This window comes from Megalops cyprinoides, chromosome 3 (assembly GCF_013368585.1).
Source record: "Megalops cyprinoides isolate fMegCyp1 chromosome 3, fMegCyp1.pri, whole genome shotgun sequence".
NCBI lineage: Eukaryota > Metazoa > Chordata > Actinopteri > Elopiformes > Megalopidae > Megalops > Megalops cyprinoides.
The window spans coordinates 20,019,479-20,160,329 of record NC_050585.1 but is presented as its reverse complement, the minus strand read 5'-3'; the positions used below and the strand labels follow the sequence as shown (position 1 = coordinate 20,160,329).

Genomic DNA, 140,851 nt, shown 5'->3' with positions numbered 1-140,851 from the left:
CCGATATATCTGGGAGCAGCATCAATGAACGGGGGCCATTTCTGTTTGCGATTGAGAACATTTTTGCTCTGCAGCTGTGGCTATATTAGACATGTGTACATCTTCCCTTACACTGGGATTTATTATGCCATAAATGCAGCAAGGATGATAATTATTATGGTAATTATACAGATGATTATATGGAATGCAGCATTAGCATTGAATCTAAGTTGAATCTAATGTTGTCGGTTCTTAGCTGGTTGTCCCTGGAGCAGCAGGTGGACCTGAAAGAAGAGGGGATGTGGGATGAACTTCTGGATCAGTACCAGCCAGATATTACCATCCAGGACTGGTAATCCTTCTCTTTGCATCTCCCTCTCCACCCTTCTTGCACCAGTTTAAATCCTGTCTCTGGCAGAATATCACCACTCCTCCATTACAACCTTAAATCATGCCACTGCTTGAACATCACCACTCTTCTATATCGGTTTTCATCCTGTTTCTATTAGAGTATTGTAGTAGCATGGAGTGTTACAGGCTTGGATTAGTCTACAGATGCCTGCTTTTGCTAATCTCAGTGGACTAGACAAGTGCAGGAGCACATCTCAGTTAGAGTTAGCACCTACATTATCTCCAGTCTTACCTCCCCAGTCCAAAGGCAAAATAAACCTTGGAGCAGCATTTCCCAGCCCTGGTCCAAGGGGCCATAATATGTGCTTTCCTTCCATCTGAGCTCTCTATTCATTAGGTTTAACGGAGCTGTTTGCTGAATACTGATTCTGCTCCGACACCACTTGTGTCCACTTTTCATGATTTGTTACAGATGTGAGTAGTTGGAAATGTATTTTATCTGACACTTGGATATATGTAAGCAGTTTGTAGCAGACTAAACATCAGATGTCAGAGAAGTCAAATAAAGATCAGTGCTTAAATAACAGCTTGATCAAACCTGATTAACAGAGTTCAGATCTGGATGGGAATTGACAGTTGTTGAATGTTAAAAGGAAATTAGGGGCTTGTTTATCTAAATCCAGATACAGTGTATTGACATCACTTACCTATGCCAATATGCCTCTGTTAATACAGCAATGTAGCATTTAAAAAGCATCCCTACTACCAGCACACTTCCCAAGACCCAGGTGGAGCACAGGTGTGTCTGTCTCCTGTGCAGGTATGAGGAGAGCCAGCTACACAAGTTCATCTACCAGCTGCAGGTGAAGCTGGTGGGGGCCGATGGACAAACTGTTATCCAGGAGTACAGCTTTAACCCTGAGGAGGACATCAATTCCTTCTCACACACATGGAAGGAGGTAAGGCATTCATTCATTCATTCCTGTGTTTATTTCATTCATTCACCAGAAATCAAGTAATTCAGTCATTTGTTATTAATTTGTTAGTTCATTCATTCATTCATTTGTGCATTCATAATTCTCAAGTGCATTGCAGTATGCATACGGTACAGTACGTTAACACCTGACAGTCATATAAAGTAGTTCATTCATTCATGTCTCACCAGTGCATGGTAGTTAAAAAGGTGACCCGAATAGCTGAATCAATAATGTTATGACAATGCTGCTTGATAACAACAGCACTGAAATATTACAAGGACATGATTTGTCTGCTGGGAACTCTTAAAATGCAGTGCACTCATTTTGGGGGTAATCCTTACCATGTATAATCCTTACCTTTGTAATGTGTGTGCAGGTGTCCCATGTTTTTTCCGGCTATGGGCCTGGCGTACGGTATGTTCGCTTCTTCCATAAGGTGAAAAACATGCAAATGATTGACTTCCGTTCCACGCTGGTGACAGACAGCGCCGTCATTGTCAGCACAACCAGGTCCACACCAAAGTGATCGCAGCCGTGGAGACCATAAGATGTGGATTAATATCAGATATGAATTTACACCAAAGAATACATTGCCTTCTGTACCAAAGTGTCCACTTGTCCGTACTTTTTAAACTAATGCATGAGATTAACTGTAATACTTACTACACTCCTTGAACACTGAATACTTGACATACATTAAAACATTTGACAAAAGTAATGCTTCCTGGTGCTCCTTCCATTTTATCCCTGCTTTGTACATTCTCTCTACCTTGTTTTATTTGGAAGCTTACTTGTGTAAATTTTTCATGGCATACATGTCATGCAAAATAAATGATCTGATCAGGTCATAAAATATAGCTCATTAGTTAGTCATGTATAAACTTAATTACTGGTGGAGGTACCAGTAAGTATACTATAGTCCTCTGACATACTCACCTGTGGCCATTGGCTGTTTTACATGGCAGAAGGACAACAGTAATTGGAGGATCGGCTCATCACTCACCAATGACAGTTAAGCTACTTTCAGCTACCAGGATGCTATGATGTAGCGGAGAGACAAGGAACCCTGGCCAATAAGCTAACACTGTGGATGTCTATTCACGTCTGGGTAATGGCGTGATCTAGGGGGCACTCAGGGGCCCCAACAAATGAACTCACTTTCAAATTCTACAGATGTGACTGATATGAAAAACAGAACCAAAACCACTGACTGACTTAAACAGTAATTTTATTTTAACCCCTAACCAAGCACCACTTGTCTTTGTGGCCGGAATCAGTGCATCTTACTGCGAAAGCTTGAAAGAATCAAAGTTCATACACACAGGTGACAGTCAAAGAAGCAGTCAGTTACAACACCGGCATTCACAACATAAAATGTTTCTGTTGTTGGTCATGATTTATTATTCTGAGCATGAGAATGTTTTATTGCATCATCACTGTCTCTTAAAAAAACAGAATTAGATCTGCTTACCGTAGGACTTTATGGTCATTTCATTAGCTCTTCTGTACAGTTTGGTAATGGTTGACAGTGTTAAAAACAGTGAAACTGGTAAGGATTTTGGCACACATTTAAAATGAATTGCATCACCTCCTTAAATAGGTTTTCTTTTTTGCTTTCTTTTTCAAATGAAAGTTTCAGCTTTCTTTCCTGCAGGAGTAATAGTGCAAAAGTATTTTGCAGGGGTGGCTGCATCTGTGTCCACAGAGATGTGGGCAAGGCCGATTTTATGTGCGTTGCACAGGAACACTTAGCTTGCAGCTATTTTTTCCAAGTCCCCTAGTGCACCACAGGAAAGCAAACTGACTGGGGAACAGGTACTTGGTGATCCACTAGAGCAGCGTTTCCCAACCCTGCTCCTGGAGGCACACTGTCCTGCATGTTTTAGATCTCTCCCTGCTCCAAAACAGCTGATTCAAGTGATCAACTCGTTATGAACTCCTGAAGCTGCTTAATAACAAACTGATCATTTGAATCAGCTGTGCTGGAGCAGGGAGAGATCTAAAACATGCAGGGCAGGGGGTACTCCAGGAGAGGGTTGAGAAACACTGCACTAGAGGACACTGATGGGCGAGTATGATGTAAAACCTGGCAGAATGCAGCTCATTATGTTCCACCCTTTCCAGACTCCTGGTCATGTATTTGGTTACAATGCAGCCCAGGCTAGAACGTGTGGTGCCACCCATCTTCCTCTGGAGGGTGCACTGTTCGCTCACCCAAATACATCACATAAATTATACTCAAAACCAACCCTGGGCAAGACATGTCTTTAATGTCAGAGCCATAGTCTTTGGTACATCATAATAAAATGAACACTACACTGTATCCTGCAGCATATTTGCAATATGAGGAACAAGAGGGGGTGATGATATGACACTGTAACCACACTACAACACAGCCTGCTCAATGCAATACTAGTGTGTGTGTTTACGTCTCATGATATGGTACATGTCTGAAGTGGAGAAAAAACGTCTGGAAGATTCTGTCACAAAGACAACACAGGCTTTCAAAGATCGGAGCAACTGAGCTACTGCAAAGTGGGTGTGTGTGTCAATGTCAGATGCCAACAAAGAGAATCCAAAATGCACAGGTCTTAAAGAGACGCTACGTGTTTGCTTTAATGGACATGACATAGTTTCAAGAGCTCTATCACACAGGGACACAACTTCTTCAGGATCCCTATTCGCAGACATTCAAGGTAACTGTGTCACTATGTACAATAAAGGAATTTAATATATTAAATCTTTTTTCTCTCTCTCCTCAGTCTCATTATTCTTCATACATCTAGTCCTCTGTATTTATACAGTATTTGGAATATGTACAATATAAATTACTGCAGTCTTAATTTAAAATAAATAAAATACAACAGTCGTGGCTTTCATTTTGTAGCGTTTCAGGAAATGAGGTGGTCTTCTCCAAGGCTCACGGGAAAGAGTGGAAGTCCGTTTTTATTTGTCGTCTTTCCTGGAGCAAGAGAGGTGACGTGGTGCAAAAGGGCGTCCCCCGAAGTAACGGGCCGAATCCCCAAATCTGGCTTTGGTGAGTGAAGAGGGGGGAAGCAGTTCTGCCCCGGCTATACCACCGTGCCACTGGGAGAACTCCCATTCTGTGCTGTCAGATTCTGGAGAGGGACAAAGAAGGAAGGGGGGATGGATGGAGGAGCGTTGCATTACATTTACGCTTTGTCATTTAGCAAGTGCTAATGGAGTTGCACAGACGATAGGACATATATTACATGACAGACCACACTTGAACATGCATCAATCCATCACACAGCGCTGTGATAACTAGTGCTCTGAATATAACACTCCATCGAATGAACACAGGAGGAGTAAAAAAATTAGGTCATCTGAGAAAAGAAATCCTTAGCTGCTCTAACAGGTTTACAAATACCTGTAACTAAGTGCTCATTCTTCACATGCATGTAACATTTCCACTCATATTCCCAGGACTTTCTCTTCATAGCTTTTGCAACAGATCAGGGGATATTTTTTCAGCTTTTCCCCAATCAGTCTCACTGGGATTTTCTCCTGCCCCAACACCCCCTCCCCTTGTAAAGCACTGTGACAATCGGACTGTAAAGGGCAATATATCAAACAAAGGTTGACTGATACGCTATTGGAAGGGATGCTTTATGTCACAACAACACCTGCACGCTACAATTTTTTCTCGATGTAAGCAGATGCCTCCTCCCTGGAACAGCTTATTGGTCGGGCTGGGCTGGCATTCGGGTGAGGACTCACCGATTTGCCAGGCCGGGCCCAGGTGCAAATGAAGCCCTCCTGGCAGGCGGTGATGATGCAGTCACTCATGAACATGAGCACGGTGAGCCGCTCGTGGGCGATCTTCTTGCAAACGAGGGGCTCGAGCAGGGGCACGTCGGTCATGCGCGGGCACAGCGTGGTGCCCAGCACCTTGGCGGCATCCAGCCGGCTGCTGCCGCCCCCCCGCGGTGCTGCCACGTTGATCTTGTCATTGCTCTTGCTGATGTTGCCCAGGCTATGGTAGCGCTTGTGCTCCTTCTCCGCCGCGGCCGATTTGTCCGACTTCCTCTCCTGCAGGGAGAGGGTGGCAAAGCGCCCGATGCTGAATGGTGCACCCCCTCCACCAGACCCGCTCCCACCCCCTTCTGTGGCGCTGGGGCTCTTGGAGGCGTTGGCCACGGCAGGGTGGGGGAGGGAGTTGGACCGAGACAGGGACCGGGGCAGGGGTGGTGGCTGGGCTGGATGGGCGTGGTGGCAGCCGTGGCCAGAGGCAGAGCCCTCTGTGGCCACGCCCCCCAGGTTGCTGGCCCCGCTGCCCGAGGGCGGGATGAGGGTGTTGGTGAGGGTGCGGGCGCGGGAGAGGGGCAGCCGGGGGTACAGCACGTCGTCCGTCAGGTCCCACAGGCAGAACTGGGTGTCCTGCCCCACCGAGCCAAACCGGTAGGTGACGGAGGGTGCCCCGCCCTTGGAGCTGTGCCGGGACAGGCGCGACAGGGTGCTGCTGGTGCGCACCCGGCCAAAGTGCAGCGCCTCCTGCAGGTCCTCCTCACTGCCGCTCAGCTCCATGGGCTCCTCGTCCTCCAGGCTGGTGGTGAAGGGGTCAAAGGCCACCACGTTCACCCACGACTTGTGCCCGTGCCCCCGGGCGATGACCCGGCTCTCCGAGAAGGACCACACGGTCACCAGGTCGTCCTCACCGCCTGTGGCCAGGTACTTGCCATCGGGGCTCCAGGAGACACAGAGCAGGCCACCGAAGTAGCTCTTCATCACGCCCTGCAGCTCCATGGAGTCGAAGTGGAAGACACGCAGGCAGCCGTCCTGGCCCACGCAGGCCAGGTGCGTGCCATCGGGCGAGAAGGCGAACTCGTTGAGCCCACCCTCGCCCACAGTCCAGCGCAGCAGCGGGTTGCGGGGCGTCTTGGTCTTGCAGGCGTAGACGGCGAAGCCCTCACCCTGGCGGAGCAGAGAGTACTGCGGTGCCGTTGTGCCGCAGGTGTGCTCCACGTTGTACAGGTAGAGGTGTCCACTGCCATGCGATGCCAGGAACAGGTTCTCTGACTTAGGAAGCCACTTGAGGCAGGTCACCTTGGACTTGTCTATCAACCTCTGGGTGAAGGACACAGGAAGACAAAAACAGGGGTATACACCTACATTTAGCCATTTAGCAAAACAACGCCTAATAAGTTTACACTTACATTTAGTCATTTAACAGGTATACTAAATCTAATGACCTAATAACATCACAGGAGTAATGGAACATGACAGACCACATCTAAACTTGTGTCAGTGTCATAACAACCAGTGCTAACAAATATAGAATACACAAGGGCTAAAATAATTTCTCAAGTGAAGTACAACATACCTTACAGTAATACAGTAGTTAAAAGCTGCTGGGTTTGCAGCTTTGAACATTAATATGAAGCTCTGGAACTCTGAGAGTAAAACCATAGTAGTACCTGCAGTCGGATGGTCCCAAAATTCCAAACCTGAAAGTCAAGCTAGCATTTATATATCAGTAATAGCATTCGTAATAGCAACATGCTACCTAGCTCGTTTGCATTGTCCCCGAGAAACCACATGTCAGAAACTGATTTGTACCTTGTGATTAATGGACAAGTCAGTCTATTTATTTATTATTCATTTGACATATGGAGGACATGAAATTGGATTCTTTTCTACTTTAAACAACTGCAGCTCAGCTGGAAACTGCATTCTAAACATTGGAACACGTTCCAATCCTCGACAGGCCACAGCCCCAGGGACAATGCAAATGACATGCCAAACCAGGAAGAGAAGACAGCAGAGTGCCAGCTAAAACATGACCAGTATCCCTGCGACACTTCTTGGATTCCACAGAAAACTCAACGCATGACAAGCTTCATGAAGCACTGGTACCACTATAAACTTAATGAAGACAAGCCAGCCCATAGCAGGAATTAGCAAAGGCCACACTTCTATACTGCCAAAAAAAAGAGATGTATTTTGGGTTTCTGTAGAAGTAATGGGCAGCCATGTATGTCCATACAATAACTGGAATTTTGAAATGACACTGGAGGTTTCCAGTTTTCCATAAAAACTACCAGAAACTTTAAGTAGGTAGGAAACAGTTTCACCATGAGTGATACATTTATCACGATTCATTTGGATTTAGTAGTAACTGATTTCAACTATACGACTTGATCAAGATCAGTGAGATGTCTAGGTATCCATGGTGGCCACTGGTTGCTCTGGGGACAATTCCAATTTCCAGCCAGAATCTATATTTAGAGCAGAGATTGCAAAAACCTAAGAGAACAGGTGACCCAAGCTCTCCTCCGATCAGTGACTAAATGACTCTTGAAGCGGGAGGGAAAAGGCACAACTGTGGCTAACATCTATATAGCCATAGGTGCATGTGTGCACTCACAAACAAACACACACACACACACACACACACACACACACACACACAACACACACACCTCCTCGTTGAAGAGCTTGCTGGTCTCTTTCTTGATGGGGTCCAGGTACTGCACCTGTCCGGCGGAGAAGCCAACGATGAGCGAGACACTGTCGGCCGTGGCCGAGTACTGGTTGAAGTCGTGGCAGGTGGGCTGGGTGCCTTTGTAAATACGCTTGTCGATCGGTTTGCTGAGGTCCAGGGCCTGCAGACACAATGCTTGTGTTTTTGCATGACACAAACACACCACAAACTGTGTTCATGGGGGGCGGGGTGGGGGATGGGATCCAGTCGGAAGGCACCATGTGATCTGTGCCAAAACAGATTTGGCACATTGGTTAAATCAGTAAAAATTGGACTGATTGCAGTTCTGTGGTAGAGTCAAAAACTACTGCCAGCTGATCCAATTTAGTAATACAACTGACACTATCGTGGGAGTAGTACAAATACATAGCAAAGAGGGGATAAGCGGGAAACTACCATACAGGTCAGTTGCTAAATGGCTGACAACAAATACTGTGTTTGGGTCAATTCAAAGCTATTAGAAACAGGTTTACAGAGACTCTGTTGTGACTGCAGTTGTGGAGGGATTATTAAAATGCTTCTCTTCCAGGGCAGTCCACCTCAGACTAAGCACACACTTTCAAAGAATGTCAGCAAAGCCGCAAGTGTCCTTTCCGTTATGCAATACATTCAAGATGAAATCGTAGAACAAACATGTTGGACAAAAGCCAATCCACAAAACAATCACGGGAAAAAATAAGACAGACATTCATCTTCTAATGCCATGACAAGCCTGGCCCCTTCTTTTACAGACCTACCTGCTGCAGAACAGCATTCCTTATAGTAGAGAGCATTGCACCTAGACAGTTTTGCAGTGAAATCTGCATCAGCCTATCAGCCATCAATGATACTATGAGAAGCAGCGCTCGAGGAAGTGGACTTCAAACCAGAGATCTGCAGATTTCAAATTTTAGGTTGTGCGTTGCTGTTTCATGCTTGAGTCTAAGAACTACAGCTGCTTCAGTAAACCTTCAGCTGTTTGTACGGACAACGTGCAAGATGCAACTCAGAGCAAATTATAACAGCAGAAGCATTTTTGCAACTTACATGACTTTCTACTCACGGCGTGTGAGTGAACTAATTAATTAATGAACTAATTACTATCAAATAAAAGAAGAGCCGCACTTTACGGCCTGACCATAGCAGTTTGTTAAGCGACTTCGTCATGAGATTCAATCCGATGAAAAAGTGCATACAATCTCTGCGCAGAGACACGACCCAATAATACCAAGCTAGTAAGCGGCATTAAAAATGGTGTAAAGGTAGCTGGCTAGCTAAAACACACAAGACAGTAGCTCGCTACGGCACCAGTCTACGATTGTTTACTATGTCGGCGAACAACCTAACATAGCTAAGTAGCTAAGTAATCTTGTGTATTCGCTCAGCAAACTGCTCTGTGTAAAGCTAAAGCTGATATAGCTAGCAGGCTAGTAAACAAGAAGATCTAATTCAGATCATAGGGCATCGTCTGTTGCCACCATCTTCATATTACCTTCTTGATGTTGGTGTAGGTATAGAAATAAAGTTCCCTGCCGATATTGAAACACACTCGCTCCGATTCCTCGCTTGGGTCTTCAGGCTTAAGTTTTACCATAGAGATCCGGACAGGGGGCAAGAAGCCGGTCTGGGAAGAGGAGGCGGCTGCGGCAGTGGAGGCTGCTCCGGGCCCCAGAATCGGAGCTGCTCCGCCACCTCCGGGAATCGAACCAGGTCCTGCCCCAGGACCCACGGCTGCGTTTGTGGAGGGTCCCCGGGGTACCCCGCCCCGCTGTTGCGAATCCGAAAGGGTTATCAGTTTGTAAAAACCCTCCCTTGTCCGGAACTGGGATTTAATCTCATTGATATCCTTCAATGCGCCTCCATCACCGGCCATCTTTAGTAGCTACAAACAAGCCGCACAGGAAACCGAGACCCTGAACTGGAAATAATAATAAAAACTACAATGAAAATGGGGCCGCTTAGCATCTTTGTGCTCACAGTACTTAACCCCAACAGCCAGGCAACACACTGATCTCCAACACTTGCTTGGCAACTTCTACTTTTTGCCTACGAGAGCGAACTTTCGGATGTCCTACTAGTCTGTGCAAAAAATACATGTTCTCCAGACACTTCCGTCCACTGGAGCTGCGTAGGCGTGGTCAGAGTGCGCATACGCTGTGCGATGGTACTAGCTGTGTTTTTCGCACTTGACCGAAAAATACTGCTTTCCTGAATGGGTTCCTACGTTTTTGCGTCACGGTCCTACAGAGCACCGGTCGTCAGACACAGTGACCGAGGGCGCGTAAAAATGCAATAAATTAAAATGCATAAATAAATCAATGAAACTCGGTTATTGAGTTACTCCGGCCACAGGTCAATTGGTGACGCGACTGCTGCGTGATAAAACGTAGGTTATGCACTCTCTAGCCAAATCAGAAATGTGTTTGATTTGTGAGCAAGTATTCACAGACTAAAATGCTTTGTAGGGGACACGCCTTCCGTACTGGCAATCACGTCAGACATGTAACAGGATATCAAATAATTTTACTAATAAAAGTAATAAAGATATCATGTGATGACGTGTTGTTGCTACAAAACCTGTTCTGGCGTTGTGGCAAATCACTATGTGTAAATTCACTATGTGAAATCATGGTTATATAAGCACCTGAGCAATTTTATTGTTAGTGATATGGACAGAGGAAAAATGTCATATCCAGATTAGCATTGTGTCGATTACATCCCATAAACAGGGTTCAAGCATGACTATGTTCAGAATAATTGATGTATGTTGCCAAATGTATTTCTTTCAGTGATTGCAATTTACTATTTTACATTATATGTGGACCAAATGGATCCATATGGGAAAAACACAGAGATTAACTGCTCATGACTGAGGGGTGTCATTTTTCCTTGAATAAAAAAAAATAGAAGCATTGGTTTCATTCACAATTTGATCCATATTGCATAATTTTCTGTTGACTATGGATGACTATGCAGTAGTCAATGAACTAAAGTAATTTAGTAATTTTCACATCACTTCTTGTTGAATGGCATTGGCTTTTGGTCAACATGTGGGCTGATTTGAAGGTGAGTGACCACAGGCATACACATTCACCGTGTACAATGAGTATGTCCCAGTTTCAAAGGGGTGACAATGGAATGAATACTATCAATTCTGGCTGTGGTGCTTCATGCTTCACCAAAAAGGTATGTTCTGTCATTTGTGCATTACAGTGTTAATGGGCAGCAGTCACTACTCTTGAAGACCAAATGTCTGTAAAAGAGTTGACAGTCTATTAATCACACCAACAGTAGGTCAGGTACACATGTAAACACCTAACTTCTGCTACTGTCGACTGGCTATTGGAAGGGGGGCTTGGGCCATGGGCAGGCCAAATGGAAAGGTTCTGTACTGAAACAGACCCCCAGGGGTGGAGTAAGCCATATTCTCCTTAGAGGCAGGGGCCAGCGACACCTGACACTAGCGACTGGTCAAGTAAAGTTTGCTCATTCAGATCATTTGAAGGTTTTGATCATCCAGTGTCACAGGAGGTTTTGCCCTCAGAAGGTGTGGTAAACGAGCGGAACTCATCAAAATTACATTGGCAATTGCTCTGTACAGCACTGTAGTCCCCTAAGATTCTGAGATCGACACCTAGCCAAATAATTTATATTCCACCCTTGAACATAATTGCTACATAATATGCATCTATATTGTTTAATGATACCAAATTTAACCCAAATTTGAATTTATATAATACCTGTATGACTGTACCTTCAGTCATCATCATTTTATCTGAACATCATATCTACTTTTAAAACAGAATATTGCATAATACTGGTTTTCATTAACTATATCTATCCTATACCATAATATCCACATCTGCACAACTCGTCATGAAAATTCCCTGACTATGAACTGTTTCAGCTGAGCTGATAGCAATCAATTGTTAGTTTCTAAGCTTTTTCACATGTCTGGAGGCATTTCAGTGTGCTCTCCCTTTGACAAAGGTCTTCCAATTGAAACATTAGTCTTTAAGTCTTGGTGTTGATGCACTGCAGTTGCGGTGTCCAAGGGTTTCTGTTGAACAATATCTTTGCTTTGAACGTTTTTCCACCCTACCTGCTTAAACTTAGAACTAAATGTTAGAACTTTAGTAGGGAAAGTTACGTTACTTTTGAAGGTGACATTCTTGGGGCAGTAGGGGGCTCTGTTCCCTGCGTACTGACAGAAAACCAGTGTTTTAGATGCAGCATGCTCAGCCCTCTTGTTTAAAGGCAACGTTTGAGGAGATTCTTTGTAAAGAAGCTGGCTGACACTTTTCACAAAAAACAACCAGATGGAACAAAATTTACCAAAGAAATAAATAATGTATTTAGTAGTACAGACCAGACCAAACCAAACCCCCAGCCCAGCCTAGCCTGAGGATAGCCACTGCTGAATTAAATGCCTCCACCCACCTGTATTAAGTAGCCTGATTAGGGCAAGTGTGGCTCACTAACATGGCTGATTCAGACAATCACACAATTACAGACAGCAATTCCAAGTAACCGATTTTAAATTAAGTTGATTGATAAAGTACTACAATTGTTTGTTGCTAAATTAAACATTTAAACATTTGACTCTTGACTTGACTCTTGACTCATAACAACTAATACAACAATCAGACAATTATTTGTTTTTGGGGGGACAGGTTGTCCTTCACAACACCAATCCACCCGCCTGGAAGAGTCAGCATCTGTTTCCTACAAGACTTGCATCAGCCCCAGCATCTGAGAATAATTCTGAGTGCAAACAGGCACATTTGAAATCTGATGGTATACGTGAAAGTGCTCTTAATGTGTTGGATCTATGTGTTAAATCTACTTTTCTTTGTGTTCATGTTTATATATCACATTTGTTTACTATTACATTGCTATATCTTTTCTGTTACAGAGTTAATTTGGTGAGTTAGACTCTTGTTTAAGCTTATCTGCAGTTGAAAATGGATTGCTGTGTGAGGTGTACAGTATTCAGGCATGAGGGATGGGTTTGCACTGGTCGACTTTAAGTTATGTTGATGGAAAGAATCATGTGAGTGGCATTATAATATCACCAAGTTCAGTGACCCACTTCATAGTGGAAGGGGTGGCAGTGGGAACCTTAATTCCTGAAAGGCTGTGATGTTTTCATTTTCTCAGGGTCAAAGATTTCATGACATGTAATTAGCGTCAATGCAGTCTATCAGTCTTAATCAATGAGATTGGTTGAAACAAAACACCAGCTCCAACCTACCATACTCCATAGGGTTAATGTATGTCATACCAAGAAAACTGGTAAAATACATCTAAATTACTTGTGAGAGTTATAAGTGAGAACCACGTGGCTAAAAACCTTAAGATGATTTCACAGAATTTCTGTTTCCATTCAAATTTTCTGTTAAACTCTACTTCTCTGTTATTGTACTGACACTAATCTTCCTGGTGAATGTTACTAGAGTGAAAGTATATATTCAACATAATTCATTACGCTACAATGTATACCACTATTTTTATGATTTTTTTTGCTCATAAGGAAGCTCACTTTGTGGAAATTACTCATACTTGTATAATATTTGTCTATATTATTTGTGGACAGAATTTTAATGGCTGGAATATGAATATTCCTTTCCTCCGTAGTAATGTTTGAACTTTTTAGATAGGTCATATGTGTTAGTCCTGAGCCAACATCCAACTTGAAAGTTGAGTAAGCAGGCCTCAGTTTATTAATTACTTCTGAAGGTCGTCATCATCATATAATTAGTCAATTTTTAACTTAGAACTAATACAGACTTCAACGATTCTAATTTCAAACTACCCCTCAAATTGCAGTTGGATACTACAGGATCATGTCATTAAATAATTGGTGAATAAATCATTTACAATAGAAGGAGGACTTAAACAAAACATGAAACAGTGCAATTGCACTGTGTTCATCTATGTGGCATGCAAGTCCAGCCTGACAGTAATCTACATTGACGCATGGTTAAAGCATGACCTACTTTCTGCAATGTCTGAGCTATGTACATGCTTTGGCTGAACCAATGAAATTCCCATGCCAAAGATATTCAGTTTTTAGGAAACAACTGAACTTCCATCCATAAAATACAGAACTCTATTTATGACTGGTTTGCTCCAGTGGGACACAGTAAAAGGATTACTGAACAATCGTGAGGATTGCAATAACAGGCTGTACAGATTCCTGCAGAATATAATGACTTAAAAAATACAGGGCAGACCACTAATCTACATAACTGTGCTGAATAGAGGAAACATGCCTTTATTTATTACTGTTGCCACCAAAGCCACTATGAGCCTCACAATTCATTGCTTAATTACAGCAGAGGGGAAATGTAACATTTTGAAGTAAAAGAAAAAAAAAACTGACAATGGAAAACAGTTATTTAGGGGTTTATTATTGTTCAATCCCTAATAGTCTAATTATGTTGTTTCAACAACATTGAGTCATACCACCCTATAGGAGTTTCTGTTGTGTCATATATTTCATGTTGAATTTCATATGAACGATTGCATGCTTAAAGTACTTTCATTGGCATCTACGACAGGACTGACATCTGCGTCATGCAAGCCTGATTTTGGTGCCTGTATGACAGCACTTGACCTAAAACTTGCCTGCTGGAATGAAAATAGCGCATTTACAATCTTGGATGCTTCTGATCTTTATAAATAAAACCCAGCTGTGCCTTTTTCTTTCTTTCAAATGAACGGAAAGATTAAACCGAATTTTAAAAGTCTGGATAATGAAATACAGCACCTCAAAATCAGGAGTAATTCTTCCTTTTAAGATTTAATATAACAATCTAACAGAAGTGGTGGACAAGGTCCATTGCATTTTTTTTGACCTGATTGCTTTGAGGCCGAACTGATAAGGACCAACAGTTGTTATGTAAATATTTAACAAAACCGTGAATACCGTACATTAGCTACAAACTGTCTTTGGAAACTCCTGTTGTTTTGCAGTATATACAGACATCTTCGCACTGTGTTTTAACTGTATGATATGTCATAGTCCAAACTCCAACGGCAAAAAAATAACTTTTTAAGAATGACCTGACCGAAAGCTGTCACAAATCGAGGTGGGCGTTGCCGTACTTGCGGCACTGCTCAATCTACTGATGTGTCACTCGGCAGATGAAGGCGTGTTTTTGAACAAGTTGATGGCAAGATAATTTAAGGGTCGAGCTGTTCGAGTGAGAGGGCTCACCTTAGCTTAGAGCTCGTAGGGATGAAACGGGTTTTGATAAAATTATTCCAGTAGGCTAATAAATGGCAAAAATCCCAAACCGTCCAAAAGCAATGAAATCTCCACTATTTGCATCGATTATTTTCAGATGTAGGAGAAGAAATCACACAATTCCTCGTTAACCTCTCAATATTAGATGTTTTCTCTTTATGAAGTTGAGGTCTTAAATGAGACATTGCTTTAAGATGTTTACAGTAAAAAAGAAGAATGTTCAACATAAGAGTTTGTATATGTCGATAATTTGCTATGTCAGGCTGCTCAAATATTTGGCTGCGAATAGACCACTTGGCGTTTGTTTCCTCCCAGCGGGGCAGGTAGCTAGCTAGCTTGTTTGCAGACTCATGAATATTATGCTGTCGTCACATATTCATGATCCATTTGCGCCACATTCTTGCTCAGATCGTACGTGGGAGAGGCGCTACATAGTTCACCTCATTTTTCCCTGGACCATACACACTCCAAGCAAGACTTCAGCTAGCTGTAGCTAGCTAACAAGTAAGCGCACGTACTTTTTAGCAAATTGAGCGCCGAGTGCTGGCAAAGAGAGGCAGCCGCAACGAGATTGAACTTTTTTGTTTTTTGTGAAAACAGCGCATTTTATTGCTGCCGAGATGGTGGATTATCACGCTGCAAATAATCAAAACCAGCAATATTCTTCCGACTCGCAAGCAGACTACATGCAACAGGAAGAGGACTGGGATAGAGACCTGCTTCTGGACCCGGCCTGGGAGAAACAGCAGAGGAAGGTCGGTGTTCAGTAGCGGGACAGTAGGAATTGGGGTAGCTTGCGGGCCCCGGTATCTCAAGTTCACGATTGGCGATACAGAATGTCGCCTAACTGTGACTGTCCCGAGCTACGTAGCTGGTCGTTTTCAGTATTCTCGTTGTCGGTGGCCGGTGGTTGTCTGTAAAACCAGCATTTAGCTAGCTGAAGTGTTCACCCATGACCAAGGGATCATTGTTCAATGTACAGTAGTTAGCAAATTTGCAACTAGGCTACACAGTTCCTTTTCAAGTTTCTTGCTGCGGCAGACTTAGCTGTTATGAAGCTAGCAAGTTTACACTATAGCCTTGAAGAATCCCCTACTTCTTCGTTAAAGTGTTGTTTAGCTAGTAAACTTACAAGTTCGTTACATCAAAGGGGTTCGATATTGTTTTAGGAAAGACGGAATTCCTCTAGGAAATTCCTTTGGAGAGCTAAGTAGCTAACTACTAGATACATTTTGTGCGCCTCGAATGCTTAATAGCCAGTTACAGATTATTCCAGCTGCGCGAAACTAGACAGATGATCGTCAGATAAGTAGCGAGTGAAGGCAAATTGTGGTTTGTTGATGAAGCCCTATGTGCGTAGGCCAAGTTGAATGTTACAGTTCGCAAACAACCATACAAAAAGTTAGATCATAGGCGAACTGAACGTAGCTAGGGTTAGATAGACCAGATAGCCAGCAGTCACACCGAGTTCACCTTAAAGTGATTCACATCTTTATACGGTTTCAAAATAACCCTTTTATTTCAGGTTTACTTCATTACGGACCCAGATAATAAATTTAAGTATAATTCCTCTGGAAACGAATTCAAGCTTGTATGTTTAGTCCCCTCTGCAACACACAGACCAAAGTTATTTTGTTTCATTGTGCAACTTAATTGCGCTTGGATGGGTTTTCTGCTTGCAGCTGAAGTTGTCCAGATATCGAGGCAGGACAGGGAGTAGAAACCGTACGTGGTGCGGTCTTGCCCCGTGTAATTTGCCACGTTCACCACTAAATTGTCATAGAAACGGAACAAGCCGAAAAAGTGTTGGGTTTGTCTGCGGAAGACAGTGTGCTTTGGGAAACAATTCACCAGCAACACATGGAGAACACTTGGCGGCTAAGTCGAAGGCAAATGTCACCTTAGGAGACTTCATATCCACTCAATGCCATTATGTGGGCGGGTGAACGAACGTGAACGTGTTTGCTTTGCATTTTTTCGTGGACCAAGCACACCGATTTCAGTCCCAAACGGTCCGGCGCCACAACTCTGTGGTATTTTCAGTTCGATTGTTTTATTCTGCATTCTTTTGCTGATTACATCACTGTCCGAACTTTCACACATAGCCTCAAAAAGAACCGCACTTCCATTCCAATCTAGATCGAGAAAATATCTAGATGCGAGAACTCTCAAGAGTAGAGTACACTGCAAGTGTATGTCTGTAACAGTTGTTTTTCTGTTTGTAAGGGACTGATAGCTTCTGACAGTGGGGGAGTGTAGGTAAGCCCGTGAACAACAGCCGTGGAATTCTGTGTTGAATAACTGCACGCTATCGTCCATAGTTTGGCAGCCTGACGCACTAGTCACCGCCTGAATGAACTTTGCTTGTTAAAACTTTAAGAACGGTTACATGGCCTCAAGGTGACAGGAGCAGACTTTTCTTGAAGCAGTTGTGGATTATTATTGGAAGTGCACTAGTGTGGCATTCGCTTGCCATGTCTGAGGCGTTTTATCAGTGGGCCATTGTAACATTTTTTTAAATTGCTTATACATGCAAGCAAACAGAAAAAAAGAATGACAAATGTGTGGATTTGCTTGCACGGACAAAGGATAGAATAGAGATTACAAGTTTTGCTATCTGTCAGACTGCAAGTGCCTTTTGGCAAATTGGCTAGAGCCACTTGCTTCTGAAGAGCAAATTTATATCTATATACATAAAAGACACCTGAACGAATTTCATCAGACTTGGTGTAAATCCCTAAAAATGTACCTGTCACTGTAAACATTACAAAACTGAGCACTTAGGATTGGTACCAGCCTTTTCTCTAAGTGTACTATTTACAGATTAACAACCAAACTTTGTACAGTACTCCACTGAACTTTTATTAATAAAACTTATTGCCCTATTATATGTCCAGTTCATGTCAGAATTGTCCAATTCATGCTTTACATCTTCTTGAGTACTCTCTGTATAGGAGCCTTTTTTGTAGAATGTTTTGTAGAATTGTGATTCCATTATTGTCATTCCATAATTTCCAGGTGATTTGCCATTATTAATGGATTCTTTGACATCTGATAGGTTTAAAGGGATCATTTTAATTAAATCTAGGTCCATGCAGTTTTTTTCTGTTATAATCATGGAAATAGATTTACAATTCTTTTTTTTTATAATTCACAGAAATAGTTCTGTTTCTCCCTCTCCAGCTAATTTCTCCTAGAGCAAAGGAATGCTTCTATTACTAAGGGCAGTACAATTACTCTGTGCAGTTGGGCCCAGAGAGGTCATATTTTTCCCAAGCCTATGGCAAAAGTCAATCACATAACAAAATTTGACCTTACAGTCGAGACAAATTTCACTTCCGCTTTCTGGAGTGACCTCACCAGCTTCCCACCTCAGGATGGTACAAAAGGATATCCCAGCAGCACGTCTTGTACTTCCAGAATTCAATCACTTGCTGCTTTAAAAGTTGTTTCCCTTCTGTTTCAGGTCACTTATTTTACTAGCCATAAATTCAAGTAGTGCCTCAGTGTAGTAGAATTTACCATTGCCTCCATTAATGAATTTTGGTGTCATATTTTGAGACTCTCACTTAAATTTCGACTATATGTAAAATATTGTGAGCTAGTTGTTTGCTAGGTAGCATGTTTTGTGCCATACATCAGAATAGAGGTGTTAGATTAATTTTGTTCGGAATATATATGCTAAACATACTGTTTTTGCAGGATTGCTTTGCTTTTTTTCTGACATCACAAATGAGTCAGCAGATAGCTTGCAGGGACCACAATGTGCTGATGGTTTTTTAAAACTGCCAAAGCCCCAGCCCTGATGTTTTTCTAGATTTGGGCATGCAGTTGCACCTGTCAGGATTTCAATGACTGTATCATTAGAATCAGAAACTCTCTCTCTCTCTCTCTCTCTCTCTCTCTCTCTCTCTGTATGTCTGTGTGTATGTGCATTTTTTCATGGAAGAGGCCTGGAGGTTCCAGCATTTTCCCAAATTTCTGCATGAGAGTAGAATATTGTTGAGCTACAGTGGCGTGGCAGGCTGGTGGGGTGTGGCAAATTAGAGCAAGGGGGAGGGGGGCTGTGTGAATGGAGGTGGGTACATTGAGGAAATGTTTTTGTCCATAGGGGAACACATAACAGAATGGTTCTGGGTTTTGGCCACCTGTGGAAGTAAACACTGCTCCTTGTGAGAAAACACTTCCCTCTCTGTCAGTGCATGCCCTGTGTAGTCCTGCAAGCCCACAGTAAGAGTGCATGCGCATGTGGACTCCGTGTCTGGACTCTGCTGACCTCTCAAGAGGAAAGTGACATCACACTCTGTATGACATCACAAGGTAGATTTCTGGCCGCAAGCAAGTGAGGTCGTTATTTAGACTTTGCCTGCCTGTTTTGACATGCCCTGAAGATTTTCAGAAGTCAAACTGCACCCCTGTGAGTGCACTGATATTTTGAACCTACGGTCATCATGTTGTTATTATGCCATGGGTCATCCCACTTCCTTGTGGGTCCAGAGTTTGTTGAAACTCTGCTTTTGCATGACTTGTTGTTTTGCATTTTGCCTGTGTTTGATGTGAATTCAACTTTTCACATTTACATTTACACTTACTCATTTATCAGATGTTCTTAGAGCAACTTACATTTAAGGAGTGGACAGGCTTGTATTCCTGTGTACACAAATATAAATTCCCAGTATTTGCCTTTTCAGAATAATTATTGTCAAATGATACATTTCCCCTGAAGTGAAAAATGGCTTAGATGACCATAGGCAAGAATTATTGCACTGATTTTATGGAATAACATTTGGTTACATTGCAACACTTCAATTGCAGTATCAACTGAATTTTCACTGGGGCAAGCAGATAAGAAGGAGAAAAGTAGTTCACTTGAAATATACTTCAGGGTTATTTTTGGTCGATGAGGGATATTTCTAGAACAGCATTTTGAACTGCTGAAGCTGTGACTATTGAAGTGCATTAACACAACCCTGCACTTCACTTTCATTTCTGCCTTTGATTTTTGCCTTTATCGTTTTATGGATTTGCAGCTGTCAGACATTTATTGGTGCAGCAGTTCATTTTAATTCCCAAAGATTCCCTGACATTTTAATGTAAATCCAGAAAGTGGTTAGTAGTGGTTTACCCTGAAACCTGACCAGTAAACAGACAGGAGAGAGTGGGCAGGCTGCGATTTAAACATTATAGATTCTGAGGCAAAGCTTCATTTAGCAATATTTTTCCAGGATTGGATTGCGGCATCACAATTTACCCCCTTTTTTCATACGATAGAACATCTGTGGCTTTGCACTGGCTCTCGTGAGATAAGGAAACGATTTCCGCTTCTTCTTATTGGGAGGAATGAGGACAGTCCAGAATGTTCAATCCATCCTGCTCAGTCAGCCATCACGTAGCCACACAGCTGACTGGACTGGAATCAAGTGCTTTCAGAGCGATCGAATACAGAATGCTGCAGAATGTGTTTGCTTAATAGGGCATGTATTTTTAGGGAATGGTTCTATTCAGGGCAACTTAAAGGCTTCAGCAAATGCAATTGCCAAGCACCAAATGCAATTACCAGGCACCAAATGCAATTACCAGGCACCAAATGCAAAAGAATAAATAAAAGGAATGGGACCTAATCACACAATGACAGATAGCTGAGACTGAGGGGGAGGGCTGAACATTCGAGTGCTACTGCAAGTGAAGTGGGTGGGAGTATGACAGGATGTAGGGTTTGATTTAGTAAACTTGTACCGAGCAGAGGCCGAATTTATCACCATTCCATTTTTAAACGTCCCAGGAGTCTTCCCTTGCACTTTTATTTGTTTGCTTAGCAGTCCCCCTCATCCAGAGCAACATACATAGCTTATATATCATCCGTTTAGCTGGGTATATAATGAGGCCTTTCAGGTTCAGTGCCTTGCTGGGGGGTACAGCACCACTGCCCCACTGGGGAGTTGAACCTGCAGCCTCTTTGGGTTAGAAGACTGGGACCTTTACCCACAAATGCCAGGTGCCCAGGGTGCCTCCACAGCATGGGTGGTTGGCCTGCTGCTGTACAGCCTGCAGGGCTTTGCAGAGACGGCCGCAGTGGGGTGCAGCCAGGGCCTGGGATAAACTCGGAGCCCCGAGGAGGCGTCAGGCAGAGAGCCGTGTGTCTGAAAGGGGGAGCTCCTCAGTGAGGAATGTTTGCTTTAGCACAGAGGCCTGGGAAAGTCTGGGAGTCCCGACAGTCCCAGCAGCTCTTTCAGCCCACTGGGGGTGCTTGCAGGCGTCCCTGGGATGACATATTGGGTTTCGGTGTGGCAGCCACAGCCAGCGGTGCATTTATTGGTGCTGAGGAAAAAGGGGAAAAAAGGAGGACAGTTTGACTCTTGACATCTCTGCAACTTTTCATAATTCAGACGCACTGCTCACTGGTTATCAAGGCCTTTCCCTTGATAAACAGTGGACTTATGCACGCGGTGGAATGTAGTTATATCCAGCACTGTCCGTCTTCCTGAAAAGTAAATCAAGCAAACATGAATGTGCTGTATTGGCTTCAATGGAAAGCTCTCTCTGCCCCCACTATGAGTTGATAGGTAGTGAAGGCCCACATGGTAAAGCTGCACCTACCTTATTCATAAAAAAAGAAGCTCCATTGCTTTGTTTTTAATATCTCTTGGTTCATTCCACCTGAATCAAAACATGGAGATGTTTTGATTCACCTGCATGCTTTCTAACAGCTGCTTTCTGCCATCTTTGGCTGTGTCAGCTATCCTGGCAAAATGCTTTAGAAGGCAGTTACTCATCCTACCTTGAAGTTTCTCAAAATATCTCAATAGTTCACAGTAGGCAGGGGGGTCAGCTGACTTTTTTTTGCATTTGCAGTTTAGTGAAACCCTTACATGATTCTCTCAGTTCAGCTGGTTTTCTATACTTTGCACTGCGACAAAATTGATTTTTCCCTTTAAATTTGACTTTTTCCCCCGCCGCTAATTGATTAATTGTATGTCTTTTGATTGTGGGATATTTTGGACTTCCATGTGCTGAAGACACTAAAAGTTTCAAAGCCTCATTTGGGAACATTTTTTTTTACACAAAGGCAGTAATGCCAGATTTGTGGACCAGGAATCTTTTGATGGGATTTTCCCATATTTGTACAAGGAGTTGCACTTCTGTCTTTCATTTTGATAAAAGAGAGAGAGCCAGATGCTGTTTCATGCTATTATGAGATGGTATCACAAATAAAGATGGAGAGATATGTCAACGTAAATTTGAGGGGAAAAAAAAAATGTTTTTTTCCTGAGATGTAGAGCCATAAAGATGGTAAGAGCTGGTTTGTTGCCAGACATTCTCAGTCCGATCATCTCAGTCCGTAGTATGGCTCAGGCCTCCTGAAGTCAATATTAAAGAGGAAACGCAGGGAAGTAATTGTCTATTTTTGCTCATAATTATCAAAATGCAACAACTTTTTATAGCAGCCAGAGTCTTTGTGGGAAAGCAAATTTTCAGTTGTTGCCAGAATTTGGGACCACAGAAAGTTCTCCTTATGTCAATGGCTTGCCTGCTAACATAATGCTAACTGTAACATGAAAAGGAACATACAGTCATTGTCAGGGTTCACTGCTAAAGTGCAGGCCCAGGGAGGAAGCATTCAGACAGGTGCATCAGCTAAAGAGGAAGCATAGAGGGAGACATGCTCTCTTCATTTGTGGGCAGAACTGAACGCTTCAAAACACCAAACAGGTTGTAGGTTGGCTTTGGCCAAGGGTTTAGATGTGTGGTTTTTGGATTACACACAGCGGGACCTTGAGCTGTTGGCCTCAGCCAGTTGGCCTCCCAGTACAACCTTTGACCCATACATGCTCTGTTGTGCTTGCTCTATCTTCAAGAACCCCTTCCCCTTTCAAACACACAACATTCCCACAACATTTGTGTGACATTAGAACATCCCTATGGGTTGGTCTTGCTCTCCTTGTTATTAAAGATTCTGTCAGTCGTGTGGTCTGTATCAGAGACAGAAATCCTGTTCCCAGCCAGTTATAGGGTCCAGGACAAGTTAACCAAGCAGGCCCATGAAGCATTAAACCATGCACTTTGGAGACCATCCACTCAAGACCACATCACAAAAGATTCTGGAAACGCCCTTTACAGATTTTAAGCAGAATCCTCCTCTGAGAGAAGTCTGACAGGAGTTAATACAGAGGGTGTTGCCAGTGTTCTTCTAAGGCTAAAATATGCAAAGCATTTGCTCATTTGCCAGACTGAGGTCGAATTGACTTTTACGCAAAAATAATTGGGATTTGGCTTTAAAAAAGATTACAAGGAGGTTGTGCAAATATTTTTTTGCGGGGAGGCTGGACTGACTCGTTTTGGTAGTGCGTGTCAGCATCCTGCTGCTTGGCTGTGCACAGTGCGCTTTTCCCAAAGAACAAGCGTGTGCTGTATACCTCTGCACGCCTTGCCCTGCAGCGGTCGCTCCCAGTGTCTCTGCATCCGAGAAAACGCTATGCAACAGCAAGTTCACACAAGCTCCTGGTGGCAGTCGCAGCAAAGCAGGAATTTTTCACATGGTGTGGCGTTTGAGGTGTTGTTGATGGTGTGTGTGCCATGTTTTGTTTTAGCAAGAATTTGCCTCATCGAGATTAATAAAGTTGCCACCGCTAACATAGTGGTCGGTACACAGTGTATACAAGCAGGATGTTTTATGTATGTAAATTGTACTATAATACACATAAATAAAAAAATGAAGAACCACTGCAGCAAACCACACATTGAGGGTAAGGTTGTACAAAGGAGGAATCTTTGGGGAAACTCAAGAATGAACATATAAGAAATCTTACAAAGTGTCAGTGCAACATAAAATTCCAAACAGAGGGACCAAACCAGAACACGGCCCAGTGTCTTGCCAAAGCCTTCCTGATGGGAGAGCTGCCAGCCTCCCGTAGGTACCTCCTACATAGATCCACACCCACACACAGAGACACGCCCTCAGCATTAAAGGTGTGGTTGCTCAAAATCAGCCCAAAATGAACTCTCAACAGAAGGGAGACTGACAGTCACTTTTGAGTAGGACATCACGGAGGCCACATCCCAGAAACCACTCTAGACATCCCACAAACCACCAGAAATGACCGGCATTGTCCAGCTTCCCAAGTGGCGGTGACAGTCGCGCTTCTTACTGAGGGACCGGTGTGCAACATAAATCCACAGAGAAACCAAAGCAAAATGCTGTATTGTGCCCCCAAAGGCAGTGAATTACTTACGGGCAAACTAGAAATGATTACAGTTAATAAAGGAAAAGCTCATCAGCATGAATTAAAACATTTAAGTCAACCTTGACTGTGATTATACAGGGCTAATTGCACACGTGCTGCATATTTATCGGTCTTCCGAAACATGACAGTGTCAATAGGCACACTGCATTCCTATGAAATATGTGTCTGAATCACCATTTCAGATATTGAAAATATCACTTAAGATGGGTCCATTAGTCATGGCATTCACCACGGTAAGCAGTGATCAGTGATTCTAAGGTATGTTATGAATGCCACATCGCACATTCCTGCCCCTCAGTTGCTGAGCCATGCTTGTGTGGTGATGTAATGCCACGCCACAAAAAGAGACAAGGTGCTCACTCATGCCAATCATATATTCTGCATATGTGAGAACATACTGTACACATTTCGAAAATTATGATGGCAGTTTGCAGCTAACAATTCAGGCCCTAAAGAGGCAGTATTTCAAATGATTTCTACTGAAATGAAAAGTATTAATGTCATAGACATAGACTGTATTGGCTGATTAATCTTTAGTGTTTAAAACTGCTAAACCCATGCTGTTGTTAATCCTTATTGACATCCCCAAAGTTCACATCGAGCAGTGGAATAGCAGAGCGTGCTTGCTCGTTATCAGCCTTTCCTGTTTGTTTTGGGTGTATCAGTATAATCTCTGTGTTAACTGTTTATAAGTGCAGCAAGATCATCGCTGTTCTAGTCTGGCGGGGCTTGCTTAGTCAAAACTGATTTCCGCATTGTGTGAGAAACACACAATATTAGAGTACGATGGAGGTGAGCTACAGTCCTGGCTAGGATGGCCCCCAACCACATCCTGACCAACACCAGAACTTTTGCTCTGTGTATATCCTTTCAAGCGGAAGTCCAAATCCAGTAACTGCTCTCGACGCAGTGGCCAGTCATTCATTTTGACTGAACCAGGCACGGGCTGAACCTGTGAGTCATGTCCCCTCCTTTCAGACAAATGCTTGAGTCAGACTAGAGCAATCAGATTTGTACCACAAAGATGACCACTCCCTGCCTGTCCCTGATACAGTAGTGACGGTGTAGTGATTATTGGGTGGCAGGGTGTTGTGGGATGCTAATGACAGGAGTGAAGGTTTCTGGGATGTGTCACAGGGTGGGGTTTTGTGCATCCTGATTCAGGAATGCAAACCTTAAATAAACTGGGAACAGTTGTGATGTGTGAAGTGGTAGGCAAGGCAGGTCAAATAATAGAACCATGACTATTCCATGAAATGTGATGTCACAAGAGACTAGACTAAATTAGAGTTTTCTCCAGTGGCTACTAGAATACGTGCTGTAGGCTGAATATAACAAGTGGACATGCCGCCATTATTACGAACTGTATCCATTGTAATCCCTAGCCTTGAAGCTTTATTTCCCTTGGATGCATGGTGCTCATCCGGAAAAGATAAGTTTTGTATCCACAACAAAAAAATGAATGATCAGTGGGATTTAACTGGTGTATTTTCACTCCAGTATTCATTCCTCAAGGCCGCCTCTCCCCGCTCCCCTCCACCCTTTCCCGTTTGCTTACGAACACTTAAGTCTACACTAAGTACGACGCTTGCCTGAGGACAAGCCTATTTGTTGAGGTTGACTTTATTTGGAAGAAAAGGGATAGCTGTGAATAGTCGGCCTATCCCATCTCAGGTCAATGCTCTTCAACTCTCCAATTAACTGTTTCTCCTTGACAATCTCCACATACTAGCTATCAGATCTGTTGCTCATGCCTGTATATTTATCTGTGCTTGATGCATAATGTCTGGTCATACAACTGCTTTTGGGGCCAGTGTAAGCACTCCTGTTGTCACAATATACCCTCCTCAAGGCTTAAATGCCTAAACTGGACTGTGAGTGCAGGAGTCTTCAACAGAAGTTGAAAGGCTTATTTCTATTTTAAGAACCCCGATAAGAAAGTAAGGTCATTCTTACAGGTCCACCTCAATGTTATCAAAATTCCCTTTGTTTCGTGCGTGCTGTTCTATTAGATAATGAGTAGGAGGGGCCAAAGGAAAAGGATGGAAATTTAGTACCAAAAGAATGAGGCCTGAAGCAACATATTTAGTCTCTCTCATCTTATCATTCTTCCTGGTGGCTGGCACTAGTTTACGTTTGGCATTTTTGCTGAAAGCGATCAGGCCAGCTGAAGACTATGAGGGGAAACTTAGCCTGAGGAGCGGCAAGTTTCCGGGGCGTCGCTGCACTTCCTGTCCAAGCCTTAAGGAGTGAAGGTGTGCGTTTGTATATGAGGGGCAAATAGCAGGCAAGCGCGCATTTTCAAAGCCCTTCATGAGCACTGACACGTCTCCTGAGCCAAAGTTTGTTTATGGCAGCTACAGAAGTGGATTTATGACAGCTGTGATTGTCATGGTGTACTCTCAGAATAGAAAAACACACCGAATAGAAATAACATGATGCCTAGACTTCATGTTAAAAGAAAACTAAGGTAAACCACTGATTAAAGGTTGTCATATTAGCTATAATGCACAGACCTTTTAACCAGGCTTGTGTGTGTTGGCATTTTGTCATGACTATCACGCTGTTGATGGCTTTGTCATCTATTTGGCTTGACAGAGCCTCTTTCTGTATTCCCATATTTGTATTATTTAAACCTTTTTGTTCAATCTAGCAATCATAGATTAGTTACCCACAGGGAAACTGTGGAAAAAAAACTGTTTTACCAATGGAGGTAGGATTTAAGTGTTTATTTCTGTTGTGTCGTGATACCCAGAAGCTATTTGCAACGCAGCAGTTTGTTTTAGTTCAGCCATGTTGATTTCTTTCCGCTTGCATGCCTGCTTCCCCCCCCCCCCCCCCCCCCCCCCCCTCCGTCTCTGGACCCTGTGCCTCTCAGGATGTGATCTCTGAGCTCACCGCCTCGCTCTCCAGAGGAAGTGCATTTTTGGCATTGCTGAAATCTTTCACAGACTAAATGGGGATGACATCCATGCCTGTAACGGCTCTGCATCCTCTCCCCTCCCCCCCCTCAGTTTCAGGCCGACGGCCTCAGCGCACATCAAAGTCTCGTTACATCAAAGTCCCGTTACATCAAAGCCATTACGCAGCTGTGAGGTCGAGTGTGTGGATGGAGTCATCGGGTTCACGCTGCTTTGGATACGTGGACGTCATTGTGTGGACGAATCTGCTCTATAGATGTGCCTACACTAGGTTTTTAGCTAACAGGAGGGTACGCATTGTTGAGGCGTGGAGGGTGGCCTTTACGTTACTGTTATTCCCATCCCCGTAATGATTTTTAGAGGGGTTTCCTTGATGTGGTATAAGGGCTCAAAGCAGATTCCATTCCTAGTTTCAAAGCAGAGCAAGGGTTTCAGCCTCAGAATGTCAAAGGGTCTCCGTTTTAAAGCAGCATTCTTGCTACACAGCGGAAGTTTTCTGGAATTCAGTTTAGAATGTGCCATTTAGCTTAACTAACTAACTACCTAACTTCACTGCTTCACTTCACTGCTTTACGGTGCCTCTTTGTTAGGGGTGGGTGGTTGTGAATTGTGTATACTGTTAAAAAGAAGTGCTTCAGGCTACAGACATGTGGTAATGGTGCTTTATGGCCTTTTGGTGATATTGTGTGTGCCCCCCACACTGCCTGGGTTATGGTCAGACCTCAGGTTTAAACTGTAGTTTAAATGGGCAGATAACCTGTTGCTGTCATGGTTGTTTTCCTTCCACATGTCATACATGAGAACACTGTAAAAGCGATCTTTTGAATAACTACAAGATTGCTCCAGAAGCCTGTATCTCTCCAAACTTTTTTTTGGATTTGTGATCAAGCTGGTTTATTTTCTAAAAACTTTGGTGTAATGGTAATGGATGGGGCAAAGATGTTTATCTCATCTCTGTAAAAACTCCCACAGTTCTAAATAAATGTCTTCATAAATGACAGTGTCTAGCTGGTATATAAATGAGTATTCTGGCTCCAAAATTTTTTTACCAATTTTTTTTTTTCCCCTCAGTATTGCATCAATGTTAAGAGAGAATCTGTCAGCTGTTATTTAAAAAAAGGTGAATGTTATATGTGTGGATGCATAGTATCCCATGTCTGTTGCTGGCATGGGTTTTTATATATGACAGAAACTCATTCCAGGCCCTCTGGCCTTTATCTGCCACAGTGAATTGTGTCAAAGTCTGTTAAGGTTCAAAGTTGAATAAACTTGCTGTGGGATGGAAGATAGACATTACACAACTTTACACAAACGTCAGACAAAACCTCTGTGTGCATTCTGAAACATGTCATGGAGCATGGGAGAGTGTCACATAGCAATCCAGCCAGATTTTACATAACACTCATAATGCTAACATCCCCGGGCACTTCACACCAGCACTAAAAAGAGAGAGATGACAGAGTACTACATGAAATTACAGTGATGATGGTTGGGCTGGGGGGGTGCTGTGCAGGGACTGGTATGTGCCATAAGGTGATGTCAGAACAACTGGTGAAAGGGTCACTCCTCCTGGTAGCCTTGTGCTGCAGAGACCACAAAGCCAGGAAGCCACATGAATAAATTGGTCCAGCAGCGAAATCTCCTGGGGTGCGTGCAAGTCAGGAATATACTCCCCTCCTCGATTGCTTTTATTTATTTTGCCCTTCATTATTGGATAAAAATGACCTGCTCTCAAAGTTCAACTTCCAAATATGGTGAGAGGCACGATAGAGAGTGCAGTAAAAGAAGCATCCATTAATTTGCTTTTTGGGACGCAAATAGACGTGCCTGTGCCCATGTGGCAGAGGAGCTGACAGCTGGACGGCTCAAGGTTGAAGTTTTTTGTGCAGAGAATAAATTTGGGCTTAATCTTGAAAGCATCTGAAATCTCACCTAACTATTTGACCTTATTTGGAACAGTTAGCTGTACTGAGTATCTGAGGCAGGACTGCCTCAGAGATGCAGTCTCAGGCAAAAATGATATCTTGGGCGCTCGGAGTAAACTGTGATTTAGAGGCGTGGCTGAGGCTTCAAAACAATGCTGGGTTTACATTATGTGCTGGCGGCTTTTTTCCCAGCATGCGACTTTAAACATATCCATAAATGTTGTAAAACATACCAAATTATCAATTTTGACAAGGACCCTGTTAATACTGAGGCTGGCTTTCAACTCTCTTCTTTCCCTTCGGTCTTTCTCATTTTCCCTGGCTGCAGGGGGTGGGCATTTAAGGGCACCTCGTCACAGCCCCACTTCACATACCACTTCAGATGCTTAAGTGTTCTCACGAACGAACTTGGGCGGCAAACCTGAGCGTCCGGCACCTGGGGGCGAAGGGGCTCCGTGCCATGTTACAGCCGGAAGCGGAGCTGCTAAAACATGGGTGTTGTAATGCTGCTGCAGGCGTGCGTTTCCAGCTAGAGGCATTGCACATGACGGTGCTTGTCCAGGAACACATGGCCCAGTTCTGCTGCGGGTGTTTTTGAGCACACCCACTGAAGGGTGTGCCCTGATTGCCTAAGAGTGAGAAAAAAGAAAACAGGTGCTCACATTTTGTAGAGGACGACCAGGAGAATTGTTCTCCCGTCAGCTACAGGTCAGGAAAAAAAAAATTCAGCTTGAGAGACCAAGAGTTGGGGCTTGCAGGTAAGTGGGCAGGGAGAGACGAGCCACCCCAGCACACTCCAGAACCTGCGCATTTTATGAGAATCACCTGCCCAGGCCTGACCTGGAAAGCGCCAATCCTAGAACACTGGGCGAGGCTGCGCTCAGCTCGAAAAAATGCTCAAAGAAAATAAGTGCGAACAGAGGGACCTGTCATTACTCTCAGGGTGCGGCCCCTGCACCTCATTGGATAGTCCTCTCGGCTCATTGCGAAAGCACACCCCCTCAGCGCTCGTTTAATTTGCACGGCTGTGCGGAGACGCTGTACGATATGGGAGTGGAAACGTGGGCGTGAGGTTGTGGATAATGAAACGCACGGGCCTAGACCGTTTCAAAACATCACCACCCATGATTTGAGGTGTATTACCAAACGAGATGCGATGTGCGATAGGGTTGAAATGACAGTGATCAGTGACTGACCCCTCCTGTTAGGACGTTTTGTTTCACAGTTAGAATTTAAAAACAGCGGAGGTCAAGGAAAGAGGCATTACGCTGAAAAAGAAAAAAACAAAGGTATATTCCCACTGATGCTGACGTTGGTTCAGGCCTAGATTGACAGACCAGCTGTTATTTGCCTGTGAAACTGTTTGTGCAAGCTTCCCAAGGTGAAGATGTTGTAAAACAAGCCTGGGCTTTGTAGCAGTGTTGCAGCTTTCATGTGTTCCAGTGAAATCCCACAGTCCTCTATGCCTCCAAGCCTTGCTGATGCCGTTGCTCGCAGCTCGGACGAAAGCACACATGAATCTGTGGGTGTTCGTGGGAACTGCCGCAAGGCCTGTGGTATGCAGAACATACAGCCCTGGTGTGATTTCCTGTCATTTCTGAGTTCATTTTAGGGGAGTCAGTGACACAATGAAGTTGCATGTTGAAGTGCTGACGGCTTTTTCAGCCCACACGAGAAAATGACTGATGGCTTGAAAGGGTCAAGGCATGACTCTTCCTGTGGTTTTACAGCGTTGAAGTGCAACTCATATGAGGCATAGGCCCTGGGCTAATGAATTGCCTCGCTTCATTAACTTAGCAGGCAGCCTTTATAAGGGTACCCTACACAGCTTACATTTCACCTGTGTATACAGCGCGTATACTGAAGCAATTCAGGCTAAGTTCCTTGCTCAACGTTGGCCACTGGTGACCTTTGAACTACAAGCCCTGCCCCTTACCACTACGCCACGCTACTGGAAAGCAGTGCAGGGAATTTGGGAAGGGGTATACATGCCCAAAACTTTCCATTTCTTATGGGCGACCACCTTCCCCTCCTGTTTCCCTGTGTTTCCAAAGCACTCCGTATCCCTTTCCATCCAGGACTGGCCCCCTCCTCCGCCTCTCCTCGCTGTTGCTCCGTTTTTCCTCTCTGCATCCGCACGTCCTTCACTGTGGCCTCCAGAAACTGCCAGCTGACATTGATTCGATTTCAGGAGGAGACAAAATGCAATACGCCACTAAGAGTGTCTCGGTTGTTGGTAGCCGAGCAGTAGCTTAGAGGGATTGTGGGCACTCCTTTGTAAATTGATGCATTAAATTCACTTCCCTCCAGCGGAGTGCCTCGGATTTTTCTATGATGCTGTTCAATAGCCGAGAAGCTCTCGGATTTCTCTCAGACTGCGAAACAGGGCAACAGTGGTTTGACGTCCCTGGCCTTGGCTGGATTTCACTCTGTGTGTGTGTTTATCAAAGCTGCCTCATGCAGCACAGACGGGATATGGAAAGCAGTTTCTTTCTAATTCTGTTTAGTTTTTGCATAGTTGTTATCAGTCTTTCAGCTAACCTGCCATAAATCCGTTTAATGGAAAAGAACATAGATAAGATAGCTGCTGCCATTTGGTTATGGTCGTAGCTCGTTGCTGCTTTTCGTATTGTGTATCTTGCTGCTTTCGAGGGCCACGCTTTCTGCCTTGGTCAGGGAAAGCACACTGCCAGAGATAGAGAGAGATAGAGAGAGAGAGAGAGACAGAGATAGAGAGAGAGAGAGAGATAAAGAGAGAGAGAGAGAGAGAGAGAGAGATAGAGAGAGAGAGAAAGAGAGAGAGAGAGAGAGAGATAGAGAGAGATAAAGAGAGAGAGAGAGAGATAGAGAGAGAGAGATAGAGAGAGAGAGAGAGAGCGCCTTTGATTTGGAGCTTGTTCTCAGTCAGTGCATTGTGTTCAGCTGGCTATGGGAAGTGGGGCTTCTGTGCACTGTCTCAGAGGGAGAGCTCTGTGTTACGGCTCTGATCATTGGGAAGTTTCTCATGCAGGCTTTTGTCCTGCAGTTCTGCTTTTGGCATGGACACCGCGGGGAAACATGTCTAATTCAGGCCTTGCTAACGTTAGTGGTGGGTTGTATTGGGGAAGTCTCTAATCTTTACTCCACCCTCTGTGTCACGCACTCAGCCAGAGTACCCAGTGTGAGGAAGAGGCCAGACCGGATCCGTCCGTTCTCTGTAGGGAAGTGTACGTCTGTGTTTTCAGTTGTGGGACCATAGGTCACACTCACACACATGCACACACACAAGGGCAAGGGTGCACTTGCACACCTGCAGGAGAGCACACACAAACACACAGGGAGGGCACACAAGCACATCTGTGCATGTGCACACACACACACACACACACACAAGCACACAGAAAGTTTGGGACTCATACGCTTCACCTACAGGTTAGATTCTGAAATCTTGAGGGTGGCACGTAAAACTGAGGAACGGCCACTTTGAGGTGGAGTTGTGTTTAAATATTCGGAGGAAACTGTCTGTGTGTGTGTGTTTCGGCTCTGCATTGTACCGTGCTCCTGCTTTGTTGACTCTGGTCTCTCAGCCCGCTGTGCCGAGTTGCTCCATTGTCCTTCGAGCTGTGCCAGAGCCGCCACCCCCCTCCCCCGCAGTCCTCCGTGACCTTAAGGTCCCTGTCCCTCTTAGGGTGTGGGTGTGAAGGGACCCATTATGCGTACCGATCAATGGGCCCTTTGTGTGGTGGCAGAGCACAGAGGAGAGTGTCAGAGCCCGGCACTGCACCCAGCCCTAATGTTTTTATACCACGACTGATAGCACACAGCCCCAGGCCCCGACAATGATAATAATGGCCACAATACTACTACTGCTGCTATTGCTACTAATCAAAATAATGTTTTATTTACAGAGCAAACCCAATGTCTATGCACAGAACGAGTAAAATCCTTTATTAAAATACACTGGAATAACTGGTTTTCATGGATAATGGGGTTCTGGTTTTGGGTTCTGTGTAGTATTTAACATGGTAATCAAAAATAATTGTAATAATGTTTTATTTATAGAGCACCTTTCCACAACCAAGGTCTCTCTATTGGGCAAGGGAAGATTCATTATTAAAATACATTGGAATAAAAACTATCAGGCTAACCCTGAGGTACTAGATAAGTAAATAAGAGGTATAAATTATATGAAGTTCAAACAACATCATTGAGTTCATAGACTTGTAGTCTGTCATTGTGAGGTGAACAGCATGGGGGTGAATGGAAGACAGGGCAGAGGGGCGTTTTAAATGGGGGGGTGTGTTTTGATAGGCTGCAGAGAGAACCAATAGCAGGCAGCTGTGAGCTGTCGTGTGCATTGCATTTAGTGCTGGTAGAAGCCAGAGGGGAGGGAGAAAAGCGCTTGCTAACAGGGGAGCAGCTGTATGCAGTCTGTTTTGGTAACGTCGGGAATCCTCCAGGCCCGTAATGCATTGTGATGTGAACAAGCTGCCTCGCAAATGCATATAGCAGCGCTACAGTGTACTGCAGGGACTCCAGGTCCCTTCCTCCTCCGAGCATGTGCTGCTGCACGAAGAATGCTGGATCACAAGCCACTCCCCCCTGCTGATTTAAATAACATTACATGTTTTTAGTGTTTTAGATGTGTATAGGGTCACAAGCCACCACCCCCCACTCTTCATATCATTTTGGCAACATTGTGGTGACATTTTCAATGTTTTAAAGTGTGTGCTGGGTCAAAAGCCACGCCCCTGCTCCTTATAACATTACTGCACCGTTTGGGTACCATTTTCAGTGTATTAAGTTTTTGCTGAGTTGCGAGTCATCCCTGTTGCTATTTTCACTGTTTCAGTTGTGTCTTTGGTTGTGGTTCAGGGTGTAGTTCTGAAGTCTCTTATGCCCTTCCTAACCCACCCACCTTTCCCTCTGCAGACGTTCACAGCATGGTGCAACTCCCACCTGAGGAAAGCAGGCACTCAGATCGAGAACATTGAGGAGGACTTCAGAGATGGCCTTAAACTCATGCTGCTCCTGGAGGTCATCTCTGGTATGTCAGCGCCGCCCCCATGGTCATCTCCGTTACTGCAGTGTCACTCCAGTTTTTTTTTTGTGTGTGTGTTTGTGACCAACTTTTTATGTGCTTACAAGGTGCAATGTAAAGTCCTGCATTTTTAGAGAATTATTATATGTATTATTTGTATTATCTTATTATTAAATTATTAATTATATTATTATAATTATTATATATTATAATACTTGCTGAGCGCATTGGGTAAATCTGAGCTGACTGACAGAATGTCACAATTAACAAACTAGTGAAGCTATGCCTCAGTGTGAAACTACCACTTTTTAGAAGCCACGCCTTCATATATAACCACGCCTTCAAATGATCATCATGGGTGAATTGGACTGAGCCTCTGGAACTTTCAGCTTGGTCTTGATGAAGTCTTTTTGGGGTCATAATGAGGCAACTTCATAAAGGCATGTTTTTCTTCTTCAATTTGATTGGTTGTAGGTGAACGGTTACCCAAACCAGAGAGGGGAAAGATGAGGGTCCACAAGATCAACAATGTCAACAAAGCCTTGGACTTCATTGCCAGCAAAGGGGTGAAGCTGGTGTCCATCGGTGCTGAGGGTCAGTGTCCCGCCTTCATCCAGAGCAGTGTTTCCCAAACCTCTCCTGGAGGACCCCTTGTCCTGCATGTTTTCTCCCTGCTCCAGCACAGCTGATTTAAATGATCAGTTTGATATTAAGCAGCTTCATAACAAGTTGATCATTTGAATCAGCTGTGTTGGAGCAGGGAGAGATCTAAAACATGCAGGACAAGGGGTCCTCCAGGAGAGGTTTGGGAAACGCTGATCCAGAGGATCACTCACACCAGGAAAACACAGACATGACTGTTCAGTACAAGCAAGTGCTCATGCAGTGACAAGGCAGGCATGAGGTCCTACAGCAGCAGCATGCTATCAGGCAATCCTGCCCCCCCAGCCTTAGTAATGGCTGGCATGGGAGGCCAAGGATGGGGAATGTGGCGGGGGCCTTTTAAAATAGCTGTCTGTGTAGGTGCCTGATAGTGTGAATGACAATGACAGTGAATGTTCTGCTGTCATGGTAACCCTTCCCCCCCACTGTCACCATGCCATCAATCACCACTATCATGTCCTCTGTGTTCCTGACCAAACATCCCCCTACACGCGCACGGACACACACACACAAACGCTAAACCCTTCAGAGAGAAAGGCCAGTGGGTGTGTGGTCTTTGGACAGGATGGGGGGGCTGTGATCATGTGCCTGCAGATCTATGAGCTGAAGTTACCATGATTCCAAATCCCACTCTGAAATAATGGAACAAAAGAAGTTTCACTAGTGTGTAGGCACTGTAGCGTAGTAGTTAAGGAGATGGACTTGTAACAGTTTCATGTTCAGTTGCCAGGTGGGGCACCGCTGTTGCACTGTTGAATAAAACACTTAAATCCAAATCCAGGCACTGAATTGCCTCAGTAAATATCCAGCTGTATAAATGGATAACAGGTCTAAATGTAGGCTATGTGAATCACCCTGGATAGGGCTGTCTAATAAGCTGATATGTGATGTGTGAGTGTGATGATCAGCATCCACATGAATTTGTAGGGCAGATGTTTATTTGTCAAATTTCTCATCAGTGAGCCAGTGATGTCATGCTCGACTCAACACTTGAGCATGATTGGCTCTAAGACTTGTGCTTCTGAGTAAAGGATCTCATGCTGTGTTTAGAAATTGTGGATGGGAATACCAAAATGACCCTGGGCATGATCTGGACCATCATCCTGCGTTTTGCCATCCAGGACATCTCTGTGGAAGGTGAGTCACACACACACACACATTCATGCATACATATTTATATGTGTACACATGCATACATTTAAACATACACACATGTGTACATGAATTTGGGGGGGGGGGAGAAGTATGAAAAAGTATGAAGAAGAGACCAGATTCTACAGCTCAGCCTCAGAGGTCACACTCATTCTACTATAAGGACAGTTCAAATTCTTTCATAATTCACATTCTTTCTGTAGTCTGTCACAGTTTTTACAATGTACAGCTGAGGCGAAACAGCAGTGGTTTAGTCTTTAGCTAAACATTTAGTGGAAGAATGTGTATGAGCTTCACTGAGCTCAGCTCTTCATGAAAGTGTTTGTCCAAAAGTCTGTGGGGGTTTAAGTCTAACTGTCAAACAGTCAGGCCTGAGGTCTGATTGAGGTGAGGTCAGCTCCAGTGTTTATGATCAGCCTGAGGTCAGCATTTTGAGTTTCTCATCCCTGGTGTACTTCACATGCTGCTGTTTCCTGCTGAAAGAGCACTGCCGTTCAGGCAAGAATTTAGCACAGGCTTAGATTTTTTTGGAAATGAACTGGCTGTCGTTTGACATTAAACTTGCCACGAGAGAACATAGCCACTGGTGAAGTACAGTATTCTGGTAAATGAAGAGGGGTGTGGCCTCATGTCAGTGTTGTTCCATCAATTCAGGAAGCTCTCTCACTCTATCCCACTATCCTTACTTCTCTCTCTTTCCTTCTCTCTCTTTTCCTTTTCCACCTCTCCACCCTCTATCCCTCCTTTCTCTCTCTTCCCTCTCCACCTTTCCCTCTCATGCCTCCTTTCTCTCTCCCTCTCTCCATCTCTCCCCTGTCTCCCTCTCCAGAAACCTCTGCAAAGGAGGGCTTGCTGCTGTGGTGTCAGAGGAAGACCGCGCCCTACAAGAACGTGAACGTGCAGAATTTCCACATCAGGTGCGGTCCCACGTCTCCGGTTAGACGTTAATGACCAGGATACCACTGAAAGTAAGAGTTAAATGAAAGTGCTGTCTTGGTGTTGATGTTGCTGTTAAATGGTAAGTCCTGCCAAAGCTGGGCCACAGGATTATGTAGTGGCTGGGAAACTGAACTTTGAGGTAGAAGACTGCAGAGGAGACTGCTGTGAAAGACATTTCTCTCATGCCCTTGAGCAAGGTACTCTCCCCTGAATGCGTCTCGCAAGTATCCGGCTGTTTGAGGTGATAACACATTAAAAAAAATAAGCTATGTAGGTCAACCTGGAAAAGGGCATCTGCTAAGCTAATATTAGTTTTATTCGTAATTTCAGAGGAATCTATTGAGACAAAAGAAGTGTTATATGTGGCGCCTGTGTCATTGCGTCTGCCTGTCTCTGACAGCTGGAAGGACGGCCTGGCGTTCAACGCACTCATCCACAGACACCGACCTGAGCTCATCGACTACGACAAGCTGAGAAAGGTACACACACTTATAATAAACACCCACACACACACACACACACACACACACACACACACATATATATGCACATGCATACACAGACACACACACCAGTACCAGCTCAACAAATAGCTGACGAAGTCACACATTATCAAGTAAGCTAGGAACTATGCAGAGAAGGGGGACTCCCCTCATCTCATAGTGCTGGCTTGCAATAGCAGGAAACCCACAGTCTTTGAATTTAGTTGACCCCACACAGATATAAAGTCGAGAAAGCCTGTCTTTTCAAGCCAGTTACGTTGAGCCAGCTTGTCTCACCCTTCACTTGTTGCCCCATGCCTCCCCTGCCACCAGGATGACCCAGTGACCAACCTGAACAATGCCTTCGAAGTGGCTGAGAAGTACCTAGACATCCCCAAGATGTTGGATGCAGAAGGTACAGAGGCACCCCCTGCTGGCTAGAGTGTTGTACTGCACCTTGTGCTTGATCCTAATGGAACTGTATGTGCTCCTTGTGTCTGCTGTCCCCCCATGAAAAAAATGTGACTTTTTATCACAGATATTACACTTTAATTTGAAACGATTCTGCAACATATAGCCTCAAATTGTGCAATTAGAAAATAGAATAGAAATTAAATTTCTTAATTTGTTTTGCAGAGCTGTTTAACTGAAAGATTACTTGAAATGGGAGCAAACTACAAATTAAACTAAGTGCGGTCTGATTTTCCCCATGCTTATATAGGCATCTGGGGTACATTGCGCTCTTTGCAGTGTGTGATCCCGCAGTGCAAGGCGGCACACTGCAAAATCGAACCCCAATCCATGACTGCATTTTTTCACGGAGGGCTAATCTGTGCATCCTCTTTGTGGTTGAATGTGTTTCCATTTAGCTCATCCCTAATCCCCCTGCCTGTATTGAATGTGAGTGATTGATTTTTCCGTCCTGTCTTGACGGAAGGTCATACGTGAGTGACTGTGTTCTGTAACTGTGTGTTTTTACCTGCCTGTGCAGTGGGCCGGTGCCTCGCATTCAACCCATCTGCATCTCCTCTTGCCTCTGAACTGGCACTGTCTGAACCACACCCCTTTATAGTGTTAAATCAAAATGTAACCATTTTTTAATTTAGTTGGGCTTGTCAAGCGGTTTGCTTTTAAATACCATAACAGCATTATAGTGATTGTTGCACGTAGTATACTTAGTGGGTGTGTGTTTGTGTTTGTGTGTGTGTGCGTGAGCGTGTGTGTGTATAACTGTGATTTCCCTGCAGACATTGTGAACACTGTGAGACCGGATGAGAAGGCCATAATGACATATGTGTCCAGTTTCTACCATGCCTTCTCTGGAGCTCAGAAGGTACCCCCCACACCACGCTCCCCTCTCCAGCAAGGCCTCCTCTTCCAGCACTGGGACGGATGGTTCGCGGGTCTTTCCCTTGCTGGCTATCACCAACCTGAAGTGGTCCTCCTTCTTCTTTGATTGGCTGGTGGGCGGGGCCGGCAGCAGTCCGGGTGCCCCTCTCTCCCTGTGGGGTGTGGGGATCGCTTGGGTGAAGTGAGCTTTGCTTCAGTTCAGTCTCTCTTCCTTTTCTCCCTCTCTCCTCTCCTCCTCTCCTCTCGCTCGCTGTCTGCTGCAGACATCGTGGGCACGCTGCGCCCTGACGAAAAGGCCATCATGACCTACGTGTCCAGCTTCTATCACGCCTTCTCGGGCGCCCAGAAGGTGAGCCCTGACCTCTGACCTTTCGCCCTGTCACTTATGAGCACCACTGGGGAAGAGCAGGGGTGTTTCCATGCATCTGTCATAACAAGCAAAAGAGGCTGTTTGCCAAAAAGGGAGAAGTGCTGTCACAGCAAGGAGAGATGGCATGTCATTACTCTCATGGTCGTAATGGTGAAGTGCAGTTTCTCTGCTTGTTGCGGACGCACTAGTTAATCTGTGCTGCTTCTGCAGTGTGAAAGGGAGACACAACAGGGTCAAGACTGCAAACACCATCCATTTCTTTCACTCTTCAGTTTTTTACAGCAGAGACACTGTCTTCTCTTCGGTCATGTGATCAGTTGGTTTATTGTGGTGTAGAACGTTGGCATCGTTTGTTTGTTAATGCTCCGGGGTCTCTGTTCAGAACCACCCTGTGTTGAGAAGCACGCTATGAACGCCGTTGTGTTTCTGCACTGCCTGTTGCATGTCGGCTTTCAGCTCTTCTTGTGTCATAGTATAGTGAATAAGCCATGTGCATGCATGTAAGTGTGTGTATGTGCTCACTTGTGCATGCCTCTGTGTGTGTTTTTTAAATGTGTGTATGTAAAGTTCTTCAGTGCTCTCACTCTAAAACACTCCCCTTTCCATACTGTAGCCAGCCTGGTTTCCAGCGTCTACGTCGTGGATACTACTTCTCCATCCATCTCTCTCCACAGACCTCTCCTCTCCTCCTCATTACTGATGGCTTCCTGTCTGGATCTGCATATGCCCCTCCCCCTTCTTCTCTCTCTTCCTGTCTGAAAGGTATTCTCCCCCTCCCTCTCTGTGTGCTCTCTCTCCATCTCTCTCCCTGCTACTCTGTGTGTGTGCAGGTGTTTCCCTCCCTGATGCTGTTGCAGAGCTTGTGTACACTGATGACTCCATAAGTCTATCTGTCCTGCTTAGCTTTATTGCCACAGGTTGGGGTCAGTGACAGTGCTACGTACAGACACCTGTGCTTAAGAGGCCGCTGTTAGTTAAGCTCCAGGTTCAAAGACCAAGCTTTGCATAGCATTAATTCAGCTACCAGCTCTCTTTTTATGCTGAGGGAGGTGTGTGGTTGTATTTCCCACTGAATTAATGATATGGTAAATTCAGTCTCCCTTACATGAATTTTGGTATCAGAAGTTTGTCAGGTAATGCGCTGTCCTTTGATCTAGTGTTTTTGCCTTCTGTTATGAAAGGGTGAAGTTTGTTTTAGGTACAAGGAGCCAGCAGTGTCAGCCCTCAGGAACGCCAGAGGCTACATCTCATGTGGTGGATCTGTTCCTTTCACAGCTGCTGCCTGACAATCTGCCCAAAGATTATTTAGCTTCTTTTATTACTTTTATTTCGAGTGTAAAGGTTGCTGGATGTATAGCTAAAGCTTTTAAGTAGTCAAAGATCTGCCAACAAGGAGAATCACTATAAAGAGGATTGAAAGGGCTGGTACTAAAATAAAGGCTATATTAACCTGTAAACCTGTAATGCAGAGTTTGACTGACCCATAGAGAGCACCTCCAGATGCACAGGCAGTCGGAGTCGGTGAGACAGATGACCGCTATTCCCACTGTTCTGACACCTCTTGTCCGTGATAGGCTGAGACGGCAGCCAATCGCATCTGCAAGGTATTGGCGGTCAACCAGGAGAACGAGCAGCTGATGGAGGACTACGAGAAGCTGGCCAGCGATGTGAGCTTCCGCCTGTCTCTCTTTCCTGATGCCATCAACATTACCACAGACATAACCACTTAAATTCTAACTGTAACTGTGTATGTGCACAGTTTTTTGTAGTTTGTATTTTGGCACATTTTCATCTTGTTTTATTGTCACTTCTTGCCATAAAAACTTGGGTGGTGGTCACTGAAGCCATGTTTAATTGCGAGTTAAATTAATTTTACAACACATTATTGAAGACTTTACTGGTGCAGACCTACCTGTGTTCCTGTTACACTCCTGTCCAGTTAAGAAAAGACACAATAAAAGCAATGTTTGATTCTTGCACTGAGTAGGAGTAACCTCAAGTCAGCTTGAACACTGTAGTGAGTGTTTCCAACAATATTAAGTAGCGAAGAAGTGTTAAAAGCCGTATTCTAACTTCTAAAAGCCTGACTGTAAAGCCTCAGACTCTCAGTGCTGAAATCCCTCTAATTTCGATAACCCCCCCCTTCCAGCTCCTGGAGTGGATCCGCCGCACCATCCCCTGGCTGGAGAACCGCGCCCCGGAGAAGACCATGGCAGAGATGCAGCAGAAGCTGGAGGACTTCCGCGGTTACCGTCGCGTCCACAAGCCACCCAAAGTGCAGGAGAAGTGCCAGCTGGAGATCAACTTCAACACTCTGCAGACCAAGCTGAGGCTTAGCAACCGGCCCGCCTTCATGCCCTCCGAGGGCCGCATGGTGTCGGTGAGGACCCGCAATGTCACACGCTGAGTCACATGACCAGCGGGCACTCACAGTCTGCATGCTGCTGTCAGCCATGGCCATATGCTGATAATACACAAAGGACAGAGGAAACGCCAGGTTCACCAAAGGTGTCTGAAGAGCAGGGCAGAATCCGGAGAGCAAGCTCTGTATTATATTTTAATTAATGAAGTGTGGTGGTGGGCTGTGGTGCCTAATTAGGTTTCAGAGTGAAGATCACAGAGGAGAAATTGCTCACACTGTCCTATGGTTTTCCCTATGCTGTCCAGTTACACACAGTCCATGCCAATATCCACTTTTGTGTTGTGTTGTGTTTTGTGTTGTTGGTTATGGTTTCTGGTTACTTATTATGGTTGGTTTTCAGGACATCAACGGGGCGTGGCACAACCTGGAGGGGGCTGAGAAGGGCTATGAAGAGTGGCTCCTGAATGAGATCCGTCGCCTGGAGAGGCTGGATCACCTGGCCGAAAAGTTCCGCCAGAAAGCCGCCATCCATGAGGCCTGGGCTGATGGTAAGGGGGTGTGTGCCCACAGACAAGGGCGTTGTAATTGCCCCTTCAAGAAATAAAATAACCACAGACCATAAATCATAAGTCTTTAATTTCTCTTGGTATTACTTTCTTTGTATTTCCTCACATGGCAAGTAGGAACATACCTCTCCCTCTCACACACCTCTACCTTCTATTCTCTTCTGTACTCTACCCTGTCTGTCTCTGCTCCCTCTGTGACCTGCAGTTCCCTTGAACCCATTTCATTTTGACCACTCACTCTTCACCCTGTTTGTCCCTCCGTGGCTCCGGTAGGCAAGGAGGCCATGCTGACGCAGAAGGACTACGCGACGGCCTCCCTGTCGGAGGTGAAGGCCCTGCTGAAGAAGCACGAGGCCTTCGAGAGTGACCTGGCCGCCCACCAGGACCGCGTGGAGCAGATCGCCGCCATCGCCCAGGAGCTAAAGTGAGGGAGAGAGAAATGAAGAGAGGGGCGGCAAGGAAGGGGAGAGTGATGGGAAGGAGGAAGAGAGGGGAAGGAGGGTGTTAAGGATAGTTAGAAGGAAGGAGAGAGGGATGGGAAGAAAGGGTTGAGAAGGAAGCGGAGAGAAAAAGAAGGAGAGATGAGAAAAAGAGGATGATGAGGAGGGAGACAAAAAGAAGAGGAAAGGAGAATGAGAGAGGGATGGAAAGGATAGTGAGAGGAAGGGATAGATTTTTGAAAAGAACATGAGAGAGGGATGGCAAGAAGGGGGAATATGGAGAGAGCAATGGGGAAGGAAGGATAGAGAGATAATGGACAGATGAAAAGGCTGGTTTAGGGGAGAAGATGCTGGGAATCTTCTCAAGGGAGTTCAGTATTCAGAAGGTCAGAGGTCACTGTGATTATAATTATCCTATATGATTATAGAATTTTGACTGTGTATTAAGGGATTAGTTAGTTCCTGAATGATGTACCCTCTCCCTTTTCTAACCCCAGTGAGTTGGACTACTACGACTCCTCCAGTGTGAACGCTCGCTGTCAGCAGATCTGTGATCAGTGGGATGCCCTGGGCACCCTCACCCAGAGCCGCAGAGAGTCACTGGAGGTACTAGAGTCTTGCACACATGCACACCCACCAACCCGCTCACACACACACACACACACACACACACACACACACACACACACACACACACACACACACGCTAGAAACGCACAAGCACAGCATACTGAGATACATGGACATTCCAACTGTGCTGACACATCTACACAGGATTCATTCCTGTGTAAATGTTACACACTTCCACTGGTGAACTCAGATTCACCACTGTCCTGCTGCTCACCATTCACTGTTCCTCCTGCTTTCTCCACCTCTCTCCTCTTTTTCTCGATTCCTCAGAGGACAGAGAAGCAGCTGGAGTCCATCGATGAGCTGTACCTGGAGTACGCCAAGAGGGCGGCGCCCTTCAACAACTGGATGGAGGGGGCCATGGAGGACCTGCAGGACATGTTCATCGTGCACAATATTGAGGAGATCCAGGTGAGGGGGGTTGGGGGGGGTGTACAACATTTTGTACATTGTTTAAGGGGTGTAACAGTAACAGAGGGCACTCATCAGAGAAACTGAAGCCAAGTGTGGGTGTATCTTCAGCCCTTTACTGGCCCTTTCACAGACACATTCTAAACCTAGTCCTCTCTCCTTCACACCCCCCAGGGCCTGATCGCCGCCCACGAGCAGTTCAAAGCCACTCTCCCCGATGCCAACAAGGAGCGGGAATCCATCCAGGCCATCCAGCTGGAGGTGCAGAGGATCGCCCAGAACAACGGCATCAAACTGAGCGGCAGCAACCCCTACACCTCCATCACCCCCGAGAGCATCGACAGACAGTGGGACAAGGTGCGTGTGTGTGTGCGCGCGTGTGTGTGTGAGACAGAGCGTGTGAGAGTGCATGTCTGCATGTGTATGCAGCATACATTGCACTGTGTGTTGCAGCATTTAGAACAGTGTTTGTTGACTCTGGCGCCCTCTGCTGGTGTGTCCAGGTACAGAAGCTGGTGCCACAGCGTGACACGGCGCTACAGGAGGAGCTGGCACGGCAACAGTCCAACGACCATCTCCGCCGCCAGTTTGCCAACCAGGCCAACATCGTGGGGCCCTGGATACAGAACAAGATGGAGGTTAGGGAGTGTGACTTTCTGGCATTTCCTGTTAGTCATGCTTCATATTTTTGTATCCACAGTTAGACAAGTATTTCTCTCTCTGAGTACAAAAGGCTGATAAAAGTTAAGTGAATATGAAGGAGCAAATGATGCAATGGAGCGGTTTGTTGAGGAGTCTTAGTAAGGGCTGAATTAAAGCGTCCTGCGTACAGGAGATCGGCCGGATATCCATCGAGATGAACGGGACGCTGGAGGACCAGCTGACCAACCTGAGGCAGTACGAGCAGAACATCATTGAGTACAAGCCCAACATTGACCAGCTGGAGGGAGACCACCAGCTCATTCAGGAGGCCCTGATCTTTGACAACAAGTACACCACATACACTATGGAGGTACTGCCTCTCTCTCTCTCTCTCTCTCTCTCTCTCAGGAGGCGTTGGGATGCCCCTGGTTTGATCTGGTTTGGTCTGGTCTGCTCTGACCTGCCTGTCTCATGGAGAGGGCTACCTCTGTCCATATAAGTGGATGGTTGATGGTTGATGTTGGAAGTAACATTCTGTTCCCTCTCACTCATTCCATGGCTTTCATTTCTCTTCTTTTGCTCATTTATTTATTTTCAGGGTGTTAACTCTGTCCGCCTCTTCCTCCTTATTTCTCCCTCTCTATTTTTGAAGTGACAACTCTCTCTTCTCCTCCCTCTTTCTCTCTCATTTATTTGCAGGATGTTAATGCTTCCTCTTACTCTCTACCTTGCTCTCCCTTTCTTTTCTGTCTCTCTGGTTTATTTTCAGAGTGGTAACCCTCCATCTCTCTCTCTCTCTCTTCTCCAGCACCTCCGTGTGGGCTGGGAGCAGCTCCTCACCACCATCGCCCGCACCATCAACGAGATCGAGAACCAGATCCTGACCCGCGACGCCAAGGGCATCAGCCAGGAGCAGCTCCACGAGTACCGCGCCTCCTTCAACCACTTCGACAAGGTCAGGGGGAGGGGCATGGAGGTGACAGGGTCAAGACAAGGTCAGGGGGAGGGGCTTGGAAGCCACAAAGTCATGACCAGTCAGGGGGAGGGATACACAGGTGGAAGGGTCAAGACAAGAAGCATTGGTGTTGGGGGTAGGGGGTGTGGGGCCTAAGGAGGGAGTTTGGCTCCTTTAAGGGCTCAGTGAAGCACATGCATGCGTACACATGCACCTATGGAGGTGCACTGTCATTCCCATGTCCAGAGTGCAGACATTCACATCCTCACCCTACCATTGTCCTCATCCCACTGCTCCCCCTGAGAAAGTGAAGAAGAGAGAGGAACTGCGGCTGGTGCAATACTACCAGCAGACAGAAACACAAGAACTGACAGAGACATAACAGTATGAGCCAATCAGGAATCACGGTACCATCAGTGGCACCCAAGCATCAGTTTGTGTCATCACTGTTTCCCATCAGCCCCCTAGACAGTGCGTATCCTTGTGTTTGCCGTCCCCAGCTTGTCTTTCATCTCAATGTTTCTTCGTGTTGTCTGTCCTCAACCTCACCTCTGCGTTCTTTGGTCACGTTCATCTCATCGTCATCGTCATCACCATCATCGTCATCTTCACCTCTGTCATCACCATCATCACCTCCTGCACTGTGATTGGCTGGTGGCCTTCATGGCCTGTGCTGCGATTGGCCCGTTTGGACTTTAGGATCACAGCGGTGCCCTGATGGCAGAAGAGTTCAAGGCATGCCTGATCAGCCTGGGCTACGATGTGGAGAATGACAAGCAGGTACGGGCTCTGGAGAGGCTGAGCTGGAGGGGTGATACTGAGCTCTGCTTCGGGGGTGTCTGTGGAGTTTCCATTGCTATGGGGATGGGGGCGGGGTGTTCCCCTCTCCACTGCAGCTCCTCTATCTCGCGCCTGCTTGCTGAATGCTTAGCTTGTGTGCTTTACTCAGTTTTCTTGTTTTACTTGCTTCCCTTCCTTCCCTCCTCTGTTCACCCTACTCATGTTATCTTGCCCCCCTGGACACCTTTCTTGCCTTGCGTTTTTCTTGCCTTTGTTTCCTTTGTCATCTCTTTCCCTTTTTTGCCGCCACTGTCCCTTTCCCCTCTCCGCTTTACTCTTCCTCTCCATCCTCCCCCTCTGTCCTGCTTCTGTCCCACCTCTGTCCCTCCTCTGTCCCTCTGTCTACCTCTTGGGGTGCAGAAGCGTACGGGAGTGATGGACAGCGATGATTTCCGCGCTCTGCTCATTGCTACAGGAAACAGCCTGGTATGGCCATCTTTCTCTTTCTCTCTCTCTCCTCTCTCCCCTCCCCCCTCCCTCACTGGCCCAGGCCAGCCTCCTTTCCTAGGCCTGTCTTGATTCTCCTGCAAGTATCTGAAAGGACTGGACAGATGTTAGCAATATGATTATAGCACCATCCTGCTGTCTGATATACAAGGTGAAAGTTCTTCCATATTGTTTACACCTGTCCAGTCATTTCAGGTCTGTGAGGAGGCATCATGGAGTGCCAAGGGAAAGATGTTAGGGTGTGGTTTGGGATTGGGCCTCCCTCTCTCTCTCTCTCTTTCTTGCCTTCTGGCACCCCTGCTGGACCCCTGCAGCTCTGCATCCTGTGGTATCACATTACTGTGTTCTGCAAAATGTGCCTTTTATACACTCTTGTTGTGTTATACTGCTATTACTTAAATTTTTTTTTTCATCTGAGACGTTGTTAGCAGGACCCTTGTAAGTAATGAATAGAGCTTAACTGGAGTGTAGACACTTCCCTTTTCCATTGTTCTGTGGTCCTTTGCAGGCTATCATGCTCTCATAATTCATAATTTGTACCTAGCGAGCTGGTATAAGTCATACTAACATGTTTTTTTTTTGCATTATTTCACTTAAAAATGTATCTGGACCCTCTGTTCTCCTGGATTGGTTGAGCATCTCTGTCATTTTAGAAAGCGACATCTATTTTGCCATTACCTGTAGCAATAAATCTTTAAAAAAGGTTTGGCTAAAATTTTTAAAAATCTTTTTCCATATCTTTAAAGTTTCTTGCACTAACAGTTCTTGCACCACTTGCAAGAACTGTTAGTGCAAGTACTCCATCTCATTCTCCTTTATAGTGCTTTTATTTTGTGTGATTGTGACATTCAGAGCAGAGTTTCGAAAGTGCTGTGTGCAGGGGTGACCTCTTTGTGCGGGTTTCCAGGGCGAGGCGGAGTTTGCCCGCATCATGAGCATCGTTGACCCCAACAACAGCGGGGCGGTGACCTTTCAGGCCTTCATTGACTTCATGTCCCGGGAGACGACGGACACAGACACAGCAGACCAGGTCATCGCCTCCTTCAAGATCCTGGCAGGAGACAAGGTGAGGGGGGTGTGGTTCAGAAACCACTCTATGGCCTTACCTGGGAGTGGCCATTTCTTTTTTTGATGGACTGGTGTTTGGTCTGGTTTGTTTGGGAGGCAGTGTAGCCGAGTTGTAAGGAGCAGTGCTCATAACTGAAAGGGTTGCTGGTTCGGTTCCCTCCTGGGGCTACTGCTGTTATATCCTTGGACAAGGTACTTAACCCAGAATTTCCTGAGTAAATATCCGGCTGTATAAATGTGTATTGGGTAACATAAAAAAAAATTGGGTAACATAAAAAAATTGTAACCTGTGTAAGTGGCTCTAGATAAGAGTGTCTGCTAAATGGCAATAATGTAATGTAGTGATTACTCTCTCTCCTGGCAGAACTACATCATGGCGGAGGAGCTGCGGCGGGAGCTGCCCCCGGATCAGGCGGAGTACTGCATCGCCCGCATGGCGCCCTACACGGGCCCCGACGCCGTGCCCGGTGCCCTCGACTACATGTCCTTCTCCACTGCGCTGTATGGGGAGAGCGACCTCTAAGCATGGAGATGTGGGGAGAGAGAGAGTGAGAGGAGAGGGGGAAGAGAGAGAGGGTGAGGGGAGAGAGGAGGAGAGAGAGTGAGAGGAGAAAGAGAGGGAATAAGTGGAGAGTGAAGCAGAGAGACTGTGAGTTAGTGGGACAAGTGTGGGACATGGTGGCCAGACTCCAATTGCACAGAGTTGCGTACACCACTTCAGGGCTCACCTGCTGTGTGCAGAAGCAAGGGTGGTGTGTGTTTTTTTCTTTTGTTTGTGTGTTTCTGGGGGGGTTGGGGGGAGTGGGGACATGGGGGTATTTTAGGAAGGGGGGGCAGTTAAAACTCTGGCCTGAAATCCAGCCTTGATTGGTAGACAGGTGCAGTTCATGTGGAGGAGTCTAAAGCTTGTAGAAAGCCCACTGATTGGCTGCAGACTGCTCCATGGAGTGCACCCAGTCCTTACCCCCTGCTCTGGAAGGAGGGGGCGAGCTATTTCACTTCCAGTACTACATTTCTGTTTTCTGTTGTTATTTTTATTTTATTTTAGCAGTAGGGGGGTTTGGGGAGGGGGGATAGGGGTTATAGAAAGGGTATGGATTTATTTGCAGTGTTAAGCACACAGAGAGAGGGAGGGAGGGCAGAATGGAAGGAGATGGTTGGAGAGAGAGTAAACGTATCCTGTGCTGCTGGGTGACAGGAGCTACTATATCAAGGCTCCCTTTTCTTTCTGTCTCCCACAGATAGTTAGCAGTGTCAGTGCATATTTTTGCCTGGATTGTTTATAGCACTTCAATAGGGCAATGGTAAAGAAAATCAGTATTTCACATCTCAAAGGCCCCAAAACAACCAGTAGGATTGTAGATTGAAGGTTTGAACTGGGCCTTAATTTGGGAGTATGAAGTCCCAACATCGTATAAAGTAACTGAATGTTGTTGAAACATGAGGGAGTAAGTGTACCTTGAAGGGGTTGAGACTGTCTCTCTCTCTCTCTTTCTCTTTCTCTCTCTCTCTCTCTCTCTGACTCTCTCTTTAATTCCTCTCTCCACTTCCTCCTCCGTCTCTCTGTGATGTAAGGGACCCTCTGCTAGCTGCAAAAAGGGGAACGGCTTCTTATGAAACATTCCATTACGTTTAAATAAAATAAGGACATTACTGTTATCGATCTATGCAATCAGTTTTCAGTTTGTAATCTGTATACATATACAAATATATATATATAAATATATATATACTCTATATCATTGAATTCAGAAAGACCCATGGGGATTTCTGCATCTTCACACATAGAGGTGAACAGATGAAAGCATATGGAATACATATTTCTACAGCGTTTTGTAAATGGGGAGGGAGGGCAAGGATTTGGATGAGGGGAAATTTGAAAAGGAGGAGACTAAAATGAAATGACTTGGACCAAAAGCTTTTTCTTTTTCTCAAGAAAAGGTCACAGAGTATTTAACCTTGAATTGTGATCTTCACAAAGTCTAAAGTAGCTTTTTTTGCATATTTGAGGTCCTGAAGGGGAGTAGAAAAAAGTTGCTTAAGGTTTGCTTTTTTTCAGACTTTGATGTGAGTAGTCATTAAATCTGTGGCAGAAATTCATTAATGAGGAGATGTGACAATATCAGTTGATACAGGCGAATGAAATGTAGTTGGTAAATGACCAAAACATCTTTAAAATGTCACAGAAAACATTTTGGATAACCCCTAAGTTTTATACAATTTACTGGAATATTTTGCAGGGCAAACACATGAAATCCATTGAAATATATGAAAAACCTATCTACCTATCCACCTGGAAGAAACTGACTGTAATGATGTGCAGGTTTAAGAAAAGGTGAAATGGCATTCACACATCATTCGTCAACATTCATGCATTTATGAATTTGATATGGACCTGCATACGTTGGCATTGAGTATTTCTTTATTGTGGTGGTGTGGTTTGGGAACAGCTGAAAAGTATACTCTGTCACACTTTCTATCAAGTGTTATACAAAATGACAGAATAACACTTATGTAATACCTTCATAGCACACTCATACTACATGACCATTCATAAGTATGCCAGCTGACATAAGCTGTCATAAAGTGTGCAGTGTCACCCTGTGTATCACGAGTGACATCACCACAGCATTCCAAATTAGAACACAATTGTAAATTTGTTTGTGCTTGGTCCCCATCCATATCATATTTTATAACAGTCTGCATTGGTTGGTGTAAGTGTTTATGAGTGTTCATGTAGTGCTTATGAAGGCGTTATGGAGTTCCTGTGTGGTTCCCCTCATTCAAAGTGTCACCATTTATTCTGAACCCTGGAAAGAAAAATGCATCATATTTTTGTTTGTTTTATTTGAGAAGTTGCAACGATATTGGAAGATGTATTCTGAAGGTAATGTGGTGACATTGATCTTTACCTGGTTTTGGGATAGGTGACCATGCTTGAGGGCATTTCTGAAAACAGGAGGCTGAACAAGACAAATTCAAACATATTTCAACAGCACAGATTTGCTTCTCTTGTAAATTTAAGTCTCATACACAATGTACGATGTATAAGCAAGAACCTCAGATACAATTAGTTGATTTTAATCCATTTTCAAGTGCACTGCTGATCTCTTTTAGCTAGCACCAGCAATTAATGGGTTAATGTCAAACCTTTACAGTTGTAGTGGAAGCTGCAAAACTGCCTTTTTTATTGAAATTCATGTGTACACATAAAATGACCTTATAAAATATTACTGCTTTGTCATGTCTCTTTCCTTCGTGTCAATATGCTGTCATGGTGTCCTCTTAATGGGACTTAGTGTTGTGCTCCTTGGGCTCTTCCTTGTATATCGAGACTCGGGTTATTAATGCAGGGGGTGTCGGTGTAATGGTGTAATGTGAATTTCCCCGGGCGAAAATAGAGGCCTGAATGCGGACAGACTTGGAGAAATAGTTGATGGTTGTGTCACTGCGCTGAAAATAACATTTGGATACATGATGAATATCTGTAAAGGAAAATTGCACTCTACGATATCGCCAACATTTTTTGGAACAGTGTTAATCATGACGCAGTTACCTGCTAAAAGCTTGGGCACAAAACCATTTGAATTTGTCATATTCAGCTTTTCAAGTGAATTTCGGCGTACACGTCAATATGGCTAGTCACAGAGTCCTCCCACGAGATCTATGCAAACAGTGGCAATAAAACAGGAATCGTCCAAATTTTGAATTGAACGCACCCTGATTTTGGAAACTGATGTGCTTACCGAGGTATCCTCATGTCCTGTATAGCATACCACTTACTAGACCACTGCGAAAGTAATTCTAAGTATTTTTTAAACTGCATTGAGTTGTTTCTCCCTTTCACTGAGATATCCTCATTTGTACTTTTATTAGTACGGGCCCAAGTATGACCACTGTTTATAGTTGCGTCTTCTTAAATTGTCCCTCAGTCAAAATAACTAAGGCGTCAATGAATATGGCGAATAGTTTACTCGGTTATTGAAGTGGGGTGCAGTGCCCACTGTTCACCAGCAGAGGGCAATGCTGTAACTCCGGTCACCATCAATAAAGTATAGTGGGCCCTATATTCATATCATATAACAGAATTCAGTGTAACGTATTTGCATAAATTAAAACAATCCCAACCACACACGATTAAAACACCCTTTCATACATCCAATAGTGTGTTTTAAATTCAACAACATTAGGAGTATATACGATATGCTTTAATGTGCAGAGAAGGGTAAAGAGGTTCAAAGTTGTCAGTGTAGTTTATTTTTGAAAGATTGTGCAGATTTATGATTTCGCTAATTATAATTTTGCTGTATATTGCCTACATCTGTCAATGGTTTTAAAACTGAAATGTAACAATGTTTACATGTTTAAATGTAACCTTTTGTTATGTGTGGCAGCTAAAGCATGTGGATGATGGGCAGCTTGAAGAACCTTTGGGAAATGGCGGTTTAGCTGTCGTTCACAAAAAGCAATTGAGAGCATTATCTACTGTGGTGGAAACGGACAAAAAGAATAGTAGCGCGCCTCGAGGTCTTCCCTGGGTCCCGACGGTATAAAAATGTTCATATTTTATTGAGTTGCTCCGCGCACCAGATGTCAGTAGGTGAGGCAGCCAATGAAAACATAGGTGGATGATACTTGGCAGAGGGAAAGCTCAAAGGCAAAAACAACAGCAAACGAGAAGCTATTGTTTCCTATTTAGGAGCATTCAGAGGAATACAATAATACACAAATGCAATACCTGTTACTACTCATGTTGAGCTCACCTTTTCCCTCCGCAGACACATCCTATGTTTGTTTACCTGCAAATTATAGGACAGTGAAAACATTGGTTTGCAGACCAGTGACATATATTAACTGATGAGTTAATCATCTTGACAGACTTAATCCACACAGTCGTACCTCGGCACAGTCAAGCACGTTGCGCGTCGTCGGGGCTGCTTCGAGCGCGCTTTGAGCCACCCCTCCCCTCACTCGGTAGCGCGCCTCAGTGCGTGTAATGCGAGCGGGACTGAGGGTGCAGTTTGGGAATGCATATGTATGATATAGCACCAGTGCAGCCGCGTGGGAAAAGAGACAAATTAATGGGACCCGTGTTCTTTTCATTCCGTTGTAATATGTGCAGCACAGCGCGTGCTTTGGGCAACACTATCAACTAGGACGTAAGGTAAGTAAATATAAAGTATGTCATGTCAGCTTGACAAAAAGCGTATGAGTTCGCATTTTTGGAAATAAACATCTGGGCTGTCAAATCACGAATATCGTTTATTAATCTTTCAGGAGAATTTTCAGCATTGCAGTTGATGGGGGTGGTGTAGAAAAAATAAATAAACTAAGAACGTCGCATCCATGTGTTTTCATTTGTGGTTAGTTACTTGCGCCAGGATGCGCTAGTATACAGCCTTCGTATTTCCTGGCAGAATGTTAAAACTATTTGCCACAGACCTGTCGTGTCTGATGTTTAGCTACAGGTAGTCTAAACGCTTATCAAGCCATTTTATTGTTAACGACAAAATTCTGACACTTTTTACTTCTGTTAGGCGGCTTGTAGCAGTTCTTTCCGAATGAGTTTCGTCCAATTTTTTCTTCTAAAAACACTTGCTTTTAGAAAACTGCCATGAGATAACTGGCAATTTACCACGCGCCAACCAATTGTTTGCCAATACAGATCTGGTCTATTACGTAGCATATCGCGCTAGCCAGATACATATTTAACTTTAACTAAAAGATGCATATTGATTTGTTGTACTAAGGTCGAACTTATTCTTGTAAAATCAATATTTTCTCAATTTACTTTATAACATTAAATCATTTAGGAATGAACGTCCGTAGTGCGAAATAGCATGGAAGTCATGTCAGCGCCAGGAAATCTTTAAGAAAAGAGAATTTCGAGTACAACATTTGTAGTATATTTGGTGTTCGTCATGTGTTTCTGGCTCAGCACCTTGTTATGGTAGCTGTTGTTCTGGCTATACTTGTACAGGAGTGCTATCTCCATTTCGTTGGTGCGATATTGATGCATCAGTGAAACTGGTGCCGTTTGTAGAGGAAGGAAAAGAGGCGCGAGCGAGTACGTGAACATCAGTTACAGCAGCGATTCAGACCTGGGTCTTCAGCTTTGCTGAAAAAAAAAACAAAAAAAACAACATGACATAAAATATAGAGAGTTTAATGAGGAGAGCAGGCCATTCACCCCAGCTGTGGTTATCCTGCTGCATAGAATGTATCAAGGACAGAGCCAGGTTTTGTCTTGAACACTGATGGCTCTGCTTCAGCTAAAATTCTTGACAAGCTGTTTGTACAAATCCTGATCACAGCTTTGGCTGTGTTGTGTGGACATGGAAGGCCATGGTTAGAATCCCACAGCAGACCTACTCACAGGTTTCGGCAGAAGCACCTCCTGTCTCCATCCTGTGGGCTGTTTTTTACGGGCTGCGTCAGGGAAATGGTGTTTACAAAGAAATAAAGTACAGTGTTTTACTGCCAAATATCACTATAATATATCAATATAATACTGACAAATATCAGAGCAATACAACTGGGTAAACCATTTTTTTTATTCTCTTGAAAACTGAAGGAGACTTGGACTGTAAAGCTTTGGGCTTTGTTTTGACAGCTTCCTAAGCTCTTACGCACTGTTTTTTAGTGTAATGTTTTTTATGTTTTGAATATTACACTACACACTTGCCAGCAAGCTACCGGTAGTAACAACATGGAGTCTAGATGGATCGTTTACCCAGTTACCATATTTTTAGTTCATCTTGTACTGACTAGTTCTAAACTGAATAAAATGTCTTCATTACTGTTAAATGTAAGTGGTTTCCTGTGAATAGCATGGAATACTACTTGTTATTTTTATCTTTTTATCTTTTTTTATCTTTTTATTTTTGTTATTTTTGTCATGAAACTACAATGCCATAATAACCTGTGAGCAGCGTCCTGTGTGTCTTTGGTGTTGGGAGATTGCTGGGTTAGTGACACAGGCATTTTATCAGCCCCATATTTGTCATATCTTTCCATCACTGCTTTTTGCGCATATGTGTCTTTAGTTTTCCCATGCTGTTCTTTCTGGTTCTCTGCCTCTAATAGCACTAATATATGATAGGGCCCCAGTTTACATGAAATAGTCCAGGAACCTATGTACAGTATTTACACTGTACCTACCTAGTTACTACTGTGTACCTACATTGTAACTACTGTGTAAATATAGAATGCAATTGTATCCTATACAAGTGTCATTCCAATCATTAAAGCTGTCTGTGGCCTGTGTAACTAGCATGTAGCTGTGTACACTCACAGTGGATACACTGCAGTAGCTTCAGTATCTGAAATCCCTCTCAGTTTAAGAGGGCAGCACTCTCAAACCCCATGTGCATTCAGTGTGCTTTCAGTCAGACCCAACTCTCACACACACACACACACACAGACTGAGGTAGGAGCCCTATCTTTATCTGATACCTTGATACACAATGGCACGTGTACAGTCATGCATTCATGGGCACCACAGCACACGTGGATCCACAAACGCAGCCGCCCTCGTGCAGATTGCCACATCCGCTCCTTTACCATTCGGGAAGGCTTATGTTGCTTGTACAACACCAAATGCCTCGTTGAGGTCATGAGAGCGCTGCTAGACATTACAAGTGATATGCTCCTGGATTCAGAGTCTTAAAGCTCTTAAATGCAAATCCAGACACATGAACCACCTCACGTTGCCCGTAGAAGGTAAACAAATGCTTGAGCATTGTGTGGTTACACAAGGATGCATGTGCACAGATGCTGATGGAGCTCGACATTCACCTGCCCAGCAGACAGGGCGTATGGGCTACTTACACCTCAGTCTGGAAAGGGTCTAGGGCCTACTGAGTCATAAATTAAATATTTGGTTCAGCCTTGGGGCATGGGTTACCCACAATAGGATTGGCTACAGTCCAATAGCAGCAGCTAAATTTCCCCCTTTTCTGCCCTTTCCCCACTGCACAGAAGCGTGTGGGACAGACAAAAAGAATAAAGTAAATAAAGTAAAATGTGACAGCAGAGGGCCAAAGTTCATGACCTGTAACTCTTTGCGTGGTAGGCTGAGGCAGTTACAACTACTGATCTGTGGTCAGCATCTTGAATATGCAGAGAAATCCAAGACGAAAACATGACAGATTTGATTGCCAGATTTGATTGGTTGATGCAAACTGTAGCAGAATGGGCTGTTATGTTGTGTTAGACATTACAATTATAAATACGCTATGCACTAATTATATACATGTTATGTGGTAATTCATCAACCAAGTGTAACATTTTGCACAATGATGTTTTCTTAGGGCAAGAAAATAGCTGGCTTGACTAGCTTGCAGTAATGCGTATTCAACATAAAACGTATAGTAGTTAGCTAAGCTTGTGTATGGTTTAGAAATGCGTTTGCAGCTAAAGATTTTAATCAGGCATTGGCTCAAAGGCTATTGATGTCCAAGTATTCTTAGCCTAGTTTAATACATTTTTTTCTTTTAAAACATTTACTGGGGTCATCCACCAAACACACAGACTTATTGACCTGTACCCATTTCCTTGAGTAGTTCTATTTTAGGATGTAATTGCTGAATGCTGAGCAAGGAACTTTTAAAGTGTGTCCCAGAGTGAAGGTTTTAATCCACTCTCCTCCCACCTACCGTTGCTATTTGCTGACTCAACTTGCCCATTCAGTGATGTCATAAGCATCATATTTCTGTTATGCAGATGGGCATAGAAGAGGGATGGCAAGTAGTCCTGAGTGTATGTGTGTATAGGTGTATGAGTGCTGTTTTTAACACTGTGTGGGTCAGGCTGTGATGTGACGAGTGATGGGGCAGAGCCACGATGCCTGCAGTCTGTCTGCTTCAGGGTGAGACCAGGTGAAGAAGCGATTTGCTGGCAGTCCTCTTTCAGATCGTTATTCGCAGTGCTTCTCAAACTGTTGAAATGGCACTTTGAAACACTGCTCCATCTAGGCTAAACCAGAGACTCAGGCAGCCCTCCTTCCGACAGCCATTGATTATTTTTAATTGTTTATCCAATTTCCAGGGAGAATTACACTACGCCAGGTTCCATATTTAGTCATTAGTTGCTGAAATATCACGATTCTGATAAAGGGCCTTGCATTTGATCACAAAGAGAGCACTCTGCCTCCACTCCCTGTTATAGTAGTAATAGAGAGAATGTCAAATGTATTTTGCTAGTACTGTCACCACCACCCCCTCCCTTGGAAAGGATCCTTTATCCGGTTCTTCTCCACATGCATTTCATCTTAATGGGTACTTTGCTGTGTACGGATGAACCACTGTCCCTCATGGCACTGCTACAAAATAAGAACACAGGAAGTTTAATGATGATAGCAGGCCATTCTGCCTGCAGACTACAGTGCATCTAGCACTGTGTCAAGCCTGGTCTTGGACATTTCAAGGGCCTCTGCTTCTGCTCTGAGTTCTGGTAAGCTATTTCATGCATTAATAATCATCTGTGTGAAAAAATACTTCATAGTGCCAGCAAGGCTGCTTGCACAGCGAGCACAGGGAGGTGGTAAGAAACAGGTTTTCTCACGACACAGGTTTTCTCACGACACCCCCAAAACCCCCAGTTTTGGGGGTGTCGTGAGGGGAGTTGAGCACGGTGTTTGAATTTTTAATTTCATTGGAGGCACTGCTGTGTTTCTCCCTGTCCTGAATGCTATATAAATGGTGTCTCATCTGGGGACTGAAGTTGAGAATGCTGCCTCTGAGGTGTGGAGGCCCCTGATGAACAGGTGGAGCATTTGTGGTAATGGAAACCGAAGGGCTGTTGGGTGTAGTTTATTCATCTGGGTATCTCTCTTCTCACTTATTTCTGTTTTTTTGTCTGGGTTTGGCACTCTGACTGCCCTCTCTTTCTCCCTCTCTCCTTCTACCTCTCCTTCTTCCTCACCATCTCTTGATATCGCCTCTCTCTTTCCTTCTCTCTCTCTTTTGCTTCTTCTCGCTCTATCGCTCCCTCTCTCTCCCTCTTTCTGCCTCATGCCTCTTTCTCTCCCACTCCCTCGACTCTTCTCCCCCTGTATCTCTTCACCCTCTCTGCCCCTCTGCATCTCTCCCCTTGTCTCACTCTTTTTTTCTTCTCCTTGTATATTTCCCCCTCTCTGTCTGTCTCCCTGTCCTTCTCCCCTGACTCTTCACTGTCGTGCTGGTGTCCCTGCGTTCCGGGGCACGTGCGTGGGGTACAGGCTGCAGCTGACACCGTGCAGAGTGGGAAGAGAGGGGTGTCAGGTGTTCTGATGCATTTAACCGCTCTCACTGAGACAGACAGGGAGAGAACAGGTGCTTGAATAAAGGGAGTTACATGTTGAGCAGCAAGAAAAAGCTGTCGACTACATAAGACCGGGTAAAACCATAACACCACTTTGTGTCTGTGGTGACTAAAATCTACTGAATTGCTGCACGATTAATGCATGAATATATTCACCTGATTCTAGGACAGACTCCCTCATGGATATTAACCTTAACCTCAATACTGTTGAAAAAAAATTAAGATGAAATCTTTTTCAGAGTTTGCTCATGAAAAGAGATCATTATGTATTTGCTGACCCTTCAGTGCCATTTTTTCCTGAAAGAATGTTTCAGGTTGTAACATCAAAGTAGTTTACCAGCATAACCCATGGTTGCCTGTGCTTCCACTCAAAGCAGATGGCCAGCGTTTTAGTTGGAGACAAGGAGGCTGGTGCAGTAGTGTATTTAGTGTTGAGTTCGTTTTAATACTGAATGTTTGTCAGATGATATCAGCCTGGAAATAAGTAATTGAAATCCTTTTTAATGTTGCACCAGGATTAGATCATTCCCGTGGACATGAATTAAAAAAGAGTGCTGGGCACGTTTCTTCTCTTTGTGGAGGTTTCCGGTCCGCGAGAGTTGGATAGATTTTCAAGTTCAAGTTCAAGCTGGTTCAAGCTATTTAACTCCCATCTGAGACTGTGGGAATTCTGGCAGTCATGGCTTGATAGTGTTTTATGCCTGTGCTTTTGTGCAGAATTAGTTTGCTAGTTAGGTCAAGAAGCCATGTTACATTGTATGGAGTATCCAAATTAATGATTTGTGCACTTATTTCATTTTTTCTTCCGTCTTAAAACAATATTCTTCAGCATTTTTTCAGCATATTTGGTGTGGGGAGATGGGGGGCATCTACCATTTCTTTTCATCAGTTTTCTTGAAGGTTTGACTTACAACAACGGTTTTCTCTCATGCCTTCAAATGTGGACAACACACCAATGTGTAGTAAGAGCTGTGATCATGTCCAACCAGTCTTTTTGTATGTAAATCTTAACAGTAAGGTGGTGTTGATGACTAATCCAAACCACTGAAGCTCTGGCAATTATGAGGGGGCAGGATGTAAACATCCAAGCAATTCTGATGGATTACCACGCGTTGGAAGGGGACTGAAACTAAATTAAACAATATTGAATTATCTTGTGATGAGTGGTGGTTTTATAAGAGATAAAGAGCCTGATTTCTGGAACAGGAAATTTGAACCGCCAAACCACTACCACATCTCTAAGAAACCCTGTGCATCAAAGCAGAGCTAGAGTATCCTGCTGCGATGTTATACAAACATAACTGTTGTGTGTTGGTAGAATATGTCAATATCATTACATTATTGGTGGCAAAAGGCTGTGTTTGCTATTTTATCAAGAAACACTACTGTCAGCCACCGAGTAGCTCAGTGGTCATGGCTTTCAGTGTGAGTGCAAACACGTGCTTGCCAGTGCGTTCCTGGATTGTTAGTGGGGGTTGTGTGGTGATGAGCATCGTCTTTATGATACTGTATATTTGGGCATTCCAAATTAGAGATGATAAGGGGAAAATAGCATTGGGCATTCCAAATTAAAAAAGGACACATTGCTGTCTTTCACATTAGAGGAGTTCAAAGCAAACCCCCCTGTGCATACACAGACAAAACCATATGCATCCCCACAGCAGACCGGAGTTTATTCTGGCAGCGATGCTACTGATGCAACACTGGATGCATGACTGCAGGCCCCTTAAGTAACACACAGCATGATGTTACATTTGTTTGGCAGACGAGAGCGGCCTACACAATGCACAGTTTTACATGTCATCCTTTTATACGGCTGGGTACTGTTCAACAGTGCCCCACCTGGGAATAAACTGAGGAACCTTAATGGTCCGAGGCCTGCTTCTCACCAGCATGCCGCACTGGTTAGAGGCTGCTGTGCCCCCCGTTGTTGCTACTGCAGGGGTGGGTTCAATGAGGGGTACTGAAAACAGATCAGCACGCATGATGAGGTATCAGCTGGAAAGGCATCTCCTGTCTGCTGTAAACCAACCTGTGTGATCAGGCAAGCTTGCCTTGCTGCTCAGATTGATTGGTTTTGTACCGGAGACAGTTGGAACAAACTGCAAGGCTGGATTGTCTTTCCCCAGCGCAATGAACTACCAGCAGATTGAATTAATGAGGGTTCATTGCATTGAGGTGAGCTGTATGTCTGAGTCGGAGTCTGCTCTGTACTATCATGGATACATGTACTGTACCTGTCCTTAGGAGACTGGCTCTGAGCTGGAAATTTTCAATTTAAAAGCTTTTGTGATCTTGGGGCTCCCGAGTGGCTCAGTTGGTAAAAGCACTTGTTCTGAGTGTAGACTGAACACTACGGCCCAGGTTCGATCCCAACTGTGTCATTAGCCAACAGTGACCGGGAGCTCACAGGTGGAACACATTGGCTTCGTTCCGCCGGGGACAGGGGTGGGTATGTCGGCAGGGGCTTCGGTCCCATTAGCAACAGCGCCCCCTACTGGTTGATCAGGCGCCTGTAGTCCACATGCCAAAGCTGCATATGAAATGTCTTCCTCCGACTCATCTCTGTGCTAGCTTAGCTTGTGGACCGCAGTGCGAAAAGAAGCAGCGGCTCACATCACATGTCTCGGAGGAGGGCATGTGCTTGTCCGCGCTCTCCCAGATTGGCAGTGGGGGTTGTGCAATGGGACCGAACATCGATGATAAATTGGGCATTCCAAAATTCAGGGAATTGGCCATTTCAGGAGAAAATGGAAAAATGAAAAAAAAAAGTTTTTGTGATCTAGAGCTATGTTCCTAGTTGGTCAAGGAACTGAACTGTTGACAGTATTTTAAAAGATTTCCTAATTTGAGTGTTTGATGTTGTGATGATTATGGTTGTTTACTTGAATAAGATAACATACGTACATACGTACTAAGCATGACAGCGTTATACAGTGCATGCCCTCTGACCCACAGACACACACAGCTGAAAGGAGACACTTGTTGTATAATACAATCCACTCCCAGCTGCCAAGAGCTCTGTAATTATATAACCAAATTAATTATCGCTCGGTCACGGTGCTGACGCCAGACATACTTGGATGCCGTGCAATTATCGACTGACAGCAGACAATTACAGTCTGTCTGTTTTAAAATGGGAAGCAGCTTTGCAGATCTCATTGTAAAATTTTGTGAGATTTTCCAAAAGACGAATGCACCTGTTTTCGTAATCAGTCACCAAGAGGTGCCAAAAAAGTGAAACTTTGAATGCTCTTCTGTAAAATAGGACTTCTGTTTTTTTATCTATTTTAGCCTTGCTTTCTGGATAATCTTTGTAAAGACCTACTTCCAATGTCTTTCACAAGAGTGATACACTTTTCCAGTTCTGGCTGACAGATAGAGTATAACCCTTGAATAGCAACCAGCAGGAGGAATCCCAGAACCAAACCACACCACCTTGCTGTGGGATTCAGGCTTACCATTATGACAACCCCCCAAATATCTATACTCTGCCTCTTCTATAAACTTCAATACTCCAAAGTTTCTCTCAGACAAATGAGTGCGATTGGAGGCACAGTCCATTGCTATAGGTGTACCTGAAAACCCAATTAGTGATGTGTAGGACAGCAAACTTGCATGTTCCCAGTGAACAGAAGCACAGTGAGGTTTGAGGGGGCGTAAGTGGTCTTTTCAGGTAAACTAGGGCAAAGCCGTTTAATGGTTTGGAAGGCAGGGCTGGCACTTGTAAAATCAGTCTGAAATATTTACCTGCAACCGATGAGGCAGCTCTCGACCCAGCCTGATGTGGTGTTATTTCCTGAGCTGCAGTAAGGATCTGTCATTCTGCATCTTGTTAGACCTGAGAGCTGAAGGGAGGTTAGGATGCTGCTGGAGCAGGCTGGCAGCGGGTCTCTGCAAGAGGCTAATCTCGCTGAGACAAACGCAGAGGATCGGCTTTCAGCATCCTGTAGGGTCAGGGAGCGTCACGTTTCAGGGTTGAGTCAGGTATGCGCAAGGCAGGATTGAGCTGTTGATGAGTGGAGCTACAGTGTTGTGGAGAAATCTAGTTTTTTTTTTTATTTGTCTCAGTTATGGCAGAAAAGAAAGATAATTCAGCGTATGATCTGTAGTTTGAAGCCAGGCTGTTTGTTTAAAGATGGCCACGTTTTTGTTTCAGCTCTCTGTAATTACATAATTCTGTGTGAAGTTTAATTATAAGGACATGTCATTCACAAATTCTATGATCATAGTGTGATGTCTATACATTTAGAGAAATGTCCACAGAGAAATAAAAAAGAACAGTTTAAAATGCACAGGGTTTTAAGACCATAATAACACAAGATGTTTAATAATGAGAACTAGCCTCTAGTTTTGAGTGTATCTAGAACTGTGTCAGTCCTGGTTGTGAACGCTCTTAAGCTTTCTGCTTCCACTACAAACTCTGGTAAATCTCCATGTTTAGTGTCCAAGTCGTTAAAAGAAAGAAATATTCTCTAGTGTCAGTATTACATTTATATATAACACCTATTGAATTTTTCCTGCTGTTTAAAGCAGTCACTGTTGGCTACTTTATTAGTCACCAGGCCAACATTGTCCACAGCGCCATCTGTCTTCCTCACTGTGTTAATGCACCTATCCAGTTCTCATGGTCAGAGCAGTTGTGAGGCAGAGAGATTTGGAATCTGAGGCTGTGATGAATGGAAAAATTTTTGGACAAGTCTGTGACCTTGTTAATAACAGTGAACGAAATGAACAAGTGTGTCATTTGCCGCAGATGTGTCTCAGACTGAACACCTGCATTTCATACAGGCTGTCTACGTCCAGCACACATGTGCATTATGTCCGATCACAATTTCAAATTGGGTATTTTTCCATGTTGACACCTCTCCATGTTAACCTCACTTTGTGCCCTGTCTCTCTCCCTCATTTCCTTGTCTTTCACACAGCTTCCTCTTCATGAATTCTCACCCTATCTCACCCTCCCTTTGTGTCCTCCAAGCGTCACTATAAAAGTGCAAAAGGTGCTAATGCTCATTTTGCTCTGGGTGCTATCGGTGTAAAACTATCCTGAGCAATCACTTACCACAGCGTGGCTGGAGGCAGACACTTACTGTAATGAGAGGGGGCTTGGCACAGGGATTCTGAGGCTGAGCTGTGGACATGCTTCTCCAATGCAGACGCACAATGTAGATCTTTATTTTAAAGACTATTTTTCATCATATTTGTCAATGATGGATATAATGAATACATTGGCCCAATTACTAGTTAGTGTACTTGCGGCAGAGATCACAGGGGTCTGATGTGCCAGTGCATGGTGAAAGTTTTGGGACAGGTGCATTTGCCCATGTTGTGTGTCAGCCTGGTGCCTTGGTTAAAGAGGCAAAGTGCCTCATCTTCACAGCATCTATCACCTGGCCGAGAAACATGCATACTGTGGCAGAGGTGATGTGCTGTGTTATGTGTCACTTGCAAGTATGGAGAACAATAAGCCTCAATATTGACTAGTAAACCAGCGTTTCTGCGTACTGCAGCGTATGAGGAAGGCAAGCATTATCGGTTCTACTGCTAACAGAAATTTTCATCTACCCTAATGACAGACTGGGTTTAATATTATCTATCGTCATTGAACTCTGTCACTATTTTTGTAAGGAGGATTAGATAGAATTTCGAAATAAGCCACATGATTTAGCAGGGTATCAAGCTACATATAACCTCCAAAAAAGGATACTTATTTTAGACAAACCCACTGTGGTGTGTGTTTCAGGAGGCAAAGAAACAGAAATGGGTAGAGAGAGTGAGGGAGAAAATGTAAGGGATAGAGAAAGAAAGAGGGATGGAAAAAATGAGAGTGATGAAGAAGGAGAGAGAAATAACACACTACAAATAACCTCCTAAAAGGGAGACTTATATTACAGGGACAGAGGAGAGGAGGTGAGGGAGATGAGGGTGTCCTTGTGGACAAGACATTTCATTGCATTTGAATTTAAACACTTGTCTGTCTTCCCTACACACTGTAATCGGTAATCAGGCTGTGTCGTAAGGGTTTGGGACCAACCCCTATCAGCCAGGTCGGGGATGGAGACAACTGTCCTTTTCATAGTGTTCCCCTGCAGAGAGAGGGTAAGATACAGGCTCTCACTGCTCTGTGTGTGTGTGTGTGTGTGTATGTGAGTGTGGCCGTATGGGTTGTGTTGGAAAGCACTGTGTTCTGCCTGTAGGAGACTGCTCATAAAGTGTTTATAAACTGATTATACACTCTCTGTTTATAATAATAGCTGCTATCAATCAGTGGAGGAGGTCTTCGATGCCATCTGCTCCTTTGGGCTGATTCCAGAGGATAAGGTCATGAACAGAGGCAGTTGTGCGGATCCCGCTGCTTGTACTCTTGACATGCTCTTGACTCTTGAAGTTAGCATGTCACTGTGAGGGAATAGTGGCCGTCAGGGGATAGGCTGTCAGCTCTCAAAAGCTGGGAACTGCAAGGGAATACATCCTCTGCTCTTGCTGGAGAGGGGCTCCATCAACTGGCCTGACCAGAGTGGCATTTCTGTCAGCTATAATATTTTAGGCAGCGAAGGACGATGTGTGTGTCTTATCCTAGGCGCCCTGCCAAGAAGGGGAAGACACTTAATTTGACTGTAGGGTCACACCGCTTTGCTAGTACAGGATGTGTAGGTGACTGCTGTATTTAGAAGGCTTTATTTATCAGCTGGGTTTGCAGGCAGGTGTCCTTGGAGCAGTCAAAGAGCAAGGTGATTCCCATTGGTGAATTCACGTGGGGGGATAACCCAGGAGAGCTCTTGATAGGTAGAGAGTCCTCACTGACTCCCAGCAAGAGTGAACACATTCCCACAAAGCTGACAGATCTGCAAGATTCATTAGCCTCTCAGCTGACAGTTATTGTGTTAGCTGACACTCTCAAAGTTGGAAAAAGGACACCCTTATCAAAATAGATATCTCTTCAAAAACACTTTACTGATTACAAAAATGCCAAATTATTAACATGTATAAAATATTTGCAAAAATGTCAGCCATTAAAATAATTGATATCAAAATGAAGACATGATACCCTAAACAATTTGGGGCATGTCACCTCCCACAAACAAGCACTATTCCAAAGCAAACCTACCTGATGGTGAGCAAATACTTTTATGTAACTTGGCCCTGTGTTTTTTGTTTCCCAAAATGTATCACTGATAGAGTAAATATCCAGTGTTGCTCAGTTTCCATTCTATATGATAGCGAATACAAAATCTGTGATGCATTTTTATATTGACTCGTATTGCCATGCTGACATATAAGCGTAAAAGAGCATTTATTTTTTCATAAATCTCAGGGGCCAAGTAGACAGTAATAAACAGGTTCTCGTCTGGACAGTTCACAGTATCTGCGTGATCTACAGCACATTCTGTCCAAATCTGACTGCAGTCAGGGAGAGTAGAGATGTGTGATTTCTCTTTAATTTACAGGGAATTCAATCTCTTTAATCTCTTTAAGCTCTTCAGTCTCTTTAATTTATGGACAAATTTCCACAGGAAACTAATTTTTCCTCCAAATTTCTCCAAATTTATCGACCGCTTTCACTTTCACGTCTTTCGAAGGCAGAGAAAGCAAAAACCCTGCTGAAATGGCTCAGTTTGTCTCACATCTGTGGTCTGCGTCAGTCTGCTTCTGCAGAGGAGCAAGGGAAAAAAATGGAGGACGTGTGTTTGGGACAGAGAGTAGAGAAACGTTTTATATTTCACTGTCTTCTCCTAATGTTTTATTGTTCCTTTTTTCCCTTTTAAATCTTTCATATGTCCATAGCTTTTGCAACACAAGATAACTTGCCAAACAAATAAAGCTTTTTTTTCAATTTGAATTTTAGAGAGAGAAGGAAAGGAAGAGAGAGAGACAGACATCAATAATGCAAGCTCACCTTCTCCCTCCCTCTCTGTCCCTTGCTCCAGTCGCTTGGTCGTCTTATCGACCTCGTGCCCATTGACGAGGCCCGGAGCGCTCAGTGAAGCCTGATTAGTTATTAATCATCCAGGTCAGACTGCTCTGCCCTGCAGAAGCTGAGCCTGTAACCACCACATATCAGGTTCTAACCTGCACCTGCCCTGGACCTGTGAAGCCAAACACAATGATCACTTTCTCCCTCCCCAACTGACTCTAGAAGCCTCTGCGTGGAGAGTGGTAAATGGCTTATCTGCATTGAAGTAGGATAGAGAGGTGTCAGAGAGATAAGGCCGGTGCACGCATCACAAATTCTTGAGAACTGCAAAGCGAGCATTGTACGAGCGAACCTGACACACTGTATGGCAGAGGTGCTGTAGAATCAGATCAAGGGGGGTTGCGAATTAAACTGGCACAACGCACAAGTTTGGACACTGTGCTGTGAGCAGCCACCTCACCTGGAGAGACCAGGTGCATGTCGTACAAATTTACTACTGCTTTACCTGGTTTTTAACATAGTTCAGATTTCCTTCCCCTTCTTTTATTTAACAGTGAATACTAAAACTGCTGCCTGTGTCTTTTCCACTACAATGCTTACTTCACATGGAACCCCAAATGGTCTTCAAGCCACACCCACCTGCTCTCTGATCAGGCCAACAGTTTAAACTCTTGCTTATTGATGTCAACCCAAGATTTAACATCTAGTTCATACATATAGTGATCCATACACGACCAGCTCACATAGAAGACTGGGCAGATTTTCTGGCCCAACAGTCTTGCTGCTAGTAGTTGGCCCATTCTGCATTGGCCGAGCCTCTGCATTGCCCTGACTGTGCTGAGGGCCCCTGTAGAGACAGAACGGTGGCTCCGTGGCCCCCTGGCTCTGTCCGGCGGTTCTGCCAGGTCCAGGCGTGAATGGCAGGCTATTTTCAGCCCTGACCCTGGGCGGTGTTGGATGGCAGTGAGTGTGAGGTTGGGGTAACAGTAGCAGGCCTTGGAAAGTGAAACAGGATGCGGCGCACGCCTGGGCCGCTGCTTCAATCACAACCCAACAATGGGCCGGCATGTCAGGGAGCGCATTAATGATGCAGGCGCTGGTGTCCGTTACCCTCAACGCAGTGCAGAGAAACGCTACTGCATCTGCAGGGAGGTCCGAGGAGTGGACCGCTGCCAGAACATCTCACTCACTCTCTCTCTCTTATACACACTCTCACTTACACATACTCTCGTTCTCTCGCTCTTTCTCTCTCACACACTCTCCCTCACACATACTCTCACTCTCACTCACACACACACTCTCCCTCTCTCCCGTACACACTCTCTCTCTCACCCTTTCATTCTCGCTTAATCCATAAAACCCTCCAAACCCTCCAAACTTAAACCCTCCAATCCATTCCCACATAAGTAATTCTCTTATAGTAAGTCTTTTTCCAAGAGATACTAAGTCATTCCCACAAGGTAAGTGAATTGTTTCCATGAATTATGAAGTCATCATAACAGGATAAATAAGTAATTCTTTCAAAATAAGATACCTGCTTTCATTGCGATATGTGCCCCAGAGGGGCTACACAGAGTCCACCCTGTTAGCTTCAGTCACAATGAAAAGCTACATTTAGCTTTTATCATCTCACCCACTCAGGGGTGTGTTCCCAAGACCTCACTGACAGGGGGTGACGAGAGCTTACTGCATCTGCTGCCATTGCTGTTCCCCTGGCCAGAACTGTCGGAACGAGTCAGGTACAGGGGCAGTCTGACCCCCCTGTAGACACAACAGGATCCCATCAAATTACTCTGTCCTCAAAGCAGACCCAGTGGGCATTAAATAATGACTCTCACATAGTACATAAACATTTTTTTATTAAGATAATTGATTCCGGAAAGCGCTGACTGCTCTCTCTGCTGTGCTCTGAACTGAGCTGTCTTCTGCAGAATTATCTGCTTAATCCTCTCTGCTGGGATCTGTGTGTATTAGTGAGTGGATTTTTTAAAAAGTTCACCAAGGACCAAGCACTGAGCGCGCACACACAGTGTACCATCCGTACTGTGCAGAGTCCCACTGTGAGCTCTGTAGGACAGTGTGTTCCTTGAAAGCCAGCTTGTCACACTCCTGTGGGTAAGTGTCCAGGGCGGCTGCTGTCTCCACCAATAAGGAGCACCCATCTGAAGCACCAAACAGGAACACATAAAATCATTGCATCTCAATGAGTACAAGTCATTCATGCAGGCAAAGTCTCCAGTTGTCTTTAGAGGATTTGCAGGCCGATACAATATGCAGACACCTTTGTGCACGCTGGAGATCACTGTTTAGATGAAATGCACAATATCAGACAGATTGGCCTTGAGAAAGATTTCATTTTCATTCACATGTCATTCAAAACAGGACAGTCTACTGAGAAATTTCCCGTTTTCACTGACTATCTCGGGGGACGGATAGGGGAAGGGAATGTGAGGAATTGAGAGTCTGTTTAGTTGTATAACAGTTTTACATGGTTAGATTGAGAAGGAAGAGGAAACCTCATTGTGAACCAGAGTTAATGGGATGCTCATTCCTGGCACTTCAGCCAGAATCAAGATCCTTTATTTTCCTGTAATGATGTGAGAAGATGCAATCCATGTTCAGACAAATTGCCATGATGTGACCCTATAGTAGTGTGAAGGGATGGCCTTCTTCTATGTGAACATTTTGACAAATAACTTGGGTTTTTGGTATAGTCAGCAACATGTAGTTATTTCTTAAAGTGTATGATGAAAGTTTATTTAAGCCACACCTGCCTGTTTAGAAGTGGTTCAAATACAGGTGTGTGAGGCTGCTAGAAGCTTAGAGTTACTTTGACTCTGTCAATGTGCTGGTTTGTGTTTTACTTAATTAATTACAGGTTTTATTTAAACAAATTTACTCAGAGTGTTTTTATGTATGGTGTATCAGCCAGCACTATGACCTTCTCTGAGTCAGAGCTGTCACTCTGGATGGAATCCCATGTCTAACACCACTGTGCACTCTCACGGTCCCCATCCAAATCCATATTACATTGTTTCCAGTGTTAATAACTACTGGACAATCTCTGTCCTATACTTGTCCTGTCTCCTTCACTGTTTCCTTTGTCATTTTTCACCATGATTTATCACCTTCTCACACCCTTCACCAAGTCACCATGGAAACACTGGGCCGTGTGGAGAATATCTATGAATGTCTGTTCAGCTTGGATTTTCTGTCTTTCCCTTTCTCTGTCTAAGATTCCTCTGACATATACTTGTAGCATTCAGGTGCGCATCCATCTGTAGAATGCAAACACTAGGGCAAGTGTGAAACCTGAGTGAATTATAATCACGCAGCACACAGACATATTCATTCGACTGACCTGCACGCATCTCCAATAAAAGCCTGGAATTGAAAGGCAAGTCAGTGAATCAGGTCAGTGGAAAGGCAAGCTCCTGGTGTGTCTGGAAAGTGGTGTAGTATTTCATGTCATAAATCAAGCATTGTGCAGCCAATCACTGTTGGGATACCAGTGTCAACATCATCATAGTAATGGTTTCCTCCAGATGTGCTACCGTATTTTTCTACTGTCATCAGCCTAACGATCATCCAGAATTAGATGCTGTAGCCCTTTTACGAGACCCTTTCACTCTATTGTCCTTGATGGAGGCCATTCTGAGTATTCTGATGGACTGTGTTGTTGTTGTTACCTTGTAAGAGTGATGTTCCGCTTGGATGCATCTCAGAAACAACAAACCCCATTTACATTGTCTTACTGCAAACTTCTGGGTATCGGGGACAGAACAAAGTGCAGTTTTACACAAGCACAGGAACACGTAGAGAGAGAGGTAGAAAAACCCACACTGCAAGATTCCCTGGTAACTGTCAAAAACACAGAGCAGAGGCAGGTCCTGACCAGACATCACCTCAGCGACCACGAAATAGCCGCTGGAAATGGTAGATACAGGAGAACCTGTCTTGCCGAAGGGGACAGGCTCTGCAATCACTGTAGTACAGGAGAGGCGTACACAGAGATACACTCTAACCTACAGTCTCAGAAGCACTGCCCAGCAGAAGAGATCTGCTACAATGAGATGGAGAGAAACGCTAATGGTTTCTTGGTCTTGTACAGCTTCCTCGTTGCATGCAGCCGTGTTCTTCCTCCTGTAGCCACTCGTTACTGTGAAATGGGTGGCTGTCCTTCTGGTTCTGCTTGGACAGTCCCCATGCTGCCCTCTAAGCTGCAGCGGCAGTACATCACAGCACTGCGATGCGGGAGATGTCTGCTGGCGAGACGGTCTGCTACTAAAAAATTTTATGAAAATTTGATTGGGGCTCATTTTGTGTGTGCTGCGGATTTTTTATAACTTACTCTTATTACCTTCCATCTTCTCCTATGCCTCCTACTCACCCTCACCACCACCCTCCTGTTCGTCTCAGGTGACCTGGGCTGACACCTAATCTGAGAGGAGCAATGGCTCTCCACACCACACCCCCCTTCCTCCCCTTCCTCCTTGTGTTCCTACTGCTCCACCTCCCCCAGCCTGGATCCTTCGAGTCCCAGCAGAAGATGGGGGACCTGGACCCCCCCACTATGGCCCAGCCACCCTACAGTAACAGCACCATCAGCAGCAGGTCCAGCTGCGGCGAGTCAGACACCTGTAAGAAAGGAATCCTGCTGCCCGTATGGTTGCCCCTCACCCCTGGGCCAGCAGACCGAGTGGCCCGCGCCATTGTCTACTTCGCCTGCCTCATGTACATGTTCCTGGGTGTGTCCATCATCGCCGACCGCTTCATGGCCTCCATTGAAGTCATCACCTCGCAGGTACAACACAGTGTCTCTCCATTCCCCTCCCACACAGAGAGAATCTCCATTCCCCTCCCGCACACACAGAATCTCCATTCCTCTCCCACACACAATGAACCTCCTTTCCCCTCCCATGCACAAAGAATCTCCTTTCCTCTCCCACACACAGAGAATCTCCACTTCCCTCCCACACACACAGAATATCCTTTTCTCTTCCAATCACAAAGAATTATATTTCCCTCCTTTACTCACACAGTTTCCATTCCCCTCCATTTGAGACAGAGTTGATGTCAAATTTGGTTATGTGGACAAGTGAAGAATCTACACAGATTGTTTGCTTAGTCTGGTTTCGTGGATCATTCAAAGCAACATTTATGAGTTCTGCAACTATAGAAATATCTGCAAATACTGAAATGCATTTAAATGCATGACCTGTAGTGGAGTGCATTTTCCTGTGTCACTGTCTGACAGGAAAAGGAAGTGACCATCACCAAGCCTAACGGGGAGACGTCGGTGACCACTGTTAGAATCTGGAACGAGACAGTGTCCAACCTCACGCTCATGGCCCTGGGTTCCTCGGCTCCAGAGATCCTGTTGTCTGTCATCGAGGTAAGCAGGTGACCCCACTCCGCCCACTCAGTCTTCCACTGGCCTGGCCTTGCCCCACCCTCATCAGCCTTGCTCTTTCAGTCAAAAATGAAATAATAGTGAAAAAGTCTGATAGCAAAGCCTGTTACTTACTGAGCTGAGTATGGATCTGTGTTTGTACAGTAAACGCAGTTAAACCTCACAGTCTTCTGTGAACAGTGATATGTGCTTTGAATCAAGTAGTCAAGGCATTTCTACGGGCTTCAGTCATCTACATTCTAACAAGGGCTGTTTGATTTGCTATATGCAGACAGCGCTCCTTAGATTCCTAACATTTTTAATGCTTTCCACTTCAGGCAGGTCAGATAGACTACTGGAAAGTACTAGTGATATTTCTATTTGACTTTATGTACATCATGACATATATGCTTATAAGATGCTCTTGTTGATGTACATAGCTCACATTTTTACATTTCATCCATTTATAACAGCTAGATGGTTGCTGAAGCAACTCATGTAAAATGCCTTGCTAACGGGTACAAGAACAGTGCCTCAGCTGGGAGCTGGACCTGCAACCTTTGAGTTACTTGTCTAGCTCCTTAAAAAAGTGACACTGTTCCATTTTCTGGTAGATCCAGCAGTTTTGTCACAACAGTGATGACATGTTTCACGAAAAGGAACTGATGGAAAGAATGCATGGAGCTACATGTGGATGGTTATATGGTTATATGTGTTTTTCCACACCAGGTGTGTGGTCACAACTTCGACGCAGGTGAGCTGGGCCCAGGCACCATCGTGGGCAGTGCTGCCTTCAACATGTTTGTGATCATCGGGATCTGCGTGTGGGTCGTCCCGGATGGAGAGTCACGCAAGATCAAGCACCTGCGCGTCTTCTTCATCACCTCCTTCTGGAGCATCTTCGCCTACATCTGGCTCTACCTCATTCTGGCTGTCATCAGCCCGGGGGTCGTGGAGGTGTGTGTGTGAGTGTGTGTATGTGTACATGTATGTATGTGTGTATTTGGCCCATGCTCTGATATGTTTGTATATATTTGAATTTTACCTTGCTTTGTACTCAGGTGTGGGAGGCTCTGGTCACTCTACTGTACTTCCCAGTGTGTGTGATCCTGGCCTGGATCGCCGACCGCCGCCTGCTCTTCTACAAGTACATGCACAAACGTTACCGTGCCGACAAGCGGCGAGGCATCGTGGTGGAGACGGAGGGCGAGCTGACCCCCAAGGGCATTGATATGATGATGGACGGCAAGTTTCCCCCCAGAGGAGGGGGCGTAGCCACTGAGAATGGCCTGGATGGCACACCTGGCAACCTGCCCAAGAGCACCTCCGTCACCTTGGAGGGCATCAGAGAGCTGGACCAGAACCGCAAGGAGGTCAGCTGGGGGTGGGCGGGTGGACTATACAATACCAGGCCAGGTTGCTTTTTCATGTACACATAGCCACGCATACAATATGCACAAAGTACAACTGAATTAGAGGTAAATTTTACACAGGCTCACAGGAAGTAAGCTTTCATGCAGAGTTATTAATGGAGTACCATGACAGGATTGATGGTGGAGGTGGAGATCCGTAGAGTGCAGAAGGCTAGGCTTAGATGCACTCTCAGACACAGCGCTAGATGCACTAGAAGCAGAATTGTGAGTCTAGCTGGGTTGAATGATCTGTTGTCTTTAAACTTTGATGTCCCTATGTTGGGGGCGGGGGGGTGTTAGTAATGAGAGATGTGCAGGATGAGAAAGGAAGGGGGTCAAAGTGTTTATGGGCTTGTATGTTCCTACATTCTATTCTCTTGTGTGTCGATGTGTGCATATGTGTATGTGTGCGTGTGGATGTGTGTAAGCATGTGTGTGTTTTGTCCAGCCTGTCTGGTCCTCCTGACCCTGTATCCTTTCCCAGGTGATCCGCATCCTGAAGGAACTGAAGCAGAAGCACCCGGATAAGGAGCTGGAGCAGCTGCTGGAGCTGGCCAACTACTACGCCCTGATGCACCAGCAGAAGAGCCGCGCCTTCTACCGCGTGCACGCCACCCGCATGATGATCGGGGCGGGCAACGTGCTCAAGAAGCACACCGTCGACTGCACCCGCCGTGCCCCGCCCCCCGAAGACCCGCCCCTCGAGAGCGAGGACACGCCCGGCTGCAGCCGCATTGCCTTCGAGAGCGCGCAGTACCAATGCATGGAGAACTGTGGCACGCTCGCCCTGGCTGTCACCTGCAGGGGCGGCACCGGGGAGAGCACCTTCTACGTGGACTACCGTACGGAGGACGGCTCGGCCAACGCCGGCTCTGACTACGAGTATGCCGAGGGGACGCTGGTGTTCAAGCCCGGGGACACCAGAAAGGAGATCAAGGTTTGGGGGATGCGAGAATCGATGGTGGTCGGATGGATGGTCGATCACTATAACATATTCTATACATATGTTTGAGTGATGTGAATGATTAATTGATTGATACATTGTTTGATTCATTATTTCATTCATTCATTCATATTTGATACAAAAGACGATGACTAACAACTACTAATAATAGTCAGTAAGCTATCAATTACAGTAGTCATCTTTGATATTCTGGGTTTTTTTATAAGAAAATTGGGAAGAGCTCTTTGGCTTTTAAAAGATTCCCTGTATCTTATGTAAGGTTTGAACAAAATTTGATCCATTTAGCCCCCCTGTAACAACGATGCTGCTAGTCTATCAAGTAGAGAGGGAGGAAGGGAGAGGAAACAAAGGGTTTGGGGTTTAAATGAGGAGGACAGGCAGTCATGTGCATCTGTGTAGTATAGTGTCAGTATCGGGTATATAGTGTAGGATGTTAGGAGTCACTGTGGCGTGAAGGTCCTCATTCGTCTCCCTCTCCGGCAGGTGGGCATCATCGACGACGACATCTTCGAGGAGGACGAGCACTTCTTCGTGCGGCTGTCGAACCTGCGCGTGGGCAACGCCGAGGGCATGTTCGAGAGCGAGGGGGCGGGCATCACGCCCAAGGGCCGGCTGGCCGAGCCCACGGTGGCTACCGTCACCATCCTGGACGACGACCACGCTGGCATCTTCACCTTCAGCAAGCGGCTGGTGCGCGTGAGCGAGAGCGCTGGCACCATGGAGGTGACAGTGATGCGCAACTCGGGCGCCCGCGGCACCGTCATCCTGCCCTACCACACAGAGGACGGCACCGCCCGGGGGGGCGGCGTGGACTATGAGGACGCCCGTGGGGAGCTGGAGTTCGCCAATGACCAGACCTCGTGAGTCACATGTGTGCTCTGGCACCAGGGTTCGAATTACAGGGGGGATTGGGGGGGGTCCGACCCCCTCGATTAAGACTTGGACCCCCCAGAAGAGGTAAAAACGACAGTTCGGGGGGTCAAAACATTTATTTACATTTATATTTTACATTTATTTATTTAGCAGATGCTTTTATCCAAAGCAACGTACAAAAGTGCTTACAGTAGGTATAGCAACAGTACGGGGCCAGGATGTGTACAGTTCCACAATGAGACAGTAGTTCTCAGCTGAGAGCAAAGTCTGTTTGAGGACGCAGTACTAGCTAATATATACAACTCCAGGGTATAGAGCAACTAACAAGATCCGAATTCAAAAACAGCGCAATGAGTGCCAAAGTAAAGACGATAACAAAAAACAGCATTGTGTGATAGGTCAGTCCAGGTAGATGTGTCTTCAGACCATGTCTGAAGGATTGGAGTGATGGATCTGCCCGTAGTGGGACAAGCAGTTCGTTCCACCCCTGGGGAGCGATGTAGGAGAAATGTCGCTGCCTTGCAGAGCGAGAACCTCCCGCTTTGTCTGTGCGAGGAGCAAGACGTCCAGTTGCTGCTGAGCATAGGGGCCAGGCTGGTGTGTAGGGTGGGATGAGGTCTTGGAGATAGGTAGAGGCTGTCCTGTCCAACTCTTTAATTAGGGAGGTCAGACCCCCCCCCCCCCAATCCCCCCCATAACTCAAACCCTGTCTGGCACCACACTGGCACAAATTATGTGAGATTCTGGCTATGAGACTACACTGGGAGAGATACACTGGCTATGAGGTGGATGGCTATTACAGAGGGAGAGAGTGGGACTTCAATTTGGGAATGGTGGTGTTATACTAGGAATGGGAGGGGTTATAATGTGAGTGAGGGGGTTATAATAGAAGTGAGGGGATTTACATTGGGAGTGACACAGGTTACATTGTACACATGTAAAGAAATTATTGGCTGCACAAAAAATAGAGAAAAAGTAATTTGGCTTCACAGCTTCAATTAACTAAGGTCAAGAAAATACATTACACTCTTACATTTCCATAAATTAAATTTTAATAAATCATTTCACTGCGCTGTAACAGTGTTATACACACAAACTAATCTGAGGTATCCAAGAGGCCTGATTAGAGCAGGAGCCATGAGAGACGCATGCCTCAGCGTTGTCCAGGCGATGACTGTCAGACAGGAACGGGACCAGCTCTCGTCAGCTGTTTGCTGGAGCCTCTTGCTGGCTGGCTGCAGCTGGTGTGTGTGCTGGCCTGTTCAGCTCAGAGACAGACAGCACGACTCTATTCTCTATTCTCTCTCTCAGTCTCCCTCGTAAACTCAAGCATTATTCATTGAGCCCTGCCTTTTATTGCTTCTGCTGTTAACTGATAGGACTAAAGCCACAGGGGTGTGTGTGTGTGTGTGTGTGTGTGTGTGTGTGTTTATATTTTATTGTGAGTGTGTGTTTCTGTTTTACTGTGAAGGACTATGTGTTTGTGTGTGTGTTTATATTTTATTGTCAGAGTGTGTGTGCGTGTGTTTTTATTTTATATTGCTAAACTTGTGTGTGCAAGTTTATGGTTTATTGTGGGCGCATATGTGTTTGTGTATGTATTATTGATGGAATGGTGTCTAGAAATTGACAGATCCTTTTCCAATTAAAGTTTCAGTCTTTATGGCGCGGGGGCAGCATGTTGGGCTAATGGCACTCAGTTGCAGTCATGGTAACAGAGACTTCAGCAAAATGGCTTCAGAGTGTCCCCGTGGTGTACTGATCATAGCCACAGACCACAGCTCAGTGGGTCCTTGCTTTGCATCTCACAGCTGTACAGCCTTTAATGTTCATAGTCCCTATAGACAATGATAGAGACCAGGATCCACTGTGTAAGCACTATACAAGGAGTCCCTGCACAGTTCTGTGCCATAGCTACACACCTTATTGCTACACAGCACTGTATCATAACTACACACTTTATTTTTACACAGTGCTGTGTCACAACTAAATACCTTAATTCTACACGGTGCTGTGTCATAACTACATACCCTCGTCCTACACAGCTCAGTATCACAACTGCACAAACTTTACACATCTCTGGGTCATAACTACACACCTTATTCCTATTCAGCACTGTGTCACAACTATACAGCCTGCACAGCAGGGAGCAAAGCAACATGCTGGAAGTATTGTGTACTTCAAACCCAGCTACCCCAGTAAAATACTGCAACACTGTGGCAGCAGCATTGTATAAGGAATCAGGGATTTCTGTGACACTATAACGCTAAATAATAATCCTAAAGCCGTGCCAGAATCAACCACAAACCTTCCTCTCACTCTCATTTGCATCTCTGGCACTTTATTTCTTCAACAACCCCATTTGGAGGTGCAATGGCACAGGAAGGAAACCTGCTGGTTTTGTTGACCTCAAGAAAAACCCGCCAGAATTTCTGCCGGCATGTTAATATTTCCACTGTCATTTTTGTACTTTGTTACATCATATTTTCTTCCTTGTCCTGCTATTCAGGAGGTTAGTGGCAGAGCAGGGTTGTGGTTGGGTTTAGTGAATCCATGCCAAGCATGAGCTATGCTCATGTCAGAGCCTGTTGTGGTTTTCACAGAACATCAGCTTCAGGGTATCTCTTTGGATTGTGAACCGAGGAGGAAAATTGCCCCCTTTCTCCGGATCTTTGCTTCTTTCAGCATCCCTCCATTACTTATTATGGGCTGGCCATCAGGGGCCAGGTTGCCGTGGCGACACTGATCATAATGCCCCAGAAGACACTGACCAGAATAAAAATAGCCCGGGCAGGAAGTCTTTGCCTGAACTCATCAGTACGTCCACAGAAATGCCCAAAAGGAACTTAACGTACATTGAACATGAAGCGCTTTTATGAGTAACTGCCCTCGAGCAATATGAGGGAGCAAAGGAACGTACACTGCAGAAAGTGACATCACCCTTACAGCCAGAGGAAGTGTAATTTGTATAGCCAGTGTAATTACTACAGCCAGTGTAATCAGTACAGCTGGTGTAATTAGCTCCTTTGGCTGTGGCCCTTGGTGCTCAGTTCGGTGAGCTAATCGTGTCTGTTGTTATGCCGTGCGGACGGTGAGGGCAGCAGTTCAAAGTCCACCGCAGACCTGCCCTGGTTCCACCGGTGCCAGTGACAGTGATAATGAGACTGATGCCTATCAGTTGGCTGAGGTGGCCGCAGGAATTTAGAAGGGTAGAGTGTACCAGAGCTCAGTAACTTGAGAGAGCAGGCGAACATCCACTACAGAAGGGTCACATCACCCCCTAGAGCTGGCGATTAGTTCCCTTGGCTGGACACCTGGGTCTTTAGCCTGGAGATCTAAGGGCATCTCTTGTGTCATGGTGTGCTGGTAGTGGCCAGTAGTGCCGGCTCAAGACATACGGTTATACAGTCGTGCAGTAATGCAGTGATATTCAGCTCTGGTCCTGGGAAACTCTTGCAAGCTGACTTTGCTTCCCTGTGAGTCAATGAGGTTTGGTCAAGCTGCTAATTGAATACTGATCTGGATTTGACATGTCTGTATTTAATCTGCTATAAATTCTTTGTAAAAGAAATGTGCTTTTGATATATTTCCAGGAGACAGTTGTCTCATTAAGCATGAATGCTGGTCCAGGTGAGTGGTCTTGGCCTCACTAAGCAAATATTTACTCATATTAAAGATAATCACTTGAATGGATTATTAATATCAAGGGCTAAAAGGAGTGGAAATAACTTGAAGTATTATTACATCTATCCTTCTATTAGAACAAACACAATTCAAACAACCAGCCCATACTTTTTAAGTGATATCAGATCCAGATCAGTATCCATTTAACAGCTCTGTCAAACCTCATTAAGTGAGAGCTCAGATCAAGCAAAAAACCAGTGCATGCAGAATTCAGTCGGGACTGGGGTTGGGATACACGACTCTACTGCACCTGTCTCTACCTCCCTCTCGTGCACTCCTTTACTGCATCACTTTTTTTTACTCTGTGTGTCCTTTGCTTTCCTCCCTCCTCCTCCATTGCCTTATCAGAACCCTGTGACTGGTCAGGATTTCTCTGTGGGAATGTGCAATGCCGAGCTCAGCCATGATGTAATTTAGATGGGTGTGAAAGGAGGAGTTTATGGGTTTGTCACAGAGGCCTGGTGGAGAGACCATGTGTCCTTCACGAGGGCCCACAGCATTGCAAGAGGAAGGGCCCCACACTCAAAGTGCTGGCAATAGGTGGGTGTGTCTGTACCTGAATTATTCAGCCACCATGTGATTAAATATTCATCCCAGTCTGTGATGTGATTTAAATGGCAGCCTGAGTGTTAATATTTCAGAGGTTGTGTGGGGAGGAAGTAATCGTTTGCCTTGTGTTTTTGTGTGCACATGTGTTTGTGTGTTTGTCTCATTCAGGCAGGAATTTGTGCCTTTTTCTTTAGAAAAGAGCCCTTCAGTTTCTGTTTTGAGTCTTCTGGAGTAATTGATATTTAACTGAAAGGGCGGTCACTTTTTTGGTTTGAGCTTGGTTGCCATTAGAAGTTGAAGATTTTTCCACTCGCCTAATTTACATATTTCTATAACATACAGCACCAGTTAAGGGCACATATACACACATACAGGGTCTCATAAGTGTAATCTTGTTGGGACATGTAACATTAACCTCTGTTTTCTCTTCATCTCTTATAACGCTTCATAACTGAGGTGCAGGTTTGCACCATTTGTTGGATAGCTGCACATTCTTACATTTCAAAAAGTTGGAGCCAAAAGAATTTACAGGACTCTGTAATAAGGTTTTTGTTTTCAGCAAGCTAATCATGTATCAGTCTACTAGTGATTGATATCTGCCTTTTGATAACTATGGAAAATATTGCCAGCATACAGCCTTAGGTAATAGTCTACAGTTGATATGGTTGCAACCTGATAACTGGTAAGCTTTAAATTGAACCTTTTGGAAGTGAAAAACAATACATAGCTTTAAACCATTGATTGAGAAACCAGATAACTTTTTGCAAAACCTATTTGGGAAAAGGACATAGATGAACAAAACACTGTGTGAAAGTATGAGCTGTTAACTTGACCACAACAAAGGCAATAAATATGGGATTATATTAGTATAAAAGAAGCTTAGAGGACTTTGCGTGAGGATAACAGCAGCTTGGCCAGTTCGAACCCGAGCCTGAGCGGACACCCTTTACTGTCTGTCTGCAGTCAGACCCTGAAGGTACACATCGTTGATGATGAGGAATACGAGAAACATGAGAACTTCTTCATCGTGCTAGAGGAACCACGGTGGCTCAAGAGAGGGATCTCAGGTCAGTGTGTGTATGTGTGTGTGTGTGTGTGTGTGTGTGTGCGCACATGTGTCTTTGTCTTATTCAGACAAACATTAAATCCTCATAATACAAGTTCCAGTCCTCATAATATGAGATTCAACGGTTTGAGAGCCCTTTGCTCTCTGCACATGCAAGTATTCACTCAATAATCCCATCCCTACCATGCTGTTGATCAGCACGGTACAGGGGATGTATTTCAGTGTGTGACTCATCTGTGTGAGGACGGTATTGTATTGCATTATGGCAGCGAGGTACATCTCACTCAATACGCATGCAGACGGAGCACAATTCTGCAATATCCTGCAGGGGCTCAAGTGTCAGAGCAATAACAACAGAACGACAGGGAAACAGACACATGCTAGCCCTTTACGTCAGAGCCAGTAACCGTAGATAACAGACTGCTGCTGGAATGTGTCTCAGTTTCATGTCTGGAGTTTGACTGGGTTCTGAATTGTGTGTATTGGTTTGCAAGTGATGCGTCGTCAGTTCCTTGCGGAGTGGATGGCATTTTAATGGGATGCGCGCACTGATAGGAACCTTGAAAAGCCTCCATTTGCCTGTTAGTACTTTTTACTCAATTTATTACTCAGTTTATTCTGATTGTTCTGTGCTGATTTTTGCTTTTCTTCTCTTTAGCTCTGCTGCTGAACCAGGGTAAGAATAAAATTGAAACTTCCATTTCACACTCGGGCACATGCACACACACAAACACGTACGCAATGAACACACACACACAACAAAAGCATTACTTGGTCATGACAGATTGTAAGTAACTTTAGCCTCTAATTCTGATAAAGTAATGCAAGGTGTTCTATGTGGCTCACTTCTCAACCCTCTTCTGTTTTGTATTTATATCCTTCTGCTGAGCCTGAATGCCTGTAAAACTGGACCTGGTTATCCGTTTCATGTAGAGGAACCACAATGCAAAATGACTACTACTGCTGTAGTCACATCCTTTCTGCTAAACTACAGTAACCAGATCAATACCTGGATGCATATTAGCTTTATTAAACTCATCTTGGCAGAACTCATTGGTTCAATGTCTGATTTAAGTAAAAACATGGTGTCACTGTCAAAGCTACCTCTACTATGAGGCTTCTGGGAGCTGTATTGTCCTCCGAACCCACATCTGAAGTGCTCATAAACATAAATACAATGTCAAAAATGTCCTTTCATCTGTGAAACAGTGCTCATTTTGTTCTTTTTTTTAACCTCAATCAGACGCAGAGAAACACATGAAAGTGTTTATGATATTACACCTATGTTACGGTGGCATTGTGGACAGAGGCAGCTCTTTCCAGTATGGATCATACAAAACTCCACTGCAAGAGTTGCCACTGCCCCCACAGATCACGTGACTCCTGTCCACTTTAATCTTCGGTGGCTCCCAGATAAACTTAGAATGGAGTATGCTGTGCTCTTCGTGTTTACGGCTCTCCCAGGCACAGCTTGCTCTTGCATTATTCAGCCCCTCCATACCTGCACATTCAGATCCTCAGTCTGGCAGCCTCACTGTGCCTCCCACAGATCTTCATATCATGGTTAATAAGGACTGTCTCTTCCGTAGGTCCCCATCCTTTGGACTACTGATACTGCGGAAATGTCTTCTGAAAATTCGATTGCTTTCTTTCATTTGCATTAGAATGAACTCTACCTCTACCTCTATTTCTCTCTAACTCTTTCTCTTTTTTTTCTCTCACTCTGTATTCCTCCCTATGTGTACAACTGTCTTCTGTTTTCTCTTTCTCCTCTCCCTCTCCCTCAGTTTAAATTCAGTGGGCTTTATTGGCATGACAAGTAAACACTATCATTACCACAGCATGGGCTTAAAAAACAAACAACAAAGGGATGATAAGCATATAAACAAGAGGAAAATAAGCATGGAGCATAAATGAGACAGGCCTTCACTGTGTATGTCTCAGAGAACCCCAGTGCGGAGGAGGAGGAGGCACGACGCATAGCAGAAATGGGGAAGCCCATCTTGGGGGAGCACAGTCGGCTGGAGGTGATCATCGAGGAGTCCTACGAGTTCAAGGTGAGCCCCAAAACCCCCTGCGTGGCGAGCACTTCTTACATTGAAACCACCCCCCCCCCCCACACACACACACACACACACACACACCTTGAAACCGGAGAGGACTCCAGAAACACTAAACACCAAACGTACGCTAGGTTAACAGTCTGGTTGTCCATGTCCTAAGTAACATGTTTTAAGAGTTTTCACATTGCGATTTTTCATCTGCAACATGTTGAAACCCGTTTTTGTGAGGGAAGGTACCCTGCTCAAAAGTGATACCAGGGAAACCCTGTGACACACAGGTATTTATGCCAATGTGCCATATGATGCCTGCACATAGGGGAAAAAAGAAGATGAGACTGGATAAAAAATGGTCCATAAATGGTAAGGGTTAATTGTACTGTAGAATGCCATCCTCTTACAGAAGAGGAAGGTGTGACAGGTGTCAGATACCCAATGTTAAGGACATGCATCGTTGAGGTCACACTAATGGTGTGTGAGGCACGGTTGGGGCCGGTTATGTTTTTATCACTTGTCACCCACTTTGCCACCCCTTTCATTCATCAGATCCTACAGGGAATGTCTCCCAATGGGATACTGGACCAGGTAGGCCATACCCTACAGTGCATGACACCCTCCCTATGAGAGGATGGGGCCTTGACAACTCTCTGATTGGATCTTCTCCAGTGACAACAGCCAATCAGAGAGGAAGAGCCGTGCCTCTCATATCCAGTTATCATGTTCTTTGGAAGAAGTGGAAGTTTTTGACAGATATTGAGTAACAGGACTGTGATTAGATACTGTCCTGTGCTGGATATGAGTTTCATGTTTGCAGTTTGAGTTGAAATTTTCAATGCTTTTTGGTTGCTGTGAGGTGTTCTCTCAAACATTGTTGGATTTTATATAGTTTCTGTGTCCTACAGAAGTTCTTTTTCTGTGTGTTTGTGTCTGTGTGTGTGCTCTGGTGTATTTTTAAACAACTATATGTATTTTTCAGTACGCTTTCCTTTTGCCCAGAGAGCTGTTTTTCACTTATCTTTTCAGGTGTCATTACAGCAGTTATTCCAGCTATACAGATGGAGGATCAAGGAAAACAGATCTGGCTGATCACCATCTTCCCTTTGCTGTGATTGACTGCTAATAATCTTCCCTCTCTCTGATTGGTAGAGCACCGTAGATAAGCTGTTAAAGAAGACAAACCTGGCACTTGTCATCGGCACTCATTCCTGGAGGGAACAATTTGTTGAGGCTGTGACCGTTGGTGCAGGTTAGTATGTGTGTCTGAGCATGTGTGTGTGCCTGTATGTGTAGGCGTACATGCGTGTGTATATGCGGGCTGCAGTGGTCCATTCCCAGCTAGCACTAACTCAAGATACTTCCAGCCGTGTGGTTTTATTATGAGATTGTTAGACATAAGTAGGGTAGAGGCATCTTCATTTTCTCCCAGAGGAGCTCTGATTGACTCTATAAATGCAGCCACACAAATTGCATATGTGAAGAGTAACTTTCTGTTGCAGAGCCCTCCAGTGGAAACTAGCTGCCTTGGTCTGGAGTCATATTATATCTCCCTCTGTTGGACAGATGCACTCAGTGCAGGTGGACAGACAATGACCTCCCAGTCAGTTGGTGTTTGAAGATGTATGCCGCGTTGTCCAGTCAAACTATGTTACATTATTTATGAGTCATGTTTACAACAAAAAACCGATACTCACAAATCAACATATTAAACAATAAAAACAGTACTTCTGTGAGCAGTATATGGTTGTCTGTGTGGTAACACCATGCAACATCTGTTATAGCTGACCACAATCAGCCAATGTACTACCGGCAGCACTATCCATGTATTCACGTAAGAATTTGAGTCACCTCCATTACTACATTACTCTCCAGGTGATGGTTACGTGGATGACGAAGACGAGAACCACGAGGCTCCGTTACCCTCCTGCTGCGACTACGTCATGCACTTCCTGACAGTGTTCTGGAAAGTTCTCTTCGCCTGTGTCCCTCCCACTGAGTACTGGAATGGCTGGGCCTGCTTCATAGTGTCCATCTGCGTCATCGGCTTCCTCACCGCTGTCATCGGGGACCTGGCCTCACACTTCGGCTGCACCGTGGGCCTGCGCGACACCGTCACGGCTGTGGTCTTTGTGGCCCTCGGCACTTCCATTCCTGGTGAGGAGGAGGAGGAGAGGGTGGGACTTCCTGTTGTATCTCTGCTCTTTCCTGTACCATCACCCACCCTCTCCACTGCCTGTCCCTGCCCCCAGCTGTAGACCTTATCTCTACCAATCCCTGTGTGCACCAGCTGTACTTTCCGCCAGCTATGCATAGTTAGGCCAGGCACATACGACTGCATGAAATAGCTGGCTCTCTCCTTAACCAGACCATGTGTGTGCCCACGTGAGATGTTCTCAGCATTTGGTGTAATTCACTGTTTACCATTCCCAGTTCAAACGTGTGCAAGGTTTTTTTTTCACAGATGTCCTGCTTGATGTGCGTGGCTTGAGCTATTTAAAAATTCTTAATGCAATCCTCCTCATAGGTGCACATGTGCAGATTTTACCCTACAGCGCTAAAGCAGAAAGACTCCCAACGAAGTTACTGTCCTGCACATTGCTTATATATGACTGGTCCTCCTCAAGACCTTGTGTTGGGAAAATAAGTTAAATAAGTAAAACCTCCACATGGACGTTCAATACGATGAAATGTTCTCTCTCTCATCCTCCCACTTTTATTCCTATTCCCCATTCCTTTCTGGAACACCTCACCTCCTATAACCCCCGCCCCTGCCCTCTGTCTCCACCCTCCTCCACCTCCTGTCCCAGACACGTTCGCCAGCAAGGTGGCCGCGATACAGGACCAGTACGCCGACGCCTCTGTGGGCAACGTGACGGGCAGCAACGCGGTCAACGTGTTCCTGGGCATCGGCGTGGCGTGGTCAGTGGCGGCCGTGTACTGGGAGGTAAAGGGCAAAAAGTTCCGCGTGAAGCCGGGCTCGCTGGCCTTCTCTGTCACCCTCTTCACCATCTTCGCCTTCGTCTGCATGGCCGTACTGCTCCTACGGCGCCGGCCCTCTGTGGGCGGGGAGCTGGGCGGGCCTCGCATTACCAAGGTGCTCACCACCCTGCTCTTCTTCGGCCTCTGGTTCCTCTACATCCTCTTCGCCAGTCTGGAGGCCTACTGCCACATAGAGGGCTTTTGAAGCACGGTGACAACTCGACCACCTGTACCGCACATCACTGCTTATCTCCACTCACACAGGGATGCAGGCACGTGAGGATGGACACTCTGATGACAACATCTCTGTCTCTCCGCTACAAAAACGAGTTTTTTGCACACACAAACACGTGTACATACACATGTACATATGTACATACCAGGGTTTCCGTTAGCCAGTAATTACCAGTTTTTGCCTGGTAAAATTTATTAAAAAAAAACGATAAATTAAAAACCTGCTGGTCAAAATGTCCGGTATTAATGCTCATACAAAATGTAGCTATAACGAAGGCTATCCCGAAACAGGACATTTGTGTTTTGACAGCGAAATGTGCTTATTTATTCAGCGAGCTGTACCCCGACTGGGCTACACTGGCTAAAATTGCCTGTGTTCTGCCCGTGTCAAGCGTGCCAGCAGAAAGGGGCTTCTCTCTGTAGAACTGAATTAAGAAGGCGCTGCGAAGTTGTCTGGAGGAGGAGAGAGTGACGCGGCTTATGTGCATTGCACGCTGCAAAGACACATTGGACATGTTTGATTTCAAGTCGGCAGCAGAGGACTTTGCCGCAATGAAAAAAAGGAGACAGTAAAATGTTACCTGTTAGCCTATAGGATACATTTGAATGCATGTAGGCCTAGCCTTTTTTAAACAGGCTACAGATGTTACAGGTTAGATGTTTCGTAATAGCCTACATTTTAGTGGCTAATGTTGACGTTTTGCTCAATCGTTACTGTTCGTTTTGCTTAATCGTTACTGTTCATGATTTGAGGTTGTTGTCATTCTTTCATCAACCTAGGTGTACATTATATTTGCGTTTGTAGCAGAGACGGTTATTGAAACGTGACTGGTAAGTTTCAAATTTGTCCGGTAAAATAAATTATTTCCGGACACCAGACCAGCAAGAAAAATTCCTAGCGGAAGCCCTGGTACATACACACAGAGACACGCAGACACACATGGACTCATTGACTGATACACACATCCACATGCAAACCCACACTGCCCCTCACACACACTGCACACATGGGATAGAGGGAACTGAGGAGGAGAGGAAGGAAGGACAGGTGGAGAGAAAATGACAAGAGGTACAGAGAAGAGGCGGAGAGAGTGAATGTGAAATTTGATATGAGAAATGAAAGCCACATAGGAACCAGGACTGTGCTGTAGTTCTGTTACAACACCTCAGACTGGTCAAAACAGAGAGTGATGTCTAAAAGAACTGCATACTGGGAATCCCTTCATGGAAGTACCCAGTACTTTTACTCAATATATCAGGATAAGCATGGGTTCCGGTTTATATTCTTTGGTATATTTGACAATTTTACAGCAATTCATGCTGCAGTGTTAAGATACTTTTGTGCAAAGTGGCATATCTCTCTTTGGCCAGCAGGGGGCCATCCTGACTCTTTCATAACAACATAGTCAACTGTACCAGAGTAATGAACTCAGGAAATTGCATTTTCCCATCAAATCAACAAGGAACTACATATTCAAATGATGTTCTGTCAAAGGAAGGAAAATATTTGAATTAAGACTGTCCCACAGACTGTAACATTGTGTGACAGGAAAACAAGAATAATGTAGTGGCATTAATATACAGTTATGTGATGTGTTCTTGTTGATATTTATTTATGTATGTATTTATGTGTGTATTTATTTATTTATTTGTTAATTTATTCATGTATATACCCATTGCAAATCTATGCAGCGGTGGTGGAGGTGTACCTTAGATCATTTGCGAGTGTGGTGAAATGTAATACTAGATTCTCTGTAGTGCATTTACTCTCCAGCTGACACATTTGGCACTGAGCCTTTGTGCCAATAGCTCAACACCCCACAGGTCGTAGTGCCTCTCACCAGTAACCCAGGTGGGCAGGTGAAGACCTTTTTTGGACTCTCTCAATGCTGGCTATTACAGTGGACATTGCTTTGTCTTCAGCTCTAACTCTAGGTAACCAGGATGGGTCTGTGTCTGTTGGTTGAGAAATGTGGATGGAGCTCCCAACCTGGTTCATACTGAGCAGCAAAGCCATTGACTCCATTTTTTAGATGATAATAATGCTGAATGTGATAATGATGATCATGATAATGTTAATAATGTTAATGTAGACTGCCATGCACAGTACCTGACATTGAATGATTCATTCTGATGAAGATCTAAGGTGTGACCAAATCTAACGCTTGTTCAGCAGTGTTATTTTTACCATTTAGCCTTTCCACGAGCCGTTTTCATGTGATGAAACCAACATTTTACTGTATGCAGGGCAACCATTTTTTCTGGATCAGTGTTTGTGGATTGCTTTGTTATGTTGTTATTGCATGTTTTATCACACAAAGGTCTACCGACTGTCTCAATGACTTCATAAAAGCACATTGTCCAAATAACCGCATTATGCACGCATTTTAATAATAAAGAAAAACCTTCAATTTTGACATTACGGTTACATGTTGCACACTTCCTAGTTGAAGTTCTGTGAAGATACTTAACCTAAACCTAGACCTGATGATGATGAATGTGTAAAACATGGTGAGATAATAGTTAAAATGGTGTAGAAATTCCTGTATGAGGATGATTTTCTAGAGACTAAGATGGATTTTTTACTGGTGCGAGACTGTTTTTCCAGCCTGCCTCCTTGGTTTTGACTGCTACCACTCCAAACTGAAGGGTGTGCCAGTGGTGGCATCAGAGGGTTCACTTCAATTAATGGTCAGCAGGTTTAGTTACTCCCCAAAACCAATAAGGGTTATAGAAACAGAGCACATGAAACCTAAACAGTTTTTATCTAGGTCATCTAACTATATGTATAAGGGGGTGGGGGCTGGGACTGTGAAGTTTTTGTCTTGTGAAGAAAAAGCATTTTAAGAGCATGCTGATGGTGTCTTTCATTACACTAGTAAGAGGTATTTAAAAAACCTGGAGAAAGGTGTGCTCCATTAGAAAGTTGCTATCAATTCCTCCAAGATAGTCTCCTGAAACCTTCCAGATGTATATGTAAATTCTCCCAGATTCTGAGATTCACCAAGGACATTTGGCTGCTATCTTAAACCTTAAATATAAGTAGAGCAGCTTTTTTTTCCTCTAGTCTTATTCAGGAATAGTTCTTGTGTGCTTGCTGTCATTCTGAGTAATGCTGAAAGCCACAGAGTTTTCATGCGAAAGCTCAGATAATCCTATATTCACATATTCTCCTCTCTGAACGTCTCAGCAGCAAAAGGCGGAGCAATTAACAGCACATTATTCCTCACAGTTGTGGTAATCTGAGGCCAGTTTCAGTGCAACCCTTCCCCCACATCTTCTTAAATAAACTGTCCAAAAATTCCATTCAAATTCACTCTCATTTCTGTCATTGACAATCAACAAGATGGTAACAGTTAACACAGGCACAATGTCACAAAGCAGTAAAAACACTGTGTGTTGTGTATATGCAATGGTTTAGGATGACGTGTTAATCCTATCAACAACCAACCCACCACCAAATCACTGATTTTTACAACAGCTGCTCAATTATATAATAGAAAACAGCACATATGAATTTGTCTTGGGGCAGTGTTTCTCAACATATGTCAAATCCTTGTCTTATTCTTTATATATTTTGTACATTGGAGATTTGATGTTTGATCACTAATCTTGTCTGCTGACTGCGTCTATTCACCATGATCATCTTGAGCCACGGATTGCTGGATTCTTACTGTAAGTAGGTAAGTGTACTGAAAGTGGTTCCCCTCCGTGCGCGCCGCCGCTGCCATGGGGGGCGTGTTATCTGACCGCCCCTGCAGGGAAACCCCTCCTCTCTCGGGTACGAGGGGATAGGCTGCTCTCATTACAAGCTGTGTCCATTGATCGCTTCTTGCTGAGGGCCGAGCGGGTCGTCCCTCTGCATATCCGGGAGAGTAGCATTTTCTTCAGCAGCGAGGGGCGCAAAGGCAAGAACGGCGTAGCAGGCCAGCTACTGAGAGGTGAGCACGTGGGTCTTGCTTGTGATCTGAATGGCATTTGGTTGACTTGTTCTCTGTGCGCACTTTTTAGACACAAAAAGCGCTTGCAATGGGCTAACCGTTTTCTTAGTCCACAAGGAAACGTACGAGAATTAGACAATAGTGTTCAGAAACTTTCGCTATCTAGTGTGCGGCTTGCTACCTTACGAAAGCGCCAAACTGAAGACAAACCACGCTAAGAGCGAGAGCCATTGTTTGCCGCATACATGTGACCTAAGTTACCTAGCTAGCATTGTTTGGCCTCTGTACGGCGGGAAAGGGGGAAAGCGAAGCTAACCACTTAGCTAGCCAAACGGGAAACGACGCAAGTTCTTCCACACTTAGTTTTCTCTCGCTGTAGCTGTCTAGCTGGTAGCTAACCGTCGTTGGTTTGTCGAACTAGGTATTTCGAAACCAGTAACGCAGCTGCACGTTACCTAAACTCAAAACCGAAACTAGCTAAACTTAGTTCATTAACATTACCCTGTAAGATATCAAACGTGGGGGGGTCCTACTCAAACCCATCCACACTTTCCTTTAACCGTGTTGTGGTCAGCTGGCTTGTGTGAACTTCCTGCTCACACATCACAAATTGATGTATTTCTGGCTTTATACTCAGTCGATACTTTGAGTGTGCCTTTCTCCATTTAACCAGCTGAATACTGACCTAGATTTGACATCTGCCTATACTGTAGAAGTATCTGCCCTTTGAACAAATTCAAGGGCCACTACATTAAGATAAATACACCTTAATTAGTAGTTGAATAGAGAGAGAACTTGCAGATCCAAATGAACAAGAATAACTTAGACATTTACAAATTCTGTTAGGTATAAAAAACGGGCATCTTGTCACCCTTGACTGGGTACCTACCCACCTGCTACCTGTTTGTATGTATTTGCCAAGATTCCGGATGTTATGGCCTACCACAGCTCTATACTACACTGAGCCGTACGCCCTCCTAGGTGCCTAGTGTCTGGGTGGTTTTATTCAGAGTGGGTTAAGAAACTATGGCATTGTAGGGCCATTAGATTTGCTGGATTTCATTGGGTCTTAGCAATTCGCAGATAACCATAAATCTTAAATTGGATGGCGAATCAGCACCGTTATCAGCTGTAAACCAGCAGCTGCTTGGATGGCAACGCGACCGGCATTTGGTTTACACCTGTAACAGCAGGTGGGGTGACAGTCTCCTAGATAATTGATTGAAACCTTGTGTTGGAGCACAGAGAGAACCAACAGGCTCCGTAGTCCTCCAGGAACATGGCTGCTCCAACTTTGCTCTGTTATTATTCCTTTTTACGTTCACAGTCAAAACTCAGGCATTACCTCAGTATTTTCCGCACTGGCTGAATAGAACAGCCACCCAGACCTCCTTGCCTAGATGCTGCCACACGTTGGGTTCTTTTACTGCACCCAGGGGCCATTGTGGTTGTGTTTGTGCAGCGTTTTGCTTAAACTATGTTTTCCTCCTCCCATTTCAGGATGTCATACTACTCTTCGTCCCGCAGCTCCTCGCGATCGTCCGACTGCAAGGTCTATGTGGGCGACCTGGGCAACGGGGCGGCCAAGGGTGAGCTGGAGCGGGCGTTCAGCTACTATGGTCCCCTGCGCAGCGTCTGGGTGGCGCGGAACCCGCCCGGGTTTGCCTTCGTGGAGTACGAGGACTCCCGCGATGCAGAGGATGCAGTGAAGGGCATGGACGGAAAGTGAGTGGGCACCCGTCCTCTCCGCGGCCCAGCACACAGTCCCTGATGTCACCTTGTTCTCTTACCCGTTTAAGTTGAGACCCAAAAATGTGAAAGGCAGTACGTTAGTGTTCTGAAGCTGCCGTCTCTCGTCTCGGGCGACAGCTTTGTCATTTTGGGGTGCCTCGCTGGTCGAAAGTGATGCAAACATCTGTACATTTTGAATTTCCTCCTCATTCATGTACATGAATGGTGGGGTTACTGTGCATACTGTTTTCTTGATTGAATTTTTTTGGGGGAGAATTTAAAGCCTAATGTGCTAGCAGTGGAGCATTGCTTTAATGCTTAAGTTGGTGTGGAGGTCACTCAGTCAGTTTGTTTCTGCTGGATTGTACCTGCAGCAGTTTAGGGCAGTCAGACTTCAGGTTCAGAGTGCACCACCAAAATTGCTGTACCTACAGCCAGAGTGATTCTAACTCGTGTTTTCCCAGAGTGCTGTGCGGCACCCGAATACGCGTGGAGATATCAACAGGCCTCTCTCGCAATACTCGCTACGGACGCCCAAGCCGTCGCCAGTTCGACCCCAACGACCGCTGCTACCAGTGTGGAGAGACTGGCCACTACGCGTATGACTGTCATCACTTCAACAAGAGAGGGGGTGGCCGGCGAAGCAGGTGCTCACACACACTGTTCATCACAAGCCCCTGAATAGTGTGGCAGTATTCTGTTCACAATACAGCTCAGTCATTTGGCTTCATTGGTATATACATGTTTCCAAAAAGTATGTTTTTGAGCACAGAATACATAAAGGCTGAACATAAAATTTTAGTGTAGAAAGTTTTGTTTTAACACACCCCTTTTGAACGCACACACACCTCTGACAGAGCCCCTTTCTTTACACTCTCTCCTCTTTCTTACCCCTAAGGACAACAGTGCAGATCCATCCCACTCCCCAATATAGAAGATACAATCACTGCTTCACAAACTGCAAAGCATTATTAAAGTGTTGGTCATTCTGACTGTGACTATGATAAAACCTGAGCTTATGTGTGATTTGGTGTATATACTCCTAGGTGTATTCTACAGAAGAATGACTGTAAAAATGAGCAGTGCAGGTGAACTGAACACACGTGCCTCTCTCTCTCTCCAGGTCACGATCGCGCTCTCGGTCGCGGTCCCGGGCACGCTCTCGATCTCGCTCCAGATCCCGGGGTCGTCGTTACCGTTCCCGTAGCCGCAGCAACGACCGGTGAGCGTGCCGTCTTCCTGTCTCGGCTTTGTGGTTTTTATACATTCGTTTCCTTTCGTTTCATTGGCTCAGGGGCAGCCCACTCTGGTACTGACCTGTCTGTCTTGCTTCTTAGCAGGTACCGCTCCCCATCATACTCAAAGCGCAGAAGCAGGTAAGAATGACGGGTTTTGTGGCACCAAAATCCTTTATAAATGGCTTTGTTGTGGTTTCGGTGGTGTGTAGTTTTATGGTCTTGGGTCATGGGGAAGCAAGCATGTTGCTTTTGAGGGAAAACATTTGGGTTTTATGGATTTTTTTCAATGGAATGTTTTATGGATTATTCCTGTGGAGCAAGTAGTATTGTAAATGTAAGTGATTATTGTTACTGTATTACAAAAATATATTATTGTACATTATACATTATCATGTTATTCATAACATACTAGATTTATGTCCCTGAATTCAAATTTTGAAAATGTTCACTGGCACAGATGGTGAAATGTGTGCGTTGTGTAATCACCTGATCACCTCTGCCATTACTAGGACAGATGACCTAGGTCACACAATCATTCCTCATTGTCTCACTGTCAGTGGGATGGCATTGTAGCGTGTACATGTAAATGTAAACTGTTTGTAAGTGCACGCACAGATAGATGTTGTCTAGCTCCTGGCAGTAACTGACTTTACTACATTATGCTGCTATGTTATGTCAGCGTGGCTTGAAATATGCTCCCCGGTACACTCGCCTACACACAGCTTGTGACATTTTTACCAGAAGGAACATTAACGTTTAACTACAAAAGGATGTCCTTGGCCTACACGCTTAACCCTTCTTCCTCATTCCTCCATTTGTACAGATCTGGCTCTCCAGCTCGTTCCAGAACTCCTGTCAGGAGGTAAGGGCTAAACCTGCTTACAAGTTAGGCCTGACGGAGCGACTTCACTAGTCCTCCCTCATCTACTCATTAATCACTCATATACGTCTACCTATAACATATTGTTTTCACATATTTCTACTTTAGTATTTCAGGGAGTAATTTTTCATTTCCTCGTTGTCTCTTCAGTGTTTTCTGTTTTTTGATTTCCTTTGGAAATCTGTGACAGTCTAATTATAAAGGTTGCTATACCATTTGTAGTTAAAATTCCTCTCGCACATGTGGTATTGAGGATACAACCTTAAATTCCATAGCAAAACACTGGTTGGTTCAGATCAGCGAGTCACTTGACACACTTCCTGGAGCTACCAATATTTTGCACGTAATGAAGACCAAAAGCAAATGTCATGGCTTAGCTATCTTATATTACTTGAAATTAAGTTCTAACTCAAGTGTCTGTACTGCATTAACAATTCACATGGGCACTCACCTGCTGCTTTCCCCCCCAGCAGTCGCTCCCGTTCCCGCTCAGTGTCCCGTGCCAGGGGGCGCAGTGTATCCCAGTCCCGCTCTCGCTCCCGCTCCAGGTCCCGTTCCCCCAGCCCCAGAAGGGACAGGTAAGCCCCTTCCCCCCACCTGTTCCAAACTATCCTAGGGGTCCAGGGTTTGCATATTCATCTCTGCGGTCAGACATTCAGCCTCATAATCACCAGAATACTAAAGAATACTTGATGTTTCCTGTTAAAAAGGAATGTGTGGTGTGTTACACTAATGCACCTAAGGATGAAGATTAAGACATCAACCTAGACCAGACACAAGTTGTCAGTACACACATTCCATCTCATGTGGTGACTCCACGGATAAGTGGTCCCCATACAGACTTTGAAATATGGCAGTATTCAAGCGTCTGTTGGATAGGCACATGTGCTCAGAGAATGCCACGTGAAGCGGCTATGGGATGAACCGCTCTTACAGCATCTCTTGTACTGGTGGAGCTGGGTGGAACAAGTGGGGTCTAGAAGTCAGCAGTCAGACATTTTAACACCTATGCCATGTGGCTTCAGAGAGACGGACAGAATGCCTGCAAAGGGAGAATCTGACTAGGTCAGACTCCAGCGCTGAGTGGTTGGGGAGTCGACAGGCGCCAGTCCTGACTAGGTTCATCCCTGCTGTGTTGGTTTACTTCTGGAATTGATTTTTGTGGAGAAGGAGTTGATGAGAGATTTGCGAGTCTTTCTTTGATTACTGCATAGTTTAGCTTCTGACAGTGAGACAGAGAACAATGCTGACCACAGATCCATCTTCTAGGCCCCCAGAAGGTCTTACAAGTTGCATTGGTTGTGTCTATGTTCATGTTGAGTCCATGTTGAGCAGTCCTCCATGCTATCAACATGTTGTAGTTACTATGATAGGGGCTTTTTGCCCAGAATAGCAGTATTGTAGCCTAGCATGATGTTATGTGTGCAACTACTTGATGAGTTGGGTCTCTGCAAGTCTCAGGTCTGTTATGGGGTGTATATATATGGCTTGCCTTTAACATTAACTTTAATGTAGAGCTCTACAAATGGTCTGATTCTGTTTGAGCTGCCAGTGCAAGGGGATTTTATGACTGCCATTGGACCCCTCTTTTGGTGATGGGTGCCTTTTTCAGATGTCACAGCTATTCCTGAAAGTCATAGGCTAGGTAGTAGGTCCTTCTGTTACTTCTGTTCTAAATCTAATGTAGTTCTTTACCAGATTTGAGGAAGCGTTGCTTTTTCTTTGAAGGTGTCAGGACTGATTGAACTGTAGGCTTGTCCACTGCAGCTTCCTTCATCCTGTTCCTTTGTCCTTTTATGGTGGGAGGGTGGTTTGTTAGTGCTGCTCCCAGAATCCTTAGTTCCTGTCTCTCTCCAAGCACTTCTCAATGTGAGACTCAAGGCGGTCAATGATGTTAACTGAAAACTGATTCACCTCCTGCTGGTCAGCTCCATTTCCCACATTGTAGGTGTGTGCACTGTGGGCTTTCAGAAACTTCACTCATGTCAGAAGTCATTGTTTTTTCCAGTGAGAACCCTGTGTTGAAACACTGAGTGCTGATGCTGTTTTAAGACTAGCCCTTGCTTTCCTTTGGCATAGTCAGATCTCTGCAAAATAAGCAGATATAGGAGGCACGGGAGTACCATAAAAACATTTTTAAAACGGGAGCATGAGGTGTTCACACCTCATGTTTTCTTTGCTTCTACCTCACCTTTTGAGGATTTTATCTTGCCATTTCTTAAATCCTGTCTGAGTCACCAATGGGGTTGCATTTTTTTTAACACAGCTGAGATTGCTTAGAACTATTTTGTTGCTGCTGCCTCTAAAAACTTAGAGGAGTCCCACATAAGGGTTGAAGGGTGGAGGAGGCAGACGCTGCTGGGATGTGCGCTGTGTGGTGCACACTTTTCCACTGTGCTAACACCATTCTTTCTCTCTCCCTCTTTCAGCCACTCTAGGTCTCCCAGCCCCAGAAAGAGCCTCACTCCTGACGCGGACTGACTCCAGACATGGCCCCCTTTGCCTGTCCCCTCCTCCCCGGCCTGCCTTTGTTCCCACATGCCTAGGAGGATGAAGGCTTTTTAAATTGATTTGTCTCCATCTGTAATAAGTCCTACCCCCTGCCCCTTTTCCATTTTTTTTTGAAGCTGTATTAGTGTTCAGTTACCAAGACTCTTCAGGCCCAAGCTGACATCACCCCCTGCCCCTCTCCCCAAAATTGAGCCCTAAACAGAGCCATTCTAAAGCCTTTGTTTTGCCATCTCTGTGACTGCCCTTTTTGGTAAGAGAAGATACTGTATAGGATCTTTTGGCCATGATTTTACCTTTCCACACCAGAGAACTCTCCAGTTGCAGGTGTGTTTTCTTGAATATGTTGTAAATATTCAGCCACATTGGACTGTAGTCTCTTATGGACTTGTGTTGTCTGAAAGTTTTACCAGACAGATGGTTGCACTCCCATGAAATGCCTTAGGGCTGCAGTGAGCACAGGATCGTTTGTCTGGTAAATGGCCATTTTTTTAAATAAAGTAAATCTGAACACACACTTGTTCACTGTATTTTATCAGTGCTGTGAACAGAGGTAAAAACGGAGTGGTTCTTTCCATGAAGAGATGGTCAGTTTTACTGTAGGTAATGGTTTGTTTCTGTTTAACTGGAGATTGCATCCAGTGTTGCTTTCATGCGGTTGATGGCAGATAAGTCAAATATCAAATATGGATCAGTATTCAATTAAGAAAAAGTTAAGCTGACCCCAATTAACTGAGGGAAATCTGGTGAAGAGAGGTCCCTGTAATTAGGGAAACACTGTTCTGGTGGAGGAGCTTACAGCTGTGACATTATTGCAGATGTTGCTGGCTCTGTTCCCAGTTGTGGCACTGCTGTTGTACCCTTGTGTGAGGTAGCTAACCCGAGTTGCCTCAGTGTGGATCCAACTGTATAAATGGATGAAATGTAATCAAAATTGCTGTGGGTGAGCGTTAGCTGTAATGTGATGTGGTGTTCTGGTGAATGGATTGACAGAAGTCTTTAAATCTGTTCACCTGTTTGTTGTAGGTGAGTGACATACAGGAAGCCCCAGAATCCCCTCCCAACACTGACAAATAGATTAAAGATCCATTCAACTAGAATCATACAAAAATAACACATTCCTGTGTGCTGTGCCCTTTTTGGCCTTGGCAGTTTTACTCTGGGTGTTGAGCATGTTCATCCCTGCACGCGTACAAGCAAAAGATCATCTTGGGTTCTGTACCAGCAACTGCATTAACCTGTCCCGCTGACATTATGCATCACTCTGTCTGGCCGGCTGATTCTGTTGTTGTACTCCTGATTCTTTACCCAACAAAACTGTCATAAGGAAATTACTGCAATTTTACAATTACATTTATACATATCACAATGTTATTGCACATGGTGGATATTCATGATAAGCACTTTGGTTAAGTGAAAACACATTCCACATTCTAGAAAAGATTTTTTTACATAAGACCTGACTGTAGGTTTGAGTGTTAATGGTGCACTCTCTCTTTCTGAATACTCCTCAGTGGATTTTAAACTTTTGGAAGAGGATACCAATTTAATTTCAAATTTGTGAGTGAAAAACCTGCCCACCAGATACTTTCTCCATGTGCTGGGAATAGGGGGCATTTACTCTTTGATGAACTGGGAGAAGCTGCTTAACTAAGCTTGTTTGATCATACCTGTTATCTACTGTTTTGACGAAGGAAAACAAAACGTAGTTATTTATACCCTTCTGCTTGGTTCCGCGGGACTCATTAAAACTAAGACACACTTTGCTAGCTGTTGCACCGGCGAGTTTTTCCTTCAACACAGCATCGTTATACTTGTACTTTAATCGGAAACTTCATTTGCACAATCTACACGCATTATTATTGTTACCAGTGTGCAAACATCTGCATAAACAGGGTTACATCTGTTTGGTCGACCCATTTAATAACCTACCCCCTGAGCCCAAGCCAGTTGTCCTGTCTATAGCACTCTTTGTAATAAATGACTGATTATCAAAATTAAAACTGAATGAACTACCCGTCTTCACTTCCTATAACACCAACTCTCAATGCGACCGACATCGATTCTCCCAGCTGCTGGATTTGACCGTCCATCCAATAGAAGTACACTGCGTTGAGAATCACCCTATCACTGCCTAGCTCTGTAAATCTATCAGGGCATTTTTTTTTTGATTGACACACATTCCTGCCCAATCCTGAAGCGTTTACTTGTTGCGTTAGGATTTCGTTAGGATCGACAGGTCTCCTGGACCAATTGAAAGTCGCTCTCGGGCTCTGAAGCGAAACGTCCGCCGTTTTTCTGTCTTCCTTTCGATTTCCAGCCACCTCATTTCACCGTCATCGCCTTCAGAGCCTTTTTAACTGGGACAACATGGCTGCACCGGCCGGTCGCTACTACAACGAGGGAGGCAGGGCAACGAAAAGACAGAAAACCGAAAATAACGACGGAGGGATGGCTACGGTAAACACAAATTATTTAGAATGTGATCAACTATTTAATAGCAATCTAAAATATTATTTACGTACCCACTGGCACATATTAAACATCTAGCCCGCCTGCTAGTTCTTTTCAGCTAATTATCCGCTTCTTAACGGACGCGTAGTGAGGCCGGCAAAACGGCTAGCTTAGCTGGAAAGCGTGTTCATTTCGCGCGTTTTATTCGGTTTGCGTTGCTTTACCGAGCTTTCGGTTGGTTGGAAGTACTCACCTTTGCTTCCAAAAGTGTATAAGAAATCAACTGCTTAGCTAACTAGCTAGTATACGATTCTTTGACTAGACTAGGTCAGCCGTGAGATCGATTGCATTGTTAGCTAGCCAATGTTAGTTAGCTGACTATATTGTCACTGCTCTCTCCCCAGCTGAATTGAAAAAAGATGGTTAACGGTTTCTGAAGTCATGTTTGCTCGTTCTATGGGTATACTGTAGTGACCAAACCTGATTCGATCTGGTACTAGTGTTCTGTTTATTTACGGTAGGTTTGTTAGCCAACACGCTAATTCGCCTCCATCAATGAATGGCCAGACAAGGTAGCTAGCGCAGCTAGTTAGGCCTTGCACATCGTTGCGACTAGCCTGCAATTTATGCTAGTTAACTACTAGCAAACGGTTGTTTTGCTAGGCACTAATTGAGTAACAGATTAGAGTTTGAATATGCCCAGTTTCTATAGTTAAGGCCCAGAAATGACGACTTTCGTCAACTAGATGGGTAGCTGCTGTTAAAGTACGTTTAACAACTAGCAAATTAGTCTAGTGTGATGAAAACAATGTTAACGTTAGACGTGAAATTGAAACACTCGTTACCCGTATAGCGGTAGCTACAAGTATGTTACATTGGTCATTCGAATTGAAATGCTCTCGAAAACCATATTAGCCGTAGCCGATTAGCTAAAATTAAATCTATTTTTTTCTAGTTAGTGGGGTGGACACTCACTCCACGGTGGATCAGCTAGCCAGCTAATAGGGGTCTGAAGTCGTATAGCGAACTTAGTCTTCTGTGCACAGCAATGCTGCAGTGAGAATCTCAAATTGATTTCAGTTAGTCTACACATCTGTAATCCCTCCCACCTCTGTAACAAAGCGTTGGGAGATTTTGAAGCTGGTCATGTGTAATCAGCTTAAGAACAGGCAGCACGTCCACAGCTTACATCTCTCTAAAAATGTATGCATGGTTTTAGTGACCCTTTGTGACCTCTTGATTTATTTCTGTTCAGGAGGGCTACGAAGATCCCCACAAGACTTTGCCCTCACCTGTGGTGCATGTGAGGGGTCTGGTGGATGGCATTACGGAGGCTGACCTGGTGGAGGCGCTGCAGGAGTTCGGAACAATCAGGTGACTTTGATTTACAGCATAACTGTGGGCTGCAGCTGCTGTCTTGCAGTCAGTGTGAACATGATGTACTTCAGTAAGGCAGTGATTCATAGGTGTAATTATGCAAATGCTATTAACATGTGGAAAATGTAAAGTAAATGTAAGAAGAGCGTGGGATGCTGTGGCGCCCTGGGGCCTGGAAACTGGGTGGAATAGGAACATGGAGTGCTGCCTGGAGTTAATATTCTAGACTGTGAATTGCAAATCTGTGAGTGACGGGTCTCTTGTGTCCCTGTGCCCAGTGGCTGCAGCCTTTTGTCTGCCCCCCTGAGCCTTGTTCCATAAGTGATGTTGGCCTCCTCTTAAACTGATACTCATAAGCGGCTCCTGCTCTCCAGGGAAGTGCCTCAGCCGAAAGCCTTTAGGTGTCCCGTGCATCTTAATTCCAAGACCATTGCACTGATGCTTACTGAAAGGTGACTGATTCGAAGGTTAATGGCAATAATAATAGTAGTAATAATAAAAATTGTGTACAGCAGTCATGACCAATTCAAGCCGGACACTCTTGGAATCGTAAATATCATTATTTCGTAGTGCGTAATATTTAGAGGTTGCATAGGCTTGTTTCTCCTTTGTATCTCATAAATTGTCATTAACTGTTTGTTGGTCATTATGTCATTAACAGTTAATTGTTTTGATGACTATAGATGAGGTACTTCACACAGATTAGTTTTGATTTACTGAAGTTTAGGTGAGCACAACTTGTCAATCACTCTGTGGCCTGCCCTGGTAAATGTGTGGGTTGGTGTGGCTCGCTTCATTGTCCCTGCTACATAGGAACGGATGCAAGGTTGTTTTGACTTTTCCACTCCTTTAGTAACATTGCTCTGACAGCTGACACCCCCCCCCAATGGAGCATCTAGTATCGTCTCTTCCACACCGCTTCAGAAAAGGAAGCTTACGTTTAATGCAAAACCATGGCAACGGCAAAGACCTGGCAACAGCAAAGCTACAAATATGTCAGAGGAACAGACCCAGTAAAAATGGAAATGATTATAACTTAGCCTTCAGGTTCCCCTTTAAAGTGGAATAAGCTGAAGAACCTTATCGTTGTCCTGGGTGTGTGTGTGTATGTACAGCCCTGGGCCTTGCACCTGGCTAACTTTGTTCCCCCTCCCCAGCTACGTGGTGGTGATGCCGAAGAAGCGCCAGGCCCTGGTGGAGTACGAGGACATGAACGGCTCCTGCAACGCCGTGAACTACGCCTCCGACAACCAGATCTACATCGCTGGCCACCCCGCCTTCGTCAACTACTCCACCAGCCAGAAAATCTCGCGCCCCGGCGACCCCGATGACTCGCGCAGCGTCAACAACGTGCTGCTGCTCACCATCATGAACCCCATCTACCCCATCACCACGGTAACTGCATCCGCCCCAGTATCCATGCATTTATGCTAGAGTTGTGCTGGTGTTGGGCTTGTTTGCACATTGTGCCGGGCTAATGTGTAATGTTGGCTTTAGTGTGTCAGACTTTACCTTATGTTGAACTTCGGTACAACACAATGCACAGATGGACATAAACTAATTTTGAGTATTTTAGCTTTTCTACCTGTAAGAGTGTCAAGAAATTATGAAATTATGAAAGCAGGTATGAAACCGTTAGACTTCATCTTTTGAGTTTAAAGAAATTTAGAGTTAAGGTGTTTTGAAGAATAGGGGTTTCAAAGGGGCTGCAAAATCTCTTGCATTCTTCCTGTACCACCGTTAGATGGCAGTGTCACAGCTTTAGGTTTTAAATTTCCATTAAGCGTTAATTGTGGTGTGGACCTGCTGTTTCTTTAGTGAAAATGGCGTTTTGTTTGGCTCAGTTTCTTTTGCCAGGATAGGCTGCGGTTTTAATAGGAATGAATGTGATGAAACTGCAGGTGAGAGCCTTTTGTGTCTTGACGTCAATAGTATTGTGTTGGACGCACCTTCACAATTTTGTTTTTGTCTAGCATTTTGCAAGATTGAATATAGCTGTTGGGATGTGATGTCAGTTTAATAGTATTATATTGTTTAACGGACCACTGACTTAGTCTCAAAGTGCACCTTAGTCAAGACAATCTAAAAGTTATCTGTTGCCTTCTGTTTGCTGTGATAGCCTCTCTTATTTTATAAGTCTTAAGTTTTAATCATCTCTAAAATATGTATCTAGGGGTGGATTCCTTGAGAAGGGTACTAGATTATTTTTATTGATATATATGGAAATTCTTTCAGGTCCCTGGTTGTGATCCTGTAGGGCTTCAGTGTTGTCTGGTCTGTGGCAGTTGTGCTTGCTGTTGCATGCTGGGATTTGCAGTAAAGTGTGTAAGTAGTAGTGTACTGTTGACCAAGATTTTTCAACTTTACAGGATGTGCTGTACACCATCTGTAACAACTGTGGCCCTGTTCAAAGGATTGTCATCTTCAGGAAGAATGGCGTGCAGGCCATGGTTGAATATCCTTTTTATTATTATCTTTTGATGTCCTTTGCATCTTAGATCTTCAGTGTTTATATATACATGTAAAATTAGTGAGTGTGTGGTGGTTCGGAAGAACAACACATCTGTCAGGATGCAATTAACTGATATTACTCCATGATTTCCAAAGGTGCGGTGCACAGCTTAGTTAAATTTTGTGTAACAAGCATTTGTAAATGTTTGTAACTTGTTGTGCTTTCTTTAACGTTTTTGCACATTCATTTCTCCCAATTGCACTTGCAGCCTTGTACAGTACAAATCTGGGGACATAAAAAATTTGATATTTATGTTGCACATGAATTGTTTTTGATTGGTGCAGTTGTCAGCATCCTAGTTCTGAATATTGCACCATTTGTGTAAAAGGCTCTCCAGTGACTCATAAAGAAACTGTTAGTTGCAGCAGGACTAGTTCTTCCTCTCTACCATGTCTGATCCATGTGTTGGAGGGTAGTGAGTGCAGTTTCCCAGCCAGGGCACTGCAGACGGTTAGCTCCAGTTGTTGTGTTGGATCAATGCCTTCACCCCAGCCTTCCTAGATCCTCCGCAGTGCATGAGTGGTTCTGCTGTAAAAATCCTCTCATTCATAAGGAGGTGGTTATTGGAAAGTGGATGACGGTCTCCTAGGCGTGTCTGCCTTTTTTTTCCTTGACTAGCCGCTGTACGTTCGACTCTGTGCAGAGCGCTCAGCGGGCCAAAGCCTCTCTCAATGGGGCTGACATCTACTCCGGCTGCTGCACCCTGAAGATCGAGTATGCCAAGGTGAGTGGCTTTGACACCACCCCGGTGGGCGGACATGTCTGTCATGATGACACTGACACAGAGGGTAAACTGTTTTTCACCCCCTTCCCCATTCCCTTGCTCAGCCGACGCGTCTCAACGTGTTCAAGAACGACCAGGACACCTGGGACTACACCAACCCCAACCTGAGTAACCAAGGTAACGGGAGCATCCCGCCTGCCTCCTCCTACAGTTCTTCTCTCGGCACTCTTTACTGGCACTGTTGGGGATTGGGTGGGGGGAACGATCCGCCAAGGGTGATGCCTCTGCCCCAGCCGTGCTCAGCCACGCCCCGCTCCCATTGGGCAGGAGTTTAAAGTGGGCGGGATGGAGCCGGCTGTCTCAGTGGCATGACCCTTGTGACCTGTCACAGGGTGTCCATTGCTGTCCTCTGTCCTAACGCCACATCGCAGCGCGCTGTGCACCGACACGCGGCAGGGGTGTGAGGAGTGACGTCAGGGCAGCCGTCCATCACTCGCAGGCCCCGCCCACACGCACTTGTAGGCTTTTCCGGTCATTTATTTGAAGCACGCACAGAAGCACGTGTCACACTCACCCCAGTTCATGGGCTCGGGGATAGCTGGCCTCGGTTCAGTTGCCAGACTTGTCAGTCGGTTGGGATGGCAAAATGCGATCGGCGCATCCTAATGCATGCTACGTTTCTCAAGGGGTTCGGCTCAGTGACTGCCATTACTCCAGCCCTCGGTGGAAGTAGATCCCTGTGAGGTCTGCTGGATTAGCCAGGGCTGACGAGGGCTACCGAACGTAGAGCACCCAGGGCACACGAGCCTTAGATACTCTTGGTTATGAAACTAACAGGTTTGCATGTGACGGAATGCATGCTTCTACCTCATCTTTTAACGCACCGCCCTGACTACTTGCCTTATTCACAGGTATTATTGCCAGCTGTTCAAAGGGAGTTTGGGGGGGGGTTGGAAGAACAGTAACCAATACCACTAGTCTGAATAGTCCAGTCCAAAACTGATGGCCGTCTTCCCTGTCAGTTGCTTGTCAGTCGGCGTGGCCTAAAACCACAACTCGTACTATTATAACCATGTAGAGTACAGGTATTCTTGGTTTCAGGGATTTTTTTGTTTTGTATTTGGGGTTTTTTGTGTGCCTGCCTTTGTCAGGCTGGATAAAAAGTAATATTCATGCACAGAAGTGTACTACTCAGGTCATCTGCCGTGACAGTTTGTGTACATGGCTTACAAATTGAGAAGTCTCCTTTGAATGGGCGCCAATAGGAAACACTGTGCTGGTGTGTGTGGGTGGGTGGGGGGAGTTGCTTGGTGGCCATACGCACTCAGTAATGGTTGACGCGCGCGATGGAGGCTGTCCTGTGAAACCCGGGTCACTCCTCACAGCCTAGCCGTGAACACACATGCAAGCAACTCGACAACGCACTGAACCTACAGCAGAGCCTACACCAGCCGCTCCAGACAGAAACGGAACACTGGGGGAACAGACACGGAGGCACTCTGCGGCCCTCAACACCACTCCCGACACCGAGCCGGCAGCGCACTCCTGCAAGGACAACACTCACATGGACGGACATCTAGCCCCCATTTGGGGACAGACACCGCAAGACCACGAGAACAGACACATGCAACATTACAGCTGCAGACATGCTTGATACTGACATTCCTCCTCCTCCTACTCCTACTACTACTACTCCCAACAGAACAACTACAGAGCTACGAAGATGTCCTACCTGCATTTTCCTCTGCACAACACATTTTTACCCAGGGGGAAGAGGGTTTGAAGTGTGCTGGCGCTAAGCTATGCTAATTGACTGATAACACACGCCACTTCAGCGAACCTCAGAGGATCTCCCCCTAGACACTCGTCCTGAGAAAGGAACATGAATGACACGACATACAGAGATAAAGAGAGGGGGAGAGAGCGAGAGAGAGAGAGAGAGAAAGAGGCCACTCACATGAAATAAGCCAGCCACTCACACGCGAGGCACCTCTGCAGCGTGCGCCCCTCCCGCTCTCTCTCGGGTTCCTGCACCTTGCTCTGACTCGGGTGTGTGGGTTTCCTCTGCTCTTCCTCTTCGTCTTTTGTGCTGAACACAAAACAACACAACAGCAACAACACACAACGCAGGAGCCCTACCCAGATGTTGCACAGCCAAGCCTTAGACGAGACTCACAGCGCCACGGGGGGGACAGCAGCAGATCTCATACAAACCGCACACGTGTGACCAGTAACACGGGAAGGAGCCCACGAAGACACCACAGGCTGCAGACACGTGCAGACAAAGGCACACAAACAGACTATGTGCTTGATATTTTTTTTCCAAAGTTCTCCGTGCGTTCATGGAATCGGGTGTTCTGTTTTTTTTCCCCCCTGTCCCCCTCCCCCTCCCTGTCCTCTCTCCTCCCCCACCCTTTCTATTGTGTTGATTCAGCTTTTCAGTTTTTTTCTGAATACAACTCTTAGTGTGCCCTTTTTTTGAAGAGTCTTGACGCCTGTGTAACGCCTTCCATGTGATGCAGGTTTGGCATTGTGTGTCTGAGGACTTCCGTCTTTCTGAAATGGTGCAAACTGTCTGCTTTGCGGTCAAAGCACGGTAAGCAGAAATTTATTTTAAAAAAAACACCACCACCACCACCTACCACCACCACCAAAAAAAAAACCTCCAAGACCATCAGCAACGGCAAATAAATTAAAACCCAAAAAACGGAGAAGAACCGTAAATGTGCTTTCTTTCTGATGTGTGGAGAGGAGGATGGAAGTTGAAAGATTGAAATGAAAATGGAGGGAGGGGATGGAGTTATCGGTGCTGAAGTGGCCCTCTAGAAGCAATTGCCCCCAAACCCCCGGCTGCACCTTCCACCCCTCCCCCTATTCTGTGCTGTAAGTAATCTCCAACTTCTCTTGCCTTGCAGTGAAACCATGTTCCTGTGCAGATGATTGTGTTTGCATTGTTGGTAATGAACATGCTGTAAATGTCCTGTGGATGTTCATGGGAGGCTTTCAGCGTTGGCCACCTCAATTGGCTTCGTATTGTTCTTCAATCGTCCTGTTGCCTTTAACGTTATTTTTCTCTTAGCCTATGTGGTCTTCTCTTTCAGACGCCTCATCGTCTGAGCCATTTAGGTTGGGACGCAATGGGTGTTCTCTTCATTCCCAACCTCTGACTACGCTCCTGTAGCAGTATTTATTGGTTTTGCATCCTGGTGTGATGTTAAATATTTTCCAGCCTGAATATTTTCCCAGCTACTTCCCTTCAGCTTGATAGGTGCACAGTTTGCAGCTTGCCCTGCCAGTTAGGTACAGCTGTCTTGCTCTGTGGCTGCCAAGTTGTAGCTAATCGCTCGCTGTTTGGCTTAGTGACTTTGTAGCTACTTAAATTGGAAGGTGAAATGTTGGCTTGCATTAAATTCCCTACCTGTTCAAAAATGCAACAAAAGCAGAAGTTCCCGGGAAAATTCTCATGGCAGGGAGAATATTAACGCAACAGCAGCTGCATTTCAGAATGCACAGGACCTCTACGGTTTACTTGCCTCTCACAGACATCTGGTGCAGTGTTTGCCCCAGGGGTGTGTGTGAGACTCACGAGTAACCGACAACCAGGCTGAAAGACTTCCAGAGGGGGTGGGGGGAGGGAAGGGGTGCATTATCTTTTGGGCAGAAAATAAAGCAAATAAACTACCCTCCCTGCCACAAGGGGGCGGCATTCTGACTGACTTTCGCTTATTGTTTGGTTTACTCCTGGCTTCACAGACTGCGGAGAGATGGACAGATGTGTAATACTTTGTAATAAGATCTCTTAATATTACTTCACTGTGCTGCTTGCACTGTTACCTGAAGTTTTTTTTTTTTTTTTTTTGTCACATCAGTAGTTGCTGTGTTACAGGTTTAATTCCTATGTTTGGGTGAGAGAACACTGAGACAAGGGTGTGCCAGGTAGACTGTATTGGGGCATTTGGTGTCCCGGTCAGCTTAGGGTCTCTTGTGAGCAGAGGGTTTTAGCTGGATAGTTGTCAGTTGTGTGGTAACAGTCTCTGAAGCCTGTGGGTCTGTCATTTTTCTAGTTTGGAAGATGCTGTACAATTCCCTGTATTCAAAGCCATTTCTTTTTAATTTGATTCTACCTTTATGTAGCTGGAATCATTTGTTTCTTTGATGCAGTAGTGCCTCTAATGGGTTTTTTGTGTGCAGATAATCAAATTGAGACTGGCTAGTAGTAAGCCTGCTAGTAAGCCTGACTCTACCTCAAGGTGAATAAATTTTAAAATACCCAAGTGTTGATCTGAGCCACATAAGTTAGGTTTTTGAATGTCAGGTTAAAAGTCAGGCTAGGCTAATATGCACAAACCAAACAGTAGGCCAACTGAATGTACTGGAACTGGTCTTGAGACAGCTTTGCCATTTTGGTTTGACGTGTATATATGTACCTGTACAGATGCAGAAGGAGATGGCAGTTGGAGCAATGCACAAGGTGTGTGTATGTGTGTGTTACAGGTACTCTCCACCACCCCACCCCTCTCCATCCCCATGTGACTAAATGCATTTCAGAGAAGATAAAAATGGTGTAAATTTGCCAGGGATGTTGTCCTGTGGGCCTTCTGATCCAGTCTTAATCGCAGCTCCCCCCTACCCCCCTCATCCTTCAAGTTTCAGTTGATAAACTATCTGGTTTGCCCCTCCCTATCTTTGTGTCTCATGAGTTCATTTGTTGTGGTAAGGACAAGTGACTGGCACAGAGGTGTTTTTGAAGTGGACAGGTTGGCTCCCTGCTTTTCAGATTTGCTTGGAGTCATTAACACTTTTAACTTAATTTTTTTAAGTGTTAAAGGCAGCTTGAATCAGTACTGGGTTCCACATGCATGTCGGCACACTGCGCTCTGGGTGTGCTGCTTTCTCCGTTTGTTTTTTGTTTTTTCCTCTGTACCATTTCAAGCTGTTTGTAAAAGCTAAGTTGATGTTGAGTGCAGTGCATATGGAGTCTTGGTTTCTTGTCGGCTCTAAGGTGTTCATGTTTCGTCCTCTCCTCCTCCTTCCCCTCCGTCTCTCTCAGACATGAACGCCAACCCCAACAAGCGTCAGAGACAGCCGGCTCTGCTGGGAGACCATCCTCCAGAGTATGGTAAGACTCCGAAGTGCTCCAGCCACAGTGCTCCACCGAGAGTCCTGGGTTATCCCTGCCTGCCTTAGTCCGGGATCACTCTTGGCTTATGTTATCTGTGCCCGTCTGTCTTACTCCTCAAACCTGCAATCCTTTGCCCCCCAGGTGGTCCACAGGGTGGTTACCACGGGCATTACCATGATGAGAGCTACGGTCCTCCCCCTCCTCCCCCCCACTATGAGGGCCGGCGCATGGGCCCACCCATGGGCGGCCCCCGCCGCGGAGGCCCCAACCAGCGATACGGAGGCCCCCAGTACGGACATGCCCCTCCCCCGCCAGAGTACAGCCCCCATGCTGACTCCCCCGTTGTCATGGTGTATGGACTGGACCCTTCCAAGATTAACGCAGACAGGGTCTTCAACATTTTCTGTCTGTACGGTAACGTTGAGAGGGTGAGTGTCCATGAATGCATGACAAGTTCAGCGTTTTTTTTTTTTTTTTTTTTTTTTTTTTTGTGGTAAAGGGTGTCAATCAGCTACACCAAATGAATCATCAGAGGGATTTTAAAAAGGAATTAAGACAAAGGCATACACACGATTCCCTTATATCTTGCAAAAGTTGATTTAGTATAGATTGTTTGAAATGTTCACTCAAAAAATGATCATCTTACCTTTCCCCGTCTTAAGGTCAAATTCATGAAGAGTAAGCCTGGAGCAGCCATGGTGGAGATGGGCGACTGCTACGCTGTGGACCGCGCCATCACACACCTCAACAACAACTTCCTGTTTGGACAGAAACTCAATGTCTGGTGAGCTGTCTTGCCAGTCCATTTTTTGTTCTTCCTGCTGTTGGTTAAATTTGACCACCATAACCATGCCCCTTCTTCCCTAATCATCATGTAATGGCTATGTCCGGGGTTAACAGTTTAGGGCGTAATGTGATGGATCATCTCCTCATAGTTCTGTGTGTGTGAAATTGGTTTACAAAGGATTGATTTTGTTGCTGTTTAGATTACATTTGGTCACTTTTTTACCTTTGCATTGCAAGTCTCTGTGGATAAGTCCATTTGTGGCAGTTATAGTGAGGAAGCTGAGAGCCCTGTGTCTCTGTGCAGTGTGTCAAAGCAGCAGGCCATCATGCCAGGCCAGTCCTATGAGCTGGAGGACGGCACCAGCAGCTTCAAGGACTTCCACGGCACCCGCAACAACCGCTTCACCTCCCCGGAGCAGGCGGCCAAGAATCGCATCCAGCACCCCAGCAATGTTCTGCACTTCTTCAACGGCCAGCCTGACGTCTCCGTGGAGATCTTCACACAGGTAGGACAGCAGCAATCAGCAATCAATTTTTTTAAAAAGAAAAATCTTTTTTTTTTTTTTTTTTTGGAATAGGGTGTATCTGCTGGGGGGTGTTGACCTGATAGCAGAGGGGCAAAGTCGTGAATCATTTGGTATTTTCAAACGTGTCTGATTCATGCTTCATTCTTCTGACCAAGTGTCTCTCTGTCTCTGCAGATCTGCGAGGAGCTGGGAGTGAAGAGCCCATCCAACATCAAGCTCTTCACGGGAAAGAGTAAGTGTACATTGCAGTCTGCTGAAATTCATGTTGTTACCTTGGGTACTTCAGTGGTAACTCCTTTCCTGGACATTCCACAGCATTTAAAGGTGACAAAATGTGCTTTGTTGCAGTCTGATTACAGCCCCCATAATGGCGTGCACACACTCTTTGTTTCCAATTGCACACAAATGGATGCTGCTAAAAGGGGCATAAAATTAAGTTCCTGGATGATAAACACACCACTTTTACACACAGAGTAGGCTTTGTAATGGGGAGGTGTCTGTGTAGTAAAGAATTGACCCTTGTTTTTGGGACTGTCAGTGGTGATCCTCATAAGTAAGAGGCTTAGTGCCTCTAGTGGTCCTCATAAGGTATGTATCTCAATGTGGTAAGGACTTGGTGCCAGTGGTAGTCCTTTTTGAGCACATCTCCATGCAGTGAGGAGGTAGTGCCATTGGCACTAGTGTCTTGATGCAGTGCAAATAAATTGGACTTCGTGTCTCTCTCCGTGGGTGGGGGTCCAGGCGAGCGCAGTTCTTCCGGCCTGTTAGAGTGGGAGTCCATCAATGATGCCATGGAGGCTCTGGCCATGATGAATCACTATCAGATGAAGAACCCCAGTGAGTCCTGACATCTCTCTCACATACAGACATGCACACAGAGACACAAACACACCCGCGCAGCACTGCTTAACCAATTAACCACACTTCCTTACACCAACACAGCAAAAGGCATACTGTACCAATGCCATGTAGGCATATAGTCAGCCAGTAGCATACCCTTTCTTTTTCTTTTATTTATTTTAAATAAGGAGTCTCATCTTACACTAAAGTGGAACAAGCTATCTGATACATAGTGGTGCTGATAAAGGGTACAGGTCAAAGTTTAAGAAGCTGTGGATGTGCTAGTGTAACCTTTGACCAGCTTGCAATATGTTAAGCCTATTAAATTGAATCCTTATCCATTGATGGCCCCTGTAGATTTTTCAAATTTGTAAATAAATAAAAATAGTTTGTATATACTCAGATTCTGTTCCAGTTTAGCATTATGCTGTTAGAGTACAGTCATGGATGTGTGACATTTTGTGAACAAAAAAATGGGAACGTTGTATGTGGACTCCAGCTTTGCAACTTGGGAATTTGAGAGTAGTATGTACACTGCCTGCTTTTAAGGTTGCTCTTAAGTTGGTATGCAGATGCATTATGACTTCAGAATCAACTAGTTTACATTTACTACTGTTAAACAGCAGGGATTGAGCTTGCCCACGCATTGTTCTCTAAAGCCAAAATGAGCTTTCAAATACTTGGTGAGGTTTCTTATGCAAAAGGGATCGGTGTTTTACTTCTGTATGTGTGGAAATTGTCTAATATGGTCTCTTTCCCTTTGTCAGATGGGCCATACCCTTACACCCTGAAGCTGTGCTTCTCCACTGCACAGCACGCAAACTGAACACTTGGCCATCGCCATGGAGACCAGCCACCCCCACACCCACCCCTACCCCCACCACCCCAAAATAGGACACAGCAGTGACCCAGTCCTTCCCTCCACTTACCCTGAATGTCCATACAAGCTGTGTGTCTGTGCAGTCTTGAGTTGTCTTTATTCTTTAGTATGTAACTGTGGCGAGAACGGCACAAGACACACTGACACAGAAGAGTTACTTTTTTTTTGCTTTTACTAAAGAGAGAAGAGGAAGAGCTTTTGTACGAGTATTGTTTAAATTTTTTTAATTGTTTTCAATTTGACATTTTGTTCTGCTGTCTGCTCAGCATTTAGACCTACGCTAGGAACTCGACTTCAATAGGAAGGGTTGTTTGTCTTTATGTTCTGAAATGAATAAAATTAATTCAATAAGTTGTGTAGGTGCCCTTTTTTCTGTACAGCCGCCAAAGATGGACACCCCTAAACTGGTTGGTTATGTGCAAAATATTTCAGTGTGTTTTTTGATGTACATTCTGGTATTATTGATGAAAATTTTGGTGGTGTTAGTTTGAACCGTTTTCTCTTTTGGTTTTAAATGAGTGTTCGTACTGATGATCGTATTGACTGGCAGCTTGGCAGCTTTGGGTTATTTTGTAACTGATTTCAAGAACATGAGTGCCATATCAAGCACCTGTCTAGGAAAAATATTGTACACAGATTACAGAGAATTTGGTTGAGACTGAGTTAATCTTTGCACCATACTGAGATTAAATGTGCAAGACGTAGTCGTCATTTGAATTAAGGGTTTAAGCATCTTACAATTATTGGATCAGTCATGTATTACTGTAAAGCTTTAAATAAAACTGACTCAACTTCTCTTAGGTCTGCTTTCATGAAGTGCTCAACATGATTGTAACAATTTCTGTGGGACTGGGAAGATAGCTGTATCACTTGATCATCTGCAGTTTGCTTCCTTTTTCTGGTTCAGAGACACTGCATCCAGTAGGCAGCACACAGGTCCACCAACGCCAGAGGGTGGCAGCAGCGCTCGCAACTGAAGGGCGGCAAGCGCGCACATGCGTTTACCTTTATTGCCTTTTGAAGACTTGTGCAGTATTTTTATCGTACTGTAACGAAGCAAAATGATCCTTCTCTGCCTCTGATCTAATTCAGAATTAATGGCACAAAACTGCATTTTAAGTATGACTCGTCATTCATCCCATGTTAGAGGAACATTCTTTGCCAGCGACAACTGTTCATATTTGTGTTGAGCTTGATTTCTGTCGCCCACAGGATGAGTGATTCTGATCGCCTCGCATCAGACAGCTGCGCCAGGTAGTCTAATGCTTGCAGTGAGAAATGGTAGACAAGGAAGAATTTAGACAAAAGTGAGCATTTTTGAGTTTTGATGCCAAGTACTGTTCAACTTGGTTGTTTTTGAGAATTTCCATTTAAGAATTAAAGCTGAACATAAGGGATGAAATCTATTGGGCTATGCGCTCTACTACAGCCTGGAAATTACCTGCTGAAGGCAGACTCATGAGATTTCACAGCACTTGAAAAGGAGCAATGAAAACTTTGTAGGAGTGTAGGAGGCTGACAAGGACTGTGATATTCATTTTTCCAGCACTCTTGAGAAGACGAACACAAAAATACCTGTTTGTATGTGTCCACGTATGTTTGTATATGCCTGTGCTTGTTCATGTGCATATATACAGTATAAGGCGATGAGAGCAATGGTGTCTCAAGGCCATCTGTTTCCCTGTGGGGCAGAGGAACAGGAATGCCTCTGTGTGTATATATGCAGTATATGTGTATATGTGTGTGTATGCATATGCCTGTGTGCATATGTAAGCATGGGCAAATAATAGTGTCCCAAGGCCATCTGTTTCCCTGTGGGACACAAGAACAGAGGGAGGGGTTGTGTTCCTCATGGGCTGATGATCTCCACTCTCCCCCAAGGTCACCCAGGTCACGACCTCCCATTACTACCCCCACCTGCCCTGGAAAGCACTAAATCAGCCTCCTCCCCCACTGATTCTGAGGGACTCATATTCTCTCTCTCTGTCTCAGTCATACAGGAGCTGTCGTGAGGTTATGAAAGCTCTGAGCATGCTGTCTAACCCACTCAGTCATAGCCCTCCCTGGCGTGTTCGCTTGATCAATGTAACTGCTGTTAATCAGGGCCAGCTGTTAATGGGTTTTCTGTCCCCCACAACAGCTGTCACTTGACAAATGGAGCTGGAAGGGGGATCATAACATTACAGGATATTACATTACATACACTTAGTCGTTCTCTAGGGCAAATTTTTTGTTTGTTCTCTGTGGAATTATACATCTGCGTATTTCACTAGGGCAATATGGGTTTAGTTCCTTGTCCAAGAGTACAAATGCAGTGCTGTACCGCGCAATTAAACCAGCAACATTTGCCTTGAAAGCTCTGTTCTTTTGGACCTACGTGAAATTTTGAGTCTCTTCCAGGTGCAGTTTCTGTGGGGACAGATCAGGAAGATCGTGGAGAAGGAGGTGTAATAAAATATCCTGGCATTATGTAACCTTATAAATTCTGACTCCTCATAAACCGAGTGCAGACGATCCCACTCTGACTTCAAATCCTCTCTCCCTCTCAAGCAGATAGTGGCAGGTAGATTAAGGGGAAGGACTGATGCTCCTTCCCACTCCTCCCCATCCCCATAAATCACGGGCTCTGTAATTACAGGGCCTTTGGCAGGCAGGGCAAGGGGGTGATCTATCTGCCTGACAGTGAGTATTCAGAGTCACCAGGGGTACCTCTGCTCAGAAGTAACCCTTACCTGTCTGAGAGGGGAGAAGAAAACAAGAACAAAAGGAGCACAATCAGACAAAAAAATGGAACTAATGGTAAAAAAGAGGGAGAGAAGAGAGGAGTGACAGACAGTGAAGTTTAGAGGTATAGATTAATGTCATAGGTACCTGCAGATATCTCACTACAGATGGATGGTAAAGGAACGATTTGAATAATTACTAAAAGGGAATTCGCAATGCAAACTGAGACCTCCCTTTTGATATATGTTTCACAAGGTACTGATGTCATATTACAGAGGCCTTCTTACAAGCGCATCTGTTTTACATATGTCAAGAATTCAGAAATGTATCTTTTTTATAAAAAAAGGGGCTGTGATCACAGTTTAAATTCCAAATAGATTTAATATAAGCAAATATTTGGTTCTGTAAAATATATTTTGTTTTCTAGAAATCATTGTTTTTATTTTGCTAATATGCTAATTGTTTTTTAATCTCTAATATGAATACAAAACCGTAGCTTGAATGCTTAAGATCTACCGAGGGGGATTTCAACGATTTATGGAACAATATTGGAGGCTCTGAATACAGTAACAACCCCCTGTCTGCGTGATTCTGTTTTCTAATTATTCCGAGCACTGCATGCAAGAGGGACCATGGATCATTGAGCGTCGGCATACAAATAGCATCGTGTAGGTTAAAAACTGGCAGTGATGTTCAAAAAGTGGATCAAACCCGCATGGATATCTGTGCCACTACAGTCCCACAGTCATCTACTGTGTTAACCTAATACAAATACATAGGAATGGATATTCTTCTATGGGACATCAGTCACAAGACATTGGGTGCCTCAGAGAGCACGTGTCGGTATGAGTGAAAGTGTTACCATTCGCTTGCAAACTCCATAATTTCAACAACACTCCCTTGCGCCCTGCCAGTCGCTTACCCTGCTGAACAGCGATAGCGATCAAACGGCACGGTGCTTCCTCGCAATCCACGTCCTGCGTACTGACCCCAGAATACGCCATACAGTCCAGCGCGATCCCAGAGCCTTCACCGCAGTCTGCATTGGATACATTCTCGCCTTGGAACAGCCTGACACGCGAGTCGAACATCGCAGGGGACGGACACATCCCTTTTTCTCTGGAATACGAGAAGTGTTGTTGCATGAGAAGGTGCTGTTTTCAACAGATCATTTGCTTTTTTTTAATAAATAGCCTATACAACGTCTGCAATCTTCTTTATAGTATTGTTGCCATTAAAAACTCCAGCGTACGGGAGCAAAGCGTACTACTTTGTGTGGCTGATGCAAATTTTATGCACATTTGTACTGATACTCATTTTTTGTTGTAAACATAATATTATACATATTTTGACAGAGAAACACCACTTTATAAACAGCAACGACATTCTGTATGTTATTACAGTATTATCATAGAGAGAGTTAATTACACATTTAGACATTGAACCATCTGGATGCAAGGAGCAGAACGCCCGCGCTGGATAGCCGGTCTTCTGTCTCGTCTTCTCCGTTGGAACGTTGGCTTCCCTATCACATGGATAAAGGGGTAGGTGCTTTTATTGTTGTCGCTCCTTTCGACACACTCCAGTGTGGGCTGTTCTTCAGCTCCACGGAAATGGTGCATTGCATTGGCGGTGTCGTTTTTGACCTACTCTTGTGATTTCATGTTTTTTTTTTCCATTCCTGTTAGTCGTGCTGTTTTGTGTGTGCTAGAGATACCTCGGTGCACACTTGACCTTCCGTCCAGTCCGTCCACCAGCCGTTTTATGAACCTAGACACTGACTTAACACTATGTACGGCCAACTACCACTGATGTACAAGTTAACAGGAAGATTTCCTTCACAGAAACGAACAGTTACTCACGCCCAAACTTGTTCACTGATCGAGCAATTTATTGTATTGTACAATAATGCATTTAGGGAAATAATTTTGGTTTTGTTCCTCATTGAAATGCTTGTTCTGGACTGTAACGAAAGACCAAGTGCCAACTCCTATATTGCATTTCTAAAATTATTTTCAGTAGAACCATTTTTATTGTATTGGCTATTCTGATGCGATAACACAAATTCAATGTTGTGGTTTACGGAATTCTGTGAAAATAGATCAGGGAGACTTTTCATGAGGTGGAAAGTGCCCATAACTTGGAACAAAGGAGGATATAGTATACAAGGAGTGAACGGCACTTCAGTATATTATGATAGAGAAAAGTGAAAAGCAGATGGAAGAGTCGATAAGTAGGTCAGCTATTTATTTATTTATTTGTTTGTTTGTTTATTTATTTATTTGCAACGATGAGCCGGCGACTGCAACGCAGCGCGCGCTGCCACACTTCACCAGCCCTCTGATGTCCTCTGGTCATCACAGCTATACAATGTTATTATGCTCCAGTTGGTAGCATAATATTGATTAAAAATCAGAATGATGTTAACAAGGTTTTAGCACACATTAGGTTGATGATTTTAGTTTCATTCAGAGCAAACTGTCTCTGTAATGGTGTAACCTGTAGGTATTATGTGTCAATATTATGTGTGATAGGACAGACGGGTGATGTAAATACTGCATAGTTACCTTTTGCTGATTGCGCTGATGTGCTTTAAATCTGATATTTTTTTACCAGTGCAAGACACTGAGCGTTATACAGCGAAATTGAAAATGCATGAGTATTGCTTAAAAGTTTAATGAAATTCTCTTTACGAATGTGAAATAAACACCATGTTTAGTATTCCACTGCTTTTTGACTTAAAATCTTGGTTTAGTTATGGCCCATAGCAGGCCTAATCGTTACACAAATTATAGGATAGGTATGTAAAGTGGACCTAAAGCATTAATTCAGGTTATAGTCTGCAAGAAATTTGCAAGTTTAATAGAAACTGTAGAGGCTGCTCTGGCCTACTTCTCAAGCTGCCTGTCCCTTGCAGCATACAGCACCATCTTCAGTATGCAGTGCGAGTGTGTGTTTTAATCACTCTCTGTCTCTCCATCTTTCTAAGTATGAAGACCTTCTGCAGAATTCAGTATCAGAGGGCGCGTGTGTTGGGGGGCATGGGGATGTGCAGGTAAGGTTACCTCCCCAGTGTGGCCTGCCTGTCCCAGACACCCTCACACACCATCGAGATCAGATTTATGGGTAAGCAGAATCATTAACCACTGAAAACATAAACGTACTACTCAATATGTGTGTAAATACACTGGTGTTCAAGTGTACCCTGCTGTGCATATATTGTGTATATATGTTATGTTGGCCAACAGTATTTGTCCTGTGTGACGTGCTAACGGGGTGTGTCTTGTGTGCTCTTTACTCCGGCAGTCACCCCCTGTTCCCCCTGCTTGCACTGGTGTTTGAGAAATGTGAGTTAGCCACTAGCTCCCCCAGGGCGACTCTTTCGCACTCAGCCCAGCCCCACATCCCTGAAAAGAAGAATCACAGTGACATCTGCTCCTCAGAGTCATTCAGTGATGACATCGCTGCCTTTGCCGAACAGGTACCAGCTGTGAAACGGGTGTGTTACACTGTGCTGCGCTTCCAAAGCTAGCTACATCAGTTCTGCTCTGTGAAACTGTACTACAGCCTGAGGCTGGACTGCATTCATGCAGTGATGTTCCTTTGAAGCTTTGTAAGTCAGTAAAAAATATTCAGACACACTCTTCACTCAATGTCCCTGATATCTGTACATTTGCACTATAGCTACAGTGAAGCTACTGTGTGCTCGCACATTGCAGTTATTATACAACGGTAAGTTCACAAGCCACACACAGGTACAACATCTGTAAGTTCTGTGTAACTATGTACAGAGTAATCATATTATAGGTACTAAGTAGGTACAGTTTTAATGCACAGGTGTTACAGTCACTCAGTCACTTTTACAGTGTAAAGTAGGATGAGATATTCCATACATGTTAAGGTTATTGGTTTTGGTTTTGGTTATTATGCTGTCATACATCACAGTCATTTCTCTTGTTTCCAGATTCGTTCAGAGGAGTCACTTTGTTCCTCATACCCTGACCTGGACAACCTGGTATGACACACACCTACATGCACACAATATACACACTTCATTTATCAACTGATTCAACAGTTGATGTTCTTATTATGTACAATGTTTATTTTTTTCACCACTTAATATTATTATCACTATTTTAATTCTCAATCTCTCAGATGGTGCAGGCAATCCAGGTACTACGCTTTCATCTGCTCGAGTTGGAGAAGGTATATCTCTGTCTCCACATCTACCTTATGTGTTTGTCATATATATCTACCCTGTCTGCTTGTAGCTGTTTCCTGCTGTTTCTGGTCCAAACATAGACACTAGATTTTGAGAGGATGGTGTTATGTTATAATGAGTAATATTCAACCTCTATTAATTAATGACTGTGTTGGGTAGGTATAGACCAGTGTTTTAAGCATACCTCATGCATTGGTGAATGATTGGTAGCCAAAATGTGCTTGTGTGCTTTGAGTTTGTCCTTACAATAGAAAACACAAGCTTGTGAATTTGTAAAGGTGTATTCAAGTCAGTATAGTGACCTATGGTTTCACCTGATTTTGACTGTTATTGTTGATGTAACAAAAACCATTTTAATTTCTCAGGATTGTACATGGTGTGTGAAGAATTTTGAATTGAACTTATACCATGACATGACAGTCTTTCCAGTAATATATCCAGCTTTATAAATGGATAACATTGTAAAGAACGGTAACCTATGTAAGTCGCTTTGGATAAAAGCGTTTGCCAAATGAATAAATGTAAATGTAAATGTAATACTCAAGGAACAATGCCATGGCTTGGTGCAATGAATGTAAAAGCTCTACGCATAACTGTTAAAGACATTGATTACTCTGGGAATATACCTGGATTTTCCCTGATGCCCTGTGCTGCCACATTAAGGTCTCTCTCTTCTCCAGGTGCATGACCTGTGTGAGAACTTCTGCCAGCGCTACATCATCTGTCTGAAAGGCAAGATGCCCACTGACCTAGTGCTAGATGAGTGGGAGGGCAGGTCCAGGTCCGACCCGGAGGGCCTTACTGGTTCCTCTACCTGTCTGTCAGATCAGGTGAGTCAGGCCTGTACATAGAGACACAGACATGTCTGACATCACTCTAAGCATAAATGGGGATAAATGAGTCACTTGGGGTGAATGCGTTAGTTCAGGGGTAGCCAGCTCCTCAGAGCTTCATATGTGGCCTGTGGAGTGAGAATATGAGGAATAAGACACAAATGCATGATGAATGGGATTAATGATGTACTATTTTTTGGGTCCTTTGGAATATGCGACATGATGGATAATAGAAATGCAAGGCAGTTTTCAGGGTAATAACTGAATTGGTTATTAAAATTTTGAGTGTGGCGCTTTTACAATGACTGCAGTAAACTGCAGCTTCTACTATAGTTCTTACCAGGTATAAAATAAAATTCACATACAGATGAACACATGAATTGAAAGAAACAGCTGACAGTTCACTGCAAAATTAAGTATTACAATATCAGTATGACACTGGTAAATTCTGGCATCTGCCATGGGTCACCTTAGCGACCCTCACATTAGTGAATATGTTGTGAAGTGTTACTCTGATGCTCTTCCCCATAGAGTCCATCATGGTTCCAGAATCCAGAGGACTGTGTATCCATACCTTTGGACACTCCTGGGCCTTCATCAAATGACCTGCACTCTCACAGTACTGATAGCTGCAGTAACACAGGTAAAGATGCACTTATTTACAGTAGCATACACCGGTACTGGACCATAGACACTCATGCACGTGACCTAGCTTGACTTAGACTTCTGCACACAGACTGTCTATTTTTGCAGTGTTACTGTGACTTTAAGTGTGTGTGCAGAATCAGCACTATGAATAATAACTCTTTTCCATCAGCAACATTAAGCTGCACGGGGCATGCTACAAAGGCTGTTTCCACTCACACCCAGCTGGTGGTGAGGTGGGTTTAAAAGAGGGTCACTGCACGCACATTTGGCTACCTAGTGCTTGATGTGGCTGGGCCATGGTTACACTGAATCCAACATACGAATGACAGGTGTACTTATGGAATCCATGAAGGGGGTATTTGCTAGCTAGAAGTGAATTAAGATAAGAAAATTTGGGAAAAGAGAACCTCTGATTATCTAATGTTACAGACCTAACGACACAGGAGGATATTAAAATCTGTCAGTTTGGACTGTTTTTAACTAGAAAGTATTAAGTGCTACTTTTTATCTAGCTATCAGTCACACTAGTTGCTGGTAGTTTACCACCATTACTGTGGAAGAGTATGAGAGGGGTATGGCAGGAGCAGATATCTGTCATGCATCTGTAGCTAACTGCACCTCAAGGTCACGTAACACTGTTTTAGACTGAACCTGGTTTGCTGGGGCTGTCAACCTACAATGTGGCTAATCGAAAGAAAGTTATCGAAGCCCAGACATGATTTGAGATGGGGTTAGTAGGAGGTGTAATGGCAGAAGTAATTACAAGTGTGGCTTTTCCACATTAGCATCTTGAGAGATGTGGCATCATAGTAAAGAAACAAGCTGTATATGTTCTGCAGGGGATGGCCTAGATTTGGGCGTGGCGTCTCTCAACACAGGGGATGAGGACGAGTTTGAGTGGGACAGGAAGAACAATAAGAAGAAAGGGACTTTCCCCAAGGCTGCTACCAACGTCATGAGGGCCTGGCTTTTCCAACACCTTTCGGTGAGCAGGCAGGGGGGAGAGGGATGGGAGAAGTGTGGACGAATAGCTTTTTGTGAACTCTGTAACAACTGATAATGTAATAACATTTTATAACGTAATACATTTTGCATTTATAATGTAACAAAACTGGATAATGTAATAACTTCCTGATAAAGTGTTTAACTTGTTGGACAGATAATGTAATAATGGTGATTACATTATAAGTAATTTTTTTAATGAATAATGTAATAACTTGGGGCAGTAGTGTAGCATAGTGGTAAGGAGCAGCGCTCCTGCTCCTTACCACTATGCTACACTACCAAAGGTTGCTGGTTATAGTTCCTGCTGGGGGCACTGTTGCTGCACCCTTGGGCATGGTACCTAACCCACAATTTCCTCAGTAAAAATCCAGATAAATGAATGACATGTAAAATTGTAACCCATGTAAGGCACTCTGGATAAGAGCATCTGCAAAATGCCAATAATGTAATGTAACTTAAATGAATCATGTAGTAAGACTAACTGAGTCTTTCATAAGTGTAGATGTTTTTCCTTGTTACTTTTTGTTAATTATTGTGTGTATGATCTTGACATAGCACTGTTTGTCCTCTCCCAGCATCCATACCCATCTGAAGAACAGAAGAGACAGCTATCCCAGGACACAGGTCTCTCCATCCTGCAGGTCAACAATTGGTCAGTGGTTATCAATCAATAATCCAAAATCATTTAACTGCCTGATCAATAGTGTCAGCTATAACCTTCAACTAACTTATTCCGATCAATAGTATGCACTCAATTATTACTCAACCATCAGGGTTCATCTTTGGGGCAGGAGGTGGTGAGGGTGTCATGAGACTGAATGGGGTGGGCTGCTTAAACTGTGCCTTTTCCTTTCTCCAATTCATTCTTTTTAGGATCTTAAATTTTGCCTGAACCCACAAGATTGTGTTTGATATCTCTTCTCAGGTTTATCAATGCAAGGCGCAGAATAGTACAGCCCATGATAGATCAGACAAATCACTCAGGTGAGAAAACTGCTCAGTATGGCATTTATGTGTGTGTGTTTGTATGGTTTTGTGTAGATTTTGCAGAATCAGTCACTCCAGCTATGTCTGCCTTCAGTAGTATTGCGATGATGACAGACAGGAAATACGTCCAGATAGTCAGTTCAGCACATTGAAATTTACATGAATTCATCGTTAAGGTGCCCCCTACAGTCCACGGGGAGCACTAATGGAGGGATGCAGTGTCGATGGACCAGCCCATCTGGGTTTCAGTACTATAGGTGAGAGAGGGAGTGGGAGAGGGTAAAAGGATGGAAAATGATGGAGGGATCAAGGTTGGTGATGAGGAAAAAGAAGGGGGGATAGATGGGCGAGAATGACGATCAGTCTCAAAGGTTTCTGTGCTGGTTTTTTGGTACACTTCTAATAAATGCCGACTCTGAGAATATTCACTCTTCCTTTTTACACAGTATATCTACACAATATTTCTGTGAGGTGTTAAGAATTACACTATCTGGCCTTTATGTGTTCACCTCCTCATGGGATTCTTTGCAGGTCTTCAGGGATCATCAGCCATTTCCCCAGATTATCCTGGAACTGTCTTTCCCCAGCCAGGACACTCCCTGCCCCATGGGTCCCCAAATCTGCACCCCTACTCGTCTCACCATACTGCCATGTTGCTTCACCCGCCCCCATGCCCTCATCCTGTGGAACCCCTGATTGGGCAGGCACAGGACATACATGCCCATTAACTGATGGAACGAGGTCGGGGTGGAGGGCAGAGACACATAACACACACACACTTCACCTACTACGCCTCACATACTGGTACATATGTTTTTCTATATACCCACTGTCCATAATCCTAACATGCTGGTACACAGGTACACCCTTCCACATACACATTTCCCATACACACAATGGTACACAATATTATCATACACAGACCAGTGAAATGTTTACCAGTACTATGGCTTATGGCAGTCTCCAATTCAGTGATATGCACATTTTACTCACACATCAATAAACATAGTAAACAGCACATAAAAACCAAGGATATGAAAAAAAAATCACACTAATTTGCCTCTTCTTGCTTTCCCCAGTGCATGAATATTTTCTCACTGTTTAGCAGCACAAAATCAACAGGCCCTTTGTGATTGTGAGAAGTGAGTGCAGGAAGGGAGTGTCACAAAAGAGCCTCTTCCTGTGAGAGACACTGCTGTCCTCTCCTGCACTGGAAATATCTCTGTCTTCCAGTTAACACGGCTGCAACAACACTGATGAACGAACAGAAACCTACACTCATGCCTGGGACATTGAGATGGACACCTCCCTTAAACCTCCATGTTAAACACACACTTAATCCATCACAGGGCAGCTCCAATCTCCTGCACCCTCTATCTTGCAAGACTGTTTACACCCTGCCACCTCAAATTCAAACGCACACCATGCATTCATGCTCACATCGCCTCAGACACGCACAAGCCCGCTTACCTCACTCAAACCAGCATCCCTGAGGTCTGAATATTCATGAAGAGGACTGAACGCAGACAGACGAAGGACTCAAAGCAGGACGGTGGACTGGCTGTTGCCCTTTCCTCTATGTTTTTCTACCAGGAAGAACTTACTTGAACATGTTAACACTAATGGCTGTTCAGTATTACTATTAAAATGCATCCTTTTTCAAGTGTGTTGCAAAGCTTATGTGCAGTATTTCTCAACATGGTACAGCTTCTGCTTAGTCCCTTCTGTCTCCTGCCATAGTTCGCAGAGCTTTAATCAGCTAGAATCCATACATTTGGAATTCAATAAGCAAATTCCATCTATAGAATAAATTAAATGATTTTAGTATATTCCTTTTTTAAAAATAAAACTAGTAACAACAGGAATTCTGAAAGTCAAAAGTGTGTTCAAAAATACTTTGCCCCTCCCCACATCTTTCACTTTCATCGCTCCCCCCATTCATGAAATGGAAACTGCCCGCAGCAGAAGTCAGAGGTCAGTCTGGGGTCACCAGGAAGTGGCCTGGCTCTTTGGCCCTCAGAGTTGGCCCAGAAATGCAGTAATCCCCATCTTAATTCCCTTTCCTGTTGGTGTGCAAATGTATGGTTTAATCTGTACAGTGAGAGGTGCTAAGTGGAAGACACTGAATTTTTCTGGACACAAAAAAACTCCATTGTATGATCAAAAATACCCTTGAACTGAACTGAAATTCACTCAACCTAATCTCTTTTCTACACTTCATCAGTCCCAAAACAAACATGGCCATATCTAGAACAAAAATCCACTGTAGACCCACAATACAGAGTAACTTCAGATAAGGTATTGTGGATATCACACATAAATTAAAAAGTAGGCGCCTTACAATTTAAAGTATATCAAGTGATCAGTTGTTATCAAAGCAAGAATGGATTTTTTCCCCTCAATTATCCAAGGTTATGTGATGATAATATCAAGCTCAAATGCAATAACTGGCAAATAAAAACACTTGAGTTACAAGATATAAATATAAGATTTATTAGCACGGTATCTGAGGCATGTAACTGTCAGTAAATACAGTACACATCGTAACAATGCAATGATATTTAAAGAGGCAGGATACACCCTCAAGAGAAGAAAATAAACTATAGTTCCAGTGTAGTTTGTCAATCCAGTGCATCATGGGGGAAACTGGGCTTGTTTCTGTGATGCCATGAAAACACATGGCTCTAAATGTCTGCCAGTACAGCCTAGAAAACCAGGGTTTAGCCATATGTCCAAGCTTTAAGGAGGTTATGGGAGTTCTCTTCAATGTCTTTTTTACATTCTCCTTTTTAACGGCTCTTATCCTACAGGAGAAATTCATTTAATTTTTTTTTCCTTTTATTGTCCTCTGTTTGCATGTACAGCGTCTTTGAGTTTAGAAAAGTGCATTTACGCACTGAAGCGCAAAGGAGCGGTTTAGAACGCAAGTGTTACAGCAACGCAGGAGCAGGTGCTCTCTGGTGGTCAGTTGAGGAACTGCAGCAAAGGTCAGCTGCTAGCTAACACATTTACCATGGGGCAATTTGCCAGGACATGCCATGACTGTTGCAAACATTTCATCTGCACAGATGATTTAGAGTACATATTTTTGGACTGTTCAAATCCACACATACCGTAAACACATTCCTGGCAAAACAAAGCAACCCTCTCAGGGTGTTTGTAAATGAAATCTGGGGTGGACTGAAAACCTACGGACCCTGTGAACTGAAATTAAAGGATGCACAATAAATTAGTGTCAGGAATTAAAATGAACAGGCAGCTTCTTTTAAGGCACAGCTGAATCCTGGTCCTTTGTGGTCGTGTCCTTGGTTTCCCCAGCATCCTGGACAGTGACTGTCTGGGCCTCCTTGCCACTGTCCAGCAGGGACGCTCTTTTGGTCAGGCGCTCCAGGACCAGGTCAGCTGTCCGGGTAAGACTGTGCTGTGGAAAGGAGGGGGGAACAGGAAGTGTGTCCTCATAACCACATAATACAATGTCTAATTCTATTTTTTTCTCATGCAAATGTTAACATTCAGTATGTGTCTGACGTTGTCTGGAGGTTAATACTGGTGTCCCTCAAGCACCTTTTCTGGGTTTAGGGCATAACCTCCCAGTTTTGGCTATGGAAGCCTCTGAGCTTTCTGGTTTTTCAATTACCCTTCATAAACACACTCTGTCCAGTGCTTTGTGACAATGGTAAAAACATAGTGTAACAAATCAGCTGTGATTGACAGATTGATGGTTCTGTAGCTAAAGCCGTGAGTTGAGTTACGCTGTTGTGCTGGAACAGAAGAAGCAGGTAGAAGGAACAGTAACTGTGATTATCTATGGTGGTGTGCCTGAAGTACATAAACAAAGAGTTTTACTGTAAAGTAGCACATATGGTTAACATAAATTTTAAATAATCTACGCACACTTACAGTTAACCTAAATCTGCATAAATAAGCACATGGGTTAAATTTACCTGCAGTATATGTAGCCCCTTCAATGTGAGAATGGTCAGCTCTCTAAGTCCGTCTCTGGTGAGATCCAGGTAGGTGATTGACAGCAAGGGACTCTTGAAGCTCCGCCTCCATACCAGTTGGAACTGCCCCCCTGCTCCTAAGACCTGCCCCTTCTCTGGTTGCTGGAATTTATAGCACAGCAGCTCCTGAAATATGAAACATTATGCTCAGTATGGCTTGTACTCATGGAAGCAGGGTTTTCAACCTGCTTGTTCTCCTGAACCCCCATAATGTGAGTCGCGACTAGAGACCATCACAATTGAAAATGAGATGAAAGATGCCCTACATGCCCTACATCACACACGCGCACAAATGCATGCATGCCTGGACGCCTCACCTGTCCATAGGTCCCCAGGAGCACCTCTTTGTGACCATCAAAGTCGATGTCGGTGACCAGCGCGCAGAGCACAGAGTCAAACTGATCGCTCTCTGGCAGGCACACCGGACGGCTCATCCCACACACCTCCACATCCCTGCAGACACACCACACCGATCGCTCACAACATCCCAATCTGCTGACCCACCACTCGAGCAGGCTCATTAATATTAACACCGTGAGCAGACTCAAGCAATGAGCACGCTGAAGTAATACAAACATATCTAATAGCATGTCTGGTCACCACTGCACAAAATCAACTACAGCTGCAAACTGAAACTAACACGCAAAATCAAATATGCTCAGCAACAGGTAAACTTTTTTTTGTTTCATAAAACATATGCAATAGATTCATAAATGTGAATTTTGGTCATCAGTACCGAAGGGATCAAGTAAAGGCACCAGAAAAGCTCTTCCATTTTATTGGGTGTCTTTGTATGACTGAAAGGAACTTAAGCCAATCACACATTAGAAGAACTGGCCAGCACGAAATCCAATCTAAAGAAAAACTACCACTTTAAATGCGAAATTTCAAAAGCCACTGCCTCAAGCTCAAGAGCTGTAACCGATTAGCAGTTTCTCAAGTGGATGTCACTGACCTGTACACCACAGCGATCTCCACAGTGCTGGTCACCAGGAGGCTGTAGCTCTCACGTTCGCTCTTGCTGTCTGAAAATGAGCCAAGAACAGATGTTTATTTTATGCCCATCCTGCATGTGGTCAGTACACACTGACTCACACATTTCCAGCTGTTTTGGTCACCTTTTGCAAAGGGTCAAGGAATTTTTTTTATATTTCCTACTGAAACTGCATATTACAAAGCGCACTCTAACAACGCTGGGACAATGTTACAGTGGAGGTAAAGGGTGTTTCACCAAACAAAAGTTAACTGACCAAAGCTGAAGAAAAATATCCCTACGCTTATAAATTGGACATGATTGCCCTGCTCAGCTGTGCCATGTTAGCAGAGATACAGAGGCCTATCCACTGATAGGCCTCCAAGCACTGATAATCGGTCACACTCACGGTTACCTCGGTCCTGATTTGGGTCTGGTTCTGGTCCACTGCGGAGTGGAAAGAGGAGCACTGTGGAGACTGGGCTGTCCTGCTGGATTCGCCAGCTTTGCAGAACCTCTTAGCAATCCAAACCAAAGGAGACACACACACACACACACACACACACACACACACACACACAGACACAGACACAGACACAGACACACAGAATCAAGGTCAATTGTGGTTAGTCCCATAGTCAATCTACATCTCCACACAGCTATTTGTCCAGATTTGTGTTCTGTCCCTATGAACTACTCCATTGTTTGTACAAGAGCAGACATTGTGCAGATGAACTGGTCACGGTGTCAAAAGGATGGGCAGACGGTGGATAAGGACAATTAGATTGCCACATCCCTACAATATAAAGATCAGTGGACCTGCACAGCTCCTGCTGAATTGATGCCCATGGACAAGCAGTCAGAATTGTTCAGAATATTCTTTCTTTCCTGCTCTTTTGCCAATCCTGTCACCATCTCCCCCATGCTGGCTAACAGTAGAGACCTGTATCCATGTGTTAATCCTGGTGCAGATATGCCAGGCCTTGCACACCCTCACAGCTCCCTCTTCTGGCCTGAAGGTGCACTGTGCTCTGCACTCCTCCACCACTAGCTGTACGCATGAATGGTAAGGTTCCTTTTCCACAGTGAAAGCACAGCTCTTTTCAGAGTTTACAAAACAGCTCTCTAACAGTTAGCTTTATCTTCCCCCGCTTTGAGCGTAACTGTGCAGGTGTGTGTGTGTATGTGCACCTGCATGTGGCTAGGGGCTGAATGAGACTGTTCAGGTGTGTGCCCCCTCACCTGGTCCTGTCTGCTCCACCAGGGCCAGACCCACACAGCCATTCTGACAGCCAAAGGCAGAGAGACGCCGACCCCCAGAGATGCTCAAAACATCCAGCCACAGCACACTGCAGAGAGTGAGGGAGGTAAACATACATACATACATACATACATATGCACAGCACACTACAAAGAGAGTAAGAGAAATGTATCCACACACACACGCACGCACACAGCACACTGCGGAGTGAGTGAGGGAAACATGTGCGCACAGAAACATATGCTACAAAGAGAGGGCAAGAGCAGGAAACATGCAGAGAGCAGTCTCTCACACACACAGACACACTGACTTGCTGGGCAGGTCCTGTAGCTCTGGGAACAGTCTCTCCACAGGGTGCTCTTCAAACTGGTGCAAGGATGCGTTCTACAGAACAATAACAGAGGATGATACTGAACACATCATTATTATTAATTATTATCATAATTATTGCCAATGTGAGACCAAGGGCGCCCGTGTGAGTGTGAGCTCACCTCCTTGTACAGGTGTATGCGCTGGTCGTGGCCGCTGAGGAGGAACACAGTCTCGCTGCCAGTGCCTGCACATTGCACCCTTCCAGGAAGAGACAGACACTGTGTAAGCATTCTCACCGCTCAGCCCCTCCTCATTCACTGGCCAATACAGCTCTGTGTCATGCGCTGCTGCAGCTGAAAATGGGATATTGACCCTGGATGAGGCACGGACATTACTCCCCGGCCGTGCTGCACCCTGATCCTGCACGGGCACTCACTCAGTGTGGTAGAGCTGGAAGGGGGTGAACTGCAGCTCCAGGTTCAGGCAGCTCTCTGCAGGAAAAGAGCAGGACTCAGCTCAGATGGGTGGCTGAAAGGAGACTACAAAATGGCGCATGTCACAGGCATGGCCTTTCTGAGGCGGGGCCAATCAGAGAGGTGTTCAGTGCATAACTATCCCAGGCTGAGGATATCATATAACACCTGGGAGACTCATCCAATGGCATGTCAATCCTTCTTTTTGTAAATGCTTTTCTCTTCTCAGCCCACTCACACAATCAAGGATAAGCATATCAATTCCAGTAAAACACCATACAACAAAATGCAACACTATATAATTTACTATCCAGCATACGTTGCTGGTCTTTCGGATGTCAGCGCAGTGTTGTAAGCACTACTTAACAGTGGGACAACACTATGCCCATGCTACGGGTGATACAGACCAGTGGTTCTCAACTCCGGTCCTGGGGACCCACTGCCCAGCATGTTTTAGATGCCTCCCTGCTCCAACACACCTGATTCAAACGATCAGCTTGTCATCAAACAGCTGCAGCAGTTAAGACCCAGTTGATCATTTGAATCAGGTGTGTTGGAGCAGGGAGGCATCTAAAACATGTTGGGCAGTGGGTCCCCAGGACCGGAGTTGAGAACCACTGATATAGATCATCCCATATGTTCTGCTGGCTTATGTTCTTTGAACCCTTCACAGTGGGTGTGTGTGTGTGTGTGTGTGTGTGTGTGTGTGTGTGTGTGTGTGTGTGTGTGTGTGTGAGGGTGTAGGCTGCGTGTCAGCTGTTACTGTGTGTGTATGTGATGGGGGAACTGGGGGAGGTGTTCGATATGGGTACAGCTTGTGTTCAGTGGACAGCGGAGCACTGCGCATGGGAGGTTGGTGACTTACGTGCAATAGACTCCAGGTTGAACTCAGACCCCGGCTCATAGTCACAGTAGATGTTAAGGAAGGGACTCGCCTTATCACCAGAGTCCTAACGGAGGGCAGAACCGCGGAGTAAGTGTAGGTTTACTTTAATTACATCTCTGTTATCACTACACAATCACAGAAGGAGCGCAGTAGGCAGATGCAGTTTGTAAGTGGAGGACAAACATTTCAAAACAGCAAAAGTGATATAAGGAGTGAGACAAACCTTGATAAACGTGATTCCCACAACCAGACCTCTGTTGGGAGGGGACTTGTTAAAGGCGTCGATAGACACGATCTCAGCATCGACTATCTCGGCACAAAGTGTAAACAGTTACCGAATGAAAAGTAGCTAAAGGGATAGCTAGCCAGTTCCACTCTGACATTTCACAGCGAACGAGTCTAACTCCTCAAAAACACACACGCCAACAATATGGAATTCACATCTAAAACGGATGTGAATTCCATATATGCTATAGCTTTACATCACAAACTAGCCAGCTAGCTAAACGAGTACAGTACTTTGCAAGCTAGCCACTTGCGTATTTATTTCTACACGTACATCAGCTGTTTTTCTTTAGTTTCATCTGTAGCTAGCTAGACGGTGTGCTCATATCAGCCTAGTTTGCCAACGGTAGTAATTCCAGTTCTAATCAGATCTAACCTGGGATGTAGGTGAACTGCACCTCCTTGGCAACGGGCCGGATTTTTTGACGGATATCTTGGTACTTGAAACACACGACTTTGCCTTTAAGAGTTGCGGCAAGCAGCTCTTGCTCCCCGGCCTTGCACAGTCCGTATATATTGCTCTGCGACGAAAAGCGGCTAAAACTGTCCTCCACAAACGGACAAGTCCATTTTGCGTCCCGCTGCATTTTGCACAGTCTGAACACGCTAGGACGCAAACGAGGGGCTTGCTACCGAGAAAGCCCTCGGCTACCGCGGTCCAAACATTTGGGTAAGACTGTATTCTTCCTCTTTCTTCTTCCAGTGAATATCAACAGCGGTACAACAGCTCGCACACAAAATACCGCCACCTATTGAGCTGGAATGTGAATCGAAGGTAGTGAGGTGACGTTATCCAGGGTGGGTCATGAAGTACCAGGGATGATGCTGGATTTGGTTCTATCCGAGCTCTCTGTCAAATAACTGGGTCGTTTTTGCGCTCTGAATTAATGCCAGTGACCGTGTGCATCTGATGAAATATGCACCAGTACATGGCCACTTCATTTAGTGTAAAATTGACTTCATTACATGATTAGCATAATACATCTTAAAACATTGAAAGCAGCCTGAACAAAAACAAGCGTAACGTTTTGGCCCCCAGAGCCAGGAGCTGGAAACACTGTGTTACAGCATTTAGTTAAATATGCAGCCCCTGAAAAATGGATCATAAAGTCAGCTAGCCTAGAAAAATGACACCTTAAAAATCATTTGGGGGCAATATAGCCAAAAATGACAGATGGACTGAAAAAATTTAAAGAGATACATAATATAGGATGCTCCATAGGCTGCCTTATTTAACATGTTTAGATTATTATCCATGTCTGTTATTCATTGGTCCACAGAGTCAGCCAGAGTCTCAGCTTTTTCTGCTGGTGTGACACCCTTTCATGTCTCTTTTGTCAAACAGTGCGTGTGTGTGTTGTTTGTATAAAGTGCTCTTTGGGGGTATAAGAGTGTATGAAAATGTGTTCAGAATAAGACAGAGACAAGATCATCTTGCATTAGTGATTGGTTTTTAATCTTTTGATTATAATTTCCACATTCTTCTGCATGCCAGGGAATTACAGAAAAGGCACCCATATCACCACCAGAAGGCAATATTACATTTACATTTATTCAGCCCCAACCTACCTCCAGGACCTCATCCTACCCTACGCACCCACTGGACAACTTCACTCTGCTACATCTGGACGCCTAACTCCTCCCACCAACAGAACAAAAGGCCCACACTCCTCACTACGTCGCTATAAAATCATTGCCCCCCAGTGGTGGAATGACCTCCCCACCCCCTGAGAACAACTCCTTCACTACAACCCTTCAGACCTGGGCTGAAGACACACCTCTTCATACTCTACCTGAACAACCCCCTATCACCTCAACTTTCCTTTTCAGAATGTCACTGCTTGCCTGGCCAATCAGATGTGAGGGCTCAAGGGTGAATGTACTGTGGCCTCTCATTTGCAAGCACACAGAAGCAGGGCAAGGTAGCTGTCAATTCCCCCAGCATGCAGTCTGTTCCAGGGCTATGTCACTACACAATACCCAGGGACGCGTGAACACACATATATGCACGTGTGAACGCACATGCTTGTCATGTCCTTCTTGTGTCCCAGAGAGTGGGGTGACATGGCTTCATAAAAGCGTTACAGTGTTTGAGGACCACTGATGCTTAAATCGTCGACTCCTCCTGCAGAAGACATGTGGAGAGGAAGTAGGTTGGGGGAGGGGTGAGGTGGAAAGAAAGGTATTTCAGATTCTATTTAAATATTGACATCATTCCTATACACTACCCTGCTACACTCCAGTCTCATTACCAGTCCGTAGTTGGTTGAATTAACAGCAGTACCTGGTGACATCATTATAAAAAGAACGCTTTATTCTCTTGACCTCTGTAACTGACCCTGGAAGCTCAGTGACTGAACAGGGACACAAAGAAAAACATTGACCAAACAAACAAATTGCACGTTAGGACGTTCAGACATCCCCATCCCAAGCTCTCACCTCTTCACTCTCCATCTCTTCCTGCTCCTCATCCTGCTCCACCACACCGCCTCGGTCTTGTAGAAGCCCCTGCACGTCCTTGTTGGGCCGGCAGAGGGCGCAGTAGAGTGGTGAATAGCCAGCATAGGTGGGCTGATTGACAGCTGCACCCTCGTCAAGCAGAAGTCGCACCACCTCTGGGCTCTGGGACTCCACAGCCCAATGGAGCGGGGTGCGGCCTGAACCCAGATCCTAAAAAAGGAGAGATTTAGGTATTCCCAGTGCCAAAATGCAGCAGAACCCACTGACTTTATGAGGCCATTATGAAGGCTGTATCACTTGGGGCAAGGTCTTCACAAGTGCATAGGGATGCACCTGAGGCTGCCGAAATAAGCAACAATGTAAGAGGTAAGAACAATGAAGAATAAGATTACATGCAAATTTTGACATTTCCTGCAATTCAGGGTTTCCTTGCTGTCTTGTACGCTTGCAGCGTTTGCGAGCTCCACCCTGGCTCATACTGTCATCCAGCATTGCTAGAAGATGGCAGTGAAAACAGTACAAGTGGGCAAACAGACAGCATTTCCACCAAGTTTGGTCTCCATGGAGTTCTTTGCCTATTTGCTGACTTATACTTTCATAACATCCCACTAAGGTCACAAGCACAACCCTTAGCAACATGACAGTGACACACCAAGGGGCAATGAAACTCAGCTTCACACAGGTACAACAGAAGAGACTCTCACCCTCTGATCAACGTCTGCACCCCCACCCAGCAGCATCCTGATAATGACGTCATTTCCTTTCTGTACTGCCAGGTGAAGTGCACTCAGTCCTGGGGGGGGGGGGGGGGCAGCAAGAGAGGGAGGGACAGACAGAGAGGGGGGGGGGTTGAGTTGCCTCAGACACAGAAGCAAGGAGGATAATTGAGATTGAATTGCTTTCAGCTGATGCTTCTTCGATCTTAATGACTTATTCTGCTACTGTGTGCGTTTTACCATTTTGCGTTAATGCCCCTGCTGTCAAATGTTAACTTAACCAGAATATGAAGACAGGTGCGTACCACAACAAAATAGCTTTGCTGTAATTTTTTCTTAACTTCTGTAAAATCGTTGCACCAACCTTAAGACAATGTACAAATATCCAGACTCAGTTTGTACAATAAGGGCAAAAAATTAAATGTTTAAGACCACTGACACAAAAGTCAACAGGTCATCAAGGTCATCAAGCATTGTGCTTACTTAAGCAAATTAGCTGCAGAACCGTTTTCTACTTTTCTCTGTTGATGTCAACACTTCTGTGGTGTGGCAACATTGCAGACTTCACAGCACACACCAACACCCAGTCTAACACAGCCTCCTATGGTGCTATATTAACAGATCAGGGTGCCATAACAGCAGTTGTTTTCAGCACTTTTCACTGTGAGTACTGCTCAGGTTTTGCGACATTGTGTACTTTTACCTGCGTAGTTGGCAATGAGCAGGTGCCCGGAGTGGTGCTGGTGTGAGGTCAGCTCCTGCACACACCTCACCCTTCCCTCCCGCACAGCCAGGTGCAATGGTGTGTTCCCGTTGCGCTCCTGCAGCCCTGGACTCGCACCCCCACACAGCAGACTCTGCACAGATGCTGGATGGTCCACGATAACTGCCAAGTGGAGCGCCGTCTGTGTGACAGGGCGAGAGAGGGTGAGAGGACAGAGGGGATCGGTGTTGGGGCCTTTGCCATTCCTTATATACATAAATGATCTTGATGCAGAGGTTATCAGTAAAATAGTAACATTTGCAGATGATACGAAACTAGGGGGGTCTAGCCAACAGTATAGAATCAACTAAGGTAATTGTAATGAAACAGACTGGGATCCAAGCACAGTGAATGGTCTTTAATAACAGAATCCAAAGTCGTGGTCTGGGACAAAACAGGTCTGCACCGGGAAGCAGCAATACAAAAATCCAAATCCAAATCCAAGCAAGCAAGGTCCAAAGAACAGGCAAAGGGTCAAAACACAGGAAACTTGCAAAAGACCAACAGAGCACGCAGGCTCAGTAGTGTTGCAGGAACAATACCTCACAATGAGGCAATTAAACTTAGTCCTTAAGTAGCCAGGGCCAGAGGTGGAAAACTCCGGCTTCAGAAAGTAAAAGTCCTGCCATGTATTTGTTCCACCCATGCACTACACCAGCTGAATTTAATTAGCACAACTCTTCAGCCAGGTAGAGGAGCTAATTACTGAAATCACCTTGTTTAGTGAATGGCTAGAACGAATACATGGTAGGGCTTTTACTTTCTGAAGCCGGTGTTTTCCACCTCTGGCCAGGGCTTGATTGATGAATGGGTTACAGGTGTGCTTTACTGGTTGAGCCAGGCTGAACTGGGCGTGGCTGGACTGGCTGGGTAGGTTGAACTGGGCATGGCTGAACTGGCTGACTGAGAGCGGGTGTGACAGTAATACAGGAAGACCTAAACAGCATCCAAAAGTGGACAGATACCTGGCAGATGACATTCAGTTTAACTAAATGTAAAGTCTTGCAGGTGGGAAATAAGAACCTTAGACAAGACTGAGGTTTTTAAGACTAAGGGGGGAAAAACTAGAATGTGCTCAATTTGAAAAAGACTTGGGAGTAATAGTTGACCCAAGCTTAACAGGATCTAGGCAGTGTGCTGTAGCAGTAAAAAAGGCCAACAGGATGTTGGGATATACAGCCAAAAGTATTGATTAGAAATCTAAAGTGGTTATATTGAAATTACATAATGCTTTAGTCAGACCTCACTTGGAATATTGTGTGCAGTTCTGGGCACCGCACTATGAAAAAGATATTGAGGCTCTTGAAAAAGTTCAAAGAAGGGCAACTAAATTAGTTCCTGGCATGAAATATAAAAGCTATGAGGAAAGACCCAAGTTACTTAACCTATTTAGACTTAGCAAGAGGAGACTTAGGGGTGATCTAATAGAGGTTTTTAAATTTATGAAAGGACTCAATAAGGTTAACTATAATAGATTTTTAGGGTAAGTTCAGTATGTAGAACAAGGGGACATAAATGGAAACTAGTGAAGAGTAAGTTCCGCACTGACATAAGGAAGTACTGTTTTACACAGTGAGTTACCAATACATGGAATAGATTGCCAGGGCATGTAGTTGACGCTGAGACCGTTGCTGTGTTCAAGCCCAGACTTGATGCAGTTTTGGATTCTCCTTAATTGAAATGGCAAGCTTAGTTGGGCCGAATGGTCTGCTCTCGTCATAATATGTTCTTATGTACTTACACTGGCCTAAGGCACAGGAGTACACCAAAGGAAAAAGTCAGTCAGTGGGTTACCGGACACACACTATGTCCCACATGCTCACACTGTCTGGCTACCATGACAATGCTTAAGACTCACCTGGCCCAGGTGGTTCTGGATGTCCAGGTACTGAAACCGGGTCTGGTCCAGAGATATCACCCCCAGCAGGTTCTGCACAAAGTCCCATTGTTCATGAATCAGGGCAAGGTGGAGAACCCTAACAAACACAGGGAGAAGAATTTCTGAGTAAATACTGGTGCAACTGATCTATTCTAAAAGCTACTGATAAATTCACTTGTTGCCTTCACATAAGATGGACACCCAGAGAAATAAACTGATACAAACACATGAATACTTTGTTCTAGAGGGGGCAAGATGGCTTTGGAAAGTTCCAGAAAGAACTCAGAGTAAGACAAAAGGAGAAGGACAGTGACAGAGCATGGTGACTTGTATTCCTGCCATCCCTTTTAATAAATGGTTAAACTGTGTTCAGCTGCAGTATCTACTGCCTGTCTCTTACATGCAAATGCAGTAATATTGCGTAAAAATTGTTTACAGGAATACAGACTTAAAGAATACAATAACAAGCACCCTCCTGTCAGTTTTTATATGTCACAGAAATGCTGTCACGTGGAGACTTAAATTTATTGATGCATTTACCCCTATAATTTAATTTCATTGTTTTTTACAAGGAAAAAAAATCACAAAATACCTTTACCTGGTTCATTAAAGTAGTGTGGTGTAGTCTGCAGAAGTTTCAAGCGTTGTATGTTAAATAGTGGGTTGACAGCGTGCGTCCATTCAGTGTTAGTGCTCTGTGGCAGTGTGTGGTTGCGTGTAACAATTCTAACTGGGAAAAACCATTATGATAATTTTCTTTTAGCTGATACTCACGTATCTCCGTCCTCCGAGACAAACTTCAGGTTGTTCATCAAATCCTCGGTCATCTGGCCATTCAGTGCTTCGCTTCTTTTACCTTCTTGCCCGGTCGCATCATCCACATTTCTGCTCTGACCTGCCTCACCTAGATCCATAGCTTCGATACCCTGGCATAAACTAACGGTCATCTCATCAGTTATCGAGTGTTCAAGCACCGAGTCCATTCGGGCGCTACTGTCCATGGAGACGCAGAGTCGCTGTTGGAATACTGTCTCCTGAAGGGCGACGACAGAGACTCGATATGCCCAGGTGTGGCGCAACACCCTCCCGACACTACATGCTAACCGGTGCCACGCCACTGACATTGATGCCGACAGTCAGACCGGTCCAGTGAGGGGGTCTGTGAAGGGGTCTGTGCCGATTCTAGAAAAACAGTATATGGTGTCCAATATCCGAAGTCAAACTTTGGGTGTTTGCTTGTTGCATGCTGTTTTCCAGCAATATGTTGTATGTTTCGACTGCCTCTGCATAGCGTACCCATATGAAAGCGAAATGGGAGCCTTAAAATACTGATTAACCAATAAAATAATTATAAGGAAGTGAAGTGGTATATTTTGACAGAGTTTTTTTTTTTTATTTATAACTTTATGTAAAGTAGCCTGGACTTACATAACAAATCTCGAATATGCACAAGGTGGCGCCAAAAAAACGTGGAATAAACTCCCGCGCTCGTGTTGCCCTTGCAGATTGTTGTTCTTACTCAAAGGAACACGATGCTGTATGGTCTACACAAGATGCGGTCCGCTGAGACTCGTTAGAATTGTTTTCTATTGATCACTGAATTAGTGTGTTTTGATCTCTGTAAAGCATTTGGGTGATAGACAAGGATATGCTGACAGCATACCCTTACCCTAAATGTTCAACAGTGCGTTTCATGATGTAGATGGTGTATCAGGACATTAATATTTTCACCTCCCCTACTGCTGTGCTTTGCCTTTGGAAAGCACACAATTATAATATGTAACTACATATTAATGCCACATCATGGTGGCTCATGGTCTAATGTCATTAGACAATGACATTGCTGATATGCCTCTGCAGGCCTCCTCATTGCACACACCCACACACACACAGACAAACACACACATACTCTTTTGAAGCCTCAGTAGAATCTAACAGACATCAAGTCATTATCACAGAGAGTAATCATAGATACGATCTTATGACCAGATATTCAGCTGTTGCGTTACTTGCATTACCCATCTAAGGCAGTTGCCTTCCTCAGTGCTGTCAGCATTACTGTGGACACAGACATTTTATTATGACCAGATATTCAGTTCCTGTGTGCCTTCCCTTCTCCATCTAGTAGGGAGGTTCTAGGGCTGTCTGTGTTCCTATTCATTCCTATGGATGTTCTGTTTTAGACCACGCCCCTTCCGGAGTGTTCAAAACCAGCCAGTAAATCAACAGTTGTAGCTTCCGCAATGGTAAAGACAGTTTTAATGTGATATGCACCAAACTTACTGGTGCACATGCACAAAATCAATGGCATCTACCTGGAGTCTGATGATGCTCAACACTGGTCTGTTTCTAGGCAACCCTGCTACCATGCATGTTGCCAGTGGTTTATAAAATACTCTGTTGATCATTGGCACAGACTGTTGTATGTCAACACAAAACCAAAGCAGCAAGATCGAATTTTAAAAAAAAAAAAGTGTTTTTGTAATTTACTCAGTGTTGGTGTGAAATGTCTACCTCCCATCCTTCACTTGAAACCTAACAATTGGATGAAATGTGAGAAGTTACAACTTCTCACATTTCATCCAAACTTACAACATGGTTGTGCTATGAGATAAAAAAAAAAAACGTTAGGTGCATGTCACCTGATAACAAAATAGTGTGAGGAATGGGGTTGTACTAAAATGATTAAAGAAATCTGCAAAGTCATTTTTAATCTGTTTATTTGTTGTTATGATAATATTTTGGTATGTAGCACATTCCCATTGCTCTTACCTATACCTGATTCTCAACACATACTGCAGATCAGTTACTATAAGTATCTTGTCATGTTTTGAATTTAATACTTAGAAATGTAAACCCATCTGCAAGTCAACTCAGGGGATGGACAGAACCAGTGGATGATGTAATACTGGCAGTATAGGATTGATATCATTGAGTATTGATTGGTCACAGCTGCTTTAAGACAGTTTTGGTTCAAATGCATTGTGTGAATCTCAGTGCAGGTGCCATGTAACCATGCATGTCCTGTCTTTCTAGTTCACTTCATAAACAATCACCAGCCTCACACTTTGCACTCCTATATCTGGATTAGAGCGTCTACCAAATGACTTCTGGTATGGATGTTTTGCACCAAGTATAAAGGCAATAAATGTTTACTCTTTGCAGTTCAGAGGTTGCTCCTTTCTCTTTTTGATACAAACTGTGGTGTAAAGATCATTTTGAGACATAAAGCTTAAAAGGGGCTTAACACTACATATATGAAGCTTTTGCAACATTTGCTGCATTTGCAAAATACATACAAAATTCATGTCGATATAAATGTAAATGTTTGTTAATAAAAGCAGCCAATGTCAGCCTTATTGCATTGTTCAGATTTTTATTTTTGGTTGTTTTTTTTCTGCCAAATGACCTCCACGAGCCAATGAATTTGATTCATTTTGGCAAAAAAATTGATAGTGTCGCACTTCAACATCTTCTCATTAATAGGTTGCAATGACCTGAAATTTTTATAAGGAACATTTCCGTCATCAGGGTCACACAGTTGAGCTTACGTTTGACCTCCAAAAATGTTAGACCGATCTCTCTAATAATTGTAATATTTTCACATCTGAAGCAAAAAAGAAACTGTTACAACAGGGTAAGGCATACTGTGTGAGGTAGTCAGGGAAAAATAATGTTAAAGCAGGTCTGAAAGACTGGGGAGAAGGAGAGATGGGGTCTGCTGCTGAAACAGTGGCTTGGAGAACTGCTGGACCCAGTGGTGCTGATGCAGCATTTGACTGAATGAGTCAGTCTAGGGAATAGGACTAGGGGGCTTTCTGAGAGGGATGCAGACTGCAATGTCACAGGCACTGTCTTTCTTTCCTCCCTTATCTTTTCCCCTCTCTCTTCATTTTGCTTGTTTGTTGTTTTTTTGTGGTTGCTTGAGATCATTCCTTAAGTAAGATATCCATCCAAGACAGGTGTTTGTGACAGCTTTCGGATCTGATGGCTGGAAATCCTTTTGTTAACTTTGATTGATCTATTAATAAAGCACTAATGTTAAAAGTCTCTCTCACCCTCCCCCTCTCACTGCATTGCAGCTCTCCTGGTGAGTCTCTCTACTGGTGCCTCTTATCACCTCCTCCCTCCCTCCACCCGCCTCTCCGCTCCCCCTTCTCCTCTCCCTCACCCCTGCCCCTGCTTCATTTGGAGCTCACAGAGAAAAAGCCATACTCTGACAGACCTGCAGCCCAAAGCCCTTCTTCTCCCAAAGAGAAGAAAACCAACATCATCCCAGCAGCATGAGCAAAATTCTAATGAGCACCACAATAGAACCACAGATATTATAAATTATGGCCAGATATTCAGGTCTAGTGTTCCCTCCATCCTCCCACTGCAAAGATTTGGCTGAGGTTACGGAGCTGTGTGCATTGATATACCAGCTGTGGACATTCTATTTTAGATCACTTCCCTTTCAGAAAGTTCATAACAGGCCAGAAAAATCAAAACAATTTATAGCTTCAATAATGGCAGAGACTGAACTTTTAATGTGAAGCAGAAAGAGCTGACAATCTGGGCCATGTATAGAAAATCTGTGGTAGAACGCAGTGCTGATGGATGGCCTCAACCTCCTGTCAGGGGCAATTAGGAAATAAGATTAGCCTTGCATTTAATTCACACTGGCCTGTGGGGGCAAAGTATTGATTAGGGTGGGGGAGGGGGCGGTTACGTCGTATGGAGAAAGTACTGAATTAAATGCAATTGAGCTGAAGCCCATGGGACCATCAGTTTTTGAGTAAGTGAGCCGTGTCTGTGGAGACGCAAGGTGGACAGATGACTGCATTGATTTTTAAAGGGGGAAGCAGGAATCTGACTGAGAGCCGCATTCACTTTTGGAAAGAGGCTCTCAGCAGCTCCCATAAGCAGGTCTGTGTGGATCTAGGGCAGGGCTTTTCAACAGCTTCTTTTATGGGAACCAGATCTAAAAAAAAAAAAAACGGTGCCAGAGGGCCAGGCATTTCCTATTTATACAAAAATATGCAAATAAGTAGCATAAAATTGCACATGAACAGCACAGATAAATGTCTGAAATATTAGCACAGCTAACATTTATCACATTAATAATAAGGCATTGTCAATTCCCTTTTGTTTATTTCTCACTAGGTATAACGTGTAAGTTCTTATTAAACCAATAAAAACTGTGCTGAACCCAAACAAGTATTTCAGGTCCACAGTCCGTGACCAGCAGAAAACTAAACTAACAGGAACTACAGGGCACAATAACAGGAAAAAATGGCAAATTATATTTACTCACGCCATTTGTGTCCTGCAGATACAGAATGACATTATTCTGGAGTTTTTTGATGTACCTTAATTTGTTGCATGCTATTGTTTTCGTTTGTATCTCAAAAGTCAAAGGGACAACAGGAAGAGGAAGCGCATGGAAAAGCTGTGGCTTTGTGTCCTGCGTCTCTAGTAAAATAGCCCTAATCTAGGACTTCTGTTTAAGGGGATTACTGACTGGAAATAATCACCCTGCAGATTGTATGCAAGTGCTGACCTGCACATTTCACAGCACAGCCTGTACAGCAGCTGCTGGCTGCAGAGAAGCATATCCTCCTCTTCTTCAGACTGCTCTAGTGGGCTCTCACATAGTCAAGGAGAAAATGTGGTGCATGGCAGCAGTGGTAAACATTAAAGAGAGGGCTGCAGATGTAATGAAGGGATGCACATCAAATGCAGAGTTATAGTCATTTTAGAGTCTCTTTTGTAATTTCCTTGTTTATCGTGTTATGCAGAGCGTGTTATGTGCTGTGTGTTTCAACCAGTTGTGGCCTGTTTTTATATGTGTATGTGACATAATTATGTGTTTGCCCTACATTTTGTGAATCACTCACTGCCATGAATTGACATCATGAATTGACCTTTAAAAATGTCAGCGTCATGACAAATTGACCATTCTAACCAGCACAGTAAAAGCCAGTGCAAACAAGACTATCTTGCTATTTTTTGAGAAAACA

At 44.6% G+C, this 140,851-nt stretch overlaps 9 protein-coding genes across 22 annotated transcripts in view; 6 read left to right on the top strand and 3 right to left on the bottom strand.

Annotated features, from left to right (window-relative positions):
* The window catches only part of nccrp1 (P1, F-box associated domain containing), a 5,579-nt gene extending 3,589 nt beyond the window's left edge, over positions 1-1,990 (top strand). Inside the window, exons 4-6 of the mRNA XM_036524874.1 lie at positions 236-331; positions 1,151-1,289; positions 1,684-1,990. Of these exons, the coding sequence (XP_036380767.1) occupies positions 236-331; positions 1,151-1,289; positions 1,684-1,833 (385 nt within the window). The 3' untranslated portion in view covers positions 1,834-1,990. The remainder of the gene's footprint in view (positions 1-235; positions 332-1,150; positions 1,290-1,683) is intronic.
* A 2,155-nt stretch (positions 1,991-4,145) lies between these two features.
* LOC118775383 (WD repeat-containing protein 20-like) lies at positions 4,146-9,879 on the bottom strand. The gene is made up of 4 exons (XM_036525284.1): positions 9,284-9,879; positions 7,751-7,933; positions 5,049-6,395; positions 4,146-4,426 (listed from the first exon to the last, which is right to left on the bottom strand). Exons 1-4 carry the CDS (start codon positions 9,662-9,664, stop codon positions 4,379-4,381), a joined length of 1,959 nt encoding a protein of 652 aa, XP_036381177.1. The 5' UTR covers positions 9,665-9,879; the 3' UTR covers positions 4,146-4,378.
* A 5,519-nt stretch (positions 9,880-15,398) lies between these two features.
* Positions 15,399-48,058, top strand: LOC118774113 (alpha-actinin-4-like). Of its 2 annotated transcripts, none has more exons than XM_036523269.1 (21): positions 15,399-15,798; positions 34,043-34,157; positions 34,626-34,745; positions 35,865-35,951; positions 36,796-36,883; positions 37,306-37,384; positions 37,721-37,802; positions 39,001-39,086; positions 40,682-40,774; positions 41,257-41,487; positions 41,870-42,017; positions 42,309-42,459; positions 42,973-43,081; positions 43,376-43,516; positions 43,691-43,873; positions 44,020-44,154; positions 44,349-44,528; positions 44,967-45,113; positions 45,813-45,893; positions 47,308-47,466; positions 47,833-48,058. In XM_036523269.1, exons 1-21 carry the CDS (start codon positions 15,664-15,666, stop codon positions 47,989-47,991), a joined length of 2,709 nt encoding a protein of 902 aa, XP_036379162.1. In that variant the 5' UTR covers positions 15,399-15,663; the 3' UTR covers positions 47,992-48,058. The 2 variants fall into 2 exon arrangements, with proteins under 2 accessions (XP_036379162.1, XP_036379161.1); XM_036523268.1 differs by lacking the exon at positions 39,001-39,086 and adding an exon at positions 38,635-38,720.
* Positions 48,059-52,480: 4,422 nt separating this feature from the next.
* Positions 52,481-84,869, top strand: slc8a2a (solute carrier family 8 member 2a). Of its 9 annotated transcripts, XM_036523987.1 has the most exons (13): positions 52,481-52,632; positions 70,108-70,492; positions 70,946-71,083; positions 71,810-72,037; positions 72,142-72,453; positions 72,977-73,429; positions 73,940-74,316; positions 79,526-79,629; positions 80,287-80,304; positions 81,573-81,685; positions 82,835-82,934; positions 83,558-83,839; positions 84,493-84,869. In XM_036523987.1, the coding sequence occupies exons 2-13, from the start codon at positions 70,142-70,144 to the stop codon at positions 84,867-84,869; spliced, it is 2,853 nt and encodes a 950-aa protein (XP_036379880.1). In that variant the 5' UTR covers positions 52,481-52,632; positions 70,108-70,141. The 9 variants fall into 9 exon arrangements, with proteins under 9 accessions (XP_036379880.1, XP_036379889.1, XP_036379883.1 ...); XM_036523996.1 differs by lacking the exons at positions 52,481-52,632; positions 80,287-80,304 and having other exon boundaries at positions 70,406-70,492; positions 72,142-72,351; positions 72,400-72,453; XM_036523990.1 differs by lacking the exon at positions 52,481-52,632 and having other exon boundaries at positions 70,406-70,492; positions 80,287-80,315; positions 81,578-81,685.
* A 3,822-nt stretch (positions 84,870-88,691) lies between these two features.
* On the top strand, positions 88,692-95,702 carry srsf7a (serine and arginine rich splicing factor 7a). Of its 3 annotated transcripts, none has more exons than XM_036524598.1 (8): positions 88,692-88,839; positions 90,340-90,564; positions 91,035-91,217; positions 91,694-91,792; positions 91,911-91,946; positions 92,632-92,670; positions 93,159-93,266; positions 95,118-95,702. In XM_036524598.1, exons 2-8 carry the CDS (start codon positions 90,341-90,343, stop codon positions 95,167-95,169), a joined length of 741 nt encoding a protein of 246 aa, XP_036380491.1. In that variant the 5' UTR covers positions 88,692-88,839; position 90,340; the 3' UTR covers positions 95,170-95,702. The 3 variants fall into 3 exon arrangements, with proteins under 3 accessions (XP_036380491.1, XP_036380492.1, XP_036380490.1); XM_036524599.1 differs by having other exon boundaries at positions 91,908-91,946; positions 93,162-93,266; XM_036524597.1 differs by having other exon boundaries at positions 91,908-91,946.
* Positions 95,703-97,515: 1,813 nt separating this feature from the next.
* Positions 97,516-110,620, top strand: hnrnpl (heterogeneous nuclear ribonucleoprotein L). 3 transcript variants are annotated; one of them, XM_036524056.1, is made up of 14 exons: positions 97,516-97,656; positions 98,906-99,024; positions 100,185-100,422; positions 101,397-101,482; positions 102,167-102,263; positions 102,368-102,440; positions 106,699-106,734; positions 107,314-107,382; positions 107,527-107,813; positions 108,048-108,169; positions 108,476-108,677; positions 108,873-108,930; positions 109,440-109,535; positions 110,306-110,620. In XM_036524056.1, the coding sequence occupies exons 1-14, from the start codon at positions 97,567-97,569 to the stop codon at positions 110,362-110,364; spliced, it is 1,632 nt and encodes a 543-aa protein (XP_036379949.1). In that variant the 5' UTR covers positions 97,516-97,566; the 3' UTR covers positions 110,365-110,620. The 3 variants fall into 3 exon arrangements, with proteins under 3 accessions (XP_036379949.1, XP_036379948.1, XP_036379950.1); XM_036524055.1 differs by having other exon boundaries at positions 97,517-97,656; positions 109,428-109,535; XM_036524057.1 differs by lacking the exon at positions 106,699-106,734 and having other exon boundaries at positions 97,517-97,656; positions 109,428-109,535.
* Positions 110,621-114,674: 4,054 nt separating this feature from the next.
* LOC118774396 (homeobox protein meis3-like) lies at positions 114,675-121,847 on the top strand. Its single transcript, XM_036523743.1, has 11 exons — positions 114,675-114,686; positions 116,132-116,268; positions 116,449-116,623; positions 117,107-117,157; positions 117,298-117,348; positions 118,045-118,194; positions 118,729-118,840; positions 119,685-119,830; positions 120,426-120,502; positions 120,776-120,834; positions 121,369-121,847. The coding sequence occupies exons 1-11, from the start codon at positions 114,675-114,677 to the stop codon at positions 121,563-121,565; spliced, it is 1,167 nt and encodes a 388-aa protein (XP_036379636.1). The 3' UTR covers positions 121,566-121,847.
* Positions 121,848-123,340: 1,493 nt separating this feature from the next.
* kptn (kaptin (actin binding protein)) lies at positions 123,341-129,719 on the bottom strand. Its single transcript, XM_036525083.1, has 12 exons — positions 129,408-129,719; positions 128,970-129,052; positions 128,726-128,810; positions 127,824-127,878; positions 127,567-127,645; positions 127,386-127,459; positions 127,057-127,163; positions 126,230-126,331; positions 125,797-125,866; positions 125,159-125,294; positions 124,782-124,967; positions 123,341-124,258 (listed from the first exon to the last, which is right to left on the bottom strand). The coding sequence occupies exons 1-12, from the start codon at positions 129,616-129,618 to the stop codon at positions 124,103-124,105; spliced, it is 1,344 nt and encodes a 447-aa protein (XP_036380976.1). The 5' UTR covers positions 129,619-129,719; the 3' UTR covers positions 123,341-124,102.
* A 1,419-nt stretch (positions 129,720-131,138) lies between these two features.
* Positions 131,139-135,676, bottom strand: LOC118774395 (NF-kappa-B inhibitor alpha-like). The gene is made up of 6 exons (XM_036523742.1): positions 135,624-135,676; positions 134,829-134,946; positions 132,911-133,112; positions 132,196-132,284; positions 131,471-131,701; positions 131,139-131,156 (listed from the first exon to the last, which is right to left on the bottom strand). Exons 1-6 carry the CDS (start codon positions 135,674-135,676, stop codon positions 131,139-131,141), a joined length of 711 nt encoding a protein of 236 aa, XP_036379635.1.
* Between the last annotated feature and the right edge of the window lie 5,175 nt (positions 135,677-140,851).

Bases quoted from the DNA above. Each gene is read 5' to 3' on its own strand.
- LOC118775383 (XM_036525284.1), bottom strand. From the start codon at position 9,664: ATGGCCGGTGATGGAGGCGCATTGAAGGATATCAATGAGATTAAATCC. The intron at 7,934-9,283 runs GTAATATGAAGA...TTGTGTCTGCAG, and splicing joins CCTACACCAACATCAAGAAG to GCCCTGGACCTCAGCAAACC. The intron at 6,396-7,750 runs GTGTGTGTGTTG...TCCTTCACCCAG, and splicing joins GCAAGCTCTTCAACGAGGAG to AGGTTGATAGACAAGTCCAA.
- LOC118774113 (XM_036523269.1), top strand. From the start codon at position 15,664: ATGGTGGATTATCACGCTGCAAATAATCAAAACCAGCAATATTCTTCC. The intron at 35,952-36,795 runs GTGAGTCACACA...CTCCCTCTCCAG, and splicing joins CCAGGACATCTCTGTGGAAG to AAACCTCTGCAAAGGAGGGC. The intron at 41,488-41,869 runs GTGAGGACCCGC...GTTGGTTTTCAG, and splicing joins CCGAGGGCCGCATGGTGTCG to GACATCAACGGGGCGTGGCA.
- slc8a2a (XM_036523987.1), top strand. From the start codon at position 70,142: ATGGCTCTCCACACCACACCCCCCTTCCTCCCCTTCCTCCTTGTGTTC. The intron at 74,317-79,525 runs GTGAGTCACATG...GTCTGTCTGCAG, and splicing joins TTCGCCAATGACCAGACCTC to TCAGACCCTGAAGGTACACA. The intron at 82,935-83,557 runs GTTAGTATGTGT...ATTACTCTCCAG, and splicing joins GGCTGTGACCGTTGGTGCAG to GTGATGGTTACGTGGATGAC.
- srsf7a (XM_036524597.1), top strand. From the start codon at position 90,341: ATGTCATACTACTCTTCGTCCCGCAGCTCCTCGCGATCGTCCGACTGC. The intron at 90,565-91,034 runs GTGAGTGGGCAC...GTGTTTTCCCAG, and splicing joins GTGAAGGGCATGGACGGAAA to AGTGCTGTGCGGCACCCGAA. The intron at 93,267-95,117 runs GTAAGCCCCTTC...TCCCTCTTTCAG, and splicing joins CCCAGCCCCAGAAGGGACAG to CCACTCTAGGTCTCCCAGCC.
- hnrnpl (XM_036524055.1), top strand. From the start codon at position 97,567: ATGGCTGCACCGGCCGGTCGCTACTACAACGAGGGAGGCAGGGCAACG. The intron at 97,657-98,905 runs GTAAACACAAAT...ATTTCTGTTCAG, and splicing joins ACGACGGAGGGATGGCTACG to GAGGGCTACGAAGATCCCCA. The intron at 106,735-107,313 runs GTGTGTGTATGT...CGTCTCTCTCAG, and splicing joins CAGTTGGAGCAATGCACAAG to ACATGAACGCCAACCCCAAC.
- LOC118774396 (XM_036523743.1), top strand. The intron at 116,624-117,106 runs GTACCAGCTGTG...TCTTGTTTCCAG, and splicing joins TCGCTGCCTTTGCCGAACAG to ATTCGTTCAGAGGAGTCACT. The intron at 117,158-117,297 runs GTATGACACACA...TCAATCTCTCAG, and splicing joins ACCCTGACCTGGACAACCTG to ATGGTGCAGGCAATCCAGGT.
- kptn (XM_036525083.1), bottom strand. From the start codon at position 129,618: ATGCAGCGGGACGCAAAATGGACTTGTCCGTTTGTGGAGGACAGTTTT. The intron at 126,332-127,056 runs GTGAGGGGGCAC...TGGATTGCTAAG, and splicing joins GGTGGAGCAGACAGGACCAG to AGGTTCTGCAAAGCTGGCGA. The intron at 124,259-124,781 runs GTAAATTTAACC...TCCTTTCCACAG, and splicing joins AGGGGCTACATATACTGCAG to CACAGTCTTACCCGGACAGC.
- LOC118774395 (XM_036523742.1), bottom strand. From the start codon at position 135,676: ATGACCGAGGATTTGATGAACAACCTGAAGTTTGTCTCGGAGGACGGA. The intron at 134,947-135,623 runs GTGAGTATCAGC...TGTGTTTGTTAG, and splicing joins GTCTCGGAGGACGGAGATAC to GGTTCTCCACCTTGCCCTGA. The intron at 133,113-134,828 runs GTGAGTCTTAAG...CCTGTCACACAG, and splicing joins TCCAGAACCACCTGGGCCAG to ACGGCGCTCCACTTGGCAGT.